We start from the raw sequence: 144,179 nt of genomic DNA, 5'->3' as shown, positions 1-144,179 counted from the left end.
CAATTCTAGTTTTAATTTCTTGAGAAACTATTTTCCAAAATGGTTGCAACATTTTACATTCCTACAAGTGGTGCATGAGGCTTCCAATTTCACTTCCCCAACAACACTTATTATATATGTATAATGACACCCTAATGAGTGTGAGGTGATATCTCATTATGGGTTTGATTTGTGTTTTCCTAAATATTAGTGATGGTGAGCATCTTTTCCTATATCTGTTGGCAATTTATTTTATTCTTTGGAGAAAGGTTGATTGAAGTCCTTCGCCTAGTTTTTGTACAAGTTACTTAGGAGTTTTGTTGTTGAGTTGTAAGAGTTCTTTAATAAATTCTGGATATTAACCCCCATTCAGATATATTATTTGAAAATATTTTCTCTCACTCCATGTGTTTGCCTTTTCACTGTTGATTGTGTACTTTGATGTTCTGATGTGTACTTTGATGTACAGAAGTTTTAATTTTCATGAAGCCAAATTTATTTTTTCTTCTTTGACTGTGCCTTTGGTTTCAAATCCAACAAATCATTGTCAAAACCAGCATCATGAAGCTTTTCCCTTTTTTAAAAAAGTTTTTTGAATTTTGTAGTTTTAGCTCAGATACTTAGGTCTTGGATCCATTTCAAATTAATTTTGTTGTTGTTGTTGTTCAATCCCTGAATCAAAACCATACCATTGAGCTACATCCCCAGACCATTTTTTAAATTATTATTATTTTGAAACAGAGTCTCACTAAGTTGCCCAAGCAAACTTTGAACTTATGATCCTCCTACCTCAACCCCTCAACTAGCTGGGATTACAGGGATGCACCACCTCATCCAGGTTGAGTTAATTTTTATATATGTTGTAACATAAGATCCAATTTCATTATTTTTGATTGTGGAAAACCTGTATAACAATATAATCTATAACTCTGTTCTGTATGTTGATCTTGTATCTTACAATATTGCGGAACTCTTATTAGTTATAGGATGCTTTTAGATTTCCTGAGAGTTTGCTTCTATATACTAACAATGAATATACAGAAACCAAAATTTTAAAATATAGTATCACTTATAATTGATCAAAAAAAGGATACTTACATGTAAATCTAACAAAGCAGGTAGAGTATATGTATTCAGAAAACTTTAAAATGCTGATGAAAGAAATCAAATGAGATTAAAATAAATGGAGAGATATGCTATATTTATGAGTTAAAGACTCAGCATAGTAAAAATGTCAACTCTCCCCATATGTTATGTGTGTGTATGTATCACATATATTTATAAGGCAATTGCTTATAACAAATAAGGAATTGCTCCTAATACCATTAAGAACATGATGTAATTCATAAATGTCATTTTATATATTACTTATATAAATGTACTATAAACCTATTTATGCATTTTTATATTATATAAATGGATTTATATGAGCAATTGACTCATATGATTATTGAGGATGACAAGTCCTATGATCTACCACCAGCAAGCTGGTAACCCAGGGAAGCCAGAGATGTTATTTAGTTCCAGCAAGTCCAAGGGCCTGAGAACTGGAGGGCCAAAGCTATAAATTCAAGTCTGAGAGAAGTCTGATACCCCAGTTCAAGTAGTCAAGCAAAGAGATAATTCATCCTTGCCCTGCCTTTTTGTTCTATCATAGCCCTGATTGATTGGCTGATGTCCCTTTCCCATATTGCAAGGGGCCATCTGCTTTTCTCTGCAATCAATTTAAATGCTTCTCTTACAGAAACCACTTCAGAGACACACCCAGAAATAAAGTTTAACTGAATTTTTGGGCACCTCATGGCCCAGTCAAGTTGCATATAAAATTAACCAATACACAATCTAATACAATTCTTAACAAAATTGCAAGATTCTTTTTGTAGATATAGACAAGATTATTTCAAAATGTATACAGAGAAGCAAAGGAAATAAAATAGTTTAAACAATTTTGAAAACAGAATACAAGAGAAATAATAAATATACCCAATTTCAAGGCCTACTTTATAGCTACAGTAATCAAGGCTATGGGATATCAGTAGGGGAACAGAGATATAGATCAACAGAACAGAATAGAGAATCCAGAAATAATCCCACACAAGACCAGCAAACCAATTTTTGATAAACGTACAAAACCAATTCAGTGGAGGATTTGACAGTCTTTTCAATCCGTGGTACTGGGACAACTACATATGCATAGGAAAAGGATGAATTATCTCTTTGTTTGACTACTTAAAGCTTCAATTTAAGTTTCATAGCTTATGCAAAAATTAGTTCAAAATGAATCCTAAACTTAAATGTAAAACATAAAACTACAAAACTTCTAGAACAAGAAAAAAATTCTAAGATGTAAGAACTTCTTAGACATGACATCAAACGCATGATTCATAAAAGAAAACATAGATAAGTTAGTGTTCATCAAAATTAAAAACTTCTGCTCTGTGAAAGGGCTTGTTAAGAGGATGGAAAGACAAACTACAGTCTGGAAAGAAAATATTCTCAAGCCACATATCTGGCAAAGGACTCATATCTAGAATAAATGAAGAACCCTCACAATGCCACAGTAAAAAGGAAAAAGAATACCTAAACAATCTAATTGGAAAAAGACATGAGAGATATTCTGCTGATGACACTAGGATGGAAAATAAGCACATGAAATGATGTTTGACATTACTAGCCATTCATGAGGGAAGTCTCAAGTTAGGCTTCAGAAAAGTAGCATTTATAAATTAATAGGAGAACTGTGAAATATAAGCTCCAGAGACCGATAAGATCCCAACCACATTCTTTGGTCTAATACTTCTTTTAAAGTTTATGTTTTTGCTGCAAGTTATGTAGTGCTAACTATAACATTATACTCTGCCAATATAGTTCCATTCCCATAAAATGTATGCATAATTGGGTAAATTTCAGCACTAGATGCTATGATTTGAATGTGTTCCTCAGAAGTTTATGTGTTAGAAACATAAATAAGAGGATAAAAAAACAAGCTATAGCCTGGGAAGAAAGTATTCTCAAACCAGAGATCTGACAAAAGGCTTATATCTAGGATATTATAAAGAACCCTCAATTAGGATTAGAAGACTTCATGAGGCTGGGGTCCCCATGGTGACATTAGTAGCATATTAAGAACAGAAAGAGACTCAGCATCCTAGCAAGTCCCTTAGCATCTGAAACCCTGTCTCAAAACAATATATATATATATATATATATATATATATATATATATATATATATATAAAAGGGGTAGAGATGTAGCTTTGTGATAAAGTATTCCTGGGTTATAGCAAAAAATAAAAAAGAGGAAGAGAGACCCAAGCTAGCATATTTTTCCTGCCTTGCCAGGTGATATTATGATATTGAACAGATGCTGGCACCAGGCTATTGGACTTAACAGCCTCCAGAACTGTGAGACAAATAAATTTTGCTTTTTTATAAATTACTTGGGTCTCAGGTAATTTGTTATAGCAATTAAAAATGAACTAAGATAATGGGTAATTTTATCCTATTTAAGAGTCATTTTAAAACATTGAGGAGTGGTATTAATTTTTTAAAAATATTTTTAGAGATAAATACTGAAATATATACTAATAAAAGATTATTATGTCTTAGCTTTGCTTACAAATAATCCAGTGAAGAAAAAAAAGTGGGTGGGAGATGGAAAAACAACATTCATCATGAATTGATTACAGTTGAAGTTGAAGCTGAGTGATAGGTAATGTGTTGGCTCATTATTTTATTCTACTTTTTAAAGTTTCTGATTTTTCATAATAAGATTAAAGTAAATTTTAAAATATATTTTTCCATTTGCATGGGAAAACAAGATCTGAAAGGTTCCATATCAGATTTCTAATTGTAGTTATCTCTGGAGTGTAAGGAAAGAAATTTTCTATTCTTTTTACTTGATATGCTGACATTTTTACAAAGAACATACATATTTTTAATTAGAAGGAATAATGAAAAATTAAATGTCCAAAATTTATTTTTTACAACTAATTATCTTAGTTGATTATATAACATAGAGAATTTTTATATGTATGCAACTTGAAGGAGTCTCAAATATTGTTAGAAATTTAAAGAAGAAACACACAAAAGGTATTGTGAAGCTAAAACTGAAAATCTTCTTGTACGAACTTGATCCAGATCTTATGGGTTTTTAAAAGGAAATAAAATAATCTAGCTGCATGACTCATCCACCATACTTACATTTATTTCTTCAAGACATCAGAATCAGTTGGGCGAATTACCTATTGTAAATATTAAACAATGATCCAGAATAATGAATTTACCTCAGACTCAGTTCTTGAAGTTCACATCTTTCAAAAGTACACTTAATTTCTATTCATAGCCACTAGGGCTCAGTCTCTTCTTTAAAATGTGAAATTAATATATTTTAGATAACAAAACAATTACAAAAATTAAGTCAGGCTGAATAAAAATTTGAATATTCTTGGAATAATTTGTGGTCTTATTTAAACTAAAATTCAGAGAAATTTGCGAAACATGGGAGAGGGGACTGATTATGACTTTTATTTCCCTTTATCATGATGGAAGGGAATTTTGTTAGTGCTATTAAAAAGAAAATAATATTGCCCCTAAAGATGGATTTTATTTTTTAGTCCTTATTTGAATTTCTTCTCCTGGAGGGCTTTCCTATATTGTGATGGGTGAATTAACTAAAGAAATGAGCAGAATTGAGCCCCCACTGCACAACAGTGGGTAAACTGAGGCATAGGGTCTCAGACTTTGCAAATGTGAGGATAGCACCCTCTGATTCCTTAGTGATGGGCATCCTTTGATGACAAGATTTCCTAATTTTAGATTTCTAAGGGACTGCAAGGTAAACAAAATTCTTGGAGTATGCTTTCCTGAGTGTTCAAATAATAGCACTGCCTAGCAGAAACCTTTTGGTTTCATAATGAATCTCTCGTGTTGGTCAGTTAAGGTTTGTCAAATACTGACTTTCAACTGAAGCAGCATTTCAGAGAGAAGTCATTGATTGGTTCTCCTTTTCATATTCCTGCATTAGCCCAAAGTGATGAGAATGGCCACAAATACTTTCTCTGTGACAAGGCCATGCTCAACAGGAAAACCACACTCCTCCGAGACCCAGTTTCCCTCCCCATGCAAACAGGGTGGCTGATCAGACCTGATGGTATTCCAATCACACTCTCTATTGGTGGATCTGACTGACCAAAAGCCAGAGTCACTGGATTTCAGTGCACGTTGTCTTTTGCTTTAAGGGCATAGGGTGGCTTCTCTGATCTCATTAAGCAGGGCCTGCGCCTGGCAGGATGGCCAGGTCTCTGTTTTCCCCGTCAGCATGTGACTATGTGACCTACAGGTCTGCTGTCTTCTGGTGGGATGGGTAGTGAGAACCTCCGATCAACACAATGGACATTACCAGAAAGTTCTAATGACACTTCATCCCCTTGTCAGTTTGCTTTTGTTCTGTTTATCCTATCAACCAAGGTCCTGGGTGAGAAGAAGTTTAAAGGATACATGCACAAATTCTCATCCCAAATCCCAGAAAAGAATCAAAACGTGCCCCAAATATTCATATTGTCTTCACATATGTAAATAGTTCCACTGAGTAAAATCTATGTCCAGTTGGGGTTTGAACCATGATCCTGAAAGATACAATTTCAAAGACCATAAACCAGAATGTTGAGACCCTGAAAGATCAAAATCCCTAAATCTGAAATCCCAAAACATTAAAATCCCAAAAATAGTTATGGAAAAAAATATTTTTTAATTTTTTAAAAGTCACTTATTCACATTTTTAAAGGAAATTTATTTTAGAAACATAAAAACATGTTATCTCAGTTTCAGATAATATTTCTTAGGCCACTTTACATAATAAAATAGGCAATGATAACATACATATTTTTAGAAACATGAACATTTAGGCATATTAATGACAGTACAATGTTACAACAGTTATGAGCAGACCAACTCATTCATAAAGAAATAGGTCAAAAAGTAAAATGTATAAACATATGTCACCGTGGCTGGTAATTGTGTGCACCCAGCTTTTTAACTGCATTCATGTGAAATACCATGATGGCCAACCTAAGTCTTTGACAAGGTCAACCAAAAACCACAGTGAGTCATCACTGCATTTGCAGTCATCCAAAGAAGTGACAACTTAAGAAATTTTATCTTTCACAAGTACATATGTACAAAAAGGATATCTCTTCATTTATCAAGGAAGTTTCAGTGCTTTTTACTGACATTCACATGCCATGTTTCCACCAAAATTAACATTGTGATAACACAATTTTATTGAGTCAAATTTGCACAAAAATGTATGAAACAAACTAGAACTCTGTAAAGTCTTTACATAATTTACATTTCCAGTATTGGAAATGACATAAAGATGTAATTTTTAGCATAACAAATGAGGTGAGGGGGAGATGCTAACAATTTTAAATTGTGGAAAAAATGTTAAGAAAAAAATTGAAAAGAAAATTCAACAAACGAAAAAGCACATCACAGTGATGGATTGTGGGCAATTGCTTGGAGGTAGTCTATAAGAGCTAGCCAACTTTCATAATCATTAACTGTATTTTGAAGTCTTGCACTGCTGTGAATGGCTGTTTTTTTCTGATAGGGCATGACTTGCCTTGGAGAATACATTCACATTCGTTTTCTATGTTGTACTGCTCTTTTTAAAAATCTTCTGTGATTTGATACACACTGACATGAGCATTCCCTGTTCAATTTCTGCATCTTTTGTGCCATGCTTCTATATGGTTTGGGGTACACAGAAATGCATTCCATATGTACTCATATACAGACCACAGATTTGGCAGAAGCAATACTGGTGATGGGACAGCAACACCATTTCCATTTCCTAAGTCCCCTCTTATCCTACAGTGCACATAATTGTTTTCAAGCTAGTCAGTAACTACATGGGCTTCTTAAGGCAAAGGCAGCTTTAATTTCTTAAGAGCTCCTGGAATTTCATTAGCTGAAAGAGATGCCAATACAGATAACTTTGACATTTTTAAACTGAAGTTTTCATAGTTGCTGAGTCACTTAGCCAATCCCTTCCCTGGAACTCATCTTTCTACCTCTCTTCTTTAGCTTTTTTCCTTCCATAGGAACTATGACTTGGGGATTTCAGCTTTAAGGATTTCAACATTCAGAATATGGCATTCAGGAGTGTGCCTTTGGAGACTATGATTGGCACGGGACCAACTGTGGCATTATGTGTGGAGATTCACCTGTGAAATGATTAGAGCTGACTCTAAGACACTGGGTGCCTTCCGTTTTCTCAGTGATGTGAGTAAATATATTCTTCAGTATTTCTTCAAATGAAGGAGAATAAACTTACTGATGTATGCACAGTTCTAAGATTTTGAAGAATAATTGTATGAGAAAAGACTTTCAAAGGAAGGCTTTGCGTGTTTTTAGTTTATCCTTCACATCTTGTCAAGATAATAATCTCTGTTTACGACAGAGAACTGTAGTGTCCTATAGTTGGAGTTACCAGATTTAGAGGAAAAAGCAAAAACAAACCACAAAATGCCCAGCTAAGTTTGAATTTCACATAAAAACAATTTATAGCATATAAGTTCATGCTACACAACATTTGAAAGACATTCTTATTTTGTAGAACATATTGTGCTAAACATTTTGCTTATCCAAACGTTGAAACTCACTAAGCACCCTGTATTTTATTTTACAGGGTTTGACATAGACAATGCTATCTATGGTAGAAGGCATTCATCATAGAAGCCAAAGATTTTTCAGAACCCTGCATATTTATTATTTTCTATTACCAGGCAATTAGTAATACTTTCCTTCTTTTCTTCCTTCCTCTAACAACATTTCACAGGCATCTACTACATTTCAGATACTGTGTTATGTGCCAGAATAACATTTAAGCAAGTCAAAGAAAAAAATAAATATAATTTCCAAAAAATGATAAAGGAAAAATCCAATGATGTGACAAACAATGTCTGCTACAGAGCCCACTTAGCTCCAGTATCAGGGACATTCTCCTCGAAGAGACGGTACTTGAGCTGAGTCTTCAAGAGCAAGAAAAAAGCAGATAAAAGCTTTCATAGGAATAGGTCACGGCTAGAAGGAACCATAAAAGCCCTAATATTGTATATTAACTGCAAAAACAAATCGCTGGTAAGCTGGGAGTTTAAAACAATGAAAATTTGTTCTCTCGTAGTTTAGAACTGGAAGTCCAAAATCAAGGTGAACCCAGGGCTATGATTTCTCTGGAAGCTCTAGGGAAGAATTTGATTCTTACTTCTCCTATCCTTTGGTAGCTCTAGCATTTGTTGGCTTGTGGCCTGTTATGGTTTGGATATGTGGTATCTCCCAAAAGTTCCTGTGTTCATGCAGGAATATTCAGAGGATTTTGAGAGCTATAACATAATCAGTCCATTCTAGCTTGAACGGAAAAACTGGGTTTTAACTGTAGGCAGGTCGGGCATGCTGGAGGAGGTGGGACACTGGGGTGTCCCCTTGAAGGGTTCATCTTCCTGTGGCTCCTTCCTCTTTCTCTACTTCCTGGCTGCCATATCCTGAGGAGCTTCCCTCTGCTACACCTTTCCACCATGATGTTCTGCCTCATCTTGAGCCTAGACCCATGTAGTCAGCTGACCATGGACTAAATCTCTGAAACTGTGAGCCAAAATAAATTAAGTCGTTTTTACCCAGTATTTTGGTTCTAGTGACACAAAGTTGACTAACACATGGCCACATCCAATTTTCAAGGTCAGTATCTTTGAATTTTCTCTTATTTGTGTCTGACTAATTTTCCTCCGACCCCTCTTGTAAGGATACTTGTAATGACAGGCTTACCAGATAATGCAGGATAATCAGTCTTCCCATCTCAGGACAGCAAATTACATCTGCAAAGACTTGTTTGTTGTGTGTTTGTTTATTTGTTTTGCATGTAAAGTAACATTTATGGGTTTTAGAAATTAGAATGTAGAATTTTGCAGAAGGGGGGGCACATTTTTCAGTCTGCCAGAGATGGGAAGGAGTTTGTTTGGTTCTAACAATGTGTGTGTGTGTGTGTGTGTGTGTGTGTGTGTGTGTGTGTTTATGTGTGTGTTTTGTGTATGTGAGTGAGACTGGGGCTACACACACAAAGAGAAGGGAGAAAGGCCTCAAAGGCTGGGAATAGATAGACCCTGAGGGTCAAAAGGAGAGATGCAGATTTATTTAATATCAGTGGGAAACCAGTAAAATTTTAGACAGAGGGTAACAATGATTTACCATTTTAAAAACATTTGTCTGGTCACAACATTTGTGTGGAGGCAAAAGCATTTCTCTCATTACTCGGAGGAGTCTAGACAATCAAGGAGTCAAGACTGAAAGGAAACAGAACTTTTAGGAACCATTACTCCTACCAAAGAAGGAAAGGCTAGTATTACCTTAGATTAATTAGCTTAGATTCAGGGGGATAGCAAGGGAGTGGAAGGACAGAAGAGAGAAGACTGGAGGACAGAAGGACAGAAGAGAGAGACTGGAGATAGAGCCATGAGGACTTGCTGGTGAATTACATAAGGGAGTGAATAAAGAAAAGTGTCTAAGAACTCTAGTTTGACAGACCTACCTAACAACCTACCTTTGGAAATAATTACACCCTAATGCTAGGCTTTGTTCATAATTTGATTTTTCATTAATCAAACAAAATAAATTACAATAAGAAGCTAATATTAAGGGCTAGGCTCCAAAAAGAAGGTAAATACTGAAGTTTGGAGGAATTGTCCAAGAATCTCTCGTTGGCTCTAGGGAGAGAATTTCACACAAATTAATAAGTGGGGTTTGCCTTATCTTAAGATGCCGTTGGTTAAGGTAGGGGTGCTCTTCAAGAAAGAAATATCCTTTTTCTTCCATCCAAACTGAAGTGTTAATAAAAGCATCACACTTCAGAGCAACGTTAGAAAGGAGGGAGTGGCCCTGTTACAATGACTGAGGATGATTGGATGTGCCCCTGTGAGGGCCGTCATGAAAAGATGCTGGTCAGGGTTCCTGGGAGGCAGCATCTTTCATGTTCAGTAGTAAGAGGGGCCCAGGGACCAGGGAAATGCTTTGTACACTGATGTTCTCCACTACATGGTGCTCACCAATAAAGAGTAGAGGGCCACAGATCAACTGCCATGTTGCCAGTTGGACAGAGGTAAGAGGAATGGAGAGAACTCCGATCAGAAGCGGCGATAGTTAAGCTCTATTCTAGGTTCTGTCACCAATGACCAATGTAAAGCACTGTGAGCCATTCCACCCCCATCCTGGGGTGTGCTTCCTCAGCTATAAGGTGTAAGAGTTGCTACAAAGGTCAAATGAGGTAATGAATGAGTCAGTACTTGGGAAACAATGAAGATCTAACAACTACGTTATTGTTACTGTACTACATTATGTATTTTATTATATTTACAATCCACAGAGCTTTGTATGGTCTTAGTCGTTTTTGTTATATTCAATTAAATAAGTGTGTATAACCAACATGGCCAGAAAATTGGCAGATTCATTTAGCCAGTGCCAATGGATCAATTATTGAAGATTTATATGTGGTTTCTTGATTTGTACTTAAATGTCCTTAATTAGGAAAAGAAAATGGATAGCTCTGCCTGTCCTTGATCTGACACACAGAATTTCAGCCTAAACATGATACATCAAAGCTATGTAACCTCAAATATGTTGCATAGGAATTCATTAAAATAACAAATTATTAATGAGTGACAGTCACAGCCCAGCAATAGGGCTTGAAAATAGTAGCCATTATTTCCTGAAGCAAGTGAGTCTGAGTGAAATAATTTTTTAAATTATGATTCTTAAAGACTTTATTTATTTATCTTGTTATTTAAAGTTTCTATCAAGTGGATTGAGGGTATAACTGCAACGTATTAGATCCAGGTGTGATGGAAGTCTGTGATTTCCCTGAGATTCCACCAGTTTGTAATTGGAGTGACATTTGATATCTTTTCATACACAGCATTGTCTGAGGACCATAAAATACACAACTATAATTCCAGCTACTTGGGAGACTGGGGCAGGAGGATAACAAGTTCAAAGCCAGTCTCAGCAACTTAGCAAAACCCTGTCTCATTAGACCAGAGACCCTGTGTTTACTAGAAGAAAAAATAGGCCCAACTCTCTATTATGTCGGCTTAGAAAACTACTTCCTCAATAAGACTCCTAAAGTGAAAGAAGTAAAATCAAGAATCAATAAATAGGGTGGTATCAAACTGAAAAGCTTCTTCACAGCAAAGGAAATAATCAAGAACATGAAGAGAGAGCCTATAGAATGAGAGAATGTTTTGCCACCTGTACCTCAGATAAGGTATTAATTTCCAGGATATACAAAGAATTCAAAAGCCTTAACACCAGAAAATAAATAACCCAATCAATAAATGAGCAAAGGAACTGAATACTTCACAGAAGAAGAAATATGAATGGTCAAAAAAATATATGAAAAAATGTTCAACACCTCTAGCAATTAGAGAAACGCAAATTAAAACTACACTGAGATTCCATCTCACTCCAGTCAGGATGGCAATTATAAATAATAGAAGTAATGATAAATATTGGCAAGGATATAGGTAGAAAGATATTCTCATACATTGTTGATGGGACTGCCAATTGGTGCAACCACTATGGAGAGCAGTATGGAGATTCCTTAGAAAACTTGGAATGGAAGCACCATTTGACCTAGCTATCCCAATCCTTGGTTGATACCCAAAGGACTTAAAATCAGCATGCCACAGTGACACAGCCACATCCATGTTTATAACAGCTCAATTCACAATAGATAGCCAAGCTACGGAAAAAAAAACCTAGGTGTTCTTCAACAGATGAATGGATAAAGAAAATGTGGTATATATACACAATGGGATATTATTCAGCCATAAAGAATAAAATTATGGCATTTGCTGATAAATGGATGGAGTTGGAGAATATCATGCTAAGTTAAATAAGCCAATCCCAAAAACCATAGCCAAAATGTTCTCTCTGATTTGTGGATGCTAACCTAAAACAAGGGAGGTTGGGGAGGGGAATAATAGAAATCCATTGGATTATACAAAGGGAAACGAAGGGAAGGGGGAGGAAAAAAGAATAGGAAAGACAGTAGAATTAATCAGACATAACTTTCCTAGCCTTGTATTTTAATACATGACCATGGTAACTCCACATTGTGTACAACCACAAGAGTGGGATCCTACATAGAATAATTTGCCAAAGTACATTCTACTGTCATATATAACTAAAAAGAACAAATTAAAAGAAAAAAAAAGACTCTTCCTCAAAATAAAATAAAAAGAGCTGGGGTTGTAGTTCAGTGGAAGAGTGCCCCTGGGTTCAATCTAGAGTACCATAACAAATAAATAAACAAACAGATGATAAATTATAAGTACAATTTGATTTTCTTTGCAAAAAAATCACTTAAGATTATTTGCCAAAAAAAAGTTAGATTTATAAAATAATATTCTAAAAGATGTGCCACCTAAATTCATTAATTCATGACTGGGTTACTTTTCAAATATCACCCAGTTTGATGTAGAGTTACTGTCACATCTTTTTTTCATTTATTTTTAAAAAGTCCAATATCTGCCTCCCTTTTTGTTTTCATGTGGTCTATTGTTTTGATAGAAAAGATTAAATGTCATATTTAATTTAAAATCAATATTTTCTGAGACCATGTTGCAGACAGATCTGGATCAGGACTTGTAGGACAGTCTTTAACCAGAGAGCATCTTTCCAAATACACATCTTTGAAAATAATTTATCACAACCATGACTATAATAACCATTTTATTAGTGTCTATGAATATTGCACATCAAAGTCCATCCATTTTATTAGGATAGAATGTTATTGAAGAACTGATGAAGATATTTGTAGTAATTGGAACTGGTAGAAATGGCAGAGCTCTGATTCAGGTTGATCTTCACGTAACCATACAGAATAAGCAGCCTTTGAGTCATCTTGTCTATTTCCATAGTAGCCAGGGACATTATCCAATGTCCTCTGAATTTACACTTGGAGTAAGGTAGACAAGAGAATATCAGTGACAAGCAGCTTTTAAAAAATCCTGTCAAGTAGCCCGGCTTCAAGGGAAGGTGTCCTGCTGATCCATGGACATCATTGCCTTCTCCTTGATAAACCAGTGCAGATAAAAATATATCTCCTCTTGGCATAAAACACTTATCCATCTACATATTCCCAGTCCTTCAGAGACAATCGGAAAGGTCTTTATGATAATCCTCCACTATAAAAAGAAACGTAGCCTTATTTTGCACCTTTCATAAGAATCCATGTTGGGAGGAATGTCACCAGGCAAATGCCCTCTCAAACCCTGAGAAACAATGCTTCTCGCTAACTGGTATGGTTTGGATGTGATGTGTCCCCGGAAGCTCACATATGAGACAATGCAAGAAGATTTGGAGGAGAAATGATTAAGTTATAGTCTTAACCTAATCAATGAGTTCATCCCTAATGGGATTAACTGAAGTGGTAGGGTGTGGCTGGAGGGGGTGGAGGTGTGATTTGGGTATATATTTGTATTTGGAGAGTAAAGTCTCTTTCTCTGCTTCCTGGTGAGAGCTGCTTCCCTCTGCCACACTCTCCCGCCATGATGTCTAGCCTCACCTTGAGCCCCAAAGAATGGAGCCAGCCTTCTATGGACTAAGACCTTTGAAACCGTGAGCCCTCAAATAAACTTTTCCTCCTTACAGCTGTTCTGGTCAGGTCCTTTAGTCACAGCAGCAAAAAAGCTGACTGAAACACTAACCAATATTGTGTGCCAGACTGAACACCCACCTGGCCAGTCATGCAGATTCCCAGGAGCTCACTGCTATTGTGAAGAGTAGAACTGGGCAACAACAGTTTCAGCCATAAAGGATGCTGTGTGGACCTGCTGTTCACCTCAGGCTCATTACCCTCTCGCTGTAGTAGAGGGCCTTGATAAAGTCCCCACCATTTCAGTCTGGTTCACTTCTGATCCTGCTTGAAACAAGCCCATAAAAGGACTGAAGGAGAGACTCCTCTGGGACAGATCTACCCGCCTTCCCAAGAAGTCATGAATAACCTCCTACTGCTTAACTAAAATCTGCTCCTTTTCCCCCTTATTCTTAAAAAGGACTTTTGTCTCTTGTTTGGGGAGAAGCAGATTTGAGAGTTATTTCTCTCAGTGTCTCCTTTATTCTCTGGCCAAAGAATAAACATTTTTTCACTGCATAATTGGCTACCAATTATTTTGTATTTTTTCCCATAATTCTGAGAAGAAAGAACCCAGTTTGGGTCAGAAATTGGTCAGGAACTCTTGAGCTTTTGCTATAACTGGCAATTCCTGCCTGAGCTCCTATAAAATGTTTTGATGTTTGCATCTATTAGGTTATAAACTGTGATCTGCATCCTTGATCCCATACACATAGATGGACATGACCGGAGGACACCATTATCTCCAACCTTATGAGTCAGTTCAAATTTTTGAGGGATAGACTAGAAGAGGTGTGTTATAGTTGGATTGTTTTCCCTTCAAAATTCATTGGTTTTAACCTAATCCTAAATGTGATAGTTTGGACAATAGGTCCTTTAAGAGGTAATTAAGTCACAAGAGTAAAACTCATGAATTAATACTGTTATAAAAAGTATTTGCAGCCAGGCATGATCGAACATGCCTGTAATCCTAGCAGCTTGGGAGGCTGAAGCAGAAGGATCTCAAGTTGAAAGCCAGCCTCAGCAATGGCAAGGTGCTAAGCAACTCAGTGAGACCCTGTCTCTAAATAAAAAATAAAAATGGGGGGGGGGGCATTGCTCAGTTGTCAGGTGGCCCTGAGTTCAATCCCTGGCACCAAAAAAAAAAAAAAGAGTTTGCCAAAGTGGGCTTTCTGTTTGCTTACTCCCTTCTACCATGTAACACAGCAAGAAGTCTTCTGCAAGTACCACACCTTGATCTTGAACTTTTCAGTCTCCAGAACTGGGAGCCAATACATTTCTTTTCATTATAAATTACCCAGTCTCAAGTTTTCATTAAGACATCACAAGTTATACAAAGTGATTTTTTCAAAAACAAAAAAGTTTCTCTTTTTTCCAGAAGTTCAGCTCCTTATTTACCCCATTCCTCAAGAATAAATGGCCGTCACCTTGTGAATGCTGGGATTCCAGTTTTAAATGTCTATCACAAAGATTCTTTCTCTTCAAATCCCAGAACTAACCCACTGAAACCTTTCCCAGACTCATCCCTCCTTCTCACCCCTATCTTCTATAAAGTCTTCGATCAGGTAGGGAAGATTCTGTTCTCTAAGCCAGTGCTTCTAAAACTTCAGTGTGTATCCAACTCATCTGGACAGTTGGCATGCCACCACCACAGATTCATTACGTCTGATTTTGGGCTTAAGAATATGCATTTACATTAGGCTCACAAAGCACTTTTTGAGTATCTGCTTTAAGCCACAGTAAGAGCATCTACATTGCCAAGGTTTGAATTTCCATCCCTTCTGTCACTATTTATCTTGCTACAGCACAGGAGCCTTTCCTAGTCTCGCCTCTCCTAGGTGTTAATGATCTGCCTCGCAAGGGTTCATCAGCCCCACTTGGATATTATAGCTCTATCTGCCACCAGCGAATGGAGGTCTTATCCAAACCTTGAAAGTTGGGTACTTGAATTGCCTTCTCTCTTCAAGGCCCATAGGGCTTTATCAGTGGTGTTCTCTAGTCGTATCCCTAGAAGGGCACATTGCCCTTTAGCCTCAGTTAAACTCAAGAGTGGTCACCTGGCTTAAAGTTCTACCTATACCATTATGTCCTGCTTTTCCCCTAACTTTGGCAGAATGACCAGTGGATTTCTGTGACTCCCCCCATCAAAATTGACTGGGTAAGTGACTTGACGCAGAGAAGGGAATCCACAGAGTAATCGGAGCTAATCATATCCCTTCATTCTAATTTTGAACAAAGAAACAAAAGAAAGTGCAAGTCTGTGGTACGCACCGGAGCAAATTGGTTATAGAAATGGGTTGAGGTAGCCATGCCAGTCAATGTGCAGGTTAATTGATGATGGAAGTAGAGGAAGGTGGTCATGGAGAAGAATCTATCAGAGGGTGAGGTTCCTGGTAACTACTCAGAGACCAGACTTCAAGTACTCTTGGCCAGGAAACCTTGTTCAGGACCCAGCCAAGTCAACAGCTCTTCCAACTCAAATATTTTTGGTGATAATACTATAGGAATAGAGTGGGGTAGGGGGAAGGAATAGAGTGGAAATAGTTTGTCTGTTAATAAGTATTGAAATATAATATTCTATTGAATGTAGAACAATGTTCTGTGGTAGAAAGCAAAGAATTGTATAAGATGGAGAAATGTCATGGTTTTCTATAGAATCATAGATTCATGGATGAGGGTATAGAGATGATGCACATTTTGTGAGCCAGAGTTTTTGAACACAAACCAACCTAATTAATCTATTCTCTCATTAAATTGAATTTCTTTTCTTTTTTTGTTTCATATTTTAAGCTACCACAACATTTACTATTATATACAATCATCCCTTTGATATCTGTGGGGGATTGGTCCCCAAAGCCCCACAAATGCCAAAATCTACACAGTACTCAAATCTCATATAAAATAGCACAGTATCTGCATGCAATCTACATACATCCTCCCATACTTTTAATTATCTCTAGGTTAATTTTAATATCTAATAAAATAAAAGCATTATATATGTGTCAGCACAGATGAATATTTTTCCAAATATTTTTGATTGGCAGTTGATTGAATCTCAGGCACAGAAGGCCTATGAATAGCTTTGATATGATCTTCACAAAAATGACTATAACTCAACTTGTATGTGTGTATGTTTGTCTAAAAGTCAGTTTTAACTTATTTTTCTACTTTGTCAAATTCCTACCATGTGCTAGTTTCTATATTCTGTGCTAAAGCATATGGAAATTAATTTCCATTTTGTGAATTCAATTATTTGTCACTGTAAATAAGAATAGGAAGGGTGCACTGAGCTGCCATCAGAAGTGTCATCTCAAAGAGTTACAAGCTGCAAATTTGATGTGTCTTTTCCCCTGATCTAAGTTTTGGTTCTACTTCCTTATTGTCCTCAGTTGCCTAATTATTCAAATTTTATGACAGCTATTTGAGAGTGGATGCAGAGAAAAGTAAAGCAAATGAAAAAGGTGAGCACCATGACCATATATGGTTTTTCTTATGACAATTTAGGGTATTCACAAACCACGGCATTTAGCATATTTAGCACAGTGATGTTTATAAATAGCCATTGCAGGCCATCTTTTAGACCTTAGGTCAAGTAGCCCAGATAATTTTCTTTTCTTTCCTTTCTTTTTATTTTTTAAACCACAAACATGAAGGAAATGCATGGTGGGTTTTTTTATATTATTATTATTTTAAAGAAATAAGTTCCATAAATCCTTAAGGAAACAAGGTCTAAGGGAATTAAGTATTTAAAGCATCACTAAGGAGTGATCAGGAAGAAATGCCATCCCACTCTGCTCATTGTATATTGTACTAATATTCTGGATTCAGAAAGGGGCTTTTTATGTGAATTAGACTATAAAAAGGCCCTCTTTATAGTCCGAGAAAATGGAGAATTAATGCAATTGCTTTTATCTTTTATTTTAGGAGTCACAAAGTCAAATGCCTATGGGGGCCAGGCAGGTAATATAAAAATGTGGCAAGGTTCTTGTAGGACTCTGGCGCACTGGGGAGCATATGTCCTGGTTAAGGGTTCAAGGCTCCCAGAGTGTCCTATTTTTCAATAAAAGATATGGCTATTAATGTGCAATCTCTTAATTTTATGTGTTGCAAACTATTTTTAAAAATGCTTTCAATCTTCTGTAGGACAAACAACAGTATTCTGCAGATCAGTTCAAATATAGGTCAGAGCCCCCTGACCATCCAGTTGTAACATTTGATCTAGTTAATTGCATCAATTTGCTGATTTTTCTGACCACACTTTCAGTAAACCTTAAACCTCAAGGGAAAATATGCCCTAGAGAGGGAAAAGGGAAGAAGTAGGAAATGGAAAGCTACACTATTTTTAAAGAGATTTTTTAAAAAATACTCTCTGCTTTCAGAAATGATATAAAGCAAAGAGCTTTATGTTAGAATAGCAGATCCTGCTTGACAGGAAATTGTTCGCTCTGTTCTGTGGCACTTTAGTTCCATTAAGTTACTCATTTGACATCCTCCATCTTCTCTGAGTTTGAAATCTGGGTGCTCTTCATAGAGTACACAGAACTCCAGACCAATTTTAATGAAGCCAGTATATAGATGATTGTTTTTTAATAATTCTTTCCTAATAATAAACATCTGGAGGTTAATATTGTGTCATCTCTCTTTATAATTAAATTTTTATAAAGAGTGATTAAAAGAAAAGCATGTCAAAATTTCCCATGTTATACACAATCTAAAATGATGTTCGTACAGACCACCTTTGTTCATCTTCCCTGAAGAGTCAGCCATAAAACATGCTATCAGCCATGCAGAGTAATTTTCAGATGATCCTCATGAGAAAGAGAAAAACTTCCATCTATTTATGCTTTTTCAAAATCTATTTTCTTCATGTTTCAAATCATGTCAGATGTCTTATTTCCATGACACACAATACCCAGTAGAGATGGTTGGGTATGGCTCCCATCACTTCTAATAACACATCACTCAGCGCCATTATATATCAACTTTGAGCATTAAAAAAAAAGAAGAAGAAGAAGAAGCAGGCTCAGGAAAACCATTTCTATTTTTCCAACTCAGTCTTTAAGTTGAAAACATTGTCTATATCCTAAACCAAGAATGGCATTCATTCACACACTCAGCACATATTTATTAAAGACAAATATCACAAGCTTCGATCAGTACACTGAAAGTGCATCATGAAATGCTAAGAGAGCCTAAAACAAGGTCTAAGGACATGACCTTTTTGGGGGAAGAAGAGTGAGAATGCCCTGAGGAAGTGGTGCTTAAACAAACAGTTCCGGAGTGGTTGCTGGCATCATAGGGATGAGGAAGTGGGATGGACATTTCACTCAGAAGTACACATGTAAAGGAACCAGGAAGGGAATGCTGCACGCCTAAAGAACTGAAAGTAAGCTGGCATGGCCAGAATTCATAAATGGAAGAGGATACAAGATGGGGCCCAATAGTTAGGGGAACCAAGTCTTTGAGGGCCTTCTTGCAAGAGCAATAGGAAGTTACTGATGGACAAGGAACCGAGGAGTAATGTTTTCAGATTTGCGTTTTGTATTGCTTTCTCACTATGGTGGGGGACAGTAGATTCAAGGAGACTGGTTAAAAGGTGCAATATGTCTTAACGTTTGGGGACCTTGTTGATCACCAAAGGAAGTCCGTATCACCAACTACTTCCTTTATCTAGATCTTACTCTTTTTTTTTTAATTGACAATTTTTAAGTAGATCTTACTCTTTGGGCCACTATTCACTCACCCATAGCCAGGTACCAGAAAACTAAGGACAGTACCAATACTCCAGAGCCTGCCATTATCCAAACTATTCAGTTCTTACCCTGCCTTGCCCATTCCTTCCCAAAGAAACCACAATAAAGGGCTGGGGTTGTGGCTCAGTGGTAGAGCACTTGCTAGATACATGAGGCACTGGGTTTGATCCCCTGCACCACATAAAAATAAACAAATAAAATAAAAATAGTGTCCATTTACAACATGTATATATATATATATATATATATATATATACATTTTTTTTAAGAAACCAAAATAAAGTCTCCTGCACACATTGTCTTCTGCATAGCATGCCACACCTCCAGCTTCTAGGGGTTTGTGAGCATAAGCATCTTCCTTCACAACAGTCATTTTTGTGTCCATATATCTTTATCATACCTGATTACATTCTAGAACACAAGACCACTGTGGTAAACCAGGTAACTTCCGATGGTGGCTTAGACTAGGGATGGTCACAGTGAAGAGGAATAAAAGCAGACAGTTATGTAAGAGGTAAGATGACCAGATAGGGGATGGGGAAGAGGGAGGTATCTAGGAGGTTTCCTGGGTTTAGACTTATTCAACAAATTGGATGATGGAGCCACATACAAAGACAGGAAATTCAGAAGGAGGACCAAGTTCAAGAATAATGAGCAAAATGTGCTAACAAGACAACCAAATGTAAATGTTGCTTAGACAGCTGGATTTAAGATCATACTCAGAGGAAGGAATTCCATCACCCTTGCTCAACTACTCAGAGATAAGGACTCCAAGGCAATGCTATTTATAGACTGTGATTATCTCCCCTAATATATCACATTTCTGGTTGATGTAAATGACACTTTAAAATGAGGAACATTACTATATTTATATCTTACTGGTCGCAAAAAAAAATTAACTTTCATATCCTGCAGATGCTATTTAATACACATCTGTCTGCCTGCTGTCCACGTCAAACTAAAATCCATTTTGATAGTGAAATGTTCTCCGAATTTAGCCAAATTGCCTTAAAGTACCCTTCATCCTATGAACCATAAGGATTGTACTTCCTTTAATATGACAAGAAATCACGTTGTCAGGTTCTCCTGATTCACCTTAATAATCGCACTTGCTTGAATCACATTGCAATATAAGTTGCTCTTGGATTGATCTTTAAATTTACAGGATGAAGAATATAACCATTATGGGAAAAATTCCAACTTTGCTATCATTCTTCTAATTGGACAGTTTTCCCCCCCATAGTTTCAGGATATAAATAGGGAGGCCAACAGAGTGACATAGATATGGCACCCTCTTCTTGAAACTCAAACTACAGAGGTGCTAAAATAATGACTCTGCTACTATTATTATCACCAAGCAGTTTGAGAGTTGTTCCCTCTCTATTTTATTTTTGTTTTGTTTTTAAAAGCCTTAACAAAGGTAACCTCTAAAGTCATTGATATATAGTTCAGTTTCGCCTAAGGGGTTTTCAGGGAAAGAAAAAGTCTATATATTTTTAGAAGGAGGCAAGACTATTTCATGGTAGCGAGTCATACTTAGGCTTCAGATCTTGGATTGTGTGAGAAGTCCAAGCTGCCTCCAAGCAGCAGCTGTGACTTGGGAAATATAGCTTCCAAATATAGCAAGATAAGTAAGGAAGTAACCCAGTGTTTATAGTTTCCTAATGGGATACAAGCAGACAGATGCAAGTGGCAGTCATATCCATGATGCATTATGGACCTCAGTGAGATCTCCTGTCAGCTCTGAGGAAGGCTGCCTAGTCACAACAAGCCTGGCCTATTGTCCAGAACTGGAGAGAGGAGAAAAGAATTCCAAGGCCATTTTATCTTGTTTTCCCTGACTATGGCAATGAAAGGGAACATCTACAGCATATTGTTACATTGCCTATTAGTGACAATAATAATTAACCTCTTAGAACCCTTACAATGTATTACATACCATAGACTTATATTAGTTCATCTTCATTACAACCCAGTAAGGTAATTAATGTCATTATCCTCATAGAAGAAAAATAAATACCATATATGCTAAGACATAAGGTGAGGGGTATTACTTTCCCCCAAACTATCCATGAGAAAAAAAAAAAAGTTACTTCATTGTCAATACCTAGAAAAGTCCTCCAGGGCATTGTTTGAGTTACTAAATTTTGAACATCAGAATAATTTGAGAAAGATACATTTACCTAAAATGACCACAGTTGGTGCTAGTTTTAGATGCTTAAGAAAGTAATCTGGTAAAATTGCTTTTTTAAAAAACAGGCGAAGAGATTTAGCACAGATTTACTAATTACTTCTGGAAGGCAATTGATAACGTGAATGACTCAAACCTTTTAAAATCATCCTAAGAGGTCAATGAACACAATAAATACAATGAAAGAATGCTCACCCAATGAATTTTAAAACCTACCACCTAAGGTTATCAAATGTATATTTATGGAATGGGATAAAAATTCCCATGACAGCATCAAACACAGATTCAAAAAGTATGAATTTGTCGTACAGTTTAAATAGACTTGAAGTTATACTCTGATATTGTGCAGCAGATCAGCAAGTAGCCCCCACATGATGGAAACACTGATGTGGAAGTTTCTTGGGAAGAGTTTGAATTAAAGTATTTCATGAAGTGTCCAACCAGAGGGATAAAAGCAATACTTCTAAATTAATATCTCTTCACAGGCAGTAGAATTTTAGTATGCATGTGTAATTAAATGCATAAATATTACTAATTATATCTTTCTGGTTTCTACCAGATCCGATGGAGTGTTCCAAAGTAGAGAATGAGCTCCAAGGGCTGGGGATGTGGCTCAAGCGGTAGCACGCTCGCCTGGCATGCGTGCAGCCCGGGTTCGATCCTCAGCACCACATACCAACAGAGAATGAGCTCCAAGGAGGTGGGCAAGTTGAACTAGAGCATAGGAATGAACCTCCAGAAGTTTAGGACATAGATCCAACTGTGTTCTTCTTAACTGCGTAGAATTCCTCCGACATGAAAGGCACAGGGATAGGCCTGAGCAGGACACATACATAAATATCCATGTTTCCATTGTCCACTCAGCACTCTAACTTAGAAACATCAAATATTTGGTAAAAATAAATAGAATGGTAATCGTATACTTGATGCCAGGCACCATTCAGATGCACTTTAATTTTTAATATCCTTTAATTTTCAAATTAGCCCTATGATGGATATGTAAGTGATCATGATTGTCATTCCCATTTTGTAAGTGGAGACACTGAGGTTTGGGAACTTATCAAAGGCTGCACAGTAAACAACCAGGTCGAGGTTCAAAAGCCCTGGGATCTTGTGTCCTAGCATTTACTCTTTGCCAAGAGGCTATACTGCCCCTCTTTGTTGCCCTCCTGTCTGCTCCTCCCTGCCCATAGCTACTGTCCCCACAATCTGCAGAGAAGAGCCCACCTTTATGAAATGTAGCTAATATATGAGTCAAATACCAAATAGAAAAAAAGAATAATTCGAGTATTAATTTATCTTTTTGAAAATGTAAATTTTCCTTCAACATCTGCTGCCAGCAACAGATCCTCTCCATAGTCACAAATATTTCCTATAACTTTAGGAGCATCACAGCCTAACCAGAGATCCCAGTACTTAAACCATTGGATCACTCAGATATGAACACAACCAAAGTCTAGTCCCAATTAAGAACTAGAGTTTGAGCAACTGTGACCACAAAAATTGATCATTTTATCTGAAGAGAAAAAAGTGATCAGCCTCATGCACACCAGCACGGATCCCTGAATGAAGCAGAACCAGAACAATGCAGAAGGAAGAAGATCTGAACAGCACTGAGACCAACACACCTGTAGTATTTCTAGCCCACACTAGGGTTATAAGCGTAGATCATTTATGATGTGCTGTCAGTGAAACAGGACAGCCAAAAAGCACTGACTCCTTCCTCCGTCCCCAACTCTGGATATGCCATAAAAACCAGACACCGTTCATGGCCCCAGGATAGTAAGAATTTGGGGGGTAAAGACCTGGTTGAGTCCCAATTTAGAGAGTCTTTCATAAGGGAGAGAGCAGACGTGGAGGTAGTTTGGAAGCAACATTTCTTGTGTCTGTTTTCTATACCCCATATTTCTCTAGGCCTATCTTAATGACCATGGTAGGAGAGAAAAACAGCAGAACCCTCTAAGTTTAGCCAGAGGGTAGTGTAAAGTTATGATATTTGATCCTGGTTGGGGTGGGGAGTATGTATGAACAGGTGCAGGTGGCCTAAGTGGCCCTAAGCACATTTTTCTCCCTCTAATCCACTATAGGTTAGATAATTATAATAAAGGGAGGTGGCCTTAAGGAAGAGAGCCTTGGTAGGATTTCACTGAGAGATTCCCTGAGGCCTGGAGCCCAGTGTGTGTGTGTGTGTGTGTATGCGTGTGTGCACAAGTGCACATAGATGTGCATCTGTGTGGGAGGAGATAAATTGGAGTGACTGCAATATCAGAGGGTCTGAACCCAGTTCATGTTCTTTTACTATTTAGAGGGACACAGTTGAGGCCTATGCTTTCTGTCTGTTCCCCACAGATAAGCATTACCAGCCAAGGTATCTGGTATACCACAGTGAATATAAATTCCTAGGAAGAAAAAATAATACATCTGAGGAGCACAAGACTGTTTATATATTTATATATATATATACACACACACACACACACACACACACACACATATATATATATATATATATATATATATATATATATCTCACATACAGAATTAATTGATCAGATAGAATAAGAATTTAAAACATGCAAAAAAGTTCTCGATGAGATAAGGGGAAAATCATAATTATGAACCTGGAAAAGTAATTTGAAGGAAAACCAGTTGAAGATACTGAATATAAAAAAAAAGTCATTGTTGGAAATAAAGAACTCAATAAACTGAACAGCAAAATAAATAGAATCAAAGAACAAATTAGAGAACTGAAAAGTCAGGTTAAGGAACACTATGGAAAAATATCAGAAAAATCTAAGGAGAGAAAGCATCAAAGATAAATTTAAAAGCTATGGAGGAAAGCAGCAAAAATATCAATTATAACAGAAGCCTCAGAAGGAGGTAAAAGTAGGTTGGGATAGGGAGAGCAGAACAGGAAATATTTAAAGAAGTGATGATCAAAATAAAAGAAAGATAATAATAAGACCTCAAATTTAAAGGACTCATAGAAACTAGAACTTATATAGAACACAAGAAAAAATGATAACTAAAATTTTATGATGAAATTTGAGAACACCAAAAACAAAAAAGGAAATTCCAAAGGTTTGCCAGTGAGAAAATCAGATTGATATCAGACTTCCCCAAAACAACGGCGGCCAATGCAAGAGGATAATGATAATTTCAATTTTTAATGGAAAACAAATTTATTGCTACTAGAGTTTTATATCCAGCTAAAATATTGTTTGAATGTGAGGCTACCATAAAGATATTCTCAAAGGTAATCAAAAAGGTAATCAAAGGTAATCAAAAAGGTAAACATGTGAAGACCTAATTTAAAAGCACTCTCAGGGGAAATAGTCCATTGAAAAGATAAATAAATCCAGGAAAAAGCACCAGAATATGGGAAGAAATCTTATTGGTAACTTAGTAAACATTATTATTTGTCAAATGTATGGGCCCCAAAATGTGATGAATGAAAACCAAAGCAACCTATGGTGGTATATGGTAGTTTTATATGTGAACTTGGCTAAACCACAATAGCCAGATTTTTGGTCCTATACATCAAAATGTGTCTGAGAAAAAGTGTTTTCTGGATGAGATTAACATTTAAAATGTGGGTTGGCCTCATCCAGTCAGTTGAAGGTCTTAAGAAGAAGACTTATCTCCCCCAAGGAAAAGAGAATTCTACTAGCAAAATGCCTCCAGACTGCAACATCAACACTTCATTGGGTCTACAAACTCATACGCTAACTGAAGATTTTGTCCTTCCAGTCTCAACAACTGTGTGAGTCAATCCCTTTCCTTATAATCAACCTCTCTCTTATACATATATAATGTATAATATATCTAATTCTTAATACATATATAATGTATAATATATATATATATATATAATATCCTATCCTATTCATATATAGATACAGACATATACTACTTGTTCCCTTTATTAACATGTCTACTTATTTTTATTTTTAAAATCCCTTCCTAAAAAAATTTTAGTGAAAATTTATAATCTATGTCATATGTTAATATTATATGCTGCATAATATAAAAGTAAGTATATGTATGTATATGCTTTGTTTAAAAAAAACATGTACATGGTCAAAAAAGTTTAAGATCACTAAGTCCAAATAATGACTAAGCAAAATATTCATAAGTCCATATGAAAACTATAATGTATAAGAAAATGGACAGACTGGAGGTCAAACAGAAAAGTGGAGGCCAGCAGAAAGGAAAGCAAGCTAAAATACCTGCCTGTTTTTGGGAAAGACACAAACACTGAGCTTAAGACATTGATAGGTGAAATATAATTCATTCTATGCATAAGTCTTAAGATTTCAATCACTTTCTTCATTTGCTTTATAAAGTAAAAACTTCTTCAGTTATTAATAAAGAAATATATGTGTAGAAGCCTGCAAATGATTTTTAGTGTTGAATAGAAACCACTGAAATAGGTGCAAAATAGAGTTGATAAAACATTGGAGTGAAGGAAGAAAATATGTGAACTTTGATTTTTTGTTTATTTTTATATCATATGTATTATTTTCTCCCTGTGTGTTTATAATATAAAATAGTAAAATAGGCAACTTACTAATAAACAAATATGTGTAAATCTGGAGTTACTGTGCATCTTGTGGAGAATCCTGCTCTGGAGAATAATGCCTATGCAGAGGTCATTCCTGTTGGAGTGCCTGCTCATTACACTTGCTTTCCCTGGAAATATCTAGACATCTATCATATCATTGTGGCTCAGGAGCCATCCTCTGTAATAACTTTTTCCAAGGAGCTTGGCCAGTGGGTACCTTCAAACCCCTCCCACTCACAAGGACAAGCTCCACAGCACATCGTCCCTCAGTTACTGGTGATTCAGCCAGAACTAGATTGAATTTGGAACCAGAGTTAGATTAACTGGATTTACTCTTGAGAAATTTAGATTCAGAGATGCTAACTAAACTGTTCATCAAGACATGCAAAGGTACCTGGGAACTCAGGTGGGCATCATTTCCTGGAAGTGAAGGAAGGCATTTCATCCTTGCTTAGCTCTGCTAATTGAGACATTAGGTTGCCACTCTTGAGTTAGTCTGCTAAGAACTGTAGTGCTAGTAATATTTTTTCCAATATTTAATTTTGAAAAATTTCAAACATGAAAAGTTCAAAGAACAGTACAAGGGATACCTGTGCTGCCACACTGCCTTACTTAACACATACACACACACACACACACACACACACACACACGGGGGGGGTGGGGAGCTGTAATATTTGAAATGAAATTGCAGACTTTATGGCATAATGTCACATTATCCTTAAATACTTTGGTATGTATATCCTATAATATTCTCCTTCATGACTCCATAATATTATCACAACCAAGAAAGCTAATAGAGTTTTCATCTTCAAATTTTCCTATTTGATGCCAAAATGTCTTTTATAATCATTTTTTAAATTCCTGATCCAGAATCTAACCCAATCATGTCTTTAGCGTGCATTTGGTTTTTTTCTTTAGTTTAACACAGAGTTGGCTTCTTGCCTGTTACTTTTTGTTTTTCATGACACTGTCTTTTTTTAAAGAGCCCAGGCTAGTTGTTGTATAGTGTCTTTTCTACATTTCAAATCTATCTGGTTTCTTCCTCATCACAGATAACATCATGTAAGCCCCACTGCATCCCATAAAGTTAGCTTGTCTTATTACTAGAGATGCTAAATTTGCTCCACTGAAAAGCCTACTTTTCTCTTGACAACTAACAATCTGTGGGGTGATACTTTGAAACTGTGAATATCCAATTCTCTAATAAGCTTTTACTCAGTGACTTTAGAGTTCATTTCTAATACTTGCCTTAATCAGTTATTAAATTGGGGGCTACAAAATGGAATTTTGAGTTCCATCATTCTTTCTATATACTGGTTGGCATTCTTTAAAGAACGGCTTTCCTTTTCTTCTACCACACCCTCTTTATAACTCATGGTTTGGTGGTTGTTGTCATTTTAATATATGATGTCACAACTCATTGCCAAGATTATTCCTTTTGATGTTCAAAATGTTCCAAATTTGGTTTCTATTATTGAGTCTCAAAGACTCTTGATGTTATGCCAAGGGAGAAGTCAAAATTCAGGGGGCAGAATTCAGGCTTTGGTGTCAAACAGCTCTTCAGGAAGCTGCCACTTCTATTAAGAGAGCAATAAGTTATTTAAATCTATGGAGAATCAATTTCTTCACCTGCAAAAGAATGCTAAGAATACCTACTTCATGGACAGGGAACTGGTCCTTTGCTCACTGTTGCACCCCTAAAATCTCATTCACCCTATTATCTCAAGGCACTTGAAAAATACCTGCTGACTAGAGAAAGAATCTAGGATAGTACCTGCTACCCAATAGTAGCACAGTAAGTGAGTAGTTATTACCGCTGCTATTCATATTTATAGGATACAGTTTTGCCTGTTCTTTAACTATTACTTAGACCTTTTTATTTGTGAACCTTAGTACGGGCCATTATGAACTGAAGGGTGATGTTACATCCAATTCAACTTAGCAATAAAAAATGATTATTTTTTTGGTTAGGATAATAACAAATATTTGTACACTACTTACTATATGACAGGCACTGTTCTAATTTTTTAATTAATTTATTCCTTTCAACAATTCTGTAAGGTAAGTGTTCTCTTATTACCCCTATTTTAAGATTAGGAAACTGAGGCCTAGAAAGGATAAGTTTCTTGTCACGTAGCCAGGACTCATACTCTGGCAATCTGCTTTCAGAAGTATCCTTCTGCCCACTATGCTGTGCTGAGGAAAGGAAGCTTTTACAAATGTGGTCAATAAAAGCAGAAGTTGTTCTTTATGCAGAAGAGTGTGAAGTGGAACATGTGACATTTATTGGAAAAAGGACATGCACAGAGTTGACAATGAAGATGTCAAGTTCTCGTCCTAAACATTATAATTTGTTTTAAAAGATCACATTTGGAAGATGTGGAGACCACTGCAAATGAAGCTCTCATTTCCAGAGCTTAAAGGAACTAAAGTAATTTAAGCCTTGGAAAATTAGAAGTAGATGCCAGCTCTTATCTTCATCTGGTGCTTTATAGCAGCCTTCAGTGATATATTCTGCTATGTCTGAATAACCCACCAGATGGTCCAGCTGTGAGAATGTTATTGTTTTCCACCAATTCATATTATTCCCATGGCTTCACAAGTTCTAGTTCTTGAACCTTCAAAAGATACCACAGCATTTTCTTTAAGCTATGCAAAAAATAATAGGTTTCCCAAATCTATCACAAAAGTTTCATCAGATCTGCAGGTGAATTCACAGGCAATGTCAATGTTTTTTATAATCTCCTGTTAAAGACTTCATATCTGGTTTATGGAACATTTTCCTTATAGAGGAACTAAAGGTTTGATGGAGAGACTTCATATGAGCAGGCTTGGGCTGTTGCCACAACTGTCAATTAGCTAATGCACTCTGTAAAAAGGACGGTCCCTGTCTCTCAAAGACTATTTTGTTGTTTCTCTTTACACTCTCACCCTCTTTGGTGTTTGCAGAATTGCTTGACTGATGTTATTTGAGTGAGCATACGGGTCATTCACAGGCACTATATGTTCCCAACTATCTGTATCCTGCAAGAAAGATAAGCAATAAGAACTCACACAGTGTGAATTAGAGCCTAATAATTAGTACCTCCTGCATTAGGGGATGCAAAGCTGAGGACTATGCAGCCATTCAAACAGTTAAGCATGAATTACCACACTCTTAATTCAGAGCCTGAAGCCTCTTCTATACATGGAAGCAGATGTCTCTTTTACTAAAAGAGGGAAACTAGTAGTAATCTGAAGGGAGAAAAAAATGTGTGTGTGTGTGTGTGTGTGTGTGCATGTATGTGTTTTAAAGCTAGAATGACCTCATTACTGTTATTACACCCAGAATTGAGGCATATAATCCTCATTTAAATTCCCCTGAAGTAGCCCTTGCATTGATTCCTGCCTTCATCAGCCTCCCGTGGGTACCTCCAGGGCCAGCAATGTATCTTTGCATCTTTGCAGCTTGCATAATTTCCCCTGGTGCCAGTACAAGGAAGTCCTTCTAACAATAAAAACCACAACAAAAACAACACCTCGCCCCCACCAGTACTCTAATGGAGGTTACATTCAAGTGTGTTTTCTGTGCGACTGTATGTGCATGTATGCATGTATGTGTGTGTTTCCAAGGAAAGCAGGCACTCTGGAAACTTCTTACCATGGCCTGCTAGGTCCTCACCATCTGGGCCCCGCCTGTATTTCAGATTTGATCAGCCTGCACTCACCTCCTCTCTCATGTTGCTCCAGTCACACTTGCCACATTACTCTTCCTCACACAAGCTAGGTACATGCACATGCCAGGGTATTTATCATTTCTTCTGCCTGGAAGACTCTTCCATCAGATGTCCATGTGGTTGGCTACCTCACCTCATTTAATGGCCTTGAGTCTCTGTGCAAATGTCAGTTCCTTGCTGATGAAAGAAATAAAAAGGAAAGACGTGAAATGAAGAATAAATAAGGACAGAAACACTCTGTGGAAAGTCTTTTCTAAACTATAACTCTTTTTTTTTAAAGAGAGAGAGAGAATTTTTTAATATTTATTTATTTATTTTCGTTTTCGGTGAACACAACATCTTTATTTTATTTTTATGTAGTGCTGAGGATCGAACCCAGCAGTCTGCACATGCCAGGCGAGTGTGCTATCGCTTGAGCCACATCCCCAGCCCTCCTTCAATCTCTAAACTATAACTCTTAATAGCATCCCATGACATCTTATTTTTTTGTTTGTTTGTTTCTTTCTTTACCTGATGTTACTTTTTGTCTGGGCATTTACTACTACTTAGTTTTAAGTTACATATTTAGCTCTTTAGGGCTGTTCCTTTCACTACATTGTAAGCACCATGAATCCAGTTCTGTTACTGTTTGTTCAACCCCCTCAGCCCTTAGAAAAATGCCTGACACATAGGAAGCCCCAAGACTTCCTGGTGCTTCCAGGAACCAATGAACTGCATGAACTATTATCTCCTCCACTTTTCTTTTTTTTTTCTTTGAAAGAAATAGAAACACAAATTTTTCAATGCAACCCTTCAAATACTTTCCTCATTTGTGCTCTCTTTTCCACTTGAAATTATTAGCTAGCTTGGGATATAGTGGTAGGAGCACTACCCAGGATTTGACCAGAAACAGATTACATCTTCTGTGCCCCTTCCACTAAAGACACCATAGATGAGATTGGAAACTAAGTGTTCTCTGACCAGGGCCCTTCTAAAATGTGAATATTAAAACATTTTAAAAAGCTGTCATTTCAAATCTTCTACAGGTTCTCTGTGGGCATTAAAAATGAAACACACTAAGTAGTAAAAAGTATTTAGTAAATGGATAGATAGTGAATGGGTGAATGGAAGATGGAAGAATAGAAAGATGGACGAACTATCTCAAGTCCCTTCTCCACAAGTGCTGATTAGTTTTAGAAATTGGAGAGAAGTCCAGGAAAGGAAAAGGGGACTACAATTACTGAGCTCTAACCACTTATTGAAACTGCCATGTAGTTTCAAATAATAAAGCATAAGTTTTAAGTCTCATCCTAATAGGAAATGTCTAATATTTTAGCTCTGGTGGTATTCAAGCTACTGAATATGTCCCTGATCTCTTACCAAATTCTTTCTCATGGGCCACATATTTACTCTTTGAGAACTAGTCTAAGCCTAAGGAGAAGGTGACTCATGAAGGCAACAGGGATAAGAGGTTCCAAGTATTCAGGGAACCAGATGAAGGGCATGGAGTGAGGTACCCTGATAGGTAAAGGATGGAGAGCAGCACACGGGAAGAATCTCATTGAAAACTAGAATCTAATTTCTCATTAGATTTCCATTGTGGATCACCAGGGAGACTTTGTTCATTGTAGTTGCTGGGGGACCCCAGGAAAATGGAGGCTCTATCTTAACACTGTTTTTCACTGCAACAGGAGAAAGAGAATCTGGTAAATAAAGCTCTGACTCTAAAAGCTTCCTTCTGCATGTTACTTCCATGCTTGTAACTAACTGAAGCAAGTCATACAGCTCTGCCTAAATATAAGGGAATAGGAAAGTGCCTGAAAGGAGAAGATAAGTAGAATCTCTTTAGATAAATCTTAGGACTGGGGCTGGAGTTATGGCTCAGTGGTAGAGTGCTTGCTTTGCATGTGCAAGGCCCTGGGTTCGACCTTGAGCACCACATAAAATACATAAATAAATAAATAAATAAAGGTTAATAAATAAATAAAATAAAAGTTAATAAATAAATAAATCTTAGGACTGCCACGGAGTGGGTGGGTTACATCCATGGAGAGACATAAGTATAATATATAGCTAGTGTTGGAGATAGTGGGATGAATCTGTAGGCAACTATAGTGGAAATCAATAAACATTTACAAGTTAAAAAATGCACTAATTGGAATTTGATTATGAATGACAACTCTTTGGTGAGTTTGTCCTGGAATAAGGTTATTGAGACTAAGGAAACTAAGTTTCTCAGTATAATAACTAATAAGAATTTTCTGTTTGCATCCAAATCCCAAGAAAGGACCTTCTAGTCTTGAATAAGAAGGAAGGTTTGGAAAGAACTTTGTTGGTAGAAGGTGAACATAATAAACAAAATGGTGATAGCTAAAGAGGGAAACAGGAGAACACAAAATGGATATTACTGTCCCCTTTTACCTGTGCAAGTAGGTTCAAAAATGAGTAAAATATTCATGAACTAATCCTACAATGTTAAATATTATTAAAATCTATTAAGGGAGTTGTTTTAGCCAGAGTTCTAAAAACATCAGAATTGATAGGATATATAGAAACAGAGATATAAAAAGGGATTTATTAGGGCAATTGTCTTACTCAATCACGGAAGCCATTAAGTCCCATGACAGGCTCTCTGGCAAGGTGGAGAACCAGGGAATCCAGTATAATTGTGAATGTGTCTATTTCTCCTTCTAGTTCTATCATTTTTTAAGCTTTGTTGTTAATATGCCTCCACATTTAGGATTATTTGTTCTTGGTGAACTCACCCTTTATCATCAGGTGACATAATTCTTTATCCATGGTAGTAGTCATTGTTCTGAATTTTACTTTTTTGATATTAATATAACCCCTCCAGCTTTCCTTTGGTTAGTGTTCATATTTTATATCTTTTTCCATTAACTTGTTCTTAGTCTACCTAGGTCATATTATTGAAATATTTCTTTATATACAGTTAAGTCACTTTTCAATTCATTAGTGTAATCTCTGTTTTTTAATTGGTATATTTGACCATTTGCATTTAATATAATTATTGATATGACTAGGTTATAGTCTGTCATCTCACAACCTGTTTTCTATTTTTCCTGTTTTTCTCCCTTTTGTGTATATGTGTGTAATGCCCACTTTTTTCTTCCTTTTTATACCTCCACATTGGATTTTTATTTAAGTTTTTAAGTAGTTATAATCTTATATGTATATGAATAGGACATATGTATCCTATATATTCTTATATATAGATGTATGCATAGACATATACTTATTTACTTCAATTCTTTGTTTTGATGTGTATATACATAGTAGAATGATTACACCAAGCTAATTAACATATCTATCACTTCACATATTTACCATTTTTTGAAGTAAGAATATTCAAAATCTTTTAGCAATTTTGAAATATATAATGCATTAATACTGACTGTGATTGCCTTGATGTACAATAATTCTTATTTTCATCTATATATAATGTGTTTTCTGGATGTGTTTTAGAACCTGATAGAAAGTTAGTTCTATTTTTCTGGATGTGTTTTAGGTTTTTTTATACCTTTGGTACTTAAGTATTTGAATATGGTAGTTGCAGTGTGCATTTATCCTTCTTGGTGTTCTCTAAGCTTAAACATGTCTTTCACTATTTGAGGAAAATTCTCAGCCTTTACTTCTTCAAATATTTTTTCTTCCTCATTTTCTTTTCTCCTTCTGAGATTCCACAAACACATATGTTAGCGGGTCAGATATTGTCCTACAGACAGCTCTTGCATGCTCCATTCTGTTCTGGTTATTCTTCCCCTTCCCAACTCTGTTTTCTGTGTTTGGTTTACGTAATATCTATTGATCTATCTTCAGGTTTCAAGTTCACCAACACTTTCCTCAGATATGTTGAGTCTAATGAGTCTGTCAAAGTCTATTTTTTTTATCTCTACTACCATCTTTTCCCCCATAGCATTCTTCTTTAACTATTCCTTATAGCTTCCATGTCTCTGATGATATTTCCCATCTGATTATGCATATTTTACACATTTTCCAAAAGAACCTTGAACACATGAATCCCTATTGTTTTAGATTCCCTGTCCAACAGAAAAGAATTGCCCTCTCTAGAAGATTGGTGCTTCTTGTTACTGTTTTCCAGCATCTTTAGAGGTGGGGTAGGGGTGAGGGGAGGGGTAGAGAGGTTGCTTCTGTCTTCATGCACTTCAGCGTGGGCAGGATCACTGTCCCTGCTTTCAGAGGTGAGGCTCTTTTTTTTAATATTTTTTAGTTGCAGATGGACACAATACCTTTATTTTAATTGTATGTGGTGCTGAGGATCGAACCCTGTGCCTCACACATGCCAGGTAAGTGCTCTGCCACTGAGCCACCACCCCAGCCCCAGACGTGAGGCTCTTAATGGTTCTCTCTCTCACCCAGTTATAAAGGGGACATATAAACCTCTGATGTCCTGGGCCCCAGTAGTCCCTTGCCCTTCTTCCTGACAGAGGGTTGCTATTTGTTTACCTGTCCCTCTGCCACAATGTTTTAGGGGATTTGAGGTCTGTTGCTGTCCCCCAGTGTCTTAAGATTTTCATTTCTCAAAGAGAAGAGGACCAGGAAGACTATTCTCGCTTCCTTAAAGTCACAGTTGCTTTCCTCCTCCACGTCACAGACTCAGGCTTTCTCTAGGCTTCCACCTGCTCCTAGTCTTTCTTGTGAACCTTGGAAAGAAGACTTCAAGAATATATGGGTCCTCCTTGTTTGCCACACAAACAAGGAGGACCCATATATTCTTGAACTAGCCTACACCTAAATTCTACACAAGGCATTAATTTAGAAAAAAGAAACTATAAGTAAAGAGTAGAAATATCAGTAGAGGAGAGGGAAGGAAACAGAGGGAGGGAGGCGGGAAGGGAAAGGGGAAGTCCTGGGGACTGAATTAGAACAAATTATATTCCATGCTTTTATAATTATGTCAAAATGAATTCTAGTGTTATGCCTAGCTAAGGCGAACCAATAAAAAATAAATAAATAAATTCCAGCAATTTGTTAAAATATTTAGTGGAACTCTTTTTAGCTGCTGGTGTGGTGGCCTGATGTTTTCCTGAGTCCTGCCAGGGCAGCCCACCCTGCCTCTCCTTGGAGACCACTGCCTTTCCTTAGGCTTCAGGCTAGTTTTTTCCCCTGTAAACTCAATTTTCTGATAGGAAAAATACACAATTTTTTTCCAATTCTATAAGTTGTTCCTGTTGTTAGGGACGGGGTAACACTCTCTCCAGTTTTCTACATCCTAATTGAAAGCCAAAAATTCTAATATTCATTTTCAGATTGCTTTCTATTCATGCAATAATTTCCCAATGGGTCCCTAACTTTCAGCAAAAGGCCATTACATTCGATAGCACTGCTTTTGCAAAGGAAGAAAGAGGAACATGCTTGTGATATGGCAGTAGAAAAAGTCCAGTTTCTGGCACATAACCAGAAGGTGATGAAGAATTGTGTTGACCACAGAACTTACAATCAAGAGTGAAAGGCAACCACCAGGAGAATACAAAAACTTCTTCCCTCACTGGGGAGAATCTGACTGGGCGAGATGTTTCCCTTTCCATAGTTATGTGGAAAGCAGAGTTGACTAATTTTATGTAGCTACTAAAGGAAAGAAGCGTCCAGGGCTGCTCAAAGTACTTGGGCTCCCCAAGTTATAGAGATACAACTAAACCATCAACTAAAATAGCTGTGATCTAAGAATAAGACATTAATCTCTTGACACAGAGAAAGTTGAACTAAACTCATGAATTTATTTAGGGTCCCAATTCCCACCACATGACTTAATTGAGTTATCTGAATTGTACTACAATAAGGGAAAAAGGGGCTCAGAACATGTGGATGACTTCATTCTTTAAAATAAACTATAAAATTTGCCTTTCTGTTATTCTATTCATTATTCTGATGAAAGAATCCAAGATTTAATTTTTATCATATTGTTAGGGAGAAAGAGGATTAAATTTTACAGGCCATCTGAGTACCTGAGTGATTTTTTTCCAATCCAAAAAGATCAGATGGTCTGATTTTCTTGCTCAGTGTTTCTGGTAGAAAAGGCAATTTTCAAGACTGAAATAGCAATTTCTTAGCCATCACTGGCGCTCTTAAAATCCATTTTTTAAACTCCCATAGACTTCCATGTGTAAATGAAAGAAGACTCCTGGAAATACACATTTTTCTATTTTGAGAGATAACTCACTCAAGCATAAAGTTAATACAATTTATTACACCAAAAGTAAAGTTGCATTAGAGTGAGCTCATAACAGATGAGTAAACACACTTCACAAGAATGGGTTTGGCATGTCTGCTCTCCTGAGTTTGTTTCCTTTGGCTTCAGTGCTTCCACAGATATCTCATTCTTACATCCACCCTGCTGACATAGGAGAGAACTGTCCTCTTTGGACAGGTGTTTTGAGATACTGTTGGACCCTTGACACTTCAGCACTAACCCTAAATTGCATAACTAGCCTTTGGTAATTCTGAAGGAAATTATGCATTCGATCAGTACTTTAAATAAAAGGATAAATTCAAGTTGGAGGGCTTCCGACTCAGACTGCTCTAGATCACTTACTAGCTGCGTGACCTCAGACAAGGTAGTTCGTTCCTCTGAACTTCAGTTTCTCATCTCAGAATGAAATTTTTTAAATATTGCCAATTTCACAGGAGTCTTGAGGAAACTTGTACAAAAAAAAAACTTAGCAGAGTGCCCAGCACACAGGATACACAGGTTGGAAATGTACCCTCATCATCATCATCACCACTACTACTTTAAATACAGGCCAGTTTACCACCTATCTTTCCACCTCAGTTCATTCATTTGACACATGCCTGAGCCTTAGTTGTATGCCAGGCACTGCTATAGGAATTTGTGTATAGTAATGTAAGAATGTAGGATTTGTCCCTTCTGCTATCTATCAGCAAGACATTTCATCTTCTTGAACCTGGATCTCTTTTCAAATGGGAGTAATCAGGACCACCATCAGGAATGCAAGTAAAACACTTACCAATCCTCAGAGAGAGTCCTCCCTAAATTTTGTACCCTGGTACCTTGCTTGCCTCACCCTTGTCCCAGCCTCTCATAATATTAATGCCTACTTCACTCAGTCATGGAGTCAAGGAAGAAGAAAGAGAGTAAGCTGTTCCCCTGGCACAGGAGCAGGATGTGAGGAAACTTGCTCAATGAACAGATATTATGCTGAGCCCTAAAGGATGACAAGACCTTTACTAGGCAAGCATTGGGTTGTTCCCTGAAGGTATATCAAACAATGAATGATAGGTTACACTCAGAAATTACAACATGAAGCTTTGAAGGAAATGACAACAAAAGATAAGAGCTCTTATTTATTCGTCACATATTACATGTGGCACATGGCTAGATATTTTGCAAATATTTTCTTTAATTTCTGCAATAATCTAAAAGGTTGCTATCACTTATCCCCATTTTGCAGCATAGAATTAAGGCAATAAAATGTTATCCAATGTTTTAGTTTTCTATAGCTGCTATAACAGATTGCAAAAAAAAAAAATCCAGGGGCTTAAAACAACACAAATTATTGCTTTACAGTTCTAGAGGCCAGAAGTCTACCCTAGATCTTACCTGGCTAAAATCACATTGCAGGGAGAATTTGTTGTCTTACTTATTCCAGCCCCTAAGCTTATGGCCATGGCACTCCATCTCCAAAGTCAACTGGTCAAGTCCTTGCATCACTGACCTTCGGCTGCAGTCATGTTCTCTTCTGACTCTGAGTCTTCTAATTTTAAGAATCCCTGTGGTTATATTGGGCCCACCCAGAGTTAACCTTATTTGAGGACAGTTGATTAGCAAACGTAATTCTGTCTGTAACCTTGATTCTCCTTTGCCATGCAACCCGGCAGATTCACGGGTTCAAAGGATCAGGACATAGACATTTTAAGGAGGGAAGGGCATTATTCTGCCAAACTCACATGGTTTGCTGATGACAGAACTATTAGGCTAGATTAAATTTGGGTTTTATCCCAGTGTTATAGGGAAGCACTGAAGGTTTCAAAGTGCTGTAGTGATATTAATATGTCTGTATTTCACATAAATAATCCTTGAACCAGAATATATCACAAAACTAAAGGAGAACACAAAATATTGGCCTTAGAGAATTCAATATGAATTAATGAAGCAACAGGTGTAGAAATGGAGAAAAGAGAGTGGGTTGAAGGATATTCAGAGATGGAATCCTTGGGGCCTAGTGAGCTTTGGATTAGGAGAGGGAAGAAGATGAAAGATTTTAAGATGAATTCTAGATGTTCTAGGTTAGGGACTAGGAGAATGCTGGTTTGACTTTACATTGCAATGTGTCTGCAACTGCTTTGCAGTTCACTTATTCATTTCAACCAAACACTTGTTCAATTCCTACTATATGCCTGATTATTGTAGTACCCCATGATTTGGGGAAACATCAATGAAACCAAAACACCAAAATTCCTGCCCCCCACAGAACTCACCTTCTAATTGAGAGAGACATACATAATGAACATAATAAATAAGTAAATTTGGGGCTGGGATTGTGGCTCAGAGGTAGAGTGCTCGCCTAGCATGCATGAGGCGCTGGGTTCAATCCTCAGCACCACATAAAAATAAAATAAAGATATGTGTCCACCTGTAACTAAAAAATAAATATTAAAATAAACAAACTACAGAGCCTGTTAGAAGGTAGTGCATTGAAAAAAGGGGATAAAGCAGGTTAATTTTTATCAGGACACAAGGTGAGAGAATGGGATGCCACTGTTCCAGGTAGTCCAAGAAGACTTCAGTTAAAAGTGTCATTTGTGCAAAAAGTTTGAAGGAGAAAAGGAATTAGCTCCATGGGCTTCTGGGGAGGTGCACTCCTGCCAGAGGGAACAGCTACTGTTCCCAGCCAAACAGTGGGAGCATGCCTGGATTAAGGAAAAGCAAGAAGAATCATGTATCCAGAGCAGAATGAGCAAGGGGGGGTAAGTTGCAGGTGATTCTTCTACCTGAGAGGGAGGAGTTGACTTGATAGGTGATTGGTTCTTACAAAAAGGGAAGAGCAAGATAGGAAAAGAGCAGCATAACCCATGTGCCTAGGCACAGATGGGAAGGGCTCCTTCTGCATCTGATCCCTCACTCTGCTTAGAACCTTATTCACCCATGGCCTCTCTTGACACATGTTGGAACCCAGTAAGAGTGCCTGTTTGTTGAGCTCTAACCATATGACAGGCTGTATAAGAATTAACCCATTGCCCCTCCAAACAATGACTGATTAGTCTCATTTCACTACTGAGGACATTGCTCAAGATGTTGTAGCTAGATAGTGGAAGGCAGAAATTTAACCATAAAGCCCAGCCACAGCCCCCACCTTGGCTCCGCCTCCCTCACCACTCTGAACTGCACTAGGAGTCGTCGAAGAGCACTACAAAAAAGGTTCTTTCTGTCTAAAAACCCCTTCTCACTGATCCCTAAAATCCCATCATTAACACTTCATCTCTGAAATAAGTACTGTCTTAAACCTGGATGGGTGACATGATAAGCTCCTCACACCTTATGGTCAATGAGTCATCCGTCCATTCATTTATCCAATAAGAGCTATTGATTACCTACTTGGTGTTCGACTGTAAGATAGGACTTTTCTCCAAGATAAGAAGAACTTGGCAGCCAGAAAGTATATGGCAAAAAAGAAAAGTAGGGCCATAAGGACAAATTTCACTTATTTGAAGTTTTGCCTCTGGAGAGGCTCCCATTTGTCACTTGGTAACCATTAAGTCACCAGGCAGTACGATGATGCTCATCCTTTCTGCAGGATAACTCTCCCTCCACAGCTAATTGCCTTACATCTATAGCCCAGTTCTTGTCAGTTTTGTCACCCTGTTATTACATACAGTAATGGTGTGTAAGATATTAGCCTGTCATTATATATAAATGTGTCTAAGGAAAACTCATTTCCAAGAATCATTTTTGAAAATGAATCCAGAAGAGAGGTAAAAGCTTATTTTCTGTCTCCAAGGACAACATAAAGTAACTCTGAGGCTCGTAATGAGAATCGTTTAAGGTGGATTTTATGCCCCATGGGAACTGCAAAGCCACAAATACATTTTGGGATGTTATATAAAGCCCAGGAAAGAGTTAAGCTAGGAACAGGGAGAAGCTTTCATCTCCTGCTAACTGTGCCACGCCTTGAGGGTATGAAGAGCCCGGCTGTCTCCCCACTTGCCATTCTTCTATTTATTTTATTATGGTTAATAACACGTGACCAGAAAATCATTTTTACTATTTTCCCTTTGGTGCTATTAAGTTTAACTTCCTTGTTTCAATAATACAGCACCAGTGTCTTGTCTGACAATAGAACTTTTTCCTTCCAGTTATCTATTAACATAATGGTTTAATTTATTACAAAATATTTATCTCATACAACTCTCCCTACCCCGGGGGTTGCGATGTCCCTAAGGGTTGAACAGGACCTGCGTGCCCAGTATTCCCCAGTTTGTGCCTGGCAAATTGCATCACAGAGTGGTAAACTCTGAAAACAGAGACACGGTGCCCCCAGAACAATGCCCGATTGTGGCAGAACAAACCTAAGGCACTGGGTTCAATTCTCAGCACTGCATATAAATAAGTAAAATAAAGAACGCACCTCGAATGACCCACACAATGACCACCCTCACTTCCCGTTATACGCCAAATAGCCAAACCATTTCCACACAGAAAAATCTGCCTATGAAATGGGAAGGAAGGGGTTTAATTTAAATGTTGACTCATCCAGAAAATGGATTAACTTTAGGAAACTCTTTCAACTTTAATTGCCACAAGCATTTGTTAAAGACGTGCTGCATATGAGTAGAGAATTCTCTTCTAGGTGCCTAGGGCAACATAAAAGTGACCTAGATGCTGTGCCTGCCCTGCAGGGGCTTATACCCTAATATAAACATGATGAGAGAACCTAGGGCAACCTCGAGTCCTGGGGTTCCTTCATTCCAAAGTCCCCAGTACTCAGTGGTGCCATTTTTCTGGCATTTTAGATAAAGATCTAATTTATAGGCTCTGGAATCAGAGTGCCTGGGTTCAAGTTCTGCCCCAAGCAAATTTGGACAACTTTTTCTAGACCTCAATTTCTTCGTTTGATAAACAGGAATAAAAATTGCACAAATTTCATAGAACTGTGATGATTAAATCAGCTCATCTTTGTAAAATGCATGGAACCACAGCTGGTACAATGTGAGTGTTCCCTTAATATTACATCTTATTTAGTTTACTCTTGCTACATTGTGATAGATCATATTTTATGTGGCTGTGTTGAACTACTATTAATTTCTATTATTATATGTTTTTAAATAGAAACATATTGTTCTTTAGAATGCTACATGATCATTATAAAATATTTAAATTAAGTAGAGAAATATAATGTTTCGTTGTAATCCTACACCCAAAGATAACCATCATTCAAAATTTAGCAAATCTTTCACATTATAATTTGCCTTTTTCAAAATATATAGACATATTTCCAACACAAATATATGAGACTATACAAACTGTTTCACAAATAGATTATTGTTTAATGTATCAAAGTCATCAATTTGTATCAATATATAAAGATCTAGTTGATAGTTTATATAATCATCACTTTATAGATATTAGACTATTTACTGTTTATATAGTATTTATAAATATTTGGGCTACAGTGACCAAGCTAAAGCACATGTTCCTTAAAGAAAATGTCATTGAATTACTTCTGGAGCTGTACAGACAGAAATATTTGAGCAAATATTGATTGATTGATTGATCATTTTAGAAGAACTAAATAAGCTGACAAGAAGTAAGTTTTAACTGCATCAAGTTTTATTTCTAAGCTCTTTCTAAGCATTCTAAAAAAATATTTCAACTAGCATGATATAAAATTTTCAAGGTTATTGTAAAAATGAAAATAAAGTAACATGTATAAAGTGGGTGAACTCTAGTAAATGTTCAATAGAAGCTGACTGTCATCCCTATTATGATGTGATTGACAGGAGGAGAGGTTAGACACCATGTCTTTGATGTCAATGGCCCTCAGAGGGTGAGACAGTTTATCTCTAGCAATCACCCTTGGCTCTAGGACCCTAATCTTTAGTGACTACATACTACACTAAAGATAAACTAGAACATGGAAATGAAAGCATAGAATACCTGCTTATCCAGATCCTTTGAGCAACTAAAAATTATCCGCACGATGCTTGTTAATTAATATGAAAGGTTAAAAATATGTCTAATGATGCAAAGGAAGTGCCACTGCCATTAATATTTCATTACCTAATTCAGAGTGCCCACAATAAAGACAGATTAGTTAGTAAAGCATCAATAAGCACAACTGGACTTGGAAGACGAATAAGAGAGGAGGTGACTATTGAATAGGACTCAATTTCTGCCTTTTTATAGTTGAGTATTTTTCTTCAGAGTTTCTTAACCATGACATTATTGATATTTGGAGCCACATAAATCTTTGTTGAGGAGGGTTCTTCTGCACATTATAGAATATTTAGCAACATCCCTGGCCTTTTCTTACTGGATGCCAGTAGTATCTACCCCCATCGAATTTTGACACTCAAAACTCTCTCCTGGGAGGCAAAAATACCCACTGAGAACCACTGATATATGTCTATGTATATACTTTTTATATAACACTTTATACTTTGCAAATACATTTAATATTCATAGTAGCTGTGTGAATTGGTAAGTGTTATGGTTTAGATTAGGTGTTCCCTAAAAGCTCATGTGTCAGACAATGTAAGAAAATTTAGAGACAAAATGATTGGGTTATGAAAGCCTTAACCTAATCAATGCATTAATCTCCTGACGGAGATTAACTGGGTGTAACTGTAGGCGGGTAGGGTGTGGCTGGAGGAAGTGGATCAATGGGGGCCTGCAGTTGGGGTTTACATGTTGTCCATAGTGAGGAAATTCTCTCTCTGTTTCCTGGCGCTATGCCCTCATCTGCTTTCCTCCACCACTCTTCCACCATAATATTCTGCCTCATCTCAGGCCCCATGGAATGAAGTCAGGCATCTATGCATTAAGACCTCTGAAATCATGAGCCCCCAAATAAACTTTTCCTCATCTAATTATTCTTGTCAGATCTTTTGGTCACAGTAGTGAAAAAGCTAATTAAATAGCAAGGTAGATATTCTTTCCTATTTTATAGATGTGGGACCCATGATCCTGCAATACTAGGTGTCATGAAATCACAACTGATATTTTGAACCACTGAGATGTCATGGGTCAGATCAGAAGGAAATATTCTATTAAAAAAATTAGTAAAATGAGCAGTCAAAGCTTTTCCCTCTTAAATGAGGACCACAAAGGGGATGATCCAGTGTCAAAGAGAGCCCCCTAAACAAAAGCAAGTATGAGATACAGCGGTGTGTCAGTGTTAATTTAGGGTTGAATTCATTAGCTGTAGAGATACTGATTTGAAGAAAAATTTGTCTGCCCCTGCAGAGATGGAAAATAGGATCACGTGTCAATAAATGATTCCAATAGCTGTGATGATATATCTTCAGGAGGTATGAGTATTCCAGCCATAAATTCTGCCCACTAATTAAAATTGTTATGGGAGATGCAAAGGAGATGAAAATAGATAAAAGCCATAGCACCCACAGGCCTAAGAATGAATGTCTAGGAAACTAAAGAAACTGCCTGAAAACAGGGAATGATAATCTACCAACATTAAATGAAGGGAGGTTTCTAGACACCGGGAAGAAGTAGAATTCCAAGGAGATGAGGAACTACAAGAAATCCACCAAGGCCATCAACTCTCAAGATGAACCCTAAGTGGCACAAGCAGACCTCTAGTGACCTCTATTAATTTGCACCTGTCATTTCTCTGGTTGTGTAGGTATCAACACAGCTGCTTCTTTCTGCTTTTTTTTTCTGTTAAGGCTTTTTACTACATCAGAACTCAGGTTTGTAGAGAGTGAAAATGTCATCACATTAAAAACAATCTGCTCCACATGTGTGAGATAATAGGATTTGGGGTTAATGAGCTCATGTCTGAGATATTGATCCAAATGTGAATAACTTGTAATTGGCCATCACTCAACGCCAGCTTGTAACCGGCCTACACGATATGAATGGGACACTTTATTCATTGAAATAACTATACAACCACAAAAACCAAAATTTGCTCACAGAATTGGCCAATTGCCAAAGAGCATCCCCCTCTTCCTCCTTCTTCCCTACTTTCAATTAAATATTAAATTGCTAGGAGAATATATTATCATACATAGGACCACCATAAATCCCTCACCCAGCAGATCTCATGAGTAGAATGAAAAGACTGTGAAGACAAAACGAGAGGTCTTTCTCTTTACCAGTGAGCATCACTTTCATTATTTTGCCATCACAAATGCAGGTTTTCAAAGATGTAACTTCCAAGTACCAAAGTTATTTAAAACAAGGATTGTCTTAAGTAATGCCCCATCCAGTTCTCATTTCCTACAATTCTATCTAGGGTAACACTCTTTTGGGTGAAGATATTTTCTACAGAATGACATCCATACACCAAAATATTAAATGCAAATAGCATCTTATTCATTTAACACCCTGAGAACAGAGCCCCAAAGGCTATAGATACTAGGTCTGGTCATATAATTCTAAGAAGGAAATATTTCAGAGAAATATGAGGTGTCAATCTCTACTCAGTGGAGGTGGCATTATTATTGACCCCTGAGAAGCCATTGGAAGCAGGTTGAGTGGCAAAGTGCAGTGGACAAATGACTTTGAAAACTATACAAACTAAGTATTCTAAATATAATAATCTGGCAACCCTTTAGAGCTCTCTGGGCCTCAGTCCTAGTATCTGAGGCAGGTTAATATCGAACCCTAAAAGTTACTACATGAATTGAAAAAATAATGTTTGGGGTACTTGTCACTTGGTAGGTACCCAGTGAAAACTAGTTTCCTTTCTATACTTACTACAGCTTTGCTAAAGTCAAGTCTGTACTAGACATAGTAATTACTATTAATCCTAAACTAATAAAGCATCAAGCACTTTAAAACTAAAGGATTAAAAGAAAAATGGGAAGTACATCTGTGAATATATAGCTATTTGACAGTGTTTATACAAAACATTAAATACACTAGACAAATCCTTATTTCTGCTGCTGTAGAAGGAACTCCAAACTTTTAGCTTCAAAAGTCACCCTCCAGTTATAAAAACCAGACTAAACCAAAAGTCCCAGTGAAGATATAGAAGCAGGGTTTAGATCCTTCTGCCAAAGACCAACACTAGGGGGAGACTCTCTCCCTTCTCTGAAGAGAATGATTTGCAAATCCCTTCTGTCACCACCCAAGGCTCTGAGCACATACATGAATAGTATCAAGTTCAATAATCAATGAATAGAGTTGGGCATGCCGCAAATGCCACTTTGTGGGATGGGATTAAAGAAACTCAAAAAAGTGACAAAAAAATATCTTTCCAAAGTCATTCAAAAATTTTTTTGAAAGTTAAGATTAAAAAGTCACAGCATGCATGCTATCAATTATCTACCAGTGTTTTTATAATCATAACAATTTGATTTTATTGGATAAAAAGTGATATTTAACAATATCAAAAACATTAATGATATTAGTGATAATAAAATAATTATAAAATCTAATGTGTGCAAATCTTTTTGTGTGCTTTCTTTTTCAAAAAATATTCTTCCAAAAACACATGAATGGGTATTATTAATTCTGTTTTTCTGTCATAAAACAAGGCACAGAAAGATCCAATGACCCAACAAGCAATATGGAATAGTGGTTAAGTGCAGAGTACAGAATCAGATTGACTAGGTAGGTCTAAGTCTCAATGCTACCATTGACTAGCTGAACAGTGGGGCAACTTACTTAACCTGTTTCTTATTTCCCTTATTTATAGAGCAATAATAATTTCTACTAAATGGATTTTGTAAAACACTTAGGACATTCTTGGTACATTGTAAGTGCATGATCATTTTATGACCCAAAGTCTACAGATTTATTTATTAATTAATAACCAATCACTTATTTACTACTTGAGTCAGCATTGTCTTGGGCCTAGGGATAGGCAAAGCAAAAGCTCTCATAGTTTGTTAAGAAGACAGACATGTGTTTCTCATAAGGTGTAATGAGTTTTATGGCAGAGGAAGGCGGTGCTATGCAGCATGTGGCAGGGAGGCGGGGGCTAGGTACGCACTGGATAATGCCAGAATGGGCTTTCCATATGAGAAGCCCACCGTGTTAAAATGTCAACAGCAACAACAAAACATACCATTGCTTCTGAAGCTATTTTCAAGACTTATGAAGAAGGGGCTGGGTTTGTGGTTCAGAGGTAGAGTACCCACCTAGTATGCGTGAGGCACTGGGTTCGAGCCTCAGCACCACATAAAAATAAAATAAAGATATTGTGTCCACCTAAAACTAAAAAATAAATATTTTAAAAAATACTTATGGAGAAGATTCTAAGAATTTCAACACCTAGTCCTAATTTGGAAATTATCTAGACCACTCATTTGCATTCTAGTTTTCCATTTCCAAACACATACAATGCCAAAGTCTTGGGTTATTGGGGTAAATGATTAAAATCACTATATGGACTTTCATGATTTGTGAAGAATCTACAAAGGGATGAAAATCTGATGGGCAGATGAATGGATAACTAATTCCAACTACCCATCTCTTCTTAGAAGAGATCATGTTAAGCATCATGTTACCTATATCAGGTTAAGATTAATAAATTCTCCATTTTGATTTATTAGGGAACACTCATTTGTATAAGATACAAGGGCTCCCATCCTGAACTGAAATAATCCAATCAAAATAAACCAAAAATTTCTCATTACATACTCATTGGAACAAATTAGGAAAATATAGAAAAGTTTAAGGAGTAGGAAAGCCACCCATAATTCCATCACCTTTGTCAAGAGTCCATCACCATCATTCTTAATATCTTTATTTTAAGCAGTTTTTCCTAAAATAGTTGTGATCATATTGCATAACCTCAAGGCAAAGAACACTGTCATTTCTTTATGTAGTAATAGAGGGATCCTGGGTACCATTTACTCTTCCCAAACCCTCAGATTGTGCTTCATGGCCCCTCACAATGCATTGGACCCATACCACTGTTATGAGCCAGGTTATATGGGCAATGACCAAACACACTCAATTTTGGCCTGAGATTCCATGTCATATAAGAAATTCTTCTCCCATGGAAAGCCCCACCTCTGTACCCATCAACAGTTGCTTAGCATAGCATGTTTGGCAATGCAAAATGACAATTCTTATACAATGTAAAAGTGTTCTCTCTTTGGGTCCTGTTTTTCTTGGACAATGTCAGAGATTGATTGTCTAGATGTTAGTAACCATTCTTTAACTTATACTCAACTAGGAACATTTTGGCCCACTCCCTTTTCTACTTATGATTTTAGATCTCATGAATTTTGCTTATGGATTTGAATCATAGCAACAGCCACTTATGTTTTAATATGGTTTGGGACTATAAAAGGTGTGTTCAAACCCCAGGATGGGGTCGAAGGGTGTAGATTTGCAGCCTACCCCTTAGCCCACCAGCTAGTGGATCTGGATGGCCAGCTGATGAATAAAGTCTCCATCTCCTGTTTTAAGATCAACTCAGTGATTTATTGAAATCTCGCTTTAATACCACTATGCTCATACTCTTATCATAGCACCTTCCACATGGTGCCACATAATCTGTTGCTAGGTTTGATCCTCTCTCTATACTCATCTCTGTATCCACAGCAATCTGCAAATTCGATGGCATGTCATTTATATTTTTCTTTTTTACCTTATTACTATTACTATTATTACCCTATTATTGCATTGCGCATCATAGAAGACATGATTTAATTCTCCTATTTCACAGATGAAAACATTGAAAACCAAAGTAGTTAAAAGACAAAAAGTTTCCACGTATAGACTGAGTGATTGCTATAAAAGCAACAGATGCCAATAGAAGATATTCTGGAATTCCATCACTCTAACCACTATTTGTATTCAAGGCCATCTTTTATGTAATTCCCACAAATGAGATAATATCAAAACTTCTTCGTCATGGACAGTTTCTTAAAATAAAATCCTTAAAAAAAAAAATCTTCCTCCTTCCCTCTATGCTCCTCTCTACCATACAGCCCTCTACTCCACCCTAGCTATCATATAACCACTGTTAACGTCCAGTATATATAGTTTCACAACATCTTCCCTACTGCTAATATTATGAATAAACAAATAAACATGTAGGACGGGGTTGTCACAGTTTCTCAAAAATGGACTCATGCTGTATTTACACTTCTCTACCTCTTACTTTTTATTCTTAGCAATTCATTGCAGAAATATGTCCAAGTCAACTGGTTTTGATTTACCTTCTGTGAAGTAAGTCCATGACAGATGCTATGCTATATGGGATTCTATACCTGTGAATCAGACAGTTGATGAGCTCCTGTATGAGTTTTGGCAGAGGTTTTGCAGATAGAAAAGGCAAACCCACACAAATAGGTATCTATCCCTAGTAGAACAAGCCACTAGCCCTTCCAGGATGGAAGGACTCCATTGTTCTTGCATTTCATCCAGGACAACGTTGTTAGTCTCTATGAGGAATGGTATCCATCATTTTCCTTCCAGGCCCCTGACAAAACTGCCTAGGCCCAGACCAGCTTTCTAAAATCTACCCTAGCAGCAAATTTGCCCCATCCTTTGAGGTCCTTACTAGTATTAAATCTCATGTCCTGAGAAAGTTCCCTAAAGTCAGTGACTTCCTGCTTATTCAATTTCATATTCTTCCTCTTTGTTTAAGCCCCATCAATTTTTTCCCCTGGCATACTTCCCTGTTTTCTGGAGTAAGTGCTAGTTAATCTATGCAGTTCCCTTGAGTTTGTCATCTCTCTCCTCCCTTATCAGGTCTAGCACGTTCCTGGCTGGGTTGTGCTGGAAGTTAACACTAGTTATCATCTTGGCATTTGGACAGGCACCAGGGGTAATTCCTTAGAGGAACACCTGTTGCCTTGTGGAGGTAAGGCCTCAGAAGTATCTTCCCACGTGAAGGATGGGCTAGCTCTTCTTAGAGAGGGTTGGGCTCAAGTTCTCTGAGTCCAGAGGAGTCTACACTGCTATGGTCTTTGTGGGCATCCACCCAGGTATCCCCATCCTATATTTCAAGGTCCCAAGCATTTCCCAATAAGAGCCCTTCCCTTATCAGAACAGCGAATTTAATGTCTCTTAAATTTTGAGAATGTAAAGGTCCAGGAGCTCCAAGCTTCTATCTACTAAATCCATCATTCACTTTATCTGCATCCATCCACCTCTGCAGAAGATAAGGGCCTCTTTGTAAATTCTCCAAGAGTCCCTACAGAGAGGCCCTCTAGCTCTCACATTTAGAGTCTAGCTATTTATTAATATCCCTCAGCTTCTCATTATCTCGCTGAAGAGATATAACATCTAAATATCCACTAATGCTCATTGTCCTTCAACGCATTTGTTTCTCCATAGCATTTCAAACATCTAAATTATCAAGAGTGTTCCCATCCACTTTCATCATCTCCAGTTAACATTTAGCAGTTGGGCTGCCAATTTATTCTAAGGACAATCTGTGCCCTACATGTTACATGGTGTGGCAGGCAGAGTAGAATATTATCCCTCTTACCTGCAAGATGTTCACATCCTGATCATCAGAACCTGTGAATATATTTTCATACATGGTACAAAAATCTTGCAGATGTGTTTAGCAGAAGGCTCTTGACATGATATGATCATAAACTAATTGGATGGGCCTAAATTAATCACAAGAGTCCTTATAAGTGAAAGATGGAGAGAGAAGATTCATGTCAAAAAAAGATTTAAAGATGCTCACCCTGCACAAAAATCAACTCAAAATGGGTTCAAGACCCAGGAATTCTAATAGAAACTATGTAACTCCTAGAAGAAAACAGGGTCAACACTCCAACGTATTAGGCACAGGCAATGACTTTCTCAATGGGACTCCTTAAGCTCAGGAAATAACGCCTAATATTAATAAATGGAATGACATAAAATTAAAAAGCCTTTGCATAGCAAAAAAAAAAAAAACAATAAGGAATGTATAAAAGAACCCACAGAATGGGAGAAAAAACTTTGCTAGTACTGTTCTGACAGAGGATTCATATTTAGGATATATAAAGAACTCAAAAACTTTACACCAAAAAAATAAATATCAAATAACCCAATTAATAAGTGGGCAAATGAATTAAACAGACATTTCCAAAAGAAGAAATGTGAAGGGCCAACAAATATATAAAAAATGTTCAACATCATTAGCAACTAGAAAAATGCAAATCAAAACTACACTGAAATTTCATCTCACACCAGACAGGATAGCAGTCATCAAGAATAAAAATAAGTGCTGGAGAGGATGTAGAGGAAAAAAGAACACTTTTACACTGTTGTGGCATTGTAAATTAGTACAACTACTATGGAAATGTATGGATATTCCTCAAAAGACTAGGCATGGAACCACCATATAACCCAGATACACCACAACCCACAATAGCCAAACTATGGAACCAGCCTAGGTATCCATCAATGGATGAACAGATAAAGAAAATGTGGTATGTATACACAATGGAATTTTATTCAATCATAAAGAGACATGAAATTATGTCATTTGCAGGAAAATGGTTGGAACTAGAGACCATTATGTTAAATGAAATAAGTCAAACTCAGAAGGTCAAAGGTCACATTTTCTCTCATATGCAAAAGCTAGAGTGAAAAACAACAACAACAAATGTGGGAAGGATCTCATGAAAACCAGAAGGGTCAGTAGAGGAAAGGGACCTAAAGGTAGAAGACAGGGAGGGAGGGGGAAAAGTGCTAGAGAGTGATATTGGCCAAACAATATTGTTATTTTGTGTGTGTGTGTGTGTGTGTGTGTGAATAGGTAACAACAAATCCCATCATTATGTGCAACTATAATGCCTTAATAAAATATATGAAAAAAGTAAAGTTAAAAAATAGATTTGAAGATGTTAAGCTCCTTGCTTTGAAGATGGAGGGAGGGACTAGAAACTAGAAACAAAGAAACATGGAAGGCCTCTAGAAGCTGCAAAGCATAAAGCCTCCAGAAGGAACACAGGCTTGCCGACACCTTGATTTTAGTGCAATAAGACCCATTGTGGACTTCTAACTTCCAGAACTTTACAATAACAAATTTGTCTGGTTTTAAGTCACTAAAATTATGGTAATTTTTTACATGAACAAAAGGAAACCAATGCACACAGGGTAACCTTGTCACCAGCAAACCATTCAGCCCCAAATCCACATTATTACTGTCTGCTTTCTCAGATCACTCTGAGTACCAACTGCGTATTTGAGTCCTTTGAGAAGCAGTTGCCAACATTAATTATACTGGTAAATGACTACTGAAGAAAACATTTAGGGAACATAAAACTGAAAGGGAGGAGGAGTTAGCAGAGAAACTGAACTGTGATGCAGGTCTGGCTCTGTGAAAGAAGGGAAGAAGGAAGAATTGAATAGGAAATATATATAGCTGAGAAAGTCTCAGCCAGGTCATTCATGACCCCCAAACAGATTGTCCAACCCAGGGAGAAATGTGGCCTCAGCGTGAGTGCTGTGGCAGGTGTGAAGGTGGAGCAGCTGGAGACTGTCACCCAATTATGCTCCACACAGCCAGTTATCTGGAAGGAAGATTAGAGGATCCCATCTCCATAGATGCTACCCTCACCCACCCCTACCCACTCACCTCCCCAGGGTAGAAGACCCTTAAACACTTTTCCTCTGAGAGAATTTTATAGTTAAGAGACAAGTAGAAATGTTCAGAATGATTGGATCTAACACATTTCTTACTAGCACATTTAAAATATATGCTATTTAAAAGGCCCGGATAGTGCTAATTAACCAAAGGTCCCTAGAGGGGCAGAACCTCAAGCACTGAGCCAGCCATATAGCCAAGAAAATATCAGTGTACATGTTCTCTGCAGGTAGGTGGATCCCAGGGGGGAGGAGGAGAAGACCAAGCAGCACCTACTTAAGCCCTGATCCTAAAATTAATGAATCAGATAATTCATTCCTCCTCAACTGTTGAAGAGAAATGAAGAGAAAACAAGATCGCTCTTCAAATAGGGTTCTCTCCACATGGAAAAAAAATTATTAGAAGAGGGACATCTTCCTTCATCAGATCACTGGACCACATGTATTTCAATTTTAATAGCTATTATATAGTGCCAGATTGCTTTCTAAAAAAAGCTAAAACAATTCACACACTCACTAGCAATGTTGAGAGGATCTTCTATATCCATACAGCACTAATTGTTACGTCTGATTTCTGCCATTCTGATGGGTGTCTGTCAGCTATTTCATTTTTGTTTAATTTGTACTTGCCTAACTTGTGGGAAGTTATGTCATTTGTCTTTAAAGTTGTGTGCACTACCTATCCAGATGCCTCGTCTATTTTACTACTGGGTTATTTGAGTTTTTTTAGTTGATGTTTGTAGAAGTTGTACAGACATTACAGACATGAATGTTTATCTACTGTATGCATTGAAAATCTCTCAACCTATTTTTTTTTGCCACCGTATGACATACTTTATCAGTGAAAACATTTAAGTTCTCATAAACTCATATATATTTCTCTTTTGTGATACAGTTTCTGGGTTCCCTATCTTTATTTACATGATCTCCCTGTCCCCACATGTATTGGTACATTATTGTGGCCAAAATATCTGACAAGAACAGCTTAGATAAGGAAAAGTTTATTTTGGTTCACAGTTTCAGGGGCTCAGTACATGGTCAGCTGACTCTATCACTCTGGCCAAACGTAAGGCAGAACGTCATGGCAGAAGTGCATGGTGGAGAAAGACTGCTCAACCCATGACCCATGGGAACAGACAAGGAGCCAAGGACAAAATTTATAATCCCCAAGGCACGTCTCCAGTGACTGACTTCCTCCAGCCACACCCCACCTACCTATCATCACCCAGCTTGTCTCTTCAAATTATTAATCTGTCAAACAGATTAATCCACTGATTAGATTACAGCTCTCATCATCTACTCATTTTACCTCCTAACACAGGAACTTTTGGGGGACACCTCCTATCCAAACCATAACAATACATTTTAAATACAGCCTCCTAAATTTTCTTCTATGATTTTTACTATCTTATTTTTACATTTACTGTTAAACCCATCTGAATTTTATTTTATGTTATTGTTTTTAATCGTGAAATAATACATGTTTCTCATAGACATTTTAGGAAAGTTCAGATAATAAAGAAGAAAAAATTAAAATTCGTCACAATTTCCCACTTTCTTAATAAACCACCTATGTGAATGTCTATGGCTATATCCTTTAAGTCTTTTTTTTTCATTGCATTGTAGTGGTCTCAATTTTTTAAATTATAACATAAATGCTATTATCTACATTGTTTTCATTTAACAATAAAACTAGAAGATTTTTCAACTTTACCATCATTTTTTAATCAGATTCCTATTTTTTAACATTTATATTCTTTTCAATTTTTTGCTATGATGCTGCTATGACCACAATGCTGCCTCTCATTGTTAGACTGTATTTTACACTTTATTGAAGAACACACTCATTTTCAAGTATGTTTGCTCAATTTTAGCAGCATCTAAAATTACCTGTTTAAAAATCAGATAAGAAAAAAAAGACTCCACTCTTCTTCTGGGTTATTGTAGTGAGACACACCTGAATTGAATAGCAATTTGGAGCTACTTCAAAAAAAAAAAAACCACTGGAGCTCCAGAGTACAATTGGTGGTTTTAAGAATTGTATATAAAGAGTATCAACTAGAAAGAGTTTAGAATTAAAGAATCAGAAGTTTAAAAAAAAATAGACAGTAAACAGAGCATGGTGAAAATATCCAGGTGGAAGGATCAGAAAATCCTAAAACACCAGCACTCAAAGAATCAATATCATAACAATGCCAGTTCACTGAACACCACCATCACCTACATACCAAGAAGCCAGCTCCCAGCTCTTTGGAAAGGAGACAAGCATAAATCAATAAGTTATTTCATTTCAGGACTTTTCTAGAATTTTAAGACAGAGAAAAGAGTGGTAGAAAAACTGAGTAGAAGGTGAAGAAAAAAGCATAAGCATAGAGCATATATTTTATTAAACTAATTAAAAATAGATCTGACTATATGAAAAAATAATACAAGTGCAACAGAACACATACACTCATCTACTATCAAACATATTTCTATTTGGCTTTAAACTTCATTGTGACTTGGAGATTTTCCACCCCTTTTTTCTCTTCCATGTTTAACTCTATCCCAAACAAGCCAAGAAAAAAGTATCATTGACCTCTGCACAATACACCATAGAATGTGAAGTTAGATGGGAGTCAAGAGCTCAGCTAGTCTTGCTCTGATATTTTGCCACTGGGGAAGCTGAGACCTTGGAAATGGAAGTAACTTGCTGAAGGTTATATAGCTAGTTACCTGCTAAGTCAGGGGTAAAAGAGCAGATCTCTCGACTCTGGCGTAGTGTTCCTGCTACTGGCTCACAAATCAACCACGTGGCCATACCCATTCTGGAGTCTTGTGATTGTACATAGTAATCAAAGCAGTGAGATAAAAAATTTTTTTATTTGTTCTTTTTAGATATACATGACAATAGAGTGTATCTTGCATATTTTACATACATGGAGTTTAACTGAATTCTTGTGGTTGTACATGATGTGGAGTTAAGCTGGTCGTGTATTCATATATGAACATAGGAGGTTATGTCTGACTCATTTTACTTCCTTTCCTATTCCCATTCCCCCAGTAAGATGAAGTTTACATACAAGTATTTAAGCACTGCTATCAGTCCCCAGGATGTTCTATGACCTTTGATGTTCACATACAAAGTCTTCTGAAGAAGAGACCCCAGAACTGGCTGGTAAGAGAGGCCTAGCTGACCACTGGGCCCACTCCACAGCCCAGGTTTCCTAGAACTTCATGACGGGCTGCCATTTGCCTTGCACACAATGAGAAATAAGAGCTGCCCAGCCTGTGTGACTCCTTCCTCGTTGCATGGTTCCTGGAGTAGAAGGCCCTTAAACACTTTGTCCTCTGAGGGGATTGTGTCATTAAGAACCAAGGAGGGATGTTAAAAAATGACTGGATCTAACACATTTCTTATTAGCAAATCTAAAACATATGTTATTTAAAAAGACATCTCTCTGCTTGATTTTTTTTTTTAAGTTTAAAGTTAAAAAAGGAACTCAGGAGAAGTAGATGTAGCCTGGAGCAAAAAGAAATTCTTATCTCCAATACAACAAATGTCCCATCTGGAATCACAATAGGCTGTGAGTTTCTGCACAGAAGCTGACTTGCTGGATATATAATTCCACTCTCATCCCTACCACCACTGACAAAAAACTCTAGTGGTATCATACTTGTATATGTTAAATTAAAATCCAAAGTAGGAATTGGGCTCCTCTTTAATCCAGAAGCTGAAGTTGTTTTGACTCTATGCATAATATATGATATTACTATTACCAATAATAAGGACCAAAGTGGCCAGACTTATTCTAGTTATAAATTAGTTCCATGCAACTATATTTATTTTAATAATAATAATAGTTGACTGGAGGAAATCTTCTTAAAGTGCTGTGACAGAGCTTGGCACACAAAATACTCAATAAATTTTAGAAAACCTTACTGTTGTTGAAAACAACTACCAACTGCATCTAAATATTTCATAATCAGGGGAACCCATACCCACAAAAGCAGCTCCCTCTGGTGCTCTTGGCTCACCTATGGCATCAGGCAGAGCTTCAAGGGATAGTTATATGCAAGCTTTCCCAACTCGTGCTACTGGTATCCCACCTAAACACGCACTTCAACAAATTCTGTTTCAACACTACAGAGTTTACTTTCCTGGACAAGAGGCAGACAGCCTGGAAGTGCAAGAGAGGTAAAGCTTGTGGAGCAACCCTTGAGGAGCCACTATCTTGCAGAAAGGCAATTCTAGGACCTGTAACAGGTCCTGAAAGCATCTCTAGTGGTCTCAGCAGAAGTGTCTTCCCTGCACTGCTCCCAGAAGTTCTTCTTCCTCCCTGTCTCACTCACCAGCATCCTCACTCCTGCTTCCTAGAATCACCTCCCAAATGAACCACCTGCACCCAACCCGCCTCAGGCTGTTTTCCAGAGAATCTATAGTGAGGCATTCCATTTCATTAGCCTAAGTGATGAGTGATGACTGAAAATAGAAAGTCCTCAACACAAAGCAACATCAGATTATTTTTGTTTCGCATCAATTTATTTTTTTCAACAGACATTATCAGACAGGTTCTTGATGTAAAATAAAGTTCATAACATCTTATTGAGAAAGCCCCTTTAAAAGTTGTGGGAAATAATTTTTTAAAGAATTGGAGGAGGGGAAAGAAAACCCTATGTTTTCATTACCTTTGCTCTTTATTCGTATGCTCTATATTGATGAACCAAGTGATCGCTGGCTCTTGCTCAGTTCAAGAGCATTTACTGTGTACCTATTTGGGTGTCTAATCAATTTAAGTCTGAGCTCTTTCGCTGAATGGGGTCCTGGAAAAGTTTCAGCAGCTAATGGATAATATTTAGGAACCAAGTCATGAGAATTTGGCTGCATGTCCAAAGATGTGGGGGTCATATCCAGCATTGGTTAGAACACTTAAGCTTCTTAACAAATTGTGAGTAGTACAACCAAATCAGAGTATCACAAAACTCCAAAGAGCTCAGGGGTCCAAGAGAAAACACTTGAATCTTCTCATAAGATTGCCTTGAGAGTATTGACTGTATAAAATTTAATTCAATAGGTATATTTAGAGTACTTACTATAACAATAATTAACAGTTATAGAAAAGTTTTCTTTTTTACTTTTTATTTATATATGACAGTGGAATGCATTGTGACTCTTATTACACATATATAGCACAATTTTTCATATCTCTGGTTGTATACAAAGTATATTCACACCAATTTGTATCTTCATACATGTACTTTGGATAATATTCTATTCCTCCTATGCTCCCTCTTCCTATCCCACTATGAATCAGCCTCCTTATATCAAAGAAAACATTCAGCATTTGGTTTTTGGGGATTGGCTAACTTCACTTAGCATTATCTTCTCTAACTCCATTCACCTGCAAATGCCATGATTTTATTCTCTTTTATTGCTGAGAAATATTCCATTATGTATATATGCCACATTTTTTTCTATCCATTCTTCTATTGAAGAGCATCTAGGTTGGTTCCACAGTTTAGCTACTGTGAACTGTGCTGCTTTAAACATTTATGTGGCTGTGTTCCTGGAGTATGCTGTTTTTAAGTCCTTTGGGTATAGACTGAGGAGAGGGAAGTTTTATATCTATTAACTCATTTAAGCCTAACATAATTTATAATGTGGACATTATTTCTTCTTCCCACTGTGCAGATAATACAACTGAAACTCAAAGCAGTGATTAACACTAGAAAAATGCTCCACAAGTATTGTTGAAATGAATGACTCATATGAGATTGGGCATTGAACATAAATCCAGATCATCTTTTCCCAACCTTCCTGCTGTCTAGCTGGACTATACCAAGTATCAAATTTAACACAAAATGCAAATGAACAGTACTTGTTCTCTGTCTTAAGGACTCTTAATCCCACTAGGGAGAGAGAACAGTGCTGTGCTTGCTTAAGTGAAATTGACTTCGTGTACCAAAGAGAGGAACACTGACTTGTATGGTTGAAAAAAAGCTCTCTAAACAGGTAAGAATAGAGCTGGGCACTGAAGGTCAGTTAGGATTTTATCAGGTCTTGGATAAAGTCAATGCATCAGGATGATGAAGTGACACAACTACTAGCTGCAAATATATAAAATTTACATATCATGTATTATTTTCCCACTTGAAACATGGCAATGATTTATTAAAGATTATATGTAGAAGTACAGCTCTTTACCATTAGCAATTATCATTCATTCATTATTCATTTGTCCATTCAACAAATATATTTCAAGGTCTACTATATACCAGGCTTTGTTTAAGGGTTAAAAGACTGAATTAAATAAACAAAACATTCATATCAGTTAGGAACATGTATGACACCAAATAATGGAAAATCCCACTCCAGTAGCTCTTCCAAGGAGGTTTCATGATTTTTCACTAAAAATAACTTATGAGGGAGGTGTCCAGGGCTGGTGAGCTGGGCTGGGATGCCATCAAGGACCCAGTTTCTCTTTACCTTTCTACTTTTCTTACTCAAAGGATTGATTTTCATACTCACTTCTGTCATTTCATGACCACAAAATCCCTGTTCCATTGTGGGGAATTTTATCTGCATTCCAAACAAGGAAAAAGAGAAGGAAAGGCAATGTTCACATTAGGAAAGCAAAGGTTTTGCAAAAATCTCCAGACTTCTGTTCACACATCTTTGGTTACAGCTACACAGCAAGGCTACCCCAGCCTCAAACCAAAATGAAAGTGTGGACATTTTCAGGTGGATGCATCTCCACTCCAGACAAAGTTAGGAATCTGTTAGTAAAAAAGAAAAGGCCCTGGGTAGTTCTCTACCAGGTTCTGTCAGAGGCTCTGCATCCTGGAGTTTATCTTCTAGTGTGGTAGATTGTATCACTAGGGGTCTTTGGTTATAATCACTGCAGCCAACAGAAAAGGAATCTGTTGGAAGGATGTAAACCAGCCCACGAATCAAAGGGAAGTTGGAGTCAGGTGGTAGAAGGAACCAGGGGAAGTTCTGTGTCCTCACTTTCTGATAGTGGTCTGATCAAGAACCCCAACCACAGAAGTGGTTCAAAGTCTCAGAACAGAAGCCCAAGTTCTGGCTTGAGTCCTAGCAATCCCATCAGGTCTTCACATGTGGAAGTAACTCCACAGTACAAAGTCTCTGAATGCTCACCACGAAAGAGGCAAAGGTGCTGAGTGGCCAACAGGTCCTGGATGTTGACCAGGAGCTGATATTTGTGAAATGGTTTAAATTTTTCAGATAACAAGTTCTCAAGTGCTATTAAGCACTGTGAAATTCTTAATATTGTACTGCAATCTTACAAACATACTTTTATTCCAATTCTTTAATACCTCAGAAAAATCCAATTTTTACTTTCCTAAATGGAATCAGAACTGAAAAAAAATTTTTTTTTTACACTAAAAGAAAAGCAGTGTTGTTACTAAGACTGTCTCTGGTTACATTTTATATAGAGAGTCTTCTGAATGTAGGGTAGGGAGCTATTAAAAAATTAAATAAGAGAAGAGCATCACTTCTGCTATTTGACTCAGAGATGTTCACAGCAGGACAACATAAAATCTGATTTTTATAGTGTTGTTTGAAAATAATACCATATTCTAAACCAGAAGCCCATAGGCAAGTCAGACCATTAAGGACTATTACCCATGTTATTACTGCTAAAATATTTATATACTATAATTTTGCAATAAGGTATTTCCAAAGAAAATAACGTTGGTTTAAAATGCACATATTAGTAAAGTTATTCCAGCATAGCATTGTTTGAAAATGTCTGCAGGAGCAAAAGCCACAATCACCAAACAACTATCATAAGCTTGGATTTTGCCTCTCTAATTGCCTTTCTCCTGAACCTTGAAAATAGTTACAACAAATGAAGACCAATCAAATTAAGCATGAGTGAAATGTGCTAAAAAGAAAAAGAAAATTGATATAGGTCCAGGAGCCATTGTAATTCATATTCTTTCCCTTTATTAGAATTATTTCAGCTTCAAATCAGATGTACAGTCTTTATTTATTCCAAAAACATATTTATTGAACTTGCCTACTAGGGTAGATACTCAATATTCATTCATACTATTTACTGATATAATCCCATATTTTCAAGATGTCAGTGTTCTATAAAACAGTAGTCTCCGAGATTCACTTGCAATTTAGGGGTTACCTATTACTGGGTCTATACAATGAGACATCAAGGGAAGAGTTGTTTTGTTTTGTTTTATTTAATCTGTTTAATACTGTTGCTCAACTGGCAGTGTCTTTGGACACTGGGACACAGATGTAATTCCTGAAAACACTGCAGCCATATTGCAATCATAAGGATACAAACTAGAAAAAGAAACGGCTCATTGACACCTGATGACATTATGGAGCTACAATACACAGCCCTAGATTGTCTATATTCAGCCTTTTTTCTTTTTTTTTTTTAAAGAGAGAGTGAGAGAGGAGAGAGAGAGAGAGAGAGAGAGAGAGAGAGAGAATTTTTAATATTTATTTTTTAGTTCTCGGCGGACACAACATCTTTGTTTGTATGTGGTGCTGAGGATCGAACCCGGGCCGCACGCATGCCAGGCGAGCTCGCTACCGCTGAGCCACATCTCCAGCCCCCAGCCTTTTTTCTATTTAATAAAAATAAATCTCTATTTTGTTCAGCCATTCTCTTCTTTGTAGCCAGTTGTATTACTTACTGCTATATGTGCTACATATATGTAATGTGATAATTTTCTTACAATTTAGTGGGAGAAACATTAAACAACTTCTTACAAAATGAATTATTTAATTACAGCTGCTATGAAGGGGGAAATTACTGGAGTAACTAAGCTATTCTATATAAAGGTGGTGGTTAAAGATCTTTTTAAATAAATGACACATAAACTGAAAGGATAAATGGCAGTTAATTGGGAATTTATCATTGCAGCGACTATTCCAATGAGAAAGACAAGTCCCTGTGAGTGAAATAGACTAAGGAGAGTGATACTTCATGAGACTGCAGCCAGGGTAGTATCAGAATACATAGGGCCTTTTGTTATGGTGAGAATTCTAGACCTTAGAGCAATAGGAAGCCATTGGTAGATGGGACGTGACCAGATTTCAGTTGTGAAGAGATAATCCTAGGTATATTTTGAAGGAACTGAAGGAGAATAAGAATGGCTGGGGGAAGCTTACTAAAATATTCTAGATCAAGGGTCAGCAAAACACTTCCAAAGGTCTGCTTTGGTAAACAAAATTTTATTGGAACTCTGTGAGTTAGCCTTTCATCACTATGACCAAAATACCTGGCACAAACAACTTAAAGGAGGAAAAGTTCATTTTGGCTCATGGTTCAGAGGTTTCAGGTCACAGTTGGCTGGCTTCATTGCTTTGGGCCTGAGATGAGACAGAATATCATGGCAGAAGGGCAGACGTGATGGAGAGAAGTTGCTCAGCATAGCAGTCGAGAGAGAGAGAGAGAGAGAGAGAGAGAGAGAGAGAGAGAGAGAGAGAGAGAGAGAGAGAGGAGAGAGGAGAGAGAAAGTAGATGGCTTGGAAAAGTAGATGGCTTGGATTGGTGCCATGGAGTTGTAGAAAAATGACAGATTTGGGATGCATTTGAGACTGCTGATTGGTAAAGACTGCTGAGTGGTTAAATCTGGGAACTGAGGAAGAGAGAGATGAACAATGGTTTTTAAAAATAAGCATTGAGAGGCTGGGGTTGTGGCTCAGTAGTAGAGTACTTGCCTCAAATGCTTAGGGCACTGGGTTGGATCCTCAGTACCACATAAATAAATAAATAAATAAATAAATAAATAAATAAATAAATAAATGTATTGTGTTCATCTACAACTAAATAATAATAATAATAATAATCAGCATTGGAAAAGAAAAAAAAGCTGATTTGGGGCAGCAAAATCTAGGTGTTCTGTCTAGGCAATCTTGAGTTTAAACATTTTAGAGAGACATTATTATCATAGTCCCTTTCTTGAATATGGGAAGCCTGGGGTGTGGGAGCTTTTCTTGTGTTCCATGTTGCCATCGGTCTGCTTGGTAAGAATCATTCACTGGTATATTGATTTTTTTTTTTTTACATATATAAAGTCTCCCCACATGGAATTCAATTCAGCCAATTTTAATAAAAAAATAAGCAAAAGTTAAAATAAATACAGACAAATGGACTATAATCAAGAGCCCTCTGATCATTTGAGAAAGTACAAATTGTTCCTAGTTGAACAGTAGGTCTATTCAGTAATTACTACTTACAGTCTTTCAAAACTTATTTTTCATACAATCACATTTCTACCAGTATTTCCATACCCCTAAATACTACCATATTGATCTCATAAAATAACAAATTAATATACCTGTTTCAATTAAGATATCATTTGTGGAGAACTGGTATGGTATAGAGCTTTTGAGGTTTGACATTTTTAGTAAGTCTGTCTTTCCCCTTTTAAATAGAAAGATTATATTCTCTTGTCAAAATCTGAGACACAAAGGTTGACACCTGGAAAAAAATTAATCATGGAAGTCCAAGAAAATATCAGAAATATGGGTGTCGTATATTTCTATACCAGATCTTGAGGATGAGACATTCACCCACATTTTCATTCATGCCCCTATAAAAGGTCAGGCCTCAGTACAGAAAGGAAAATAATTGACCATCATGGAAAATGGTGAGACATGACATTTGAAATAAGACCCCTTGGTAATGTTCTTTGACTTTTCAGAAGTATTTAGCAGCAAGAATATACAATATGCTTGATGAGACCTTCTGTTGAGACTGTGGGGCTGGGGGCGATGGGGAAGACAAGTCTCACAAAATATAAATATCTAGGATACTAGGTGACCCAGTCTCTTTTGCTCCTATTTCATAGCTATTACACTAGTTTGGAAAACTGCAGGAAACTCTTGTATGCTCCATCTCAATTTTTCATTGTTAATCAATTGCTCCCTACCACAATAAATGGGTTGGTGGATTTTTTTCTTTCTTTCTTTCTTTCTTTCTTTCTTTCTTTCTTTCTTTCTTTCTTTCTTTTTTTTTTTTTTTTTTTTGCAAAACATGCTTGAAATTTTCTTGTACCTTAACAACAAGACTCTTTCTTTTGAGATGCACACATTATGGTATGGGTAAGAAATTACCCAAGACAGAGAAGGTAGGACTTACGAGTTTTATGAAGTATGAAAATTGGAAAAGACAAACATGCCTTTTGAAGGTGGCTTTACCTATTAACAAAATTAGGAAATTTTAAAGTTTTGAAGCCAGATAGGTCTCTATAAATTTAATAGGTAAGTTCTTTTTCTTTTTTTTAATTACTATTTTACAGCAGAATAGAGTTTTCCCTGTATGAAGCAAGGCATTCCCAGCCAAATAGTGTTGAGCTAATGCTCCAAAAGTAAAGTTTTCTCTTTCCCTCCTGCATCCACCTGCTCATGACCATAAGCCCAGCTCCAGGTGAGACAGTATTTGGAGGAGCAGATGGAGCAGAAGAGAGTTTGGAACAGCCACACTGAACTGGTTTTGATCCTTTTATAATTTCATTCACACACATTTTCTTTAGGAGGCCTGTAAAACGTTGGATTTTTTTTAACTGCAGTATAATTGACAAACAATAAAATCAATCCTTTAAAATGTATAGTTCTATATATTTGGAGAAGTTTATACACTCATGCAACCCCCTCCCCCCCAATATCAAGGTAGAGAACATTCTCATCATCTTAAAAGGATCCTTCATGCCCCAATGCAGTGACCCCCTACCCCTACTTCCACCCCGACAACCTAGCATCCATAATCTGATTTCTATCTCTGTCTTTTCCAGAATGTTATATAAATGGAATCATACAGTATGTAGCTCTTTGAATCTAACATCTCTCATTTGACAAAAATTCTTTTAAATTCAGCAGTGTTGTTAGTATATTAGTAGTTCATTCTTTTTCACTAGTAAATAGTATTCTGTTATATGATATGAATGTACCACAATGTCTTTATCTGTTCATTCAGTAGTTGCCCTTTTTTTCTAGCTTTGGGCAATTATCACTAAAGCTGCTTTAAGAATTAATATACAGGTTTTTGTGTGGACCTGTGTTTTCTAAGTCATACAGCAAGTATATATGTAAAATTAAAAAATAATTTCCAAACAGTTTCCCTAAGGCACTATGCCATTTTGCATTCTCACCAAGGAATGCATGAAAGCTCCAGTAATACAACACCCTTCCATGCATTTTGTATAGTCAGTTTATTGTCATCTGAGCCATTATAACAGGTGTGTAGTAGTATTTCATTGCACTTTCAATTTGCATTTTTCTTCTGACTAAAGATATTGAACATTTTTTCATTTGCTTATTTGCCTTATGTATCTTCAATAAATTATCTGTTCAAATATTTTGCCCACTTTTAATTGGTTTGTTTGTTTTCTTATTATTGGGTTTTGAGAGCTCTATGTATAATCTGGTTATGAATCCTTTATCAGATGGGTATTTTATAAATATTTTCTGTCTTTGGATTGTCATTTCATTCTTTTCACAATAAATTTGGAAAGCAGAAGTTTTAAACTTTGATGAAATCTGACTTACCAACTTTTTTCTTTTTTGTATCCTTTTCTTAGAAATCTTTGCCTGTCCTCGATGTCACAAAGATTTTTTTTATCTGTTTTCTTCCAAATATTTTATAATTTTAATTTTAAATTTAGACCTTTGATGAGTTTCCAGTTAGCTTTTGAGTTTTTATTTTGATGTGGATCAAGGTTCACATTTTATATAGGAATGTCCCAATACTCCGGCATCATTTGTTGAAAGGCTCTACATTATATTGCCTGCTACCTTTGCTAAAAATCAATTAACTTTTTTGTACTCTCTGCCCCGTCCAGTTGATTCATGTGTCCAAACTTTTGCAAATTCCATGCAATCTTGGTTACTGTATCTTTATAGTAAGTTTTGAAATCAACAAGAGTTAATCCTCCAAACTTTATCTTCTTTTTCAAAATTGTTATAGCTATTCTAGTCTGTTGCTTTTCCAAATAATTTTAAGAATTGACTACTTGATTTCTACAAAAAAATTCTTGGGACTTTTAATGGAATTACACTTCATCTACGTATCAGTTTGGGGAACACTGACAGACAGACTTCTTGACAATTCTGAATATTCTTTTTTATTTATTTATTTTTTTGTGGTCGTAAATGAATAGAATTCCTGTGTGTGTGTGTGTGTGTGTGTGTGTGTGTGTGTGTGTGTGTGTTGCTGAGGATTGAACCCAGTGCCTCACACATGCTAGGCAAGGGCTTTGCCACTGAGCTACAGCTCCAACCCCACAATTCTGAATGAATGAAGGCACCATGCTCTCCATTTAATTAGACCTTCTCTGATATCTGTCATTAATATTTTTAGCTTTCAGCATATTCCATATTCACTTTTCTTGCAGATGTTATGCTAGATTTATTTTTAAGCATTCCAAGTTTTAAATGATACTCTAATTTTTTTTTTTCTGTTTCCCATTGTCCATTACTAGTGTGTAGAAATACAGTTGATGATGGGCTGGGGATGTGGCTCAAGCGGTAGCGCGCTCACCTGGCATGCGTGCGGCCCAGGTTCGATCCTCAGCACCACATACAAACAAAGATGTTGTGTCCGCCGAGAACTGAAAAATAAATATTAAAAAATTCTCTCTCTCTCTTTAAAAAAAAAAGAAATACAGTTGATGTTTTTGTTATGACTGATCTGGTATCCTGAAACTGTGAAACTTACTTATCAGCTCTAGCATGATGTTGGTAGATTCTTTATGATCTGTTATGTATGTGATGTCATCTGTGAATACAGTTTTAATTTCTTCGCTCATAAATAATATGATTTTTATTTGTTTTACTTGCTTTACTGCACATTCTAGGACTTCCAGTCCAGTATGGGAAAGATGTAATGGAAATCTTTCCTCAGTCTTGATCTTAGAGGAGAGATATTTAGTTCGTCATTGTTATGTTTTGTGTTTGTTTTTGCTTTTAGATTTTTGGGTAGATACACACTATTAGGTTGAGAACAGTCCCTTCTATTCCTAATTTGCTAAGACTTTTGCTTTTGTTTTTTTCAGAAAATGGATCTTGGATTTTCTCATTCTTTGTTCATATCTGATGAGGTGATCATATGGCTTTTCTATTTTAGACTGTTGAAAAAGTGAATTGCACTGATGTTTGAATGCTGAATCAACCTTGAAATCATAGGGTGAGCCTTGCTTGGTCATGTTGCTTTAGCCTTTGTATACTTTACTAGATTCAATCTGTTAAGATTTTGTTAAGGGTTTCTGCAGATGTTTTCATAAGGAATATTAGCTCTCGAGATAATGTTAGTTTCACAAATAAGTTAGGAAGTATTCCCATCTCTTCAATTTTGGGCAAGAACTTTGTGTAGAATTGATTTTTTTCTTTAATGTTTAATAGAATTCACTAGTGAGGCCATCTGGGCCTAGAGGGGTTTTTTGCTTGCTTGTGGGTGGCAGGGCTGAGGGAGGAGGCTTTTAACCACAGAGTCAATTTATTTAACAGATGTTGAATGATTCCTGTTATTTGTTTCTTTTCTATTGACTTTTTAAAATTGATGTTTTTCAAAGTGTTTTTTTTTTGCATGTTCAGTTCTAACAGATGAACTAAAAATAGATAGTGCTATCTTACTGGAGCAGTTCCTGTTAGAGATCCAACTTTAAAAAACAAAAATACCCCATGGTTAGTCTCTGTATCAAATTAGACAAAATAAAGATTAAAAGTAGCCTCATCCTAGCTTGTCTACATCAGCTTCTTCTCTTCTGTTTAAAACAGTACTGATTGAGATTACAACTGTCAGAAAGAAACATAATTAGAACAACTCTACTTCCTAGACAGGATGAGTGAATTAATTAATTAATTCGACAACAATTGATTGCCATTCTGCTTGCCAACTTTGTAAAAGGCATTTTGTTGCCCAAAAAAAAAAAAAAAAAAAAAAAACAGCTTCAGTGAATTGTCATCTGTGCAGGTGATCAACTGGTTAATTCCCACAAAGCCAGGGATGCTTAAGCTCAAATCAATATAAGGTGAACCTTCTATTTAAATACTGGGGAAACAAAAAGAGTACACTGGAAAATGTATCTTAAAAAGTGAATTTTGAGCTAGATTTTCAGAAAATGGACAAGAAAATTTTTGGCAAGAAAATTGGATGGTTCTTCTGGTGCAAGGAAAAGCATGAATAGAACTAGTGTTTTGAGACCTTAGCAAAAGATGACAGTAGAAAACTTCAGCAAGTGAGACTGCTATGGAGAGATTCCTGGGCCATAGCCTAAGGAAGGGGGTGAACATTCTGTGATTTTATTTTCAAGTCAGTTCTTTAAGGTATCATGCTCCTCTCATACACCCAATTACTGATAAAATTTAAAAAAGAACATTAAGATAACCTGCTCACAGTCACCAGTGTCAATGAGAATCTGGCCTCTGAACTTGGACTGAAGACCAGAGAAAAATGCAAAATGAGTGTAGGATTATTTTTAAAAGGAGGTAAAACAATCAGATTCCTCAGATACAGATTTTTAGAAGTTCATTCTGTCTGCATTTTTGCAAGCAGATTATAGAGGGGCATGGTTTAGAGATTATTAGGAAGGACCTGTTCCCAATGAGATTATTATTAAAATTAGTTACAAATATAAAGCACTGTTTTGGTACAATACCTGGTGGTAAACTTCAATAGATCTCAACTATTATCATGTGACTGTGAAGTGATCAGCACAGCTGAATGTACTGTCACGGAATGTTCACTCTCTTTCTTAGGCTATTGCCCAGGACTCCACAGCAATCCTACTCCATGAAGTTAGAAAACTTTTGCTACAGCCTCAAAACAATAGTACTATTCATGCTTTTCCCTCCACCAGAAGTACCATCCAATTTTCTTGCCAAAAGTTTTCGTGTCCATTTTCTGAAAATCCAGCTCAAAACTCACCTCTTAAGATACATTTTCCAAGGGCCTATGAGACAAAATGGTGTGTAGATCAGCTTTGAGAGCCAGCTTAGATGGGATGTGCAAGATCAGCAAAGAGACAGAGAGAGGACAATTCCCAGATTTCTGAGAGTTGTTACCACATAGTTTATAGTGTGCCATTTATCCCATTTAGGAACAATGTAGAAAGAACAGATGTAGCATGGGTGGGCAGGGTAGGCAGATGCTAGCCTCAGTTTTGCCAAGTTGAGTGGGGAGTGTACAGTACAGTGGTTGAGAGTGTGGCCTATGAAGCCAGACAACAGATTCAAATCCCAGCTCTACCATTTAACTGCTGTACAGCCACAGGTTATTCATCCTTTCTATACCTCAGTTTCTGTAAAATCAGCATAATGATAGTACCTACCTCATGAGATTATTATTAAGAGTGAAATTAGTTACAAATATAAAGCACTGTTTTGGTACTATACCTGGTGGTAAGCTTCAATAGATCTCAACTCTTATCATGTGATTGTGAGGTGACAAGCAGGGCTGAATGTATTGTTTCAAATCTCAGGAAAAGGGTTAAGGTAGTGCCATTGTAGAACTGAATGCCCTAGTTCCCTCATGTTTGAGTGAGGTATGTGTAGCACTAAATGGCCAGAAAAAAAAAATTCTGAGAATCTGTCCCTGCTCCACAGAGGCTTGCAACATTTGAGAAGAATACTACGCCATCATATTACCTCCCTAAGTAACTACAATGAGCACAGCCCCTATGCCATTCTAGGAAGAAATATAACATAAGTGAGAAATAAATCTTTGTTATTTTAAGCCACTTAAGATTTGAGGACTATTTGTTATTATGATACAATTTAGTTGATACAGACTGACACATTGATGAGCTGTTTAATTCTGCAAATAACGTGAAAGTTTGAGAAGCTATGGATCTGAAAATAAAAGATTTTGTAAGTTAAAAGCAGATTTATATTCTTGCAAATAATTTTCCCTGGAAATGGATTTCCTTCTAAATATGTGTCTAGATTTATTTTGCAATGTAAAGAAACTGCTCATCTTATAAAGATATGTGGAATTCCAGTTAAGAAGTTGTGACTGAGACACTAGGAGCTAAGACCACAGAAAGAACATACAGGCACATACTGTTAAAAAAAAAAAAAAAGCACAGAAAGAAGCTAGACTAGATTTGAAAAAAATCCTACTTGCTGTTATTTGAAACTATTCAACCCAGATTTTAAGAATTAAAATGAAGAAATGGGCTTTATTATAAAAAGGAAGAGGTAAATACAAGGAAATGACCCTCCTATATCTCTTTATCCACTGTATGGATCTGAACTACTGGGTTCTGCTATGATTTAACTCTGGAGGAAAAGCCCTATCTGTGGATAGGAAATGAGGTGCCTCCTAATGAAAGAGGACTTCCTCACTCACAGTCTTCCTGGAAACAGGCAGATGAGGGACTGGGAGTGAGAATTGGGAAGGCAGACCTTAAACAGGAGGTGTGAAGGGAACTCTTTCTTTGGATATTATTCTCTTAGAGCCTGTTATGATTTAATCTGAAATGTCCCCCAAAAGCTCATGTGTTAACGGCTTGGTCCCTAGTGCAGCAGCATTCAGTGGGGCTTTGAGGAAGTAATTAGGTTGTAGGGCCATCACCTCATCAATGCATTAATCCACTGATAGATTCATAATTTAATGGGCTATTGGGAAGTGCTAGAAATTTTGGGAAGTGGGACCTAGTTAAAGATCATTGGAGACATGGCCTTGAAGGGTATATTTTTCCCTATTTTGTCCTTAGCTCTTCTCCCAGTCCTAGGCTCTTACCTATGTCCTGCGTGGGCTATAAATTTGGGGTTTCCCTTGCATGAAATGTGCCATTGGCGAAAAATCACGATACAGAAGTAATTTTGAAAAGTGAGGGTAGGATACCCCTGCGACCTCAGGGGTCCTGCTTCCCACTGGAAGGAGAGAGAGACAAGAGCCCGTGTTAGCTTTATTTATACAAGGGTGCTTCAAAGGATTTCAATGGAATGCCAGACCAAAATCTCCTTGGCTCCAAGCCAAGTAGAGCCTATTCAAATAGCTCAGGGATGGCCCCCAAGACTATGCTATCCCCTCCCTTTCTTTCTTTCTTCTTTTCTTTCTCTTTCCCTCCCCCCCCAACCCCAGTAACTCTTGGATGCCATGAGGTGAGCACCTCTGCTCCACACATACTCCCAGCCATGGTGTTCTGCATTACCAAAGGCCAGATACAAAACAGCCAAGTGACCATGGACTGAAATTTCTGAAACCCATGAGGCAAAATGAATCTTTTCATGCTTTAAATCATTAATCTCAAGTATTCTGTCACAGCAACAAAAAACTGACTAACACAGAGCCCCAAATATCCAGGCCACTTGAGTGATGATAGAGGTAGCTGGCAACCTCAACATGGGAGCAGGATGCAGCTAGTTGGGGAGAAAAATCCCATAACCAAGAACTCATTAGTTAAAATACCCTAGAAGGATGGTGGGCTGCAATGGGTGACTCTAAAAGCCCCCCTTTTTAATAACCAGCCATCAGTTTCTTTGCTGTAATTTCCAGACCTTCAGTAAGATTTTGGTTGACTTCTAAGCCTATTCCCAGTGAGGTTGGAAAAAATTAAGGATCAGTTTGTTGTTAGCCCAGTAGTAAAGGAGCAAGTGACCTTGAAATCAGCATGGCAGAGGGAGTTTCAGTCCCTGGCTCAACAGGTTGGAACTGAAGACAGCTCGCGCACATGCAGAGGGCTGAAAGCCTGTGTGGAACACCAGAGGAGACTCTCAGAACAAAATGAGAAGGAACCTGAGAAGGGCATCTTGCTCTCATGCAGGTGGAGACTTGCAATCAAAAGACTCTAGGTTAAACTGTGAGTTCATGTGCACTGGGAAGGCCAGAGGGATATGGGTTACAAATATAATCGCAGGCAAAAGCCTCACTGCGACTGCGAAGCTCAGGGGAGTTTGTCTATCAAGTAGGAATCTTTGGGCCAAGTGTCAGGTGAAAAGATTGAGATGTTCTCTTCTTGGCAATGGGAGCCTCTGTGGGGTTTTAGAGAGGGAAGTGAGGAAATGAAAAGAGGATTCTGAATTTCTACAGTTTCCTAATATTATTATAGTGAACAAAGGTTTGCTTTCCAATAACAATCCTATTAAGAAAGTTATAAATATTGTTGGGGAATTGTGTTTTCTATTGAAATGAGGAAGTAAATCAAGCTTGAGGCTTGTGGATTTAGTTAAGTAGAGTGTAGGTAAAACAAAACCTCAATAAATCAAGAAACCCAACCTTAATGTAGGCAGTTCATTAGTTAAAAATCACAGCCAAATACAACATTTACACAATTCTGAAGTGACAGTATTGAAATAGCATCTGCTGGTAAGCATCTGCTAACCAGGAAACTTTGTTCTTCTTCCTGAACAATAAGGATAAGTCATGATCCTCTGTAATCCTTTCAGGGCTGAGAGTGTTTCCCATGAAGTTTTCAAATGGCCTGGGCATGCTCATTTCTCCTCACTGACAAAATCGGCAGATCTCATTTGCTCAGCAATCATGCAAATCTCAAATTGTAGACACTTGAAGATTAAAGCTGAAAGGGGGCCGGAGGAGATTGAGGAGAAGAAAAGGAAAAGACTGGAATGCAGTTTCCTACAGCGCAAGGGCACCCAAGGTGAAATACCCTGAGGGCATAGAATCATCAATATTAAAACTAAAATGAGATAAAAAGGTTTGATACTGTAAGCCAATGTGCTTACAGTGGGGTTGCGCTGTATGTGCATTTTACTTACTGAAGCTCAGTCATGTATACAAGATAAAGAAAAAAGAAAAACAATCTCAATAGGCATGGCTGGTTTTGCCTGTTCTTGCCGCCCAACGAGCTGTGCTTTGTAATAAGACTGAGATGGGCAACAGGAATCTTCTTTTACCTTGGCTTTTAAATAGCTCACCGTGTGGGTAGCTAACTATACTGTGTATGAATCTAGGGTTTAAAGTTATATGCTTTTTGAACATGATTCTTAAATTCAAACCAACTACTTCATCAGATGCCCAGTGGGGCAGGTAAGGACAGGAAACTTGGAAATCCTGCCAGATTTACTAAAAGATATCTGGTAGTCTCTTTATCTGTTAGGGCTCAGGCAGATAAGCAGAACCACTTTAAGTGATACGGAGCCGGGACTACAAGGATTAGACCTTACATAATCACGGAAGTTGGTAAGGAATTCTGTGGAAGGTTGTTGTCTGGTCATCTTCAGGCAGCCTGGAGTTGCTGCAACTCAGAAAACTGGTAATCAGAAGAAAAGCTAGTTGTGAAGTTGGGGGGGGGGGTGGGGAGGAGAATAAGGAGAAACCAGATCCCCTAAGGGAAAACTGGAATCCAAAGAACAAAATGGAACCCATATCCGTCTTTCACCACCTCCAGCCTCCATAAGGCTGATAATCTATAGAAAGGGCTGGTGCCTTTCATCACAGAATCACACTTGCACTTGGTCCAGTGAAGGAAGGATCTGCCCAGAGCTGAAGAAGACACAGCCCAGCTGCAGCCCCTACAGCCAACGAAGTAAGGCAGCAGATAAGTGACAGCATGCACAAGCTCCCAGCTCCTTAGACTTACAAACAGCCTTCTAAATTGTGTGCATACTTCTCTTGTGGCCAACCCTAATCCAGAACCATATACGGAATGGAATTCTAGGAAAAGTAGTTTCAACTTAACTAAGTTGAAACACTATACAGCTACGGCAATCTTCAACATTAGACTTCTCCCTAAGGGATTTCCAAGGAAAATGTTGATGAAAAGTTTATTGTCTGTGCTGTCTTTAGAACTCAACCCAATGGAAGATGCAATTCCACTATACAGATTGACATGTACTAACACTGTAAGTAGGAAATTGCCGCTCACTTCTGATACTGACATTGTGGGTGCTAAATTCTTCTTTCTTCCATCATTAGGGCAATTAAGGTCTCCCTGCTGAGAATACAATTGAGCCTACAATATGATATTATCACCATTCTTCTCTCTGTGTTTGAAAGAGTTATTATTAGACATAAACTTTTCCTCATATTATGTTGTAGTTAAAAAAAAAAAGGCTTATAAGGCTCTTATTTGTTATCACGGACCTGTCAAAATGATATTTAGTTAGGGTAACACTACAACTATTCATTTCCTGTTCTTTTTGTTTACTAAAGTGTATGTATTGGTAAAACTTTCAATATTCATAGTTCTGAGACTTGATACTTTTTCTGGATACTTTTTCTTGATACTTTTTCATTATGGGAAAAGGTTACAGTATTTTATTTCTCTTAAGTCATAGCTTACCCACCAATTTCTCAGAGTACCCAGGAGCATAGTGATAACTGAGTTCCGAGTAAAACCATGAGCTGATGATGCCCATTAACTCATGACTGCTGTTGTGTGCTACTTGGTAATATGATGAGCTCACTGAGGTCAGAGACATAGCTCATTCATATGTATATTCAAAGTACCTGGCACATAGTATGCACCCAAAAATATTTATTGAAAGACTGAATTTTTTTTTATATGACTTCAAATGTTTGGCCTTAAAAGTCTAACTTTCAATGAGAAACTTAAACCCCAAACTGCAAAGACTAGGTGAGTACTAGTTTGTGAAAACACAAACCAGGCTAGTGGACAAAGAAAGGAGTTATTCTCAATCTATTTGCCCTTATTCATTTCCATCAAAAAACCATTTGATGATTCTATACTATATATCAAGAACCACATCAAACAACAGAAACATAAAACCAAACAAGTTTATTTGGCCCAGCTTTAAAATATTTCAGTCTTATCTGGAAATAGCATAAAAGCAGATAATTGACTTTAATAAAGCAAGAGATGAGCAAATATCTTCTCTAATTAGAATCTAATACCAACCCAAGTAGATGACCGGAGTCAGATACATATGAACCTAAGACTCAGGACTGAGAGGTACATAAACAATGTGGTTCCAACTTCTCGTTGCTTTAATTCACATGCCCATTCTGGAGGGAGGCAGAAGTTTTCTAGGCTCCAACTCACTGATAGTCAACCTTACTTGCAGTCTAGGTCCACCCACAGCTTAAGGAAATTTTTGCATATTAATAATGGAGCCTGCAAAACCAGAAAAGTCACATAGATGTGGTTTTCAAATTGAAATCAAGAGCTATTCCTTTGAACTAGTAAAGCATTTCTCAGACACACACAGTCAAGTATTGTGTAAGTATACTGAATCTAAAAAGAATTGAGTCTTAGGCTATATATTCTCTTATCTGACTAATCCTAACAGAGCACCTACAAGGGCCTGATTAATTCCTGATTGGTTGCCAAGCATGAAACCAAGAATCAGTACTTGCTAATAGCAAGGTGAATATCAAGAAGCTTGAATAGGATGACAAACAATTTCAAAACAATATGATAATCTCTAAGCAGATAATTATGATACCATACATATCAGCTAGAGTGTTATTGGGACAATTTGGAGGAGATATTTGCTTTCAGTGCAGTTTGGGAAAAGTTTAGGCAGGAGACATACCCAATGAATCTTGAAGACTGACAAGGAGTCTACCAGATACAGAAAAGCAAAGGCTTCTCCAAATGTTTTGTAAAATATAACAAGACATATTTAATGACTGAGTCATCTTTTTCAGGTGTTGATTGAACCTAATGATAGACACTGAAGCTAATTCTCCTGCACTGCTCTGTAGACTCTGGAATTCTGAACAGCTCCAAAAGAGTTGGGAACAAGTAAGACATGTGACGCATTCATTGAAATGCACTGTTGTTAATTTACTAAACATATAAAAAATAAAACTATAGTTAAGAGCACATAAGAAAGTCAAGCCTGACCTTCCTAAACTGCCATTCCTGTTTCACTAGAAGCAAAAGATTACCCTCCCCCAAAAGTGCTTGGATCCAACTGGTCAACAAATATTTACTTTATGGCACTCTTTAAAAAAAATAAATATATATATATATATATATATATATATATATATATATATATATATATAATGTTGTAGATGAACAATAATACCTGTATTTATTTTTATGTGGTGCTGAGGATCAAACCCTGCCCCTCACATGTGCTAGGTGAGCATTCTACCACTGAGCCACACCCTAGCCCCTTTCTTAAATTAGTCTGCTAGACTGAATAAACCTAGAGCTTGATAAAAGGAAACATTTCAAGTGACAAAAGTACTTTTAGAGGGGTGGAATGAGACCTTCTAGATTGTCTTTTAAGCCAATAAAAAGGGTGGATAAGTGCCCAGCTATGTTTTCCATAAAAGACAACTCATTCATTACTTATCCTATAGCTTGTTTCTGAATGTATGCCCTGTACAGTTTTCTTGCATTTTAAGAAAACTCCACTGGGCTTGAATCAAATAAGAAATGGCCTTCTTTATAACTTTATTTTATGGTCTTTTTCCAACCATCTTCTAGGTTTGAAATTTCAGGAGTTATGTAAAATCTAGGGAGCATCTATTATGGTTACTTACCATTTTGTTTCCAAAATTTCAAAATTTCCATTAACCTTTTCTCTATCAGCATATAGAATATGTTTTAATCAGTTGCCCACTGAATTGAAAAAAAATCTGTCTTGCAACAGATTAAACAACTAAATGATGGCAACCTCACTTTATCCTTTGGTTTCTGAGAGCTACTTTCTAACCATTTCACAAATAGTCTCATGACTCACTAAAGGTTAGTAAAAGTAATTTGTAAAAGTAAAACTTCACAAAGAAGTTTGGTTTCCAAAGGCAGATGAAGCCCTACAACATAGTGTGCTTTCATTTATTCATATCTAGACCCAGATCTAAGGCACACCAAAACACATAGTTGAGAGAACAGCTAAATTAGGCAACACTTTAAAAGATTTTTTCAAAGTTCCATTTGAAATACATTCATGTGGAAACTACAGAAGCTATTATTTGCATAACATATATCAGAAGTTGAACAGCATCATAGAGACTATTTGAACTCTGGTAACTCTTTAATTAACAAAAGATATATATTTCAAGTATTTGACTTTGTGGCCAGAGACTGTATTACCAGAGGTTTTCACTAGAAGTCTTAGTGAGGTGTTCCAGAACATTCTTTTCCTGTGACAAAGTACTTTCCCCTACCTTGCACTTTAGGCAAGATGAGAGAGGCCATCTTGGCCTTTTTAAGGGAATACTTATGCCTGTCTTAGGAAAATCATTTAAGTTGTGACAATAATAAAAATTAAGAGTTAAAATTTATTGAACTATTATGTCCAAGAACTTTATATATAACATCATATTTAATCCTGGTAATAGTTCTCTATGTAGATAATTTTAGTCATTCCCTATTTATAAGTAATATAATTAAGGTTCAAATATAAGTAACTTGCCAAAGACCCACTACTAGAACATGTCAGACCTAAAACTCAAACACTAGACCACCCAATTCAAAAGCCCAAGTTCCCAGGCTGGGGATATGATTCAGTGATAGAGCATTTGCCTGGCATGCATGAGGCCCTGGATTCCTTCCCCAGCACCACAAAAAACAAACACTTAAAAAATAAAGTGCAAGTTAAAAACTACTGGCTACCATTTTACAGATCAGACATTACTTATATCCAAGTAATTCCTCCAATCTCAAAGTACCAGAGGTCTCAGTGAAGGCTATAGCTCTTTCTGCATGATCTGCAAGAGATCTGGATCTCTCCCAGTACCCACATTCTCTTCTTGGCTAGCAGTGACTAGCACAGAATTTTTGGAGAGTATAATAATTAAAAAAAAAAGAAATCACCCCTTTCCACTCAAATTTGGAACCAACTTACAAGATAGACCTTGAAATTAGTCAAGATTGAAATGTCAACTTTACTGTCAATAGAACTACATTAAAGGATGTGGCTACAATATATAATCAAATTGGCTCAGATATGCAATTTACCCCATTTCCATCCTTATGCTTCCTACCCCCAGATGTTGGGACTCAAGTCTAAGGGAAGTTTTGAGACTATACCCATAGGCCAAATAAACTCACATAGGACAGCTGCACTGGTCCAGAGCAAAGAGGAAGAAGAAACCAATCTCTAATGCTCACAGTCTTTTAAAAGATTACAGACACTCCTTGATTTATAATGGAGTCAGGTCCCAATAAACCCATTATAACTTGACAACATCATAAGTTAAAAATGCATTTAATAACCTAACCTACTAAACATCATAGCTCAGCCTAGCCTAACTTAAACATGCTCAGAACACTTATATTAATGTACGGTTGCAAAGTCATCTGCCACAAAGCCTATTATACAATGAAGTATTGAATATTTCATGTTATTATTGAAAACCTGTATCCAAACAACACTGGCAACAAGGTACACTGTAGAGTATCCATTGTTTATCATCTGATCACATGACTGACTGGGAGCTGTGGCTGGCTGCCACCACCCAGCACATCTAGAGTATTGTACAAAAATATACTCTACTGTCATGTATATCTAAAAAAAGAATATTTTTTTAAAAAGTATTGTACAGCATATCACTAGCCTAGGAAAAGAACAAAATTCAAAATCAGAAGTACATTTTCTACTGTACACATATTGCTTTTGTACCATCTTAAAATTGAAAAATTGAAAGTTGAATCATCATTATTTAAGAACATCTATAGTTCGATCCACTTATGAACCATGGCCTTGAGGATGTTTTCCATGCACTGTCCTCCGCCAGGTAACACACTTCTACTACCCAAGGAGAAGTGAGCAAGAGACAAGGAGTACCACACTAGTGCAACAGTCTCCAGTGGAAATAGGAGAAATGGGGGAAATTTGTGTCCACCTCAGAGGAAATTCTTCACATCCCTAAGAATATGGTACAAGCAGAGATTTGAACAAAGAGATTGGTGATTATGTTCTGAGAATAAGAAAGTTACTGTGAGCAGAGCCAGTGGACAGGCAAGCAGTTTAGCTACTGTGTCATGTTAGGGCATATTGTGTTGATTTTTGCCTTCAATAAATTCAGCTTTTTATAGGAGAAAAAGATATGGTTTTTAAAAGAAAAACAAGAAGGAACAACGTTTGGGGATTTTTTCCTGATTCTCCCTGCTGCAGGCCCACTTCACTTCCTTTTGCTATTTTGCTCATATTTGGTGAGCAGCATTTATCCCCTCGGGGACTAGAAGATTCAGCCAAATGCCAAGGCTTTTGAATTTCAAATGCTCTGTATTTTAAGTTGTATAAACCTAAATCCTGAGTAAACTCAAGGCATAAGACAAAAGATTTGGAAGAATGCATAATGATCTAGAGTCAGGCTGGGGGAAAAGGGATTGTTGGGAGCACTGAAGAGGGCGACTGTGGGGAAGTCAAGACAATTCTATACCTAGGACAGTGGTCCTGAACCACGAATTCCACGATGCTTTACCTTCTTCCACTTGCCAGAATCCAGATATGGAAAGAGGGAGGAGTTGAGACACAGGGCAGGGATGTGAGCTCCAGATAGGCTCTGAGTTTCTACGAGCAAGATCCCTGTGCACTTTGGAGCCCAAGTGGAGTTCAGAATTCCCCTATACCTGGACTGGGGATGTGCGCCGTCTAGCATGCACGCGGCCCGGGTTGGATCCTCAGCACCACATACCAAAAAGATGTTGTGTCCGCCGAGAACTAAAAAATAATAAATATTAAAAAAAAAAAAGAATTCCCCTATACCAGCCTGATAGATGAGAAGAAGAAGTATCCACAGACACTGTCTAAACTGGAGCACCCCAGACAGACTGAGGACATGCCCAGGTGTCCAAGAGCAAACAGCACAAGCAGAGTTTAGGGGCTGCAGTAGTGACCTGCATGGACCCACGGTGAAGCTCAATGGGAACAAGGACTCCTGCCTGGATCTCTGAATGGACAGCTGATAATGCTTAGACCCTCAGTGCTAAGACCCTCAATGCTAAATGCTCAGTGGCCAACACAGCTGTTACACTTTAGATATTAGGTCTCCCTCAAAAGATACTATTAATGCAGGAATATTCAGAGGTAAAATGATGAGATGATGAGAGCTATAACCTTATTTGTGGATCCTAGTTTGAATGGACTGACTGTGTGGTAACTTTGGGCAGCAGGGGAATGGCTGGAAGAGGTGGACACTGAGGGCATTTCCTGGAAGGTTGCTCTTCCTGTGGCCCCTTCCTCTCTATTTCCTGACTCCACCCTAAATTGAGCAGCTTTCCTCTGCTGGGTCCTTTCACCATGATATATTGCCTCACCTTGGGCCTAGAGCAATGGAATCAGCTACCTGTGGACTAAGACCTCTGAAACCATGACCCCCAAATAAACTTTTCCTCCTCTAAGTTGTTATCATCAGGTATTTGGATCACAGCAACACAAAAGCTGACTAAAAGAACAACAATGCCCCAAATGTCACCCAGGGAAAGGGGCCAAGTTGCCTGAGATTAAACTTCAGTTCAGTTACAGAAAACTGATGAACACTTTATTTCTATATACCTGAGTAACTAGACTGAATATCTTACCTATTTCAGCAGTAGTAAGAGTGGAATACCTGTCAAATGAGCCGTACATGGCAAATGCTAAAGACTCGTCAGTCAAGAAAGCACAGCCCCCTCCCATATGTTTTCACAGGTATTTTTCTTTACATAATATTAATTTCATCTTCTTGTTTAACCAAACCTACACAATAGGGATTTTGCTGCATCCCTTTCTAGTACAACCTCATCTTTCAACACATTTGAATTGTTCAGCCCTTTAAATTATGGAGGTTGATTCCAGTGTCCCTTAGTGCCTCCACAGGTAGTCTTTCATGTCAGATATTTTTTTTCATGGCAATAAGAAAACAACTCTAGATGTGTTTAACACAGCAGCCAAGGTGTACCCAAGGGGTGTAATTAGTACTTACTATGCTAGAAAGAAAAGGCAAGGTATAATACAGTACTGCTTTCCAGAAGGAAAACGGAAAGTTACCACACAAAAAAAAATTTGCCTCAAAATTGTCCTTCTTTCTGAGGTACTCAAAAGTGATGTTTACTGTGATTCTGTTAATTATGGAATAAAACGGGGGGTTACTTAGCCTGTGCCAGGTACACACTCTCTCGCAGAGGAAGTAAAATAGGCTGCCTGTGGATTGCTAGCATAGTTTACAGGGACCAGTACCACTGAGAATTTCAAAAGTCCTAGTCAGGTGCAAGGTAATGATGACAACTGATACTATTAACAGCATTCAAGGGTTTTTTTTTCCTCTTATAAATAAATGTGGGAGTATGTGGAGAGGTATTACAGATTCTGGGCTTTGTTTCAGTTTCACCCACTACTTCTGCAAGAGTGGCTGAACAATTGGCTCTTTGCCTTTATAATAAAGGATTCCAAACTCTCTCTGTTGTTGTTTTGTCTTGTTTCTTCTCTTAGAATTATGTTCAAACACCCCATGACTCATATTCTGTGTGTTTCTAATTTCTGCCTGATTGTGGCACCTTTCTATCCCTTGTACTCTGTTTTTGGATTTAAGTAATCATTCCTAAAACACTGCACTGTTTCCAAATGTAATTATCGGTTAGATGAAAGAATCATTTTGTTAACCAGGAGTTTTAAAATGCCACCAAAATGTGTGTGTCACGGGTCATCCTGAATTCAAAGGCTCAGGTATTTTTTTTAAAAATCTCACACACATTTTAACAATTTCATTAAAGTCTAAGCATTGGTGAAGATGGAGTGATGTTTCAGGATCAAAATGATTTTATTTGGTTGAAATTACTTATTAATTTGTTGCAGCTGGGTAAAGGATAGAGCATTTTCTTTGCATCTTAAGTAATACAGTGAAAGCATTAAATGGAATGAATTAGGACTTAATGCTCCAAATATTAAAAGGCATGTCATTCAGGTTTAAAATCACTTCAAAGTTGGAGATGGTTCCAGTGATAGAAGCCAGATCTGTGTCTTGGTTTTTCAAATGTCTCCAAAATTGAAGGTGGAACTACAGAGGGTCTAGGTAAAGAAAGGTCAGAGAACAAGGTTAGATAAACACAAGATTCCATTCAGACTGCCTGGAGCAAAAGATGAAAGTTTCAGTGACTTCAATGATGAAGATACCACAGTATCACAAGAAAAATTACATAGTTAATTAGTTCTGAGGTTAGTTGGTTCTCTATTAACCGTGCCACATGCCCAAGAACTTAGACAAGCAGTGTGATGTACAGAAGCAAAGACAAACAGCAAAAGTAAAGGAAAAAAAATTGTGGAAAAATAAATGAAAAAACAATAGGAGCCAACACACTAAGCCCTACTCATATGTTAATATGTCATTTCTCATTTTAAGAGAACCAATCAAATTTTTAGTTGTTATTGCAATTCCTACAAGATATTTTGACTGAAGAATTAAACTATGAATGATACTTCCAGTCTTACCTCTCTATCACAGTATAAAGTAATAGAAGAAAAATTGGACATTTGAAAACCATTCAAGAAATTTCCTGGAAATCACCAAAATAAGTAAGGTACAATTTTTCATTGACTCTAGATTATTCTTGCCCAATATTTAAAAATCTCTTGGGATATGACTGATAATAAATGGTGGCTTACAATTATAATTGAAAGTATTTTGTTCTTATTAGTACATATAATACTAATTCATTTGAAATTTGATGTTTTCTTATATTCTCCAAAATATAGTAGTTTTGTTGTGGGTATCCTTACAGGCTAAGGGAGGGGATAAAAAACATTTTTATGACTCTCTCTTTAACTTTCTCCAAATAGTTATCTGGAGTTGTTTGATTTTTATAGAACTTCACTGCCCATTATAGCAGCCACTAGCCATATGTAGTCATTCAAATTTAAATCAATTAAAATTAAATGAACTGTCAGTTCCTTAGTGGCACCAGCCAAATTTCAAATGCTCAATGGCCACACATGTCTACTGGCTAGCACATTAGATGAGGTGGATTTATAGAACATCTTCCTCATCACAGAAAGTTATACCAGGCCAAACCAATCTGAAGTGCTGGTTTGATCAGTTCTTTAAATTTGAGCAACATACAGCAAAACCACAGAAATTTCAGTATATCTCAAGGATAGCAGTTTGGTGTAGACATTTGAAAACCAAGCACAGGCTTTAAAATCAGGAATACTTAGGTTTAAATCTTAAATGTCAAACTTACTTATTAGTGTGCTACTGTAGAGTTTCTTGACTTCTCTAAGACTCATTTATTCATCTGTAAGATGAAGAATAATTGTAGTAATACAATAAAATGCTTCATAAGGCCATTTAAAGAAATCAATGGATTAATCCAATGCACACAGTAATTATGTAATAAACACCAGCTTTTGTAATTAGCCATTTAGAATTTTAGTGACTGTGTTGTGGTCAGGTTGCAGCATGATGGTCTGATAAGTGCTAAAGTATATCAAAATAAGGCAGGGAGCAAAGAGAAAGGCCTGTATATTGAGAGACGGAAGACAGGAAAGATGTACCAGAAGAGGGGCCCATGAAACGCATCTTGAAGGACGACAGAAGTTTGCTGGGCTAAAAAGGCTGAGAGCGTGTTTTTTTGTTTGTTTGTTTTTGCCAGAGACACAGCATGTATTTTACAGAAGCATGAGAGAACTCTTGGCACCAGGAGAAATGGATCCGCTTTGGGAACGGGGCAAAGAATGCCAATTTGTGAAGGACTTGAGTGTCATGCAAAAAATTTTATCAAGACTTGAGACAGAGAATCTACTGCAACAGTTGCAATCGTCTGGAGGAATGTTGAGCAAAATCTTAGTAAAGAGGAGGAAAAGGGCTGTCTATGCTCATTATCTCCAATTTCTCTTTTCCCACTTGCTCTGAAGGCACTCTTATACCACCCAAGTTTCTCTTACCAGGATCATGGAGACTGCCATAGTTCATGCCCTATGAACAATCTCAGCCTTCATCTTACTTGGCCTAACAGCAACCTCTGACATAGCCAATCACTTCTCCTTGAAAAGTTTTCTTCGCTTACCTTCCAGGAAATCACACTTACTCCTACTTTCCCTGCTGATCCTTCTACCTGTAGTTTGCTTACTTCTCCTCAAATCTCTAACACTCAACATTATGCACCCCAAGACTCCCCTCTCTGGGCCTATGGACTTTCTTGTAACTCCCTGGAGGAGCTCAGGCTTATAATTTTATATACACACTATAAGCCGATCGAGTTTAATTCTCAAGTCCGCTCTCCACATTTGTCTCTCCAGCAACCCACTTACAATCTTTATTTGGATGTCTAAAGGTCATTGCTCACTTGACTGTTCAAAATAGAATTCTTGACCTTCCATCACATTCCTCCTCTTCCTTCAGTCTTCTTCATCTGAGCTGATGACAGGGCTGTCCTCCCAGGAGCTCAGACCAAAATCTTTGGTGCCATCCTTGATTCCTCTCTCTCTCTCTCTCTCTCTCTCTCTCTCACACACACACACACACACACACACACACACACACACACACACACACACACACACACACACACACACAGATGCTTCTCACATTCACTCTGCCAGTACATCCTGGTGACTTTATCTTCAGAGCCCAGAATATCTCCGCATCTCACCATGTCACTTGCTGCCATCCTACTCCTGCAATCACCATTTCTTTCAGGTCTCCCAACTGGTTTCTCTACATCCACCCTAATTCCCACACTGCCTCTCCACCCCTGCTCCCTGTCTATTCCCAAAATAACACAGCAATCCTATTTTAAACAGGTCAGGCCAGATCACTCCATTCAGTCCCCCAGTGGTGTCCATCTCCAGCTAAATGCCAGAGACGTTAAAAGCGCACAGGTGTCTACACAATCTTCCCTGGCTCCTTTTCTCCTCCCGCCTCCCATTGCTCACCCCACTTCAGTCACACAGGCTCAGGGCCTTTATACTTGCGGTGCTCTGTGCTAAATATGCTTTTTTGCTCCCATTCCCCTATATCTGAATAGCTTACTCCCCCAATCTTTGGCCGAATGTCACTTTCTCGGTGAAGCCTGAACCTATTTAAAATTGAACATCCCTACTTCCATACTCTTCATCCCCTTATCTTCACTTATTGTCATCTAAAATACCACATATTTTGCTCATCCATTTGGCCTATTATCTATATCCCCTTATAGAGTATCAATTCCAGAAAGGCAGGGATTTTTGTTTGCTTTTGTTCACTGCTGTATCCCCCAGAGTTTTATGTATCTCTAACATTCAGTGGGCAGCTCCCTAATGCCAGGTACTAGACTAGATGCTACAGGTCCAGGTGACCCCAGCAGTTAAGTGATGCCAAATCTGGAGAAGGAAAAAGAAGGCCAGAGACACTTGTTGAGGCTGAGGGCCTATGGGACTTCCAGGTGTAGTTTCCAGACACTAGCTGAAAGTGATTCTAACACATCAGAGCCAGATAGAAAGGGAAGTGATCGGACCTCCCTAGAGTGTATACCTGGGCAGTAATACCACCCTCCTTACTGTCTTCAAATGCAAAGAATAAAGTAAGCATTCATATGCTTAACTGACCTCATATGTGGAAAGTCCTTGGATTCCCAGATGAAAGGTGTTACAGAACTACAAAGTTAATCTTGCTGACTCAGAGGGAAAGCTGGCACCCTGAGTCACCAGCACCCTACGGGGGGCATCTGGATATCTCTCCTGTGTTCCTCTCCAAGAGTTGACCTCGCCCCTCCCTACTCTCCAATGCCCCCACAAAGAAAATTAAATATACTTAATAAATAGTTAGAATTTGATATAACTATATGCCTCAAGGGAAAAGAATCACTTCCAATAGATTAGTTAAGAGAAGAAAGTCCTTTAGTACAGCAACAACAAAAAAAATGCTTGGATGATTTCCAGTAATGCAAGACTTCAAACAAGGAGTGAGGGGGAGGAGGAGGAAGCCTGTTTTTCTCCCATTCCAGTGGGTACTGTGGTGAAGGAGGTGAATAGTTTGCACCAGTGAATCACAGATAGCTTGTCAGCAGATGGCTTACCTATTCTAAGAAAGAATTATCCACAAGGAACAAGGATAAAAGAACAAAATGCGTTGAATCCTCCACTCTGACCATGGAAGTATGTGACTCTAAGGATCTGTTTCGCAGACCTTGAAGGCCACTTGCTGCAAGGAAGCTTATTTTAGAGAAAGGAGGGTGGTTCATTGAGGGAGGGTGCAGGGGAAGAGAAGGTGTCTGAATTCTGGAACCTTTTATTAAAGCTTGTTTTTCTTGTCTGAATCTTTTGGTTCCTGTGTCTGTGACAGTATTCATAACTCAGCCCTAGTGTGCCAACAAACCCCATATGTTTCAGTTCTCTCCTTATCTTTTAAGCCAAGATAAGGTTGAAATGAGTGTATTGCAAGAGATTTGTGATAGAATACACACAAAAACACACACTGGCAGGGGGTGGGGACCGTGTCTTACTCATCTTTGTTTTCTTCACTGCGTATAACATAAGACTCATGCACAGGAGATGCTCAAGAAAGTTTCTCAATTAGATGTGCATGTCCTTAAGACAAAAAAAAAAAAAAAAGAAGACAGTCCTCTCTGTGAAAGGTCTTTATTTATAGATGGAGGGAGAAGGAGCTGTGTGTCAGATAACAAAACTCTCCGAGCAGAAAAACCATCTCTGGCCATATTCAGAAAGCAAGCGTTCACTCCTCTCCCTACTCTTTCTCATTCATTTATTCATTTTACAGACCTCTCATCACTATATAAATCAGAGTGATACCATCTGCCAGGCACTTCTTTGGGTTCTGGGGACATGAAGATGAACAGGACCAACTCCTGATGTGGCCGATAGTGTAATGTAAGAGAAAGAGACTAATAGAAATAATATTCAATAGCAGGTACTATGATAAGCTCTTTTACTAGCATTATTTTAGATGGTCTAATACTTCTCAAATTTTAAATTACCTACAAATCATCTGGGTTTATTTTAATGAAGATTCTGATTCAGTAATTTTGGAATGGGGTCTGAGATTCTGCATTTCTAGCAAGCTCTCAAGTAAGGTCTGTGCTAATGGTCTTGGAATCGCTTTAAGTATTAAGGATTTAAATATTCTAGCAATCCTATGTGGAAGGTACTGTCATTATCTCCATTAAAGAGGTGGAAATTAGGACTTGATGAGATTATGTAATGCATCTATTGCATGGTTGGCATCTGACCCACTAAGCCATAAAGCTGGGTGTGCACACAACATGCCAGTGGTGTAGATGTGTTCAGGCTAGAGCACGCCCAAAGGCACAAGTTTCACAAAGTGACCCAAAATGCTCATGGTCCCATTCCTGCTACACTGCCTTCTCTCTCTCTCATCCTGCACCTATGGCCTCTTGGGAAATTCCCTATGCCCAGTTGAACAACAAAGAGAACACTTGGACCAGGTTTGCAGATGGTTCTGCATGCTATGCACCCAAAAGTGGACAGGCATAACACTGTCCCTCTCAGCATGCCCCTCTTTGGGACATCCCCAATATCCAATGGTGAAGGAAATTCTGCAGGCAGAATTTTGGATAATGCACATGGTTGTGTACTTTTCCTTGAAGAAAAATGGCTATGGCCAATGGTTTGACTGGATAGCCAGGGAGTTGAAAGGAACATAATTGGAAAATTAGTATTACAATTTGGATATGAGGTGTACCCCAAAAACATTCTGCAAGAATGTTTCACGTTGAGATGATTCAATAATGAGAATTGTAACCCATTAGTCCATCCTAATGAATGGAATAACTGGGTGGTAACTTTTGGCAGATGGCACATGGTTGGAGGAGGTGAATCACTGGAGGATGTGCTCTGGAAGGGCTCATCTTCTCTGTAGCCTCCTCTTTTCACTCTGCTTCCTGGCCATGGTGAGGTGAACAGCTTTCCTCCACCACACACTTTGGCCCTAAGATTATGCAATACCTCAGACCCGGAGCAATGGAACTGTCTAACTATGTACTGAACCTCTGAAACCATAAGCCCAAATAAACTTTTCTCTTCTAATTTGTTCTTGTTGGGTATTTTGATCAAACTGATATAAAGTTGACTAACACAATTGGCAAGAACAGATTTGGGGATAATGATATTTAAATAGACCTTGCTGAATTGGCAAAAATTACAAAGAAATTTGTTTCATGTATATCTTCATCAAGGGTGATCTCAGCAGAGAAGGATTTTAATAATTAAGTGGAAAAGGTTATCTGCTTTATGGATACTGGTTATCATTTTCCCCAGCCACCCCCTGTCATTACCCAATAAGCTCATGAAAATAGCAGTCATGGTGGCAAGGAAGGAGGTCATGCACAGGCTGAGCAACATGGACTTGAACTCACCAAGGTCAACCTGGCTATGACCATGCTGAGTTCCCAATAAGCCAGCATCTGAGATCAACACTGAGCCCCCCAGGAGAGAATCATTCGCCATAAGCCAGTATGTGGTAGCAGGTTAATTCCATCAGACTACTTCCAACATGGGAAGGGCAGCATTTTGTCCTTACTGGAATGCATATTTACTCTGGATAAGGATCTACCTGCTTCTGTGAACTTTCAGAAACTTCATCCACTGTCCTGGCATTATACAGCATTGCTCTGGCCAAGGAGCTCACTTTACAGTGAAAAAAGTGTGGCAAGAGGTCTGGGCTGATGGAATTTACTGTTCTTATCAAGTTCTCCACCATCCTGAAGCAGCTCACTTATAGAACAGCAGAATGGACTTTTGAAGACTCAGTTACAGAATCAGCTAGGGAGGAATAACTTGCAGGGGTGGTTATATTTGCTCTGACACATTAAATCAGCATTCAATATATGGTGTGTTTTCTCTCACAGCCAGAAAAGGGTCAAGGTTTATGGGTCCAGTAATCAACAGATGGAAATGGAAGTGGCACCACTCACTATTACCCCTAGTAAGCCACTAGCAACGATCTTCCTTTCTGTTCCCAAGATATTATGCTCTGATGGCCTAGAGGCCTTACAGAGGGAGAAATGCTTCCATAAAAAGGCACAACACAGATTCCAGTGAACTGAAAGTTAAGACTGCTACCCAGTCACTTTAGGCTCCTTGTGCCTCCAAGACCAAGAAAGAAGTCAAGGTATTGCTGACAGTGGTTGGTCCAAACTACCAGGATAAATTGGATTACTTACTATTCCACAATAGATGTAAGGAAAAAAAATGTATCTTTAGGGATCTCAATGTTACTGTGCCCCATTACTAAGATCAATGGAAAACTACAGTAATCCAACCCAAGCACGACTGTAGATGGCCCAAAATCTTCAGACATGAAGGTCTAAGCCAAGCTACCAGGTAAAGAACCATGACCAGTTGAGATACTCACTAGAAAAAGAATACATAATGAGTAGGAGAAGGAAGTTACAAATACCAGCCACAACCACATGGCCAGTTATAGAACCCAGGTCTACAATAGGCCTGAGTATTTCCTCTCTATTTTGACATAAATAGTTCAGTGTATATGTATTATTAAGCAAATATCTTTGTTTTCTTTCCTCTACTACTCCCTTACCTTGGAACATAAGATGTATCAACATTCTATCAGAATTTATGTACTGTTAACTTTACATCAGAGTATGTAAGTTACAGGATATCAAGAAGAAAAGTAAACATTACTCAAGGATTTACTTCCTCTTCTAGGAAAGGAATTATTATGGTTTGGGTTGTATACAAGACAGTTGTATCATGTTAGAATTATGACCTTGTTGTCTTTGTTTGGAGATTAAGTACAGTTTTAAAAGATGCACATATGTGGCAAGTTGACAAAAGGTAGGAGTGTGACAGTTAATTCTATGTGTCACCTTGACAGGGTTAAGGGATGCCATCAGAGACGATAAAACATTATTTCGGGGTATGTCAGTGAGGGTGTTTCCGAAAGAAATTATAATTTAAATCAGTCGAATAGAAGATTGCCCTCACCAGCTTGAGTGGTCATCATCCAGTCTACCAATATCCTGGATAGAATCAAAAGCAGAGCAAGGACTCTCTTTCAGAGCTGGAACATCTGTCTTTTCCTGCCGAAAACACCACAACCTCAGGTTCTAGGCCTTTGAACACTGAGACTTAGACCAGCCAACCTCCCCATCCAGGGCTTAGGGCTTTGATCTCAGAATGAATTACACCAACAGTTTTCCTGGTGTTCTAGTTTGCAGAAAGCATATCCTGGGACATCTCAGCCTTCATAGTTGTGTGAGCCAATTCCCATAACTTGTCCCTGTATCTCTCTGTATATCCTGTCACTTCTTTTTTTCTAGAGACCCTTGACTAGGATAGTCATAGAGCTTATAAACATGCCAGAAACAGGCACAATCCAAATCCCTTGCCCTCCCCTCCTCACACCTTCTTAAGACACCTGCTAGAATGGGTGATAGGAACCGGACAACTACTCATGGTGCTCAGGAATAAAAGGGAAAGAGGGTCAGAGAAGATTTCTCAAGGAAGGGGTTATAAAAAGCCCTGAGACTTAGTGACATAATCTGGAGTGTAGTACAGTATTTCTTAACCCGTTTTCCAGGATTGCTTTTCCTCTAGACTTTTAAACATTTTCCCCTAATCTCCACCTATTATAAAATGTTAATATCACAGATAAATCTCACATCTGCTAGTGTGTTCTGGCCTTTGGAAAGCCATAAATAATTGTAATATTTAAGTTTTTTTAATTACCCCTCCCCCATAATTTCCACCTCTCTGATGACAATATTTCCTTTGTTGAGAATGCGTGATCTAGCACATTGCATTCACCTTGTGAGACCTGTCATTGATTTCATAGAATCACAAAATCTCAGGGCTAAAAATAATTTAAAGGTTTTTTTTTTTTTTACCTTTCTGAAAGAACCTGGACATCTATCCTATGTCTGCACATTTACAGTGAGGGGACTCACCAACTCAAAGGCAGCCCAATCATCCTTGGAGGGTCCTTTACTAGAAAGCTCTCTCTTATTGTGAGCGCAAATCTGTCATGTCTAATTTCATTGAGTGACCTGAGTTCTACCTTTTCCTGATGAACAGAAGGCACAACATTATATGCAATGGAGGATAGAGAAATGTACAATATTTCACTTCTGTTCCTTTTATTCAAGGGAAACTTGTGGTAATCTATCTCAGACTTTGTGTTTCTAGACTTTATATCTCTAATAGTATAGTGTAAAGTTTCTGAAGCTTTTTGAAGAAGCTACACCACACTAATTCATCTTACTGTCAACTAAAATTTCTCAGCATTATGGTTGTTTTTAGAGGTAGTAGAAGTGGTACAATAGAAAAAGCAATGGAATTGAGAGTAGAACAGCAGTGTTTGGTCCTTTTTAAAGGCTACATTTTTACTTAAAATCACATAGGTAATCAACTACAGAACTAAAAACATTAATAGAGCTATAAGGTATGAGTGGAAGTAGAGGCAAGCTGGAGGTGGATGATAGAGAAACAAGAATAAACTAAGTCCTTGTCCTTCACAGTGGGGAATCAGTAGGATTGCCTAAGTGTGAGAAGCTGAGAGTAGAGAGACAGATTTATTTTGAGTTATGGAAATAACACTGCAAGTCTGAAACTAGAAGATGAAGAATGGGATGACTAGTGGGTGGAAGATTCTTATGTGTCTTCATAAGGCCCTTGAAGCTATGAGTTTTTACTAAATACATATATACACTCATTAAAATTAAAAACAAAGAAATGGGGGCTGGAGTTGTAGCTCAGTGGTAGAGCACTTGCCTAACACGTGTGAGGCACTGGGTTCAATCCTCAGCACCATATAAAAATAAATAAAGATATTGTGTCCATCTACAACTAAAAAAAAATATTATGACCTTGTTGAATCACTGGAGGACGTGAAAAAAAAACAAAGGAATAGGCTGCGGCTGTAGCTCAGTGGTAGAGCACTTACCTAGCATGTGTGAGGCACTGGGTTCCATCCTCAGCACCACATACAAATAAACAAATAAAATAAAGGCATTCTGTCCATCTACAATTACAAAAAAAAATAAAAACAAACAAACAAAGGAATGATAGAATGAAAAACAACCTCAGAAATGCTCTGTCACTAACTGCTAAGCTGATTTGAAGAAGTCACCTAATCTTGGACTGAATTTTTATGTAAAGTGGGAAGTGTGCTAAGTCAGCAGGTTTTCAATGTTTGTAAAATAAAATACTTTACAGAATCCCTATACATTAAAGGAAATTTAATGGTTCTTCTCTGATGGGGGCATTTAACTCACTCCCTTATCGATTTCCTTCACAGGTTTGTCCTCACCCCGTCCACAGGCAGCCTTGAGACATTTCATCAGAGAATTCCAAGAATTTAATTGTAAAACCCTTAGTCTACATCATGGTTTTTCAAATAATGGACATAAATGTGACTTGGAACTGGTACATTACTTTTTGAATAAAATGGAAAAATCAGGATGCATGCAGTCCACTGCAATATTTTGCAGAACTCTTATTTCCACTGTATATATGTGAACCAAATGAAGATGGGAAATGTGTTTCTTGCTACCAGTCACAATCAAAATGTTCCCATTATTTTTTCCTACTCTAATATTCTCTGAGTCATTTGGCTTCTCTGAATCATCTCTTTTAGGTCCCTCATATATAGCAGTCCTAATTGTAATAGGGTTTTAACCTTCTGCTAGGAAGTCTTCATATTCCCACTAGGCATCACAAAGACTACTGGTTGGTGTGGAATGCTGAGTCCCACAGGGGGCTGCTAGCATGCTCAGGTCTTGGGAAGAGAAAAAAGAGAGGACATAATTTGTAAATCCTCCAAGAAAGTCTCATAGATACTGTTTTTCCCTTTGCCCTCCCCCACCCACTGGACCAAGAACAGAAACAAGCAGGTAATGCAATAGCAAAACACACTTAAATTACTTAACCTCCATTACTGAAAAAGGTGGCCAATAGTTCTTAGTGAGTTTTTTTGGCAGCAAAGTCCTAAACGCATAAGGAATGTCTCAAATTTCATTTTGTTGAATGCAAAATAAGTATGATGCTCTTTTTATAGTACCATGAGCTCAGAAAGGCACTATGTTCTCATAAATGAAATAAATCTAGAATAGATACCATGGGGAGAGAGGTAGATTGAGTCCTCATGTCCCAGGGGGCTTCCTGACTCTAGAAACTAAAATATTTTGTGTTCATATGTGCATATTTTTTCCTAGGATAAAAGGTCAATCACTTTCAACAGCTTCTCAAAAGAATATGAAATCTAAGAAAGGTTAAAAATCAAGGTAGAGGATAACGTTTATTGCCAGCTCAGTAAGAACCACTATCTCCAGGTGAAACAAATTTTGCCTTTACCTCAATCAATAGAAGGCTTTGTTTTTCCTCTGTTGGAAAGGACTTGAAAAAGCATGCACATCTGCCTTCACCGTGGATTCAAGAGTTCAAAGGCAGGCAGCCTCACATGACATATGGCCAGTGCAGGGAGGCTTCACATCGGTTACACCTGCTACCAACTGGCAGTGGGCCCCTGAGCGGGCACCTATGAGAACACCCTCTGCAGATCATGGCCAACCCGACAGGGGGCAGCAGGGCACAGTGAGAAAACAATGGCAAAGCTGTCTTTATGATTTAGGGTTCTTTGCTGTTTCACAAGGTAAGGCTATATAAAGTTTATACAAAGTCTTCCTTCCCATAGTTAAGACAGAGTGGACACTACATTTATTTTCTTTCTTACACCTGATAACAATATTGAGACAAAAATGCCTTCATGGTGTAAAACTGACACAAGTGGTTTTTTACCAGTAAAAACTTCTAGTGTGTCTAGAAATGTACCTCTCCAGAGTGTGGTCAGAGCTTTTTTCCATCTCAAAGCCTCAGGTAAAAACACTTTTCTTCCACTTACTAGGAACGATGTTCAATATATCATCTCGCGTGGCCAGAAAAGGAGTCTACATTTCAAAACACAGAAAATTTGAAGGAAGGCTATCAACAACCATTAGACCCAAAGTGCCAGAAGGTTCCGTGCCAGGACTTTTATTTTTGTTTGTTTGTTTGTTTTTAAGTACCCAATACAGAATTGCATCTAATACAGAACAGAGCTTTGGGATAATGCAGATCTGAATCCTGGCTCCATTGTACCCTCACTTATTTAACCTGAGTTTCACTTTAAACATCTATATAATAAAATAATATCCATTGCCTGGTGTGGTTACTGTGAAAGTTTTTTTTGAAAAGATGTAATACTCCCAGAAAATGTAGCTGCTCCATACATGTTGGTCCCTTGTCCCTGCCTCTTACAGCCCCCTCACTCCCCACTTAGATTCCCCCTTCTTTTTTTCTAATACCATACAAAGATTCAGGAGCCTCTTTGCAACAATTTCAAGTCCACCTCCATGGTTACAATAAAATAGGCAGGCAGGAGAAGGGCTCAGGTATGTGCCAGACTGTGCCAGAAGGCAAGATGTACTGAGACCAGCAAGGCTTACATACAAAGTTTGATCAGTTTGGTTTGATGACCTCAGTTTAGGCAAAAGGTCAGTTGTCACCTGATGAAGTAGTCAAATGCACAAAATGCACAATGCACAGAGACTGAGTACCCAGTGTCTGGGAGTCTGTCCAAAGGCAGTAGAAGGCCCATCTGTTGATGAGGATTCCGGATTAACTACAAGGATGGCTTGGACCCTCACTGGGGCATTGGATTGTAAATGGAAGTCTGGTTCTCTAAACATGAGGCAGGGTGAAGAAGTCTATCAAGAAGCCTATCACTTGGATAAGCAGCACTGCAGGGTCTGTAGAGTGGAAAACAAGGTGGGCATTATGCTACTAAGGTCCTCAGGATAAGTGGTCATCGCTGGAAAGTCACATCTGGGTTCTGCACAACAGGAGCAGGGGAGGGGGTCATACTACATGTCCTCTGGAAATGAAAGAGAGAAAAGGAGAGCGTGATTCTAGGCCAACCTAGAATGAACCACCTAGGTCTCCAGAGTGGAGAAGGACAGAGCTGGAGATAGAAGAGCAGAGGCCCCAGAGAAGCAGGATGCAGAGTAAAGGGGGAAGTCTCTCTTCCCGATTTTGTGATTTCTCCAAGTGAGTCTTCTGCAACCATTTTCTTAAAAGATAATTTATAGTCATATGGTTGTGGAGACTATAATGAGAAGATATTAGAATAGAAATTAGGGAACACATATCATAATACTGGTTAGTGGGCAAATCTATATACTTGTGAGAAAATGGAATATACAGGAAATTCAATTTTGCTATGTAACTAAAATTGCTCTAAAAGAATAAATTCTAGTTTTTTTTTTTTTTAAGAGTTAGCAGATATTCTGGGCTCATTTCTTCACTGCCCAAGAAAACAGCCTCCTCCCCAGAAGCCCTGCCCACCCTGCCTCACTACCTCTTCAATCCAGGTTTTGGCTAAGTCTGGTAGACAAAACATGCTAAATACTGAAAGTCTATTCTTGCTTTCCAAAAAAAGCATCAGCTGTTCTATTTCAGGTATGTATACCCAAATGGTTGAATGTCAGGAAGACAGTCATCTCTGGAATTATCAAGAGGAAACCAGGGGTTAAGCCTATTTTCCTCACTTTTTACTAACAAAATTTAATTATTCCCAAGGTATATGAGTCAGATTTCTCCGGAGACACAGAACCAGGTTGAATATTAGAGATTAGGATGGACACATAAAGAGACTTACTACAAGGAACTGCTCATGTACTAGAGTGCCAAGAGCTGCGCTGGCATGCTGGACAGCCAGTGACGCGGTCCCCATCTGATGGGAGGAAAAGACTGACATCCCAGATCAGTGAGGCAGTTTCCTCTTACTCAGCCTTTTTGTTTTGTGTAGGTCTTCAGAGGACTGGATGAGACCTCCTCATGTCAGGGAAGGCAACCTGCTTTACTCAGTCTGCCTGTTCAGACACTAATCTCATCCCAAAACACCCTCACAGCCACACTCAGGATAATGTTGCACAAAATGTCTGGGTGCCCCATGGCCAAGTTGACACATAAAGTCATTCATCAACAAAGGTTTGGATGTCACCTTCTTTTTATTTCTTTTGCTATCATCTGCAAAGGGTGACCATAATGGAAGGGCAAAGTGACGTCAGTGAGAGGGGCAGGCAAGCCAAGCTGTAGACACCAGCATCCTCCCCAAGAAATGGAAAATTTTCCCATTGGTCCATGTAAATATACCATCCCTTCTTTGAAGAAAAAAAAAAGAGAGATGTTTGAATTTTATTTACTAATTTAGGTCTTGTTGTTGTTCAAAAGTTTTATAGAAAACAAATCCCACAAACTTAACACTCAGACTATTCACAAATTCCTTTTCTCTGCTGTGCTTGGTCAAGGTAGAAGCCCACATTTGACAACGGGTTCTGCTTCTTTTTGTTTAATCTTTTTTGGCAAGAGCAGACCACTTCACGGGACTTGGGGTCAGGGGCCTCACTCTGAATCCAAGCTGCTGCTGTGCAAATTTTAACAAGTCATTTTTCCACTTCAAGTGGTTTTCCCACTTGTAAAATTAACATTTTATTATTCACAGATTGCTGTGAGGATTAAATGAACTAATGTATGATGAAGGGGTTTGTACACTCTCAGTTATTATGTAAATGTTGGCCCACATTCTATCACTGCATTAGTGGTACTAGCTGCTGTCATAGTGATATTACCAAGATTTGTGTATGAGTTTCCTATTGCTGCTGTAACAAATTGCTACAAACTTACTTATTTAAAGCAACAACTTTAAATTTATTACCTCATAGTTGTAAGAGTCAAAAGTTCAAAATGGCTCTCCCTGGGCTAAAATCAAGGAAGGCTCCTTCTGGAGGCTATGGGGTAGAATCTGCTCCTCTGAAGTTTTTAACTTCTAAGTGTACCCACATCCTTTGGCTCATGGCTTCATTGTCCATCCTTGAAGCTAACAATATTGGGTCAAATCCTTCTCATACTGCCATCTCTCTGGTTCTTTATTCAGCTTCTGTCTTCCACTTATGGGAACCTTTGTGATTACATCACACCCAGAAGAAAAATCCAGGATACTCTCCCCATCTCAAGGTTAGCAGAAGAGGAAACTTAATTCCATCTGCAATCTTAATTTCCCCTTTGCTATAAAACTTAACATATTTACAGGTTCTGGGGATGAGGATGCAAACATCTTTGAAAGAGACAGTATTCTGTTTACCATACATTGTTTACTCATTCTCCAACATAAATTCAAATTTTAAAATACTGTTCCTCTACAAAGTTCTTTACATTTATTTTCCCTGATAAGTTTGAAATTAACAAACAAAAAAACCATAATAGTGACTTTTTTTAAAAGAGAGAGAGAGAGAGAGAGAGAGAGAGAGAGAGAGAGAGAGAATATCTTTTTTTGTAGATGGACACAACACAATGCCTTTATTATTATTTTTTTTTTATGTGGTGCTGAGAATTGAATCCGGGTCCTGCCCATGCTAGGCGAGCGCTCTACCACTGAGCCACAATCCCAGCCCCAATAGTGACTTTTTCAAATATTCTTCAATGGAACTTATTCTTATTTTTAAAAGATCGGTATAGAAAACTTAAAAATTCAACAAAGGGATTTTTTTAAAAAAGAAAAATATCTACAATCCAAACATGTATAACAACTGCTCTATTTTGGCACATTTCCATCATTGAAAGCATATGTTATAGACATATACATATATACATAATACATATACAAATGTATATATACACATATATATATGTATATTTAGGCTGTTTAACATAATTGCACCAATATTCTAAATTTATAAAACCTCTGTAAACATAAATTTTAATGGCTACATAATATTTCACAGCAGCAAGGTAACATAATTTACTTAGATATTGTAGTGGAACTTTTAGTTTATTCAAATTTTTTAATGTTTAAAGATAATGAATGTTAAACATCTTTTATCATTTATATTTATTTACATTTCTAGTTATTTCCTTTGGTAAGATTCTCAGAATCAATAGGCAAAGAGAATGAATATATTAAAAGTTGTTGGTACACATTGTCTAATCACTTTCTTTAAAATGTAAATTTATATTCCTGCCAGCACTATGCCAAGGCTTCTTTCAACATATCCTGACAGCATTAGGTATTCTCAGTCTTCTGATTCTCTGCTAATTTTTAGTTGAAACAAGTGTCTCATTGTTTGAGTATGCATCTCCTTTGAGTATGTGTGAGTCTGAATATGTTTTCATGTTTACCTAGACCTTGTATTTCCCTTTGTGTGTTTTCTCTGCACATGAAGGTCATTGTTCTTTCCAATCCTGGTTATAATTGCAGGGGTTAAATGCAAGAACACTCACTTATTTCCACATTAACTTGAACATTTTCTGTTCTTACTCAGCTTGAAGGTTCCTAACCCCTATTAGATTCTCCAATGATCACTGTTGCCACTTTTCCTCAGAACAGCCTTTCTTTGTGTGTCCCAACCTGCTTGGGGGTTTCTAAGTGTTCTCCCATGTCAGCTCAGTTGTCAGGTCTGGCCTTTGGCTGCCAAATCTTCCAAAAGACCAGATGCTTCTCTCTGGCCTATGACCTTGCCCCTTTGACCTCACCTTCCTATATTCCTTCCAGCACCTCCCTATTGCCTGCAATAGTTCAGTTTCTTGAAAGAATAAATTTGCTCCTGCCAGGGTAGGGAACAGGGAGCCAGTCAGCTGTGCCAGGAAGACATGGGAACAGGGGTCTAATTATGTCTCATGTAAATATTTTCCAATCCTCCTGGCTCAGCCACACATACTACCTCTCCTTCCATGGTACCTGGTGCTTCTAGTTCTAAGGCTGGCCCTGGTTCTGAGGTGTGAGTCGCCCATGGGTTTCAGCTGTCCCTCTTCTACTAAATTATGGTTTTTCCATTTTCTTTTAATCCTCTAAAATTTTATTGATATCTTATTTATTCTTGTCTCCTGTTCTCTTGGTCCATATGCATTTACCCATTTTTATATTCCTTTGCTGACACTTCAATGGAGCTCGGGAAGTGTGGACACAATCCACTGTGTGTGTGTGTGTGTGTGTGTGTGTGTGTGTGTGTGTGTGTTTTCTTTTTAACTCTGTATCCTGGTGACCTATGCTCTTTCTGTCTTGTTCTCATAAACACTCGTTTTTTCTCTTTTTGTTTTCCAAAGCATCCCTTCCCTCTTCTCTTTATCCCACACAGTCAGCATAATTTCTCCAATAAGTTTAGAATCTTAGATTAGAATTAGCATGACTTCAGGTTGAAGCTGTAGCCCAGTGGCAGAGCACTTGGCTGGAATATGTGATCCTTAGAACCACATAAAAATAAAAACAAAATAAAAATAAAGGCATGCCATCCATCTACAACTACAAAAATATTTTTAAAAAGGAAAGAAGAAGTAGCATGACTTGAAGCAACTTCCAAATTGTTATCCTGTTCCTTCCCGCTCCTACCTACTCTGCAATAATCCATGAGGTAAGAAAACCCTGAGGGTCAGACTGCCCAGTGAAAGTTGGACAAAAGATGTTGAGAGAGGAATAAATATAACCTGATATTTAAATAGTAAATAGGTAGATTACACAAGTTGAGTACCCCTTATCCAAAATGCTTAGAACCAGAAGAGTTTTAATTTTAATTTTTTTCAGGTTTTGGAATATTAGCATATTCATAATGAGGTATTTTGGGATGGGAACCAATTTTAAACTCAAAATTCACTTGTGTTTCTTTATACCTTATACACACAGGCTGAAGGTAATTTTATATAATATTTTTAGTATGTGTGTATTGACTGCAACTCATCACATGAAGTCTGGTATAGAATTTCTACTTGTGGCATCTACCTAGCACTCAAAAAGTTTCAAATTTTGAAGCATTTGGATTTTAGATTTTGAGATTAGGGACACTTGACCTTGATATATTATATATACTACTCACATTATATACACAATAAAACTTACAGAGCACCTGTTGGGACTAGAATGCTAGGTTTCAACCAGGCTCCTGATGCAAAAGGGCTCACTGCATTTCTTACTCAATGAATGGTTACCTTTATCTGTCAAACACAGGACATGGCATCTTCATAAGGAAACCCTTCAGTTATAATTCTCAGGCAATATGTTCAGATCATAGTCAAGAAACATCAGATACCCCCAAATCCACTTCTCAAACTCTACGCCACTGAAAAAGCATTTAGTCCCACTAATGTGCAGCCTCTATAGTAAACCATTCCTATTGTTTCCAATTTATTTATCTTGATTATTAATTGTTGCATTTAAGGGTTAAAAGTAGATGCGAGGAAACAAGATTATAACACTTATCTTGACATTTCAGATAATCTAATCTCAACAAGGGGGTATTTAAACCAGCTTTCATGTTTCCAGGTTAACTGTTGACATCAAGTCAGAATATCTGAACTTTCTTAGAGATGCCTGGTCTCAGTGTAAACACACACAACAATAAAGTTATTCTGCTTGCTGCTGAGGCAAAAATAACCCCAGCAGAGTTTTCATTCTAAACATAAGCCACTTTGTGAGACATTAATTAAAATCAAAGAATGAGTCCAAATAGTTCTTAAGTATCCTAACAATTCACTTTAAAAAATAAAAAGGATAACTGCAAAAGAAAATAAACAAAAAAGTTTAAAGGATATATGGCACCATGAGAAATAAAGTCATAAATGAGGGGAGGAGATTCTAAAACTCATGCCTGTGTTAGAGAATCACATCAGAAGGCATATTAGAATATATGATTACCTCCAACATTAGTCCCAAGCACAAAATGTAAATTATGATCTTCCTTGTTCCTGTTATATGTTGCTTTCTCAATCTATTCAGTTATTGCTTCTTTGGTAAACTTTGAAAATTTAAGAGATTTTAAGCATTGTCTGAACCTATGCTACTTACCTAAAAGGAGTCTGGCTGTACTTTTAAATACCTCCCTCAAAACTCCATTTACAAACAGTAAAAATATATCTCACTAGCATATGAGTATTTTACCATGGGCTCCATCTGTTTCCTCTGACACAGACTTTCCCACTGAACCTCAGAAGTAGATCCCAAAAATCACTTCTTACAGAATGGGATAAGAGTTTTAAAACCAGTGTTATTTCCATATCCTATTTCTTAACCCATAAACATTTATATGCTAAGCCAATGGTGAATACCCTCAACTGAATATCAAGCTGTTTCCTTCAACTTCTTCTTAATGGAATGATGTAAAACTACAACATCTCTCAAGTTCTTTTAAGAAATTGAATGTGTAGGGCCAGGGTTATGGCTCAGCGGTAGAGCACTCGCCTAGCATGTGTGAGTCCCTGGGTTCGATCCTCAGCACCACATAAAAATAAATAAATAAATAAAAATATTGTGTCCGATTAAAAAATAAATATTAAAAAAGGGAAACAGAATGTGCATATTATATCACTTAGTATGAATAGATTTAAGTAGAGTTGATATGTATGTATTTCCTATCCATCCAAACTAGATAACATCTCACTTTATATGTCAGATACTCTAACTGATCTATCTAGTCTCTAGAAAGCAAGGTGACTAGTTAGTTGTGGGCTATGGAACTGAGCTTACAAGTAACCCTCCATCACAGTTAACAGCTCAGTAGAAAGATATTAGCACCATTATTAATGATGATTGGTAAAGTATCCTCTCAGAAAAACAAGCTGCTGATCAGGTCTATACCATCAGCACTAGAAACATTTCCTCTCAAATTTGTCAATCACCAATACAGTAGGTGTGACTGCCTACTGCCTATTGAAGGTTATATCAAGAGAAGAAAGAAGAGCAAAACAGAGATTTCCATTTTCCTTTTACTTCTAAAACCTTTGACAGCTTTGAATGCATAAGGGATAACAGAGGAGCCCACGGCATGCCAAGGCGTGCCTCAGTTCAGAGCTAGGCGACTGCTCCCTTCCCTCCAGGTAGGAACCATTCTCTGAGGTGACTAAGTAGATTAAGTACACACACACACACACACACACACACACACACACACACACACACCACAATGGTGGAAATGTCTTCTCTGATGTAAAGAGGAAAAAGATTATTATTTGATTACCAACCTCCTCCTGGGAATTTCAAGTCGCTCCAGGGTGGTGACTACTAAAATAATTTTCTGTCTTCATAATTCAATAAATACATAATTATTGAGTTTTGATATGTTAATGATATAATTTTTACTGACTTCTTCTGTAAAAATTACCTCCTCAAAAATTAAAAGAAAACAATGTCATACCTTCTGCAAATATGTCACCTGCTCACAAAAAAACACATTCAGTACTAATGAAGTATCTTATTTCAATATACAAGTTTGTCATTCAGAAATGGCCAACTGATGAAAAACAGTCTGCTTCTAAACCATAAGATGACTTATAATACCAATTAGTTATATCTCTTTAGATTATTATGGTCATTATAAAAACACAGAAGTTTCTACAATGTCTCAGGTGAGGACTAAGTCATGAAAACAGTCCATATGTCTTTATATAGCTCTGGGAGAAAGTTCTTCCTTCTCTATATGGAAATAACTAGTGTTTGCCATAATTTCCACACATTTGTTGCTAGTACTTCTCTTTGAGGATACAGAGAATGTTCAAATACTCTACTATTGGAATCAAAATTATAGTTGGCATTTATTAGGTGTCAACTATGTTAGTGCCCTGAGCTAAATTCTTTGCAGACATTATGTTATTGTTCCCCCATAAACCCAAACCCACAACATCCCCTTTTCCAGGCAAAATAAACCAAGATCTTACAGCTGTTTTTCACACGACTGTTTTCATGATTACTCTTTGCATGGTTAAGATCTTTAATGTCCCCCAGAAAATTCATATTATGTAATGCAGGAATATTCAGGGGTAAAATGAATAGATGATAAGGACTGTAACCTCATCCCTGGATTAATCCACTCGATTAACAACTTGAATGGCATATTGAATGGTAACTATAGACATGGGGTGTGGCTATGGGAAGTAGGTCACTGGGGGCATGGTCTGAACTATATCTGTCCCTGGCCCTTTCCTACCCTCCCCCTCCTTTCCGGCTGCCATGAGCTGAGAAGATTTCCTCTACCATGCCCTTCTGTCTCTGCTATAATGTTTGTCTTACCCCAGGCTCAGAGTAAAGGAATCAGTGGACTATGGACTAAGACCTCTGAAACTGGGATCCCCAAATAAACTTTTTATCCTCTGTTATAGTTGGAATATGAGGTGTCCCTGAAAGCTCCTATCTTAATGCAGAGATATTCAGAAGTGAAACAAGGGAACTGTAAGACTGCAAGGCAATCAGCCCATCCTAGTTTGAATGGACCATCTGGGTGGTAACTGTAGGCATGTGGGGCATGGCTGGAGGAGGTCAGTTACTGCGGGCATGCCCTGGAAGATTCATCTTCCCTGTGGCTCCTTGCCTTCTTCCATCTTTCTGATTCCTGGCTGGATGAGGGGAACAGCTTCCCTCCACCACACCCTTCCACAATGATATTCTGCCTCACCTTGGAACTAGAACAATAGACTAGGCGGACCATGGACTAAACCTCTGTAACTATGAGCCAAAATAAACTTTCCTCCTGTAAGTTGCTCTTGTGAGATATTTTGGTCAGAGCAGCTCAAAGCTAACTGAAACATCCTCTGAGTTGCTCTTCTCCTATAAGTTGTTCACAGCCATGGAAATGTTGTGACTAATGTACCCTCCTGTCAAGGCAGGCAGATATTTTTTTCTATGTTCTTACCTCTCTAGGAGCTTATCTTTGTGAATATTATTTTATCTATCATTTCCAGTGTGAATGTGAGTATCTTTACAACAACCACAGGAAGTAGATGGGCCAACTATTTTTATCCTTCTCCCTAAGAAGTCATTGAGATTGAAAGAGATTGAGAAGTTGATCAGTTGAAAGTTAGCGCTGAACCCAATAGCCTTATCCTCCGAATCCAGCGCTTTCTAATCTAATGTTGGTATCTCCTTTCTTTCAGTTCTAGGAAAAAATGTTGCCTTTGTAAGTGATCCTTAGGGTTTTTGTTTCAAATAATACAAATAAAAAATATGTTTATCCCTCTTGTTTTTGTGACAGATTACTTGAGTCCAAATTTATTGTCTGATGTTTCAGCTGTGGTCCAGAAGACTATCTACTGTTTTTTCTTGATATATGTTTACTTGTAAATGTCCTGATTTACATATTCAATATTTCATGTTTTGTGGGTTTTTAAAAACAAACAAATCTCAGATAATTCTTGTAAATTGTCTTTCTTCTTGAGTGAACCCCAATATAGCTAGTGAAATAATACCTCCTTTGTCAGTACCATCCTTCTTATAAGAGAAAAACCTATTTTCTACAAAGTTAGGAATACTTAGTCCTAACAAAAACTTTTATGTGTATAAATGCATAGAAAGCATTTATACTTTTAAAAATGTATTATCTTTGGTTTTCATAAGTTTGTCTTTCTTGTACCTAGATTAGAATTTTTTTTTTTTTGTATTTGTATTTCCTGTACTTCCCAGATCTTCTTGGAATCTGTTACTGATTTCTTTCAACAGTTTTTGAAAGTCCTCAACCATTATCTTTTCAAATATTATTTTTGGCCCATGCTCTCTTCTCTCCTTAATCGTCTGGAACTCCCATAATACATACGTTAGCTCTTTCCAGTGTATTCTTTTTATTGATTTGCAATCCTTATTTTTCTCAATGATAATTTTGAACATTTTTTTTCTGAGATATCTTCTAGTTCTCTAATTCTCTCTTTCCCTATGTTTAATTTACCATATATTTAGCATATTCTTAGTTTTTATTGTTGTTTTTTATTATATTGTATCATATAGTTTCCAGCTTAAACTTTCAATCCTGTCATGTCCTTCAGCATAGGAAGCATACATATTTTAAGGTCTGTACGTGATAAGTACAATATCTGGAGCCACTGTGGATCATTTTCTGTTATTTGTTTAATAGAGGGTTATGTTCATAAAGTTTTATCATCTTGTGTATCTAGTTATTTTTTATTTTGTTCTGCATACTGTATTTAATGAATTATTCATAAAAACAATTTTTGGTCCAGGATGACATTTATTTCACCAGTAAGGTTTTATAATACAGCTGGAGGCACTAGCCATTTGAGACAACCTCAATTGAACTTCAGGGATTGAGATGATTTAAAACTAAACTGAACTCTCTAAGAATTTCTGTCTACTTTGAATTTACCTTTCCATTTTTTTATTATTAGTTGTTCAAAACATTACATAGCTCTTGACATATCATATTTCATACATTTGATTCAAGTGGGTTATGAACTCCCATTTTTAACCCGTATACAGATTGCAGAATCACATCGGTTACACATCCACGTTTTTACATATTGCCATACTAGTGTCTGTTGTATTCTGCTGCCTTTCCTGTCCTCTACTATTCCCCCTCCCCTTCCCTCCCCTCCCATCTTCTCCCCACCCCATCTACTGTACTTCATTTCTCTCCCTTGTTTTTTTTCCCACTTTCCCCTCACTTCCTCTTATATGTAATTTTGTATAACGATGAGGGTCTCCTTCCATTTCCATGCAATTTCCCTTCTCTCTCCCTTTCTCTCCCACCTCTCGTCCCTGTTTAATGTTAATCTCCTTCTCATGCCCTTCCTCTCTGCTCTGTTCTTAGTTGCTCTCCTTATATCAAAGATGACATTTGGCATTTGTTTTTTAGGGATTGGCTAGCTTCAGTTAGCATACCTTTCCATTTTGAATATGAACTTTCAAGATGCAACTTAAATTGAGGCAGCTTTACCAGGACCAACAATTCCTTGGCAAGCTTTGGACTCTAAACTACCCTAGTCTCAGTAAGTTTTCAAAAGCACTGATCCAGTTCTCAGTATTTTCTCCAAAATTGACAAAAACAAAACAAAAATGCACAGGAAAGGTGACTTTTAGTGCCAGGCTCATCTCTCTGTGCCACCACTTTCTTCCACATCTTCAACAATTATTTATTAAGTTATCAACTATCTGACATTTTAAAAAATATTTTCAAAATATTTTGTCTAGCACTTCTAATTGTCCTTAGCAAAAAGTTGGTTCAAATTGTCTACTATGTCATTACTGGAAATAGATGTCTCTAAAATTTTGTTTACTCATGCATTACTTCAGCCACTTCTTTAGCCAAGTCAGCAATCAGACCCTTTTTTGAAATGATGGTCTTTCTTTTGCTGAAGCAGCTACAATGGTAGAATATTTTCTTAATTGGTTCATTTTAGTTATACAGGACAGTAGTATCTATTTTAACATAATTATGAAAGCATGAGATATTACTTGTTCTAATTCATTCCCCAGAACAGTATTATGGAAGTATACATATTTCAGATAATTGCCTCATACACAGCTTCAGCCCACCTTACTTCAGATAGGAGTCCTTAACTTAATTTTAGTTGGCTTTACTTGGTGATGCCTCCTCATTTACACTTGCCACAGGAAGTATTATTAGAGGCAGTAGGGTATAGTGGAAATAACACTGGAATTGGAATTAGAAAGCACATTTTAATCCATTTCCATCATGTTTACTGCCTATATTACATAGTTCCTCCCACCATTCACTAAACCCTCTACTAAACAAGCAGATTTCAAAGGTGAGATTAATTTTGTCCTCTACTCAGTTTTTGTGATCTTCACCATATTTACCCATAAGTTAGGAGTTTTGACATCTATACCATATAATCATAAAGATTATCTAAGGAAACTTATGTTAAAGCACTGAAGTTATAACCACACATAGAAGGAACTTAATTACTATTCATTGAATGATTTCAATTTTAGACACATTATTTTATGCAACAGATTTGTTTCTAAAAATTTCCATAGATCAAATTATACTTTAAAAACACCAAGGAAACTAATTTTTGAAAGGAGAATTATTGTGGCTATGGAGGTAAACTTCCTTCTATAAATTCTAGTTTATTTAATCTCTTGAGATCACACTGATAAATAAAATTAATTTGATTAGAGTAAGTTATACCTGCAATAAGGACACAATTCTTCTATTCAGGTAACTTTGGAACCCTCACAGGGTCAATGGTACTCCTTGCTGTGTCTGTAAACAGTGATATTATTCTCTGTGTCTGTAACAGCCAAGTGTTGACCTGAGCCGGCCCAGACCAAGTTCAATGTGGAATGTTCACCACAAGAGTATCATATGAATCCATGAGCTTTAGTAAGCACTAGGCAAAAAGCCTTGCAATCAATTTCTCAAGGCTATAATTCCAGATATTAATTCAAACATGATATTTTTTTTGGTCCTAAAGGGCAAAATGTTTTGTTTTATGACTTTATTGCTTTCCAGCAGATTTCATCATTTATTATGTTGACTGGAATTTTATCATTGTTTTAAGTAGCACTCTTTATGAGATCATTTTGTACCTTTAGAATCTAAGTCTGAGTAATGACTATGTTGTTTTCAGTTTCCAGTTGTTTGTAGGTTGTTGTTTTCTAAAATTTTCTTTAAAAAAAAAAAACTTAGCATTCTAATAGAAATGGAAACACCCTGACTTCATTTTGATAATGTGCATAAATGATAACAAATAAATGTGGGTTCATTACCATAACTCAGGAAAACAATATTTCATTAGAAATTCTAGATAATCTTTCCAGGGTGGATGTAGACTTGAAACATTATATAAACTCATTACTAAGAAAGTTCTGATAATAATTAGCTTCTTAGCAACAGGGATTTTTAGGGCAAGCATCTGTTATAAATGTTAAAATAAAGGAGAATTTATCATGAAAGCCTTTCATTTAAATGTGTCATTCACTTCATAAAATGGTTTAAAAGACCAACACTTGAGCTATATAGTTAGGCATATTTACTGTCGGTTCATTTTGAGATTGGTTCTAATTTACTGATTTCTTCCTGTGGATTCTTACAATTATGGTAATTAGTTTCCAAGTTTTCAAAATTAAAAGTGGGTTATTGGTAGCATAAGAGTTAGTAACAGCACGGGACACAAAGTTGATTGCCAAGGTCCAAATTCCTGATGTGTTATTTGAGGCAAAGAAAATCCCTTAAGACTCCATTTTGACATCCATAAAATGGGAAAAATAGCACCTACTTCCTATAATAGTATGAGGATTGAATGAGATCAACCATATAAAGTAGTTTACATAGGGCCAGCACATAACAAGCACTCATTACGTAGTAGCTTCATGTAATATATCCTAAAATATATATGAAATATATAGTTCACATTCAGAAGGAGCAGCACATAACAGTGACATCTCCATCCATAATGCTCAGTACTTGCGTGGGTCACCTGGCAAGTCCATTTCATCATCTCTACAACCTTAGCTCTACTCCTCAGCAGGAAGATAGGACAGTCATAACTAAACTTACAGAGAAAAATGAGACAAGATAAAAGAAGTCAAATCCCATTATCAATAGGATTTTATAGATGAAAACAGAATAGAGTATTACATAATGTAAAAACAAAACAAAAACAACCAGTTACACCTCTTATGCATTTCCAACTATTACTATAGTTAAGCATTGCTGAGGAATAAAAAAATACTTCCTTAATATGATTTTTTAAAATGTCATACACAAAGCCAACATCAACAGCCAATAGAGACATTCCCATTAAAATTGAGAAGAAAACAAAAGGGCCTGATAAAGCCATTGATGCATGAAATTGCTCTGGAAATTCTGGATAATGTAATAAGATGTGAAACAGACATAATAATTGAAAGAGTGAATATATTTACCACATTGTAGGTTACAATATCAGACAATGTAAGAACACACTGGAAAAACTAGAACTAACAAATTTTAGTGAAGTCATAGATATACTACACATCTAAAGGTTAGTAAGTTTCCTAAATAATGCTACATTGTCTACCTATTCTGTCTAATTAGTTATTATTTATTTACCTACTCAGTGAAATTATCCTACCCCAGTGGTTCAATTCTGCACTGCTCCAATTATCCACATAATTTATAATCATTGAGTTGTTAGGCTTTTATTTGCTCAAAGTGTCAAAACACTTAAAAAGAGTGATCTAGGAGATGATGGGGGTATTGGAGTAAGTTAGGCATAGTGGCATTAAGAGATGCTCTCCTAGGGGCTGGGGCTATGGCTCAGTGGCAGAGCGCTTGCCTCAGCACCACATGAAAATAAACAAATAAAATAAAGGCATGCTGTCCATATACACCTATAAAAAGAGAGAGAGAGAGAGAGAGAGAGAGAGAGAGAGAGAGAGAGAGAGAGATGCTGTCCTAGAGAGTTATATTCCCCCTTGCTCTGAGCCCTGGAAAAGAATCTGAGATGATATTTATTCAGCAAATACTTACTGAGGGTTTGTTCCAAGCACTCAATTAATGCTGGGAACTTGTACTCTAGTGAGAAATTAAATAAATAAACCCAAGAAAATATTTTTTAAGTACAAGTTTGGTAAGACCTATGAAGAAGCAACAGAAAAACAGAGAGTGACAAGGGTGTGGGGGTGTGACAGAGAGAACATAAACTTTAGAATGAAGAGTCAGATACATATGTCTGAAAAAATAACATGCCAGCTCAGACCTGAGGGACCAGGAAGGAGCCACTCATACAAAGGAGGGTGAGCAGCATTCCGAGGACACACAGCAAAGAGCTGGAAACACAAAGCCTATGATCTAGAGGAAGAACAGTGAGAGGTAAAGTCAGAAAGATTGGCAGGATCCACAGGGAGCAGCTTGTATAACTCTGGATGCTTTCCACTGCTATTAATAAAAGGACTAATTGAAGAGCTCCAACAGGAAGTTTATTATCTTACATGGTAAACATGTTAACATCTATATTATACAAAATAAACAAATATTTAAATGTTTATCATAAACATAATAAACATGAGGCCCAAAGACAAGTGGCACCAAGAGTGGGTAGGTGTTCAACTCATCCCCAAGGATGCAGATTCTTTTGCTGTTGTCACCCTATTCTTTGGAGTCTGTCTGCCTAACCTGGATCCTTATATGGCACCTACTTGGCTGCGGCAGTTTGTTTTTTAAAGTGCAAGTAAACCCTCCCCAAGAAATGCTGTCGCATCCCTTTCCTCTCCTCCTCTCCAAGTCAGTTTTTTAACTATTTCCTCAGCCAGATGTAGCCAATGCCTAAAACTACCACTGGCAAAAGGAATGGAATTACTACAACCGGCTCACTGTCATCCACTCTGTGGACCTGGTCACATGATCCAGGAATACCACCACCCACGTGAAAGGTTCTTACTATAAGGCCATGAACATTTTAGTCAGTGTTCAGGGAGATTGTGAGCTGAGATGGGAAAATATTCTATCTTTATTTTTCAACAAACTCTAACTGAAATCTCTAAAATTTTTATTTCCTTTAATTATGAAGATGGACCAAAAATGACAGTAGTAACAGCAGAGCATGTCATTTCAGCACCAGAAAAAAGCCACAGATATTTTCATACCACAATACAGGTATGATAACACTGCCTTCCTGTATTCCCTATCCTCACCTAGTTTCGGATCAATGCATGGAAGAAGGTGAGTTAAATACCACTATATAGTCTTTGTGTTCACTAAGCAATAACAGTCTTCATGCTAATCAATCTTCAATCCTTAGCACCACATAAAAAAATAAACAAATAAAATAAAGGCATTCTGTTTAAAAAAATGTAAACTTATTGTTAATACCTATATTTTAAATTTACAATCTTGTATTTAATGCATTAATAAAAGAATACATGTTCTACAAAGGTGCTTTTGATAACTACATTTCAATAGAATGTGTTTCTTGTGTAATCCAATATGTTTTATATATTTAAAAAGATTATTCTAAAAAAGAAATCTATAGGTTTTGCAGACTGACAAAAGCCATCTACCCTGAACTAAATAAATTCAAGGATCTGCCAGCAAGATTAGAGACTTGGACTCATTATAGGGCTAGATTACAGGAGCCCACAATGTCTGCCACTCATAACCTTATAAATCCATATTAAAGAATGTGAATTTTATATCAAGGACAATAGGAAATTGCTGTAGTATTTTTAAAGTAATTTTTATTGACATGTAATCTATATAGAGAAGTTTATATATGTGCATATATTGGAAATTTCCCCCAAAACTTTAGTATAATATGCCATTGAAGGGTCTTAAGAAAACAAGATTTACTATTTAGAGAGATCATACTGGCTTAAGAATGGATTAAGGGGTTGGGGTTGCAGTTCAGTAGTAGAGTGCTTGCCTAGCACATGTGAGGTACCAGGTTTGATCCTCAGCACCACATAAAAATAAATAAAAAATAAAGGTAATGTGTCCATCTACAACCAAAAATATTTAAAAAAAAACAAAAAGAATGGCTTAAACAGGGAAAGATCAGAGGCAAAGAGACCACTTATTATAATGGTCCAGACAAGAACTGCCTATCCAGGGTATGACAAGTAAGATGGAGAACAGGGGATATATTTTGGATGGCACTTGATGATTTTTATGTGGGGCTACAGGAAAGATCAGATTCAAATTTTGTTGCAGAAGAAGTTGTATAGTTCATAAGTCCTTTTTTAAATTATAAAATTATGAATATAAAAATTATGAAAAAAAATATGAACAACAAAAAATTAGGTACAAGACCTTAAAAGGGGCCTGGACAAACTTTCACTTTCTCTGGCTATAGGTGAAGCATTGACATTGGTTTGAGCACTTCAAACAGGCTTTAATTAGCTTAATTTTCACAACAGTTCTTTGAGATAATTTTGTCTCTCCCATTTCACAAATGAGGAAACTAAGACATAGTAAAACAAGAATAGGTAGTAAACAATACAGTTGAAATGTGAACACAAGGAGTCCAGCCCTGGATCACGATGCTACACTGTCTCAATATGTAATTCAAGTTTAGGGGTTGAGAAGATGACAGTAGATGACAACACTCTTTATTAGTAAAGCAAAAACTGCAAGATGAGCAGTTAGAAATTACTGGGAGACCAAGAGTTAGGCTTTTCATAAGTTAAGTTTACAATACTTAATATTATCTAAATTGAGACATTAAGTAGGTTGTTATGTATCTGAGGCCAGGCCCTAGGAAAAAGGTCCAACTGGCAGATATACCTGTGGATGTCATCAGTGAGGGAACGAATAAGGAAAGCTAGGAGAGATTACACTGCAAGTGGGGAAGAGGCCTGAAGGAGACCTGAAGGTGGGAGGAAAATTGGGAGAGGTTGGTATCACAGAAGCCAAAAGAGAATGTTTTTAAAGGAGGGCATTCAGTCAAAATATCTCATATATATATATATATATATATATATATATATATATATATATATACACACACACACACACATATACATGTATGTATGTCACAAATGCAGGCGAGGATGCAAAGAAAAGGGAATTCTTATACACTGTGGGTGGGAATGTAAATTAGTATAACCATTGTGGGAAACAGCATGGATATGCCTCAAAAAAAAAAAAAAAAAAAACTAAAAACAGAACCACTATATGATCCAGAAATTCCACTACAGGATATCCAAAGAAGATGAAATCATTACACCAAAAAGATACTTGCACTCCCATGTTTATGGCTGCACTGTTCATGATAGCTCAAATATGAATAAACCCAGATGAACTTCAGTAGATGAATGAATAAAGAAAATGTCCTATATTTACACAATGGAATGCTATTCAGTCTTAAAAAGAATGAAATCCTGTCATTTTCAGCAACGTAGGAGAAACTGCAGGTCATTAGGTTAAGTGAAATAAGACACCCCCCAAAAAAAGTTACCATATGTTCTTACTCCTTTGTGGAAATTAGTCAATCTTATAGGAGAATGTCACCAGAGACTGGGAAAGGCAGCAGGGAGAAGGAGGGGACAGAAAGAATTGCAAAAAGAAGCACCAAGACACAGAGCACAGGAACTATTTCTGGCTCTTCTTTAGCACAGGGTGGGGGAGGTAAGTACTGATTAAAACAATCTATGATATATTTTGAAGTAACTAAACAAGCATAAAATTCCCAACACATAAAATGATTAATGGCTGAAGAGATGGAAATGCTTGTTATCCTGATTTGATTACACATTGTATGTGTGTATTGAATTATCATAATGTACCCCATAACAATGTACAAATATTATGTCTGGATTTAAAAAGGAAGAAAAAAAATAAAAGGAGGACACAAAGAACTACATTACTGAATATAGGATTGGTGACCTTGGCAAACACACACACCCCATCAAATCCAGACAGAAATGAGCTCTTGAGAAGAATACTACTATTTTTAAAAAATCCTGTATTCCCACTTTTATGAACTTTATTAAATAGCAACTGGAGATAAAGATAAAAATACAACAAATAATCCATGGGATGATCTGATCACTGACTAGATATGAGAACACCCTCATGTTCATTTTATGCCTGACACTGAGTACAAGTCCAGAATTCTGGAATATACAGGAAAAGCAGGACACAAGCATTCAACTAACCTACCTCCCTGAATCCAGCAAAAGTTTTATATATAACTTTATTTTTCCTTCAGGTGCATTGAACTATATCTAGCATAATCCATGTTCATGACACAGGTATTGCCCAATATAATTTTTAATATTGAAATAAAAGCACCTCCAAATCCACCACTCAAAACACTGGTCCACTAGTCTCTGAAGGAGAACTTATGAAGAGATCTTGCTGGTACATGGGATTGGAACAGCTGAAAAATCTCAGGCTGAATGCAATTAGTTTCCAGGGCTAAAAACTAAGCAATCTTAGGTCACATTAATAAGACCATTCACAAGAACAGCAATAGTCCCACAGTAGTCATCACTGGGCACACAGTATCTGGTCTAGTATAATCACTTTTAGGAGTTACTGTTTAAGGGGAATGTTGATAAACCTATGTGAATCCAGAGAATATAATTCAGAATGGTGAGAAAGGAAGATGAATAACTGAAGTCATATTTAGCCTGGGATTGAGAGCAGTAGATGTGGGGCAAACGGGTGTGGTAGGGCAAGTGGGATGGGTCCTCCAGAGTTGCTTCATGTTGTATCAGAGGAAAGAAAATAGACCAAAGGTTGGTATTTGTGGGAAAGATGATCTTAATTAAATGAAATGAAGATCTTCCTAAAAATACCCTGGCTTCTACAAACATTTTGAAGGAATAAGTTCTGCCACCACTGAAATTCATTCAGAGTCTGAGTTATTGTTAAGGATGCTACAGAGAGAACCATCGTAGACGTGGGCAGAAGTTGTGTTTACTTTCTTTATCAGCCTGTGATCTTGAAAGCCCTGTCCATAACCCCTTCCACAGTCTCCTGCTGCCCTTTAGCTGTGCACCACCATCCCAAAGCTAGGGTCCTTATCAGTAGTCATACAGGGTGCATATTTAAAGAGGAAGCCTGAATGCATCCTTCTACATCATCTTCCCCTTCTGACCCCTGGATATCCTTCTCTGGACCACCTTCAGGAAGGCTGCATTGCATGAGACCTTTAAACCCCAGCCCATGTGACCTCCTGGCACATCTTTCCTGTATCTTCACTCTCTGAAAGTTACCATTGATTATATACTGATTATATCTGTTTCCCACTAACTTGCCTTTAAATGTCCAATAGTCTAAACATTATGTTATATTCATTCAAAAATTACCATGGTTATTTTGTAATGTTTGGGTGATCTGGTCTGAAATTTGTGGAATTCTTAGTTCCTTTTTTATTTTCTCCTATACACTGTCCTTACTACTTCCCCTTGACTACACTTAACCTGCTTGTCCTCCTTGTTCATACTGTTTCCCATTACCATGTATTAACACTCACTCTCTAGCTTCAAGTTACATATTTTATAAATGTAGAAATATAGGAGGCAAGAAAAGAGCACAAAAGGTTCTTTCTCACCCTCTCTCCAAATTATAAAAGTAGGGTAAAACCAGAGTGTGGAATCACTTGTGTTTTGGTGTCTGGGTTTGCAAGCAGGTTCCACCCTTCTAGAAGTGAGGTTTGGGCAATTTTCAGAACCTCAATGAGCCTCATTGAGCCTTAATTTCCTTGTTAGTGAATTGAAGATAATAATAATATCTGCATCAGAGATGAGGAAATGCCTGCAAATTGCTTACACAGTGTCTCGCACATAGTAAGCCACTAATGAATGTTCTTACTAATACCAAATGAAGCAATTATTCTATGACTAAGTACAGGGTCAACTCTTGATTGTGTACATCACACACTTTAAAGAGGTTCTCTCTGATGCCTTGCTAAGAAAACTTATTTGTGCATGTATTCAATAAACACCTATTGAGCACATATTAAGTTTCTTTCTTTATGTCCAGTAGGGGCTTAGTTAAATAAATATCTGTATAAACACACTATAGGATATTTTGCTGCAGCTAAAGAGAGCTAGAAATACATTTTATGTATCATTATGGAAAGATTTCCAAAGACAGAATTCAGTGGGAGAAAAGTATTGCTAAACATTTTATCCAGAGTAATACCATTGCTATAAAATTATGCACACACATACACACACAAATGCTGCACATTTTTTCTGGATATATACATATATACTATATAAATCTGTAGAGGAAGTTCTTACTAGGAAGGAAACTAGGATGGGGAAGTGGGGAGCTATTTAAAGGAATATTAGCCTCATGTGTTACATTCAAATTTTTACATGAAAAAGGAATTCATACAATACCTAAATACTTAAATATTAAAACAAGTAACAATATGCTAATTGCCTGGGATTTCTGACTTCAGACAAGGACTCAGTTATCGGAGAGCACACGCATGCCTAATAACACACAGGACCACTTAGATGACAGCCTTGTCCTTCTGTTCTTGGATGCCATGGAAAGGAAGGCAGGGGCATATTTACGTAAGCAAATCTACCCTTAGTTCTAAATGTACTTACCTGAAACTGTGCCCACACAGGGAATTGCACACCCTGGCTGTGCTGGGAGTTGATGCTTTCCTGCACAGCTCCTGCCTGCACCCCGTCCCCCCCCCCGCCCCTCAATTCCAGAAGCACCTCTTTCCCTGCTTTAATCACCTTGAGTCTCAACTGCGTCAGATTAAGGGATGGAGTAAAATAAGTCACAAGTGACAGTTTTCCAACACATGAGATGCTGAAGATCTAAGGTCTAACTCATGTTCTTTCTCAGGTTTGTTTTGTGGTCCTGGCAAATCAGATTAACTTTGAGGCCCGAGTAAAGCAGACCAGACAGTGCAAAATACTGTCAATCCCTTCACGTAGGGAACTTTGAAATGGCTGTGACCTTAGAAAGTGGAAGGGGCTTCTATATGAGTATAAAGCATGTACCCTAGTGAATTTTTACACAAACACACACACACACACAATGTATGCATGGTAATTTGATAATGTGATTATGTGATTATATGGCTATTCTAAATTGCATGTCAGCATATGATCACCATATTCAGTACAGTGCTTATGTACATGCATAATTTTGTGTATGTACACATTATGTTTTATGTACCATGTACATTAATCTATACAGATTAATATTTTCACAACATTTTATCTCTTGTTCATGTGGTAAATATAAATTCTAATAAGTGCCCATAATTAATACCCAAAGGATATCAGTAAGAACCTATAGTTATAAACTGCATAAAATATAATTATGCAGTCATTTTTAATATAAAATAAGTGACAATTAAAAATCAAGGTCAAGACTAAGCAGAAGCAAATGAGGTCTTAGGGTACAAATCTGAGGAGACCCTCACTCTCAGATTCCTGTCTCACCCTACTCCCAGCCTGATACAAATGTCTGTTTCTCTTATCCTCATCACCAACAGTGACAATTGCTTAGTATTAAGTGCCAGACACTGTTTTATGCACTTCACATATACTAACCCAACTACAGAAATGCCATGACTACAAATAACATTAACTCTGAGGGAATTACAACAAGTTTTTCCCAATAAATAATATGTTTTTGAACATATTACAATAAAAGAGTTTACAAGAAAACTTTCACAAAGAAAAGTTACAAGAAAAAAACTTCAACTAGACATAACTTCTGATGAAGTCACTCAAGTTGAATGATTACTCCAGATCTCCCAGAAAATCAAGGCACCTACATTAAAGTCCTACACTCTTTCCTCTATGTTGTTTTCTTTGACTAGACAGTATCCAAGTGTTCTTCTACTGGGCTCTCTCTATACTGGAAAACATGGCAGGCAGTTAGCTTCAAATCTGTTGGTTGAAGTGCAATTTGATTGACAGGTTTCAAAAGGAAGAAGGATACATATTTTCATTCCTATATTACTATATTTACTTTGAAAATTGAGGTGGATAATGGAGCTGATGATAGTCTCACTGTACTTCAACAAGATAATACGTTTATATTTAAACTCACACAGAGACCAAGGAATTTGGGGATTTACACAACACATTATCTAGTATCTAGCTACAGGTGATTTACTATCATGCACTGAAATGTGGTTGAAGTACAAGATGGATAGTAATATTATATTGTGGTATATATCCTGTTCACATCAGGCCTTCGTAATAAAAGCCAAACAGCAATCTACAGAACCTGTCTTAAATCTGCCATCTAAGATACTGATTGTAAAATAAAATGATCAAAGTGCAGGTTATCTCTGTACTGTCTTCCCCTGAGAGAGTGGTATGCAAAGAACTTCCTACTTTTTATTTATTTACATTCAGTCAACAGAAACATAAATTAAATTAAAAACCTCAGTGTTATGTGGACTGAATAAAGCACACCTAATATGTTGCTAAGTAGGTTTTTTCTTTCTTTTTTTAAGATATTACAGACTACAGGCTGCATTGCACTTTTATCCAGTGAACCTTTTACACCAAAATATGCTGATAAAAATAATAGATTAAAATGAATTTTGCAAACCAGCAATTTCACAAGCTACAACCCTGCTGAGAATAAATAGTTTTTAGTGAGTCTTTTTTATTTGACACATGAAATCAAGCATTCCTGCCAGCTGATTTCATTTTAAATAATTTCTTCAGGACATAATGGAAAGAGACGAACACAAACAAGTTAATTTTGCATAGAGTAGTCACAAATGAATTCTAAGCAAATCTTTTTGTCTTTACTGGCCAGTAATTGCAAGAACATTAGAGGTCAAACTTCCCCATAAAAGGTCTGCTTTGTGTATTGTAGAATATGGACGGCAGAAAATATGAGGCCTGGGGTAAACCATCCACTCTTCTAAATGCATATGCATACACACACTTAGGTTAAACAGAAGGTCAAGATAATCCTTGGAGAGGATGAAATGCTCCAACACTTTGTTCACATTTTTGTTATAACCCAGATTTAGATACTCTCTTCTCAGTGCTTCTGTTGCTCCTGATGCAAACTCCTACTGTGACACTCCTTTCAATGAATTATAATAATTTATTACATGTTTTTGTTTTATATGCAGTTATAATTAGACATAACTTGTCTGCTCATCTTACCAAACTATAAACTCCTTGGGAAGAGAAATTGTCATCATCCTGGGTCCCAGTACCTATCAGGTGTTTAGCACTGAGTAGGAACTCTATCATACCTAGTGAATTCAAGTGGATCTTGAAAGCAATATCACATGACTTGAAAGAGTAGGAGAGAAATGTGGAGTGGTGAAGGGACAACAGTCACATTTGACTGATGTAGCAAAGAGAGCTGTTATATGTAAATTTAACACATGGAGACTTTAGGATCAATTATTGAGCCACCTTCTTCTCCCATTTGTGCCAGTCATTTTCCCTACTCCTTCATTCATTCTTTCATTTAATATTATTAAGTACCAACTATATGCTAGGTAACCATTAGGTAATAATAGATAATGATTATGTATCATCTAATGATACCATGAGACACAAGATCACTATAATTTGTTTTGATCTCATTAAAAATAATGCCAATGAAGAGCAGAGCTGGGCTTCAAGTTTAACCTCAAGCTAAATTGTGGAACATGTAAATTTTTCCATTTAAATATATCTTGCCATTAACTAAGTACTTCATTCTCCTTAAAACTGAAGGATTTACTTTAGGATACAAAAGACAACATAACCTGATCTTCTTCATCTTCTGGCTTACTTCTCCAACTTCGCCAGTAATGTACTAAGTGCCACTTATAATTATGCTGAAGTAGGCCTTGTTTTCCTAAGAATTTCTGATCTGACTGGAGGTCTTTGGGCAGGGTATTTATTTTGTTCCGTATTTGATTCTGTGCTTAATGTCTTGTTTTCCTTCAACAAATATCTACTCCTAATGTGGTAAGGAGAAAGTGGGAACCAAATTTAATTATCTTACATTCTCAGTCTTAAAATATCGTGCTAAAATGCCAACTCACATAGTTTATAAAACATGTCTTTGTCTTTTCAATCAATGACAGAGGAAATCTCAATAAGTATTAAAAAAAAAAAACTACCCTGTCCATTAAAACAAAGGTAAGTAGGTAAATGTCTTTCAAAGCTCTATAATGCCTTTCTTTTTCTTTCCACTTATTTATGGTTTCTGGATGGGGGCGGTCATGCAGTATGATTTGAGTATAGAACATGATTCTATAGTTTTGCTTAAAATAGGAATAAGAAGGGGCTTTCTCCCACTTGCCAGTTCTTCTTATTAAACTGACAAAAGCATCTGTCTTAGAATTCTGTCAAAAGCAAGCTTGTTTGAGTATAGGTCAAAGAGAAACAGCAAAATTAGAAATAAGAAATCCATTTGTTTTATACATATTGCTGCCAGGACAATATTATCTCTTTCAGTGGTCTTTCTGGTTATAACGCTATAACGAACGTGGATTCAGCATTTTCCTTCAAAAGTTGATTTGTAACTGAGCAGTTCTCCATCAACATAGGTAGTAGTCTTAACACTGGTTCAATCAACACCATTTAAAATCGAATCTTGTGTTTTCCCTCGTGTTAATGAATTCTATTCTACTTTATCCTCGTTTTCTTTTTTTTTTTTAACACTTCTACACCCAGATCTGAAGTATAAGTTTTGCTGTCATTTCCAGACTGTACGATGTTGCCTTTGCCATTGCTTAACCACGTGATCCACTTGGCAAATCTCTCTTCATAAATCAATCCCTCCTTTCCATTAATCATTTTAGTTATTTATCTCTGGGTTTCTTCCAAGACTGTCAACAATGTTTGTTTATGTAGGTTCTCAAAATGGAATACAGTTGTCTCGGGATGATTTCAGCCACACTTGTCTGAGGCACCCTCCTTCCTCCCAGTGCTCCCCCACCACCTCAGTGTTCTCTTTCTGTTGTTAATATTTACAGCAAGCTCGCCCACATTTCTCCCAGCTCCTTAAGTTGCTGCTAGTCATCCCACTTCTCTGGGGTTTCTCTTCTCCAGTAAATGCTTCTGATGTGATTTTTCGTCAGATATTTGCTTACATCTTTCTGAGAACAATTTCATTTTTTTTCCATCCCATATTTCTGACGTGTTTGGGTCTTTTTGAACCATACTGCTGTTCATATCCTGGCCATTTATCAAAGCTTGTAACACCGCCCAATTTAGTCTTCTCAGCAACTGTCATTAGCATTCTGCTCATTCTCGCTTTCAGATGATTAATAAATACATAAAATATAAACCTTAGTAACCCGCTAAGAGACAGACCCTCAGAACCACGCAGAATGCCACTTTTGTTACCTCTCGCAAATGGCCTTTCAGCCTCCTTCAGCCTGTGTGGCTGTGGTATTATCAAGGTTATGTGGAAGTAATGCCTCCAGGAAAATTACACAGCATGCCAAATTAAATATTTTGCGCAGGTCTGGATATAGTGCAAATGTGCTACTACATTCCCATCCTGGCTCATCTCTCCTTCATGGATAAACCTCTATAAAATCTGACCTTGCTTCCTGGTGTGCTTGGGGTGTGGGGGGTTGATTTCATTTTATACTTTACATATTGTTTTGGTTAGGTTTTTGAACATCACTTCCTCTGAAAATTTTATTCTTTGATGTGATGTATTTTAGTTGTATCAAATGCATCACAAGATATGGTATAGCATTATTATGATATAAATAGTTCAAAACTGTGTAACAGTAGGCATTCATTCTGAATGCTCTGATGGTGTTCCTGATCTGGCGGTCTCAGTCTCCTTTAACTGACTGATCAGAAAGTCCCTGCACAGCTGCTGTGGGTGGGGTTAGTTTAACCCTGCGGCTGTTCTCAGTGCTTCCCAATTCGGCTCCAGGCATCTGCTTTGACTTTTTTTTAACTGGTTGACTATACCTCCACACTGTCACAAGAACTGGCAACTCTGTAGAGGAAGAAGACTTTGTAAAGGACTGTCAATAGCCGTGTGCCCATGTTGTCCATCTCCAGTGAACAATATTTACACTGTGTCTCTGGGGTTGCTTCCCCCATTCCCTGCACACTATGAATGACACCCCTGGGGTCCAGCAATCCAGAGGCAGTCTGGGACTTCAGTAGCTAAGTTTATAACCCTGGTTAGAGGATCAAATAAAGTAAGTGATATAAATAGATAGCATAAATTTAGCATTTCAAATAAGGAAAAAATAGTTATTCTAATTGGTTTTTTTAGCTGTTTATGTTATGTGCACAAGAGTTTTGTTCTTTCTAGTTCCTACTAATCTTTAATCTCTCCTTGAGCAAGAAGACTAAAATTATAATTATTCTTCAACATAGACTGTAAAAATTTATTTGTAATTTCTTGACAGAATTCCTAATACTTAAATATTCTGTGACTATTGAACCCTTCTCATATTTGTACTTTCCATTTTTTTTTTTAGTTCTTCTCTCCAGTTCTTGACATTTTTTGCATATCCTTTTAGTGTTTTGAGAACATGTTTTACACCACTAGACAGTTACACCTATTAGGAACACGGACAAGAACCAAGGACTAATAAAAGTAAAAGTCTGAGCAGTGTAAGTAGATGATATTACAAGTCTATTTATTAACATGCATGCATGCTAGTCAAAGGTGAGGTCACATTCAGAGACCCTTAGCAGCCTGCATACTGTTCTCCAAAATGGTATTGATTTCTAAATCTAATACATTTAACCAGCAAATCTGAAATGGAACAAAGAGTTTCTTCCTCCAAGTCAGCATTCTGAGAAGTGTCAACAATGTAAACTACCGAGGAACTCAGAAAAATAAAACTGCTAGAAATATCAGGGCGACATCACTAATTCAGGACAAACATCCCTATGTACTTTAAATGATTCTAATGATATAATCATGACACAGGTTTACTGGGAATTGCAGTTCATAATGATGATTTGTCCACTGTGTTCATATAATTTCCTGGTCAACTAAAGAAGCATGTGATTTATTTTAGATGGGTTTTCATCTAAAAATAGTCTTAAAAGAGCTAACTGAATTTTTAAAGGATATCTAGAATAACTCCATTTGCAAAAGTTAGCCAAGCTTTTCTGTAAATTACAGAATATTTCTCATATCCTCTCTGGAATGTATACTCCAATACCCATTCTCTTGAGAACATAAATTTCTTAATAGCAGGGACTGATTCAATTCAACTATCTTTGGATATAGATTGACTACTTAAGCACACAAAATTAGAGTTCAGAGTCCTGAACTTAAGTGCAAAAACAATCTCAGAGATCATATTAATACAATTGACTTATTTTACAGAAGTGTTAACTATAATGCACTAATATATTCTCAAAGGTAATATGACATTTCCCTCCCAAATTGAATATAAACATATGTAGCAGAAGTAGTAAGACTCCTTCTCACACAGAATCCCTACTGCCCCAGTTTTTCTCTCCTAAAACAGCCATTGTTACCAGTTTCTTAGTAGAAAGACTCTATGTAAATACAAGTATACACTTAAGAGTTTTATAAAATACAAACAATAGCATAGGAGAAAGATTGCTTTGCAACTTGCTTTTTTTCACATAAAAACATTTTAAAATAATGAATTGGTGTACACTGAAAATGATAATAAAAACATTAGAATTGAGCTTTCTAATAATATTACCTAAAGTTTACTACTAAGTCATTAATAAAAACAATATACACTGAAAACTTCACATTGCACTATCTAAAGGGTATCTTTGGATTTTAAAGATGTAGTAAACTCCAGGCAGAAGTGAAGATTATATAAAAAAGCAAATATTATCCCTGTAAGACATTGCCTAACTAAATTCATGGCTCTTCAACACTGTAAGACGAAACATGAGAGGCAAAGACTCTCAAAATGTATCCTTAATATTCTAATTATTAAAGATTATGAAGAACTTTAAACTAAAGATTATTAAAGAACCGAAGAAAAACCATAAGATACATTTCATATGGCATTTCAAGTTGCAGGTCACAAGTGATAAGTGAGTTCAAGATCAATTTAGTGGATTATAAATATTTTTGTTTTTATTTTTTTTCTAAAGAGAGAGAGAGAGAGAGAGAGAATTTTAATATTTATTTTTTTTAGTTATCGGCGGACACAACATCTTTGTTTGTATGTGGTGCTGAGGATCGAACCCGGGCCGCATGCATGCCAGGCAAGCGCGCTACCACTTGAGCCACATCCCCATCCCATTTAAATATTTTTAAATGAAATAAAATACAAAATATCAGAATGTGCTCCATTTAGAAAGTGCAAAAACTGTTTCATAAAAATTCATTGTGTGAGTGTGTGTGTGTGTGCGTGTGTGTGTGATATAAAATATACTTCTTGCTGTAGATCATAAGAACAAAATTAAAAGTTACTGATCTAATCCAGTTGCTGGCTTCTAATGAGGTGGAACCATGTGGAAGTGTTCTCAGAAAAAGAGGCTCCTGTGCATTCCTTCCTGTCTTCAGAACAAGCCTCTGCCAAAGAATCATTTTCACTTTGGCTCATTATTTGAAGTGCGATGCCACATTCTCTTTTTGTCTAGATTACTGGAGGACAGGTTTAATTCCAAATGTACTCTTTCCACAGAATCACTTTACCTTGCCAAATAATTGATTAAAACCCAGTAGAAATCCATCTTAATCATTAGCCAACATTATTTCAATTATAGGAGCACAGCTACAGCAGGGAAAATGCTGTATGTGGAACAGCTCTCCCATTCTTTGGGCTACTTCCTTCTCGCCTCAGAGTCAGTGAAGCAGAAGCCAGTTGACCCACCCACAACCCAGAGGCATGTCCACAGGACTGACAGTCTCAATTGGGTTAAACCAAAAGAAGTTTACATTTGTATTTAAAGGCTTAAGTATAAAGCCTTTAAAGCTTATGTAAAAATTTTATCTCCCTCTGCCACAATCCTTCCTCTTTGGGGTGGAGTTGAATGCAGTGATAGGAATAGGGAGAAATAATACATTTTATATTAATATTTTGAAAAACTTCTGTATTTTTACTGGCTTCTTATTCAAATAAGGAGACATGAACACAGCAGAATGTGGAGGAGAGGGTCAAGAAACATGTTCTGGAGCTGAGGAAATAGCTTGGTTCATAGAGCACTTGCCTAGCATTTACCAGACCCTGGGTTCAATTCCCCACTTGAAGAAAGAGGAAGAGGAGGATGTGGGGGAGGAGAAAAAAGAAGAAACATGTGCTGTGGGGGGCTGACAAGATGGCAGAGGGGAATTAGGTAGCAAATCTGGAGTTCTCTGTGGTTTAGAATAAATAAGTGAGAGAACAGCTGATCAGAGAGGTGGGTGACAGAGGAAAACACTAAGAAACAATATTAGACAGTCAGTGACTTGGAGGGACTCAAAAAAATTCTAATTACTAGAGTAGAAAACAGGGACGAATTTATTAACTCCAAACCCTGACCAGTGTGGGTCAGAGGGAAAGGGTAACAGAAGGAGAAAGTGGGAGAGGAAAGCTGACAAACTTACTTCAGAAACAAGGGTGGAAAAGAAAGTCAGATCAAGTTAGACAGAGGCAGGAGCTGTAAAGCCACGGGTGAGTGAGAAGCTCACAACTTATCTCAAATTGCTGGCAGAAAACTGTGGCAGGCAGCCATTTTGTAGAGACCACACCTAAGCCTGTCTTGCAGGAAGGAATCAAATCTACCCAGCTTCGTCCCACCTAGAGATAACAGGAAATACTATCACAGGGAACACCTTTGAAATGGGCTGAGTAAACTGTGGAGTGGGATTGCTGTTAGGTGAATATTGTCTAAGGCGCAGCAAGTGCCCCAGCTGCCAGCTGCATCTGTGCAAGCCAGAAGCCCACATCCCAGCTGTGCCGCACACACCCCAGAAATGGCCCACAGGTGCCAACCACAGACACTGGCCACCACCAACCATGCCCCAGCAGCAGCTCACCAGTACACATGCCCCAGCTGTTGGCTGCTGTCCAGTGCCTCTGCCCCAGCACACCCAACACCACTGCTGCCAGGCTGCTGTGCCTCTGCCATAGACTAACACATGTTGCTCACCCTCAAATCTAAGCAGGAGAGCTCACACCTGTTTTGACAGCGCCAGACACATGAAGCATTTATATAGATGAGCACAAAAGACTATGGTCCCAAGCAGAGAGACCTGACTGCCTCAATTATGGGACATTTCTTCTGACCCTCCAGAAAATTATATAGGTAATTTTGATAGGTAACAACCAAAGAATGGAGGGAGCCTCCTAGATTTGTGTCTGAGGTTGGTAAAGTGAGGTCTGTAGGGATATTTCTGTAAGTTATGAGCAGTGTTTGGAGAAAAAAAAAAAAACAACTAGATGGGAAGAAAAAATATACAGTTCCCCAACCCAGCAGAGAGATGGCTAATGTGGTTGCTACCTCCATATCTAGAGAAACTTAGGGGTCAAGCCAAGAAAGTGTGGGCATTTATTAAATCTCCCAAAACCTGATGGAATCCAAGTCTGGAAGACCCAATAAGAAATCTCCCCATTTCAAATAGCTCAACAAGGAATAATTTCAGACTCTCTACTGACAATTTTTTTTTATTTCAACAATATTATCTTCTGTGTTGATTTGATGGGTTCCCTCCCCCATTATTTGATAGTCTATTCCTTAATCCAATTTTAGGTACTGCTTCTAATGTCTTAATGCATTAATCAGGGTCATTCTTTCTTTCATCCCCTTGCTCCTTTTTGTACCCTCTCCCCTTGTCTCTTCCTCTTCTTGCATCACTTCCGTCATTCTACTTCTACTTGCATTCCACTTCTGTCGCTCCCTTTCCTCCACTTTTCCTTTTTCCCTTTTCATGCCCTGCATACTTTAATAGTAATTCTACTTTCTTTGATACATGATTTCTCTGCCCATCTAGAGCACTACTCCCCTTTTCCAATTTTGAATTAGTGGAGCTGTGGGGAACATTTTTTATATTTTTTAAGGAGGCTTTACTCTGAAGTGATCACAGTTACTGGTGATTATGATCTCCTCTTAGAATGGTCCTAGGGACTGAATGTAGCACTGTGATCGGGTTGAGTGGGAGTATGGACACTCAGATAGACTCCCAGCCCAGGGCACAGAGTAAAGGGAATGCAGCTCATTAAAAAGGCCCTTGTGGGGCTGGGGTGGTGGCTCAGTGGTAGAGCACTTGCCTTAGCATGCATGAGGTGCTGGGTTTAATCCCCAGCACCACATAAAAATAAACAAATAAAATAAAGGTATTGTGTCCATCTACAACTAAAAAAAATATGTATTTTTAAAAAAGGGCCCTTGTATAGAAGTAGAAGAGATACCCATTCCAGAAGATGCACAAATATCAACATAGAAATATAGGAAACGTGAGAAAACAAGGTAATTAAATGCCCTCCAAAGTTCATAATGCTTCAGTAACTGATTCCATAGAAATCTAAATGGAGAAATGCTTAATAAAGAATTTAAAATGTTGATTGTTAAAATAATCAATGAACTAAAAGATCTAAGTTGTGAATTAAGGGAGAAAATACAACATATAAAAGAGCTTTTCAACAAAGAGAGATTCTGAAAAAGAGTTAAATACTAGAAATAAAAAACTCAAATAGGCAAATAAAAAACTTAGTTGAAAGACTCAATAATCGATTAGATCAGGGAGAGATAGAATTTTAGGCCCTGAAGACAAGGTGTATGAACTTGAACACTTAGACAGCAATAAAGAAAAGAAAAAGAAACTATTATCAGAATATTCAAGAGTTCTGGGACAACATTAAGAAACCTAATTTAAGGCTCAATGGTATTAAACAAAGAGATTATAGGCTATAGACACTAAGAACCTAATCAGTGAAATAACAGTAGAAAATTTCCATGACCTGGATAATGAGATGGACATTGAGACATCTGAGGCATTTAGAACCCCAAATAGACAAGAGCAGAAAATAATCTTCCCACAACACTATATAGCTAAAATGCTAAAAATCCAAATGGAAGAAAAAATGTAAAACCTGCAAGAGAGAAACATCAGGTTCCTTATAAAGGCTAGCCAATTATAATAACAGCAGGAAACCCTGAAGGCTATAGTAGGTCTCCAAATGATGTACTCTAAGCTCTGAAAAAAAACACTGCCAAACCTAGATTACTATATTCTCAAAGCTATCCTTCAGAATCAAAGAATAAATGAAAACATTTCAAGATAAGCAAACACTAAATTAACTGATGACCACTAAATCAGCATTACAGAATACCCTTAAAGAAAACATATACATAGAAGAAAGAGATAAAAACAACAAAGAAAGCTTAGGAAAGAATAAATCTCATCAGAAGAGTAGATATGCAAATGAGAATTAGATTTAAATCTAAGTGGAGTGAATGGATGCTAAATAAAGAATTTAAAAATCAAACATTAGAAATGAAACAAAGTGTCAGGAAGTAATACATTATTCTCCAAGAACACAGAATGTGAATGGTCTCAATTCTTCAATAAAAAGACAGACTGGAAGATTGGATTTAAAAACAAGCCTCAACTATATGTTGCCTGCAAGAAACACACCTCATCAACAAAGACATCCACAGACAACATGAAAGTATGGAAAATAATATTCCATGCAAATGGAATCCAAAAGCAAGCAGCAGTTGCTAGTCTCAGACAAAGCATACACCAAAATTAGAGAGAAAAAGAAGGCTAGCAAAGGGAACAATCCAACAAGAAATAATGATTGTAATATTTATGCCCAAAATGTCAGCTTCATAAAATAAACAATATTCAACATAAATACTCAGGCTAGGTAAAGATTCCATAGTATAACAGGTGATAGTATTCAATACTCTTACTGACAGGTCATCCAAACATAAAACCAACAAATATACTACATAGTTAAAATTTACTATATATGGACTTAGCTGATACAAATGGACTTAGCTGATATCTAGAGAATACTTCATCCAACAACAGCTGAATACATTTATTTTCAGCTGCCCATGCAACTTTCTCCAAAACAGATCATATTTTAGGCCACAAAGAAAATCTTGGAAAATACAAAAAAGATTGAAATAATTTCTTGCATTTTATATGACTATAATGAAATTAAATTAAAAATAAACAACAAGAGAAACTACAGAGACAAATGGAGATTCAATAATACATCTTGGAAAAATGAATAGGTCTCGAAAAAATCAGGGGAGACATTTAGAAGTTTTAGAATTAAACAAGAATAGAAATGCAACCTATAATAATCTGTGAAATATAATGAAGTTACTTCTAAGAGAAAAGTTGACAACTATAAATGTCAACATTAAAAAATCAGAAAGATCTCAAATAAATAAGTAATGATGCATCTCAAAGTCTTAGAAAAAGAAGAATAAACCAATCCCCAAATAAATAATAAAGAGATCAATGCAAAGGATCAATGAAAGTTAGTTCTTAAAAAAAAAAAAAAAAAAAACAAGATTGATAAACCCTTCAAGTAATGAAAAGAAAAAGAGAAAATACCCAAGTTAATGAAATTAGAGGTGAAAAAGGGGTGTTACAACAGATACCATTGAAATTCAGAGGACAATTAAGGACTATTTAGAAAATCTATATTCCAATAAATTGGAAAATTGAGAAGGAACAGACACATTTCTAGACATATATGACCTAAAAAAACTGAGCCAAGAAATATAGAAAACCTAAACTGAACAATCACAATCAATGAGATTGAAGCAGTAATTTTTAAAAACCTCCCAAAAAGAAGAGTGAAAGAACAGATGAATTCACAGTTGAATTTTACCAGAATTTTTTTAATCCTTTAAAATTTATTTATTTATTTATTTATTTATTTATTTATTAGTATTGGGTTTGAGCCCAGTACTTTTTAAATTATCATTTTATTTTGAGATGGAATCTTACTAAGTTTCTTGGGCCTCACTAAATTCCTGAGGCTGGCCTTGAATTTGCAATCCTCCTACCTCAGCCTCCTGAATCACTGGGACTACAAGCATGTGTCAGTACACTTGCTTACCAGATCTTTAAAGAACTAATTACACTTCCAATTATTGCATGAAATAGAAAGGGAGGGGAATACTTCCAACTCATTCTATGAAGTCAGTATCACACCAATACCAAACTCAGCTTAGGATACATCAAGAAAATAAAATGACAGACCATTGTTTTTGATGAGCATAAAAGCAAATATTCTTAACCAAATACTTTCAAATCGTATTCATTAACACATAAAAAAAAATCTTCATCCCAGGGATACAAGGAGGGTTCAACATTCACAAATTAATCAATGCAACACACAACATAAATAGAGTCAAAGAAAAAGATCACCTAGTCATCTGAAGAAATGCAGAAAAAGTCTTTGACAAAAAACTCAACACCCTTCACAATAAAAACCCTAAAAAATGAAGGACAAAAGGAACTTACCTCAACATATTAAAGGTTATATATGACAAACCCAAAGCCGACATCGTACTAAATGGAAAAATAACTGAAAATGTTTCCTCTAAAATCAGGAACAAGATGAGGATATCTGCTCTCACCACTTCTATTCAATAGAGTACTTGAAATTTTAGCCAGAGCAATTAGGCAAGAGAACGAAATAAAAGTAATACATATGGGAAAGGAAGAAATCAAATTTTCCCTGTTCACAAATGATAGGATCCTTTACTAAAAAGACCATGAAGCTCCACCAGATTGATAAACAAATTTAGAAAAGTGGCAGGATACAAAATTAACCTATAAAAACCTACAATAAACAATGACTCCATTGATAAGGAAATCAGAAAAACAATTCCATTCATGGAAGCCTCAAAAAAAAAAAAAAAAACCACTCAAAGAATAAATCTAACCAAAGGGGTAAAAGGAAAATGACAGAACAATGAAAAAGAAACAAAAGACACTAGAAGATGGAAAGACTTCCCATGTCCATGGATAGGCAGAATTAATATTGTTAAAATAACCATATTACCAAAAACAATCTACAAATTCAATGCAATCCTTATCAAAATACAAAAGATATTCTTCATAGAACTAACGAAACAGTGTTAAAATTCATTTGGACCGAGAATATCTGTAGCAATTCTGAGAAGCAAAATAGGCAATGCTAGAGGTATCATAATACAAGATTTAAGTTGTACAACAGAGCTATACTAACAAAATGACATGGTATAGGCATAAAGACAGGAGCACAGACCAATAAAATTAAAGAAACACAGATGAACTACATATTTATGGCCATCTGATACTTGACAAATGTACCAAAAAATGTTGGAGAAAAGACCAAATGGTGCTGGGAAAACTAAACGTCCATATGTACAAGAATGGAATGAGATCCCTATCTTTCACCCTGCACAAAAGTCAACTAAAAATTAATCAAAGACCTAGAAATAAAACCCAAAACTTTACATTTCTTAGGAGAAAATATAGGGTCAACCCTCTAACACATAGCAGCAGAGCTTAGGATCTATCTCAGGGCTAGAGTGCTTACCTAGCATACATAAGGCCCTAGTTCAATCCCTGGCACCACCCAAAACAACAAAAATACGTGTACTCTAACACATAGGCACAGGCAAGAACTTCAATAGGACCCCTAAAGCTCAGGAAATAATACCAATAATCAATAAGTAATATGGCAAAAAATTTTAAATCTTCTGTACAGCAAAAATAATAATGATGATGATAATAATAAGAACATCAAGAGAGGTCCTACAGAATGAGAGAAAATCTTATATCAGGAATATGGAAAGAACTAAGTATCAAACACACACACACACACTCTCTCTCTCTCTCTCTCTCTCTCTCTCTCTCTCTCTCTCTCTCTCTCTCCAATCAATAAATGGGCAAATGAACTAAACAGATATTTCTCAAAAGAATAAACACAAATGGCCAACAAATATAGGGAAAAAAAATGTTGAACATTCTTAGCATTCAGGTAAATGCAAAACAAAATTAGACTGAAATTTTCATCTCACTCCAGTTGGAATGGCAGTCATCAAGAATACAAATAACAATGAATGCTGGTGAGGATGCAGGGGAAAAGGAAGTCTTACACACTGTTGATTGGACTATAAGTTAGTGTAGCTACTATGGAAATCAGTATGGAGGTTCCTCAAAAGACTAGGAATGGAACCATGCTTCTCAGTATTATCTTTAAAAAAATTCCTGTACTTCAGAGGTACATACATACCTGTGTTTCTAGCAGCACAATTCACAATGGTCAAGTTATGGAACCAGCCTAGGTATCCATCGACAGTTGAGTGGATAAAGAAAATGTGGTATATATACACAATGAAATTTTGTTCAGCCATAAAGAAAATGAAATTATGTCATTTGCATTTTAAAAAATGGGTTAAAAAAATGGGAGTATCATGTTAAGCCAAAGAAGCCAGATTCAGAAGTTCAAGGATTGTGTATTTTCTCTCATATATGGAAGCTGGAGAGGAAACAAGAAAAAAAAGTCAGGAAAAATCTCATGAAAATAGAAGAAAGACCAATAAATAGAGGATGGGAATAAAGGGGAAGGAAGAGGGGAGAGCAAGTAGAAGTACTGGGGAATGAAAACGACCAAATTATGTCATGTGCAAGTATGAATAGGCCACAATGAAACCCCACTATTCTGTATAAATATTGTTTATCAATAAAATTTTTTCTAAAAACGAAACACATGCTCTGGATTGAATCTGAATTTGGTTGCCACCTAAGCAAGGCTTTCAATTGCTTCAACTCTTCATGTCTTTGTTTCTTAAATGAGGGACTCTGTCATAGAAGTTTAGCCATGAACAACACTCACAATTGCACTTAATGGCTCTGTGTCAAGCATTTTAAATAGTTGGCACATATCCTCAGAATAACATTAATAGAACTTTCTTATTTTTCAGATAGAGATGCATGGATGAGTTGTAGCGAGGTAAAAAATTACAGTGAGAAAGTAAATTCAGATGCTGTGTCCCTAATTGTGCAATATTGCCTCAACCGAGATCATTTTAAAATCACTTATCCTATTCCCAACTACTCTCCAGAGCCCATGCTACTAAAGACATTTTTTCACTAAATAAAATGTATTACTAAGTAGTGTTTATTTCACTTATTTTTTTATTAGTCAAATGTATGAAATGGTCAAAGTTTCTAATTAGCATAAAATGAGTTACCACACACATTGACTTAATTCCTGCCCAATGTGAAAGTTAGTGTTGGGGGGTAGCCTAATGGTTAGATCATGGATGATTATTATCTCAGAGATCCCAGTTATTATCTGGGGCTTCATTGTGTCTGGAACAGCATATTTCCCCTGAATGCTTCCATAAATTGTTAAAGTAACTATTTAACTTACCATTCTAGGAGGCCCACAACTTACAGGTCCCAGTGAATGCATATTATGGACACTTTCATACACAAGGAGATACCCCCAACCAGCCCACTAGGTAGGTATCTATAGAGTTTACCTCTGATCTTCTAGCTGCTGGGGAAGTGCTCAAGGAACAAGTATTCTCAGAGAGTGGCAGTGTAAACCCCATGACCTTTGTCAAATTGAGGTTCCTGATTCAGATTCATTGACTCTTTTAAAAACACATATAGATAAGCCACTATGAAATACAACCACTTTACAACCACTAAGATAGTTAAAATTAAAAAGGCTGATAATAACAAGTTTTGGTAAGGATGTGGAAAAATTGAGTACCACGTATTTGCTGCTGAAAATGTAAAATAGTGCAGCCACTTTGGAAAATTATTGGCAGTTCTTAAAAAGGTAAACATAAACCTACCATAGGATCTGACATTTCTATTCCTAGGTATATACCCAAGAGAATTAAGAATATGGCCACACACACAAAAAAAAGAACTCTATTTAAGTCTTCATAGCAGCATCATTCATAATAGCCTCAAACTCGAACTGGAAAAAAAAATCCATCAACTGATGAATAAACAAACATAGTATATCCATATAATGAGACGTAATTCATCCATAAAAGGAGTGAAGCACAGATACATGCTTTGAAATGGATGAATCTTAAAAAAAAAAAAAAAAAAAAAAAAAAAAAAAAAAAAACATGCTAAGGGAAAAAAACCCAACCACAAAAGCCTAGCTTATCACATCATTCCATTTATTTGGAATGTCAAGGATAGGCAGATGCATAATGGCAGAAAGATGAGTAATTTCTAAGGGCTGGTAGTAGAGCAAAATGAGTAGTGGTTGTTAATAAGCTTCTTCTTTTTAGTATGAAAATGCCTAAAATTATATAAGGGTGATACTTGCCCAGCTTTGTAACTATATTAAAAGACACTGAATTGAACACTCTAAAGGGGTAACTTTTATGATGTATGAATTAATCTCATTGAAGCTATTATCAAAAAATAAAAAATGTTAGGTACAGAGTTCCTACCTTGTGGCAGACAGTCTTATAGCCATTGAGACAAAGTACTTGATCTCATACAATTTGCAATTCTAGTAAATAAGTAAACAAATGAGAGAAAATTTCATGTTCCTACAGACAGGAAGGATTTGCAGACCAGGGGTGCAGGCACTGTTCCATTCCCATTTGCATGGGCCCCTGGGAACACTATTGCCTAGCACAGCTCGCTCCAGACACTCAGGGCCCCTCACAGTGCTCTCAGGACCACACACACAGCAGCTCCCCAGCCAAGGCCCCAGTCCAGAAATTCACTCCCTGGTTCGATGCAGGAGAGCTCTTTCGTTGATATGCTTCCATTCTCTTCCTCCCCTCCCTGGCTTTCTTCTGCCCTCTCACTTTTACTCTGATTCATTCACTTAACAAATTATTTAACAAATATTTCCTGAGGGTTATATTGGTTAGACTACTTCCAGCTAAAATATATAGAAAACTGACTCAAACTATTTTTTTCAATCAGGGAAGCTTTTCTTTTATTTTTAAATTATTTATTTATTTATTTATTTTTAGTTGTTGATAGTCCTTTATTTATTTTACGTGGTGCTGAGAATCAAACCCAGTGCCTCACACATGCCAGGCAAGTGCGTTACCACGGAGCCCCAGCCCCAGCCTAGGGACGCTTTTCTTTTCTGTCACAGGATGTCTGAACTGCAGGCACAGAGCTCTGACTGTTTCACTACATTGACTCCCTTCTGCCCCCATCAGTGGGTTGCCATTTGTCTTGGGCAGCTGGTAGAGGTAACAACAATGTGGGTAACAGACTTTCTTGGTTATATCTAGTAACAGAGAGTAAAAAAGAAGAAGAAGAAAAAAAACAACTATCCTCTAACCATGGAATAAAAACCTATCTGTTCAGCCTTTCAAGGACAATTTAGATCAAGTATCTGCAGTTGTCGGTATTATGCCATGTGACGACCGGCTTTAGCCATGCTCCTAGACCAGTCATTCCCAAAGAGATTGGGTTCCCACAGCTGACTTAGGACTGAATCCCAGAGTTGGAAGAGGGGTAACGTTCTCCAAAGTATGTGGGATGCATAGAAAAAAGGAAGGGATTCAGTCTGATTTACCATTCACTGTGGACTGTTTAACTGCTCCTTAAACTCATTCTAGGTACTAAGTGCTTTTCTGTGCACTAAGGATTGTTAACTTTTTATTTGATAAGGGACAATTTTTACAGTGTAAACTGCATCAAAATCTCCTCCAAGGAGCAATGTGTTCTCTAACTGGTGGCATTTCAAGGTCAGTTACATCTGAATGGGGTGATATTTGAGAGCACATATTTGACACCCCCCAGAACACATGCTATAAGCAGCCACTCATTTTTCTATGCCTGCACATATCCACCCTGCACATATTTCATAAGATTTTCATGAACAAAGGTGTGCCCTCTAGGGGGAAGTTCTTCACTCTGTTCTCATCCATGCAGTGTGCTGTAAAATAAATACCAAGAGGTTGGGGCCTTAGGACAGGGGTAGAGCACTTGCCTAGCATGTACAAGGCCCTAGGTTCCATCCCCAGCACTACAATAAAATAAAATGAATGTCAAATTTTATGGTCAAACTATCAACCCACTTTTAGAAAGCTTTTTGAACATCTTTAACACACCTCAAAAATATTTTGGAAACCCAAAATTATTGGTAGTATTTGTATTTGGATTGTTTAAAATATCTAGAAACATTCAAATGCTATTAGAAATAAAAATCATACTTTCAGCAAGGCATGAGGAAATTGATACTTCTCTTTTCTTAATTCCTACACAAAGAAGAACTTAAGGGCCTTTAAAATATAGAACTACTCCACTACAACATAAAAAGATGCTGTAATTTCCACATTTACAAAAAATGAGATCTCTGGTGGAATCAAGAATGAACCCACGCTTTAATTCCATGTGTGGTTAATCAGAATCACAATCTTCCCTGTACTATTTTGAAAGGGCAAGATAAAGAGACCTGCCAATTTAAGAGGAAAGAGAAAGACCAACAAGTTGGAAGGGACCCATAATTAACTGATTAAAGTTATAAGCAGGAAATGCAAAACTACTGGTCTCTCAGGAAAGTTTTCAAAATAATTCTGAGACCTAAATTCAAGTGACACTATTGTTAACAATATTAATTATGCATGATACTTTACATTTCTATCCTGCTTATTATTTATAAAATCCATTTACATGCATGGGGCATCATAATAATCATCTTAAGATGGAAAGAAGGTATTTCCATTTTCAGGATGAAGAAACTGATAAGGTAAGTTTTAAGGTTACCTCACATGCCCCCAAAATAGCAAGTTCAGGAACTGCAAACCACCTCCAGATTTGATTGTTCTCAAGCTGCACCCCACATTCTCACTTCAATTCTCTTGCAGGAACACTCATATGTCAATATGCCCATCATGAAGGATAAACTCAACACCCTCAAATGGCCAAAGAAAGGATTGAAAGGAAGAAATGAATGAGCGATATACAACAAGAAACAGTGGAAATCAGAATCATGACAAAGGAAATTTCTGGTTGCATTTGAGGAACAGGGAAAGTAAATAATACACTGTCTTTAAGTATTTATGGAAAATTGAACATTGCAAACTTGAAGAATTTTGCTCATTGATCTAAAACTTATCTTTTCAAAATATATGCTGTTAGCCTTGATCATTGCTATCATTAAAAAGATCTTTAATGCCTCTACTGTTTTTATTAGTAGTTCTCATTTGTCATGTTTACCCAATGCTGGGCACTTGGTATGCAGTATCTCATTTCACCCTCGGGATCACCTTGTAAGTTGAAATTATCAATAGCATTTCTTAGATAAGGAAAGGTTAAATATCTTCTCTCAACTCACACAGAAATAAAGTCATGAAATTGTCATTAAAATGGAACATTACAGTTCAAAGCCTTTCCGCTGGGCCAGGCTTTCTTTGGGGGAAGACAGGTTCCTAAAAATCTTCTAAAAGTCTGATGCAAAAATTATGGTTCTTAGTAGCAATAACATTGGCCACTATTCTTAGAAATTCTGAAGAGTATTTAGCAAGAGGCATACCTCAACTGCAACTAGTAAATACAAGGGAGGAGATAGAGTAAAATATGATATATCTGGACAATTTCATCTTTGCACCATTCATTTAAGTTCATCCAATGTGTGGATTTAATCTCATACTTTTATAATTAATATTGAAAATATTCACTGATCTTAGGACTTTAATTACAGGTTCTCAGCATAATAAAAAGTGCTGCAAATAATTTATTATAAAAAACATGTACCTTCACTATTAACTGTCCTTGTTTTTCATGATGCATAAAAGTTGGAAGACCATCTAAAGAGATTTTTTGATTAAATTTTTCTTGTATTGGTAAATCTTCAAAAGGTATTGTTTGTATTATCAGCAGCCTCCTAAAAAAGACATGATCAACAGAGTAATTTCAGCATTCACAAGAATTAACATTGTTTCATGAAATTTTTCAAGACCAGTGCAAAGAGTCACTATCTGAAATATTGCCCAAGATTGAACATAAAAGTATTCCAGGTGTTCAGCAGCTACGAGACAACGACAGAGGTGCTTATCCCTGCCCTCCAGAAGTTTAAATCTAATGAAAAGGGAAAGAGAATGCAGACCCAGCCATATGTTCAGTAGATCATTAGCCAGGCTCTGGAGGACAGGGCAGCCTCAGGAAGATAAACAAGATACTGTGAAAACTGAGAAGCCCAGATTCCTTGAGAGGTAAATGCTGCCCACCCCCTGTAGCCTGGTTAGTGAGCTCTTCAGCAGATGGCTGATTTACCTTTCTTATTTCACTCTTGCAGTTAACCTTAAAAGAAGGAGAATTCTCAATTTCCAAACCAGATGTGCATGACTGTTTAATTCCAGGAAAATATACAAAGGAATAGCTGGTGACTTTCTCGTTAGTAGGCAATGTTATAGAGATGAGGACTGGGGCTTCTTTATGCAGCTAAAGCAATGTAACTTTTATTCAATGCAGAAACACTGAAGATTTCTAACTTTGCTAAAGGAGAGAAGACCTCCCTTAGCAAAGAGGTCCCTTTCCTGTCATGGAAAATTCTGCCAAAACATTTTCCTTCTCAATATACCTGGACCACTTGTTACTAGAAAGAGCTGAGAGGTGGGACCAACCCAGAGTGTGGTACTTTTCCTTATGAATATGATCTGCTTCAGGAAATTTGCATATGCTTTCCTTCGAAAGAAGAAGATGAATAATAAATTTAATTAGCTCAGTGCTTTTCTTGAAATGTATCTGAAAGCAGATGACAGATCTCCATAACCAAACTACCACCCACGCTTGAATTTTACACTATTTTCTCAAAAGGGGAATGTACTGGTTTATAACTGTAGTTGCTTATAAATACACTCAATTATTTTTATCTTGTTTTCTATACTAGGTGTGACTTTCGCCTATTTATAAATGAGGGAGAAAACTGCCTTTACAAGACAAAATGTATTGCTGAGAATCTTACTAATCATATAGAATAAATTTGTATAACATCAACATTAAGAAAGGCTTCCATCGACCTCGCACATATAGCATTTTCTTTTTTTACTTCAGTTAATAGACTTTAATATGTGATCCTTGGAAATAATGGCTAATTCTTCTGACGCAAACTATTGCTATACACAGTATTACAGATATAGGATATCATACTAAAAATGCTATCTCCATCCTGTTTAGATTTACTGAATTCCCCTCCCAGTACTTCATTAACATTATTATTCTTTCATGCAGTATATACTGAGTAGTTACTATGTGCCAAGTACCAGGAAGAGCAAAGTTCAGTCAGGGACACTGATATGTACACAAGTAACTTATAGAGTCCTCTGAGATCACAGAGGGAAATGTAAAGTATTTTTCGTGGATAACCTACACAGGGTCTACATTCAAGCAAGGTCCTGAAGATTAAGCAATAATTCAACAAAGAAAAGAGGGCAAGTGAGGCATAGCTGAGGATGCTCTGGGATTGCTTTCTTTGGGTAGGCTGGAATGTGGGGTGAAGAGGGGTGTTCATGAACATCACTTTGGAGGTAGTTTTTAAAACAGAACTCTTCAGGGCTAGGAGTGTGGCTCAGTGGCAGAGTGCTTGCCCAGCATGCCCAAATCCCTGCATGTTGTCTCCAGCACAAGGGAAAATAATAACAGAACTGAGAGAATCTACAAATGGTACTAAAGTTTTTGACTATGCCTTCATTTTCTAAAGAGACTTTAGTAATGTAATGCTAAATATAAAGTAAGAACTAGAACATTATTAACAGTCAAAAGGCAATAAAGAATAAATCTAAAAGATGAACATTCAACAAACATAAGTAGGCAGTATTTTTGCTTATGATAAATCTTACTTATTTACACCTGTGCATGTTTCTATTTACAGCATTTAAGTATATATTTAATGTGTGTTTAAAGCATAACAAACATAATTTATATATTAATATATATATATATACTATATCACAAATATAAAATATTATACACAATATAATATAAGGAAAATAAAAGCTGTATCTGCTTTATTTGATACCTACTATACTCTAAGCTTTGTTCTAGACATCAGAGGTAAACATAGCAGATGACATTCTCTCCCTCAAGGGACTTACATTACAGAGGGATGAGGGTAACAAATAAATATAATGTAAAACCAAAGAATGTAAGGTGTAAGAGACTTGTGGCTGTATCCGGCATTAATTATAATATAAAGTGAGTATGTTTCTGTTTTCTAGCACTAGTTTGCTCTCTTAAAAAATCACCCTAATTATTAAAAACCTCAAAAGTACTGTGTACATAATAGATTTATGATTTCTATAGTTTTCACAGTAAATACATTTTTTTCTGAATCGATCATGTAAAATTTAAATTTGAAGAGCAATATTGATGGTTTTCTTAAAGAGAAGTGGTAAACTGCCACAGTGGTAAAGAGAAGATTCTAGAAACAACCGCAGGGGCTCCTATCTGAGAGCTGAGAGGCCTCAGGCAAGTTAACCTCTCTGTACCTCGAATCTCTCATCTGTAAATCATAATAGTAATACACACATCTCATGAGGTTGCTCTAGTATTAAATGAGTTAGTGTCTGTGAGTCACTTGGAACAGTATATAATAAGCACTTGATAAATACTACTCACGATTGTTATCAAAACCTTAACAAACCTCATATTAACAAGCCAGTGTTTGAAGTGAGTTCCAGTCTCAAAAATTAAAGAAGTTCATGAAAAACTAAAACGTTCTCTTCATTCAGAGTACATACTGTAAGAAGCTCTGGTATTTAAAAGTGAAAAGAGAAAAAAAAAGGAAAGAAGGAAGGAAGGAAGAAGTAAAGGAAGAAGAGAGGGAGGAAGAGGCAAAGAAAACTTTCCAGGCATAGGAAACGGACAACCTCATCCCCAGCAGAGATTTAGAGAGAGTCCTTCCCCCAGCAGCAGCATGCCACTCCTCCTGGGCAAATGAGTAAGCAAATGACTGCCCTAAATCTTTATGGTAATAGGCAAAGCAAACCATTTCCTACTTCCATCCACACTGCAGCTTTTCAAATGGATTTAACTAGTCCTCTGCAATTAGCAATTGTTTCTGTAGTGGTTTTGAAGCTACTTAATCCTCTCTCAGCACTTTATTTCGGTACATTGTTCACACATTTGAAGCCAGCATAATAAGCTGATTGCTCAATGAAGCTTTCACTCAGTCAACTTGACTCATTCAAGTCAATGGTTATTTCATTTTTGTTTTTTTTTCTTTTCCAGGGAGAGCTGGGAAGCCTTCGCAGAGGAGGTAATATTTGAATTGGGTCTTGATAAAAGTACATCTTGTGGAAAAGGGCAGAATAAGCAAGTTGAGGAAATGGTGATAAGTTGGGGGTGTAAGGTCTCTCTACAATCTTTAAGATCAGACTTCACTTATAAATGAATGATATTAATATGAGGTCCTTACATTAGTAATGCTGCTGCTGCTGCTAATGTAGATAATTTGTCCTCCTCTCTTGCCGCCACCTCCTGTGCACACATATATAAATAGACATTCACACTTGTTCATAGCGTGGAGTTAGTTCTACATTTGAATGAAGAGAAACTGTTTCATGAGGATGAGATGAAAAGATAGAAAACACAAGAGAGAATGTAATGACTTTTAAACTGGTTTTGTGCCCTCCGTCAAAAGAGGAGAATCAAGACAAAAATCTGATGAATCTATTCAAGAGTGACCTGAAACAATCTGCTTTGTTGTTTCTGCTTTGTGCAGCCCTTTTCTGTCTATAAAACTAACCTCTTCTGCTCAACCCATCAAATACTTATTCTGTTTTAAGAAATGAAGTGTTGCCCAATTCTAGACTCAAAAATGAAGCCGCTTAAGGTCTGTGTTTTTGTTTTGTTTTGTTTTTGCATTACTGGGGATTGAACCCAAGAACACTTTACCACTGAGCTGCATCCCCAGCCCTTTTTTATTTTAATTCACAGTCTTGTTAACTTGCCCAGGCTGCCTTTGAACTTCAGATCCTCCTCAGTTTCTGAGTCCCTAAGATTTCAGACATGTACCATAGTGCCTAATTCTGGACACAAAGGTGGCCTATAGAAAGGAAATAAAGCATGTCAAAAGACAAGAGCCACTCCTCCCTCCCCACTATTAAAATCACAGTGGCAACTGGTGTTCAGGGGTTGGAAGCTTTGGAAGCTTCCAGTTGCCCCTGAATAAACAGGACCTCTCAGTAAAAATCTGGGTGCTGGCTGTGCAGATGTAGCTCAAGACTGTCTCCTAGCCCTCTCTTCTACTCAGACTATCACAAAGCTCCTATGAAAAAAGGCGGGGGAAAAACAACCCCAGGCACCACCCTGGCATTGGCAGAAAGAACATTGCTCTTCTCCAAAGGGGCCATGCCAGCAATGAGTATTCTCCAAGTGGCTTCACATGAGCAGGGATGGAGAGGAAGAATAGTTGAGACATGAGGTGACCACATCTGGCAAACTGGACTACCTGCTCTGAGCACTTGTAAGGCATCATGTTGGAAATTCTCAGAAATAAATGGAGGTGTACTTTTGTGTATTTTCAGATATAATGGCTACTAAGGAGCATGCACTAAGAGTAAAAAGAATGTTGGTTCTGCCGTTATCTCGCCTTCACTCAACCATGTGGTCTGCCATGTGCTCAACACTATTCTAAGCACTGGCAATGCAGGAGCAAGGAAAATATCCCTGTCCTCATGAAGTGTACAGCAGAGCAGATGATTGATAGAGTAAATAAGCAAATCCCAAGTTATGTTAGAAGATAAGTACACAACAACAATAAAGCAGAATAAAGAAAATGAGAAATGGGGGGGCTGCAATTTTATATTATATTAGGCATTCAGGTGGTATGTGAGCACAAACTTGAAGGAGGTAAGGGAACCAGGCCTTTCAGGAACAGAGAGAAGAGCACACCAGGCAGAGACGTCAGCCAGGGCAAAGGCCCGGAGAGGGACTGCTGCCAGCACGTTTGAAGAAAAACAAGGAGATGAATATGACTGGAGAAGAATTAGTTAGGGGTCAGGGAGCAGGTGCTACTATTCTTGTTCTCTTGTGCTTACATTATTGGTATAGCCATCAGTATTTAAGTCACTGAAATATTTTATGAAGTTTGTTTTAACTAAATAGAGATAACAGAATCTATATAATCTATTCACCCAGGCACACGATAATTGAATTGCAGTACTTTGCAATAAACTGAAAATAAACAGCACAGATGTAGTCACTTTGGTGATCCTTTCCACATAGTAGACCATCTCACATCACATGAGTGTCAGTGGTAGTGTCAATACAAAAATTTATATTAATAACATTTCCTGCTGGCACGGCAGCACACAACTGTAATCCCAGAGGCTCTGGAGGCTGAGGCAGGAGGATTGCAAGCATAAAGCCAGCCTCTGCAACTTAGTGAAGACCTAAGCAACTCAGCAAGACCCTTCTCCCAATAAAATATAAAAATTGTCTGGGGATGTGACTCAGTGGTTAAGCACCCTTAGGTTCAATCTCCAGCACCCCCCAAAATATATAATATATAAATATATATATATATAATATATTTCATTAGGATAAAATATAATATGCATATAAGTTCAAGTATTCTTCTAATCCCTCCAGTCCCTTATTCTCCACCCTCTCTCTGTCACTGTGACCTTGTACACCCCTGAGGAAGATGTCCCTGCTATGGACCTCTGTCCAGGAGAAGAGAGGACTGAAGTCTCCAGTACAGGCCGGGGTATGGTTCCTAGAAAACCTCTCTGGACTCTATTAGAAAGAGTTTTCTATGAAATTCAGAGACTGAGGGCTAGAAAAGTGGTCCAAAAGGCAGTGAGGAGAACATTAAAACACAAAATGACACCATGTGCCCTACAGAAGCTGTTGGTCCAAATGAAACAGAAACTATGAGAACAAGATTCAATTCTTGGGCTGGGGATATAGCTCAGTTGGTAGAGTGCTTGCCTTGCATGTACATAGGCCCTGGGTTCAAACCCCAGCACCACAAAAAAAAAAAAAAAAAAAAAATTCTTTGCTGAGAATTTCCAAATAAATGTAATCTCTGAAAGGTTCAGAGTATAAAATCTATGCCAGAAATAGAAGATTTTAAAAAATTCTTGATCAAACAGTGCAATTTTTTCCTTCTGTCTCCCATCCCCAAAAGAATTCCCAGATCAGCAGACACACCTTTGCCTGTTTGCTCCAAACTTTCCCAGTTCTAATAATGAAAGTCCTACATTCTAGGAGCACTCTCAGTGTCAGGAAAACCATGACACTTGGTCACCCTGCTCCCAGATTACATGAACAGCCCACACATTTGGAACAGGGGGAATATCAGAAGGAAAGCAAAAATGTTTGATGCTAGTATGGATCTTTTAGTCTCTGGAAGGAATTAACTAGGGCAACTTTAAATTCTCTGAGAATTCTTTCCCCACCACCTAACATAATGGGATTCAAAATACAAATTAAATTCAATTATGGAAAAATACATTACACACACAAGAGTATATTTATCTCTTTTTGCGCATGTTCTCTTACACACACACACAAACACACAGATCTGGAAGGATACACACTAAAAAGCAAAAAGTCGAAAATAGAGTTCATTGGTATTGAGGAACACAACTTTGAATTCCTTATGATTTTGAATTGTTCAAGTTTTTCATAATGTGAATGTATTTATCCCTCATGTAATTAAAAATAAACAAAAGAAAGAAAATATGGGTTTTTCCTGCAAGTAAGGAGGCAATATACCTATTTTTTTACTGTTATGCTACTAATGGATGGATTTAAAAATAAATAAATAAAAAGAATGTATGAAAAAAAAACTCAATTTGAGAGAAGGAGGAAATCCAAATGAAAAATGTTGATTAGTGTATTAGTCCATTTCTGTTGCTATAACAAAATACCTGAAACTAGGTACTTTATAAAGAAGATTATTACACTCATAGTTTTGGAGGCTGAGAGTCCAAGATTTGGCAGTCCCATTTGTTCAATCTTTGGTGAGGCCCCTTTGGTGGTGTCACAACATGACAGACAGCATCTTGGCTAAAGTACATGTGGATCTTGAAGTCTCTACAGAGGACTTGACTAGGACAACTTTGAATTCTCTGAGAATTCTTTCCCCACCAGCTGTGAGGAAGAGATTGCATGGTGAGACAAGAAGCCAGACACCAGGGAGGAGAGTAGTCTTGCTTTTTTTTATAGCAACCAACTGTTCTGGGAACTAACAAGGGTCCCCTGAGAACTATAATAATCCCTTCCAAGGGTGATACCCCCAATGACCTGACTCCTTCGACTAAACCCCACCTCTACACTGAGACCAAGCCACCAGCACAGAGACACTTTGAGAACAAGCCACACCCGAAGCATATCAATTAGAATGTAACATGTGCTATACAGAGAAAAAGTGAAATTTTTTGTTCATTTGCTTGTTTGTTTAGGTAAAGTTTCTGTAGGTAAGTAGACTAGAAAGAGAATAGAAACAACTTTTACAGTAGAGAAAAGTTTGAAGTTTAAAAAGTAGAAAAACTCAAAGACAACATTGTATTTGGGTCTTTATGAGCTTTTACCCTGGGGGCAGCATCAATACTGGACCCTTCCTGTGTCCACTGGACCCTGAGACCCTCCAGCCCTGACTTGCTCCAATCTGCCTCACTCCTTTCTCTCTCTGGGCTCTCTCCTTTGGCAGCTTCCAGTCAGCCCCATGGGTTTAATTAGCACTTCCATTTGGACAATTCCCAAGGCAATATCTCCAGAGGTGACCTCTTTCAGGTCACATTCCTCATATCTAATTCCCTGTTAGCACCCTGTCCTAATATATCAAAAACAGAATCCATAACCCCTCTCATCTTTCCTGTTCTATTCCTGTTGATGATATCACTATCGCTCACTACTCACGTAATTTTGGATCAAAACTTCTTTTCTCCTCCTTGTCTCTTTCCCTTCTTAACAAGTTGCTCAGACCTGTTGATTCTGCCTTGTATGTATTTTTCTGTTCCCCATTTGAGATGGACCTGAAATGGTCCAAATTTACTTTTCATCTAGGCTACTGCAATAGTAGTTAGTCTTTCAGTTTCAGGTTGGTTCCCTTTCCAGAGACAACCAGAATTCATTTCACACCCTGTCAGAAATTTTCTGGAAACAAAGGTATTTATTCAACACAACTTTATCTAACACCTGCACATGCACCATACAGTGCTCTAGGTTTAAGTGAATCAGGAGTAAATAAGAGCCCTACTCAACTAGAGCTTATGTTCTTTTTTTAAATTAATAATTTATTTCAATTAGGTATGTATGACGGCAGAATGCATTTTGATTCATTGTACACAATTGCAGCACCACTTCACATTTCTATGGTTGTACACCATAGTGTCACACCATATGTGCAGTCATACATGTACCTAGGGTAATGATGTCCATCTCATTCCACCATCTTTCCTGCCCCCATGTACCCTCCCTCCACTTTGACCAAAGTTCCTTCATTTTTCCCATGCCTCCCCCCGTCCCTGTTATGGATCAGCATCCACATTCAGCCTTTGGTTTTTTGGCTTATTTTACTAAGCATTATATTCTCCAACTCCATCTACTTACTTGCAAATGCCATAATTTTATTCTTTTTTTAATGTTGGATAATATTCCATTGTGTATATATACCACAGTTTCTTTATCCATTCATCTAAACCCTGTGCCTAATAGAAGAAAAAGTAGGACCAAATCTTCATCATGTCAGATTAAGCCCTGATTTCCTTAACAAGACTCCTAAAG

The sequence above is a fragment of the Urocitellus parryii genome, chromosome 5, assembly GCF_045843805.1.
Source record: "Urocitellus parryii isolate mUroPar1 chromosome 5, mUroPar1.hap1, whole genome shotgun sequence".
Classification (NCBI taxonomy): Eukaryota; Metazoa; Chordata; class Mammalia; order Rodentia; family Sciuridae; genus Urocitellus; species Urocitellus parryii.
The sequence above is the reverse complement of the archived record's forward strand: the minus strand, read 5'-3'. Positions refer to the sequence as shown.